The sequence below is a fragment of the Nyctereutes procyonoides genome, unplaced genomic scaffold (assembly GCF_905146905.1).
Source record: "Nyctereutes procyonoides isolate TBG_1078 unplaced genomic scaffold, NYPRO_anot_genome, whole genome shotgun sequence".
NCBI classification, from domain to species: domain Eukaryota; kingdom Metazoa; phylum Chordata; class Mammalia; order Carnivora; family Canidae; genus Nyctereutes; species Nyctereutes procyonoides.
Window position 1 is genome coordinate 24610624 of NW_026575139.1, and position 117920 is coordinate 24728543.

The 117920-nt window shown below is 38.0% G+C and overlaps 2 protein-coding genes and 1 pseudogene across 5 annotated transcripts in view; 2 read left to right on the forward strand and 1 right to left on the reverse strand.

Annotated features, from left to right (window-relative positions):
* PROX2 (prospero homeobox 2) overlaps positions 1-5118 on the forward strand; it is a 10166-nt gene extending 5048 nt beyond the window's left edge. Inside the window, 3 exon segments of the mRNA XM_055303609.1 lie at positions 114-242; positions 1502-1696; positions 3137-5118. Coding sequence (XP_055159584.1) covers positions 114-242; positions 1502-1696; positions 3137-3322 — 510 coding nt within the window. The 3' untranslated portion in view covers positions 3323-5118.
* Positions 5119-25009: 19891 nt separating this feature from the next.
* YLPM1 (YLP motif containing 1) lies at positions 25010-101930 on the reverse strand. 4 transcript variants are annotated; one of them, XM_055304078.1, is made up of 21 exons: positions 100898-101929; positions 90635-90871; positions 89401-89580; positions 87428-88422; positions 68660-70780; positions 65942-66062; positions 58540-58957; positions 58335-58427; positions 57914-58028; positions 57094-57212; positions 55884-56038; positions 51983-52045; positions 51569-51688; positions 50969-51145; positions 50806-50889; positions 50437-50520; positions 46594-46674; positions 43432-43483; positions 38263-38393; positions 25750-25933; positions 25010-25425 (listed from the first exon to the last, which is right to left on the reverse strand). In XM_055304078.1, the coding sequence occupies exons 1-20, from the start codon at positions 101771-101773 to the stop codon at positions 25787-25789; spliced, it is 6369 nt and encodes a 2122-aa protein (XP_055160053.1). In that variant the 5' UTR covers positions 101774-101929; the 3' UTR covers positions 25010-25425; positions 25750-25786. The 4 variants fall into 4 exon arrangements, 3 of the variants coding, with proteins under 3 accessions (XP_055160053.1, XP_055160052.1, XP_055160054.1); XM_055304077.1 differs by having other exon boundaries at positions 57914-58109; XM_055304079.1 differs by lacking the exon at positions 68660-70780 and having other exon boundaries at positions 57914-58109; positions 100898-101928.
* Positions 60654-61528, forward strand: LOC129496299 (homeobox protein NANOG-like; annotated as a pseudogene).
* Positions 101931-117920: the final 15990 nt, after the last annotated feature.

Consider the following 117920-nt stretch of genomic DNA (forward strand, 5'->3'; position numbering starts at 1 on the left):
TAATACACCATTCAACCAGAAAAAAATAAAATGAAATAAAATAGAAACCATAAGGAGTAGGACTATTCATTATTTGGATAAATTGATAAAATTATCTGACAAGCTGGTGTTAGTTTTCCTTGACGCTGAGATAAATCCAGGAGGGCCTAAATCCCGGTCACTTGAAGAAGGCCAAACTGATGTTTTTCTTCACACGCTACCCCAGCTCCAACCTCCTGAAGGCTTACTTCCCTGATGTCCAGGTAGAGTCATTTATCACCTCTGAAAGCCTCTACAAAACTCCCAAGAGGCACTGGGTTCTGGCCAGTGGGAGGCAAGCACTTCAGGTCCCCTTCATGTTGCTGATGGCATCAGTAGGATTTCCAGTTCTGGGTTGAGACTCTGCATGAATAACTTTGGGCCACAAAGATTAGGTATCTGAATTTTAAACTTTTGAGCTGTAGATATTCCCAGAAACAAATGGGTAGAGGGGGGTGAGGGAAAGTGGCAGGGAGAGGGAAACATTAGTAAATGGCATCTCAGCCTAGTATTTTGTCTCTACTGTGGAGACCATGAAAAAGAAGGAATATATAAAGGGTTGTACACTGTCTTGTTTCTTTTTTTTTTCCTCACTGTCTTGTTTCTATTCAAAGTGCTACCTTTCAAACCTGATTGAAGGCGCAGAGAGATCGAGTGTGACAGGAGAATCAACCTCTGGTGGTTGGAACCAGACCTTGCCTGTGCCTGAAAAGCTTCTGAGGGACTCTTCTACCCTGGGTGTTGGGATTGGGCTGCTAATATTTTGTATCTACATCTTTGCATTTTTTTCAGACCTTTCCCTCATATTCAGTTGCTCAAGTGGCTCCTGCACCAAGCTCTAATTTCAATTCATTCTGCAACTGTATGGTTGCTACGAACTGCTCTCCAGTCTACACCTTTATCCCTTCTTTTTGCACTTGACCCGACAGAAGGCTCTGGGGCTGCCATGCACAGCAGAAACATCTGGCCTTGACCCCAGGTCCTCCCAATGTTATACTAGACACCATGGAAAGCTTTTCATGGGTAAAAAATTTTTTTAAAAAATTTTTAAGTCATAATTCCAGTATATCAAAAACATTTTCCTTCTTTTTTAAAATTAAAATTTAATTTGCCAACATATAGTATAATGAAAACAATATTTTCTAATAGACATTGTAGCTAATTGAGATTTTTCTGTGTATAAGTGAATAGGCTAGGAAAACAGCTGTGACTTCTTTTTAAAATAAAGCCCTTTTTGGAGTGCCTGGGTGGCTCAGTTAGTTAACCATCCAACTCTTGATTTCAGCTCAGGTCATGATCTCAGGATTGTGAGATCAACCCCTGGGTTGGGGACTGCTCAAGATTCTCTCTGCCCCCCCCCTCTAAAAAAATGAAAGCCCTTTTTAATGGTGGTTGAAGCCCTCCTTATTAAGCCCTATGCTGAACTGGAAGCTGAGCACCTCATGGTAAACATCTGACCTGATGGAGCCTATTGTTTGTACAGTTCAACCGCTGCATAACCTCCCAGATGATCAAATGGTTCAGCAACTTCCGTGAGTTTTATTACATCCAAATGGAGAAATTTGCCCGGCAAGCGATTTCAGATGGTGTCACAAATCCCAAAATGCTGGTGGTACTCCGCAACTCAGAACTTTATCGAACTCTCAATATGCACTATAACAAGGGAAATGACTTTGAGGTAAGACCATATACTTGGGTCCCATGAGGTCTGATGATTGCCTTCCCTTTGTGATTGAGTTTTAGAAAAGATCCCTTTCTGTGTCTGTCCTTAAGTCAGTGAGAGCCAAGGCAGCTTGGGGCCAATGTCTGTATTGCCCACAAAGATAAGACTCAACATCTTCTCTTAGGCAACAGTTGGATGTCACAAGATGAATATACAGCCAGTCTTCATTCTGAAACTAAAGCAGAAGTTGACCAGGTGTTGTGCCATTTTAGATTTAATGCTCTGTACTGAAAAGTTCCATAGCTTGTTGACCTTTTCCCCCTTCTATCCAGGAGGCACACCACTAAATGATGGTAGCACCTAGACTTGGCCTCCATTTTCCTTACAATTTCTGTTCATTTCATCATTTGGTTCCTTTTTTCTCATTTGAACAGTTTTATTTGTGGGCCTTTCATGGCAAGTCACCTCAAATCCTTTCTTTCTGTAAATACTGAATAAACAGGACTCAAGCTTCTTGGTCCTTTGGGAATCTCTATGAAGGCACACTGGTGGCACCTTAGAGGTAAAGCATCAGTAAAGGGGGAGCACATGGCCTAAATGTCATCTGTGACAACTCCTAATCTAGGCACGCATTTCCTTGTGTGCAGCCAACAGCTCTGCTGGACTGTCATCCTGCTCTGTAGGTCACTGACTACACTCCCCTCTCCTTGCCCTTCTCACTTGATTCTGATACCTCCAAAAAGGGAAGAACTATTGGCATCTACCAGATGTTCAGTCATGATATGTTTGGAAACTTAAGCCTCCTTTCTGAGGCTTCTGGGGTCAGGGGGTGTGGAGGGGGAGCAGTGCTGCCTATGTTTCCACATGGGGTGGTCATTTGGCATGCAGTCCTGGCCAGCCCTGGGCCAGGCTGGATTTAGATGACCTGTGGGACTCCCCCATCATTTATGGTGCCAGTCTGTGTGAGGTCCTGGAACATATTCTTGAGTCCCCTCAACCTCATACTTGGCTTTGGAAGCAGGAATGATTCCAAGTCTTTTGGATCCAACTCCAAAAGATACAACAGTTGTAAATTTGAGGGCATGCCTTTCAACATCAGCCACTAAGGAAAAGAATACTAAAAACCTCCTTTGAACCACAAATTTAATTTCAATCAGAGTCAGAGCTTCCCACTTACTAAAAACATCACCATTAGTAGAAGCAGCTTTTCCTACAAAGTAGAGTGCCCCTGATATGCTTTTTCCCAGGGCTGTCTCACAGGGACCATCATTTTAAGGTTTGTACTTGATGAGAGAGCAGGGGAAATTCTTAGGGCTGCAGAAATCTAGGGCCAGGAGAGTAGAGATGCTCTTCTCAGCCCGTCACCCAAGGAACAGGCAGCATTGAGGTCTGCACAGCATTAGGGCTCCATAGCCTCATGTCTTTTCTTTCTTGTGGGTCTCTCTGGGAATGCAGGTACCAGATTGCTTCTTGGAAATTGCCAGCTTGACGTTACAGGAGTTCTTCAGGGCTGTCTCCACGGGGAAAGACTCAGATCCTTCCTGGAAGAAACCCATTTATAAAATTATTTCGAAACTGGACAGTGACATCCCAGAGATATTCAAATCTTCCAACTATCCTCAGGAGCTGTTTCGGAACTAAGACCCCATAAAGTGAGGAGCAACTGGCCAGGGCTTCCTGGGTTTGTCTTAAATGGCAGTCAGTATAGCTGTAGGCATATAAAAAGGGCATAAGGAGAAACCCCCCACATAGGTACCATTACCATTTCTGGTCCTTTATTTCCTTTTTCAGAGTCATTACAGGCATAATCTTAACTATAAAATATATCAACCAAATGCAATGGTATGTTTGTAGCATATTGTGAAAAGGGCACAACAGTTTGTAATCAGATCTTAAATCTTGACTCCACTGTTTTCCAGGTGTTGTGACCCTGAGAACTTTGCCAGGATCTCTGCATCTGTAAAACCAGGTTGGGAGGATTAAAAGATGTTCTGTCTTAAAGCCCTCTATGAAATGTTACTCACTACACAAATGTTAGTTTTCTGCCCCCCCTTGGCTTTCAGATAAAATTATCTTTTGTGTTTTATTTTTATACATTTCTGGGTTTAGTTACCTATTTATGGAGGTCCACCTCTTTGCTAGACACTTTCAAACACATTATCTTTATGCTTTTCACTCAGAAAAATAGATATTATCTTCATTTGAAAAATAACCAAACCTAAGTTGTAGAGCTGTGAAGTAACTTGCCAAGGTAATAAGGCTAGGGTATTTGGGTCAGTGGGGATGGCCAGGGGTGTGGAGGTACCCAAGCCCTTCTGATGCCAGACTCTATGCAAGACTACCTCATGCTGCTTTTTTGTGATCTCAAACAGGCCACCATGCCCAGGAAGCATCCAGCACTGATGGGGCACTGTCATCTGACAAGCCCTGCCCGACACTCAGGAATGCTTCATCACCCAGGATTTTCACTGATCATTCCAGCATGCCCAATGCAAATTCTCTGCTGAACTTGAGTGTTGCTGTTCATTCACTCATCTGCTGGGAGTTTATCAATGAGAAAACCCAAGTAGGCTCTAGATGGCTAATGCAACTGATGCCCCGACCTCTTATGTACAGAAGAAACTGAACTTCAGACTTGGAAGCTGGAAGGGGCCTTAGGAGATCACCTGGCACACCTTGCTTAAGAGAGGAAGGAGGGAACTGAGGTTCAGACAGGAGACATGCACAGCCTGTGCACAGTCTCACAGACGATGAATGGCATAAATGGGAGAAATATAGCAGCACATGCAGAAACAGAAATTCTCCCACTCCATAAGGAAATTACAGAAATTCATGAAATCAACATTTTTTTCACCTATTGGCCCAACACAAATTGTGACTCACTCTGAGCATATAGGCAAGACATGCGCAAAGCTGAGTAACTAACTGCATTTGTCTTCTACACTAGTCAGAGCCAAGTCTCTATAAGCACTGCAAAGGTGTGCAGGCTGGATTGGGGGGGCCACACAGAGCTCAGGGCCAGTCATTCTTTTTTTTTTAAAATTTTATTTTATTTTATTTTATTTAGGGCCAGTCATTCTGATGAAAGGATGTCTGTGACTTCATTAGCCTACTTCTCCATCTACACAAAACACGTTTCTATATTCAACTACCCCACTTCCTTGACTTTTTGGGTGAGCTGGATCAGAGGAGATAAAATCCCTGTAGATGTATCAATATAAAAAGATATGCAAAATGTCTTCCTTTTGAATATTCTCTTACTTCAAACAGCTGAGAGGAAAACCAAAGCAGATGTATTCAACCCAAACCAATCTTTTCAGGTTGCTTTAAGATTATTTCTAAATGTCCTTTAATACACCGGGCTCCACTTAGATGATCTTTGCCATATTTTCTCCCACAATGTTCCCTTCAAAAATGAAGCAATATGCCAAATCTAAGTTTTATTTTTTTTTTTAAATTTTTTTTTGATTTTTTATTTATTTATGATAGTCACAGAGAGGGAGAGAGGCAGAGACACAGGCAGAGGGAGAAGCAGGCTCCATGCACCGGAAGCCCGATGTGGGATTCGATCCCGGGTCTCCAGGATCGTGCCCTGGGCCAGAGGCAGGCGCCAAACCGCTGCGCCACCCAGGGATCCCCTAAATCTAAGTTTTAAAAGTAGGCAAGCACGGAGTATCCTGAGCAAGGGAAGTTATCTGTGGTTGGAGATGGCAGAAAAACCCACTATCCAGAGTGGTATTACATAGTCCTTGAAGACATTCATGGGAAACAATTCCAAGTTCACATGATTGTCTGATACGGAGCAGCCATTTTCTGTCCCAGACCTGAAATTCATTAGTGTGTGTTTGAAAGATGAAGCCAAGTCACCTCCAGGGCAGTGAACCTTGTCCCAGGGACCAATTAGATGAAATGTACAAGCTCAAATTGAAAACATTTGTGTACCCCGGTCCTTCCAGGAAGTGTTCTCCAACCACTGACCTAAACACAGAAGAATGTATAAATATACATGCTCTGCCAATAGAAGAATTCTCATCTTTTATATTTTTGTTTCTACCAAGTATATCTCTTTCTCTGTTGGGAACACACTTTGAGCTGGTTATTAAGTTCTTTTAGCTGTCATAACATTGCCAGAGGGCTGGCCAGTCTTTCCATTAAGGTATTTGTGGGCACTCTTCTGTTCCAAATCAGGCATTTTCAAAGTCTGGTCAAACACTGCATAATTGTCTAATCCTTCAATGGTAGAGAGTAGGACCTGGACCCTGGTTAATGATGATGGCGCTATCTATTAGGGAGTTAATGCCCAATTAAAAGCAGGCAGTTAGTTGGCATTGCATGCAGGAAAAGGTTCACTAGAAACCCTATTTCAAACATGGATTCACATAGTACACATAGCTCCAAACCAGGTTTGCACACCTCCTGGGGAGATGGATGATGCCTGAACTGTTTCCTTCCCATCCAAGGAAGGGCTAAGCCTACAGGGCAGAGGGAACAAAGCTCTCTAATAAGGTTCTGCACCTCAACCCCATCACTTTCGGGAGGTTCACGGGTCCACTTTAAAAAATAGCCTGTCTTCGTTTTTAGTAACAGAATACAGAAAAAAATAATTTAAGACAAGACTTCTACAGCATAACTTTACATGTACCTTTAGAAAATATTTCTTTTAAAAATCCTTTTAAAATATTTCTTTTAAAAATCCTTTTAAAATTACCTTAAATTATGGTAACCAGTTTCCTGGATGAAACCCTATATATTCTAGATTTTCAAAATCTTTGACTCTAGCTCTTTTTCTTTATAGTTTTGACTCTGTAAAGTAGATCAAAAGTTTCATTATATGTGCATTCAAAACAAAATAGAAAATTTAAAAATCTTTTGATGTTTGGAGTTTTTATACAAACTCCATTAGGCATTTGCATAGATTCACATAATGCAAGATAATTTTCTCAGGACTGACAAAAAAAACCAATAATGAAAGAGTGATGGGTATGACATCACTAAAGAACATGTTGGCTAAAATAAGTTACAGTTCTGTCAGGCTGATGATTAAAATATGCACATTTGAATTTGAGAAGTGCTCTACAATTCTTAACAATTGCTTCAGGGCTTGATACTTTGGAAGAGAACTTGTGAAAATATAGCAAATATAATACTTCTTATGAAAGTATAAAAATATTCTTGGTCAGATTTAAGTATATATAACACACACTGTAAAGAATGAGCTCTGATGACCTATTTGAGTATTGATAATACATGCTGTATCTCTGAGGTAGATCATGGTACCTACAATTTAAATATATGTATTAAGTGCTCACCTGTGGAAAAAGATAATTCATGAAGAGTATTTTTCAGGGGGACACAATTCCTATTGACAAGAAAAAATTCTTTCAGACTACACAAATCTAAAGTATGCAGGAGTTGAATGCTAAAACAAACCCCAGATGTTAGCCTCCAGAGGAAGAAGGGAATGTCTGAGGAAACGTTGAGAGGTAAACACAACGAAAACAGTAAGAACATCCATCCTGAGCCTCACCAGTTCACACATCTACCCACTCTGAGGAATTGGCTTCCTCCTTCACCAACAGTCTTCTGGGTTTGGTTTCTCACAATCTCACCCCTTCATGCACATAGACTTGTTTTGCTATTTCCAAATTCTCCAATCACCCCTCAAATATATATCAGGTCATACATAGTCTTCTCTTTGAACCACCCTCCTCTTCATTTCCTGACTTCTGTGGCTCAAGCTCCTATTCCTTGATAACCACTTCTGGCCTGGACATTTAGCTTTGAGCAAGAATGCTGGCTCTACCTTAACATTTTCCCCACTTTATCCTCAGCATCTGATCTGCCGCCCTTCCTCTCAACCAATACCTTTCTTAGGAAGAGTACTGCAGTTAAGTGCAAGAGCCCCAGAAGCTTGTTTCATCCGGGCTCAAGCACCTACTGGCTATGGATCTCTGCAAGTTACTCTCTTGGCCTCAGCTTTCCCATCTGCAAAATGGAGATAACAAAATAGTATCTACCTCACAGTAATGTTTGAATGTTTAGGTAAAATAATACATGTGAAATTCTCAGCCCATTCTGACTGCCCAGTATGATCTTCGCTATATTATTACTTAGCAGTCCTGAACTGTTAGCAAAGTCAGGAATTTGGATTGCTTTACAGTGGAAAAAGATTTCTTAGCTTAAGAATGGCTCTGGGGATCCCTGGGTGGCTCAGTGGTTTAGTGCCTGCCTTGGGCCCAAGGCATGATACTGGAGTCCCAGGATCGAGTCCCGCATCAAGCTCCCTGTGTGGAGCCTGCTTCTCCCTCTGCCTATGTCTCTGTCTCTCTATGTGTCTCTTATGAATAAATAAATAAAATCTTTTGTTTTTTTTTAAATAAAGTCTTTAAAAAAATAATGCAAACCTTAAAAAAACAGCTCTGATGTGTGACGTTATAGTCCCAAGACATATTCTTAATATTTTTACTATAACCGTGCAATAAAGTGCACTAAGAGCTGTGGTGACATCATAAAACTTAACTTTAAACCGAGATGTTAATATTTTCTGAGAGGGAAAGAAAATCCAGCTAAAAAAAAGCCTTGTGCTATAAAGTCTATATGCATTCCCTCATTTACTCTTCATAACAATCCTATGTTGACCTGTCTATTTGGCACATGACATAACTACTATTGCTATTTGCCATTTGGTTACTAAAGACTTGTCGTTTACAGGCCAATACATAGTCTGACACTCTTAACTTTAAACTTAGTGACTAAATGTAGTATTTCTAAAATTATTCAACATGCCACATATTTTTTTTAAGATTTATTTATCATGACAGAGAGAGAGAGAGGCAGAGACATAGGCAGAGGGAGAAGCAGGCTCCCTGCAGGAAGCCTGATGCAAGACTCCATCCCTAGAATGAGGATCAGGCCCTGAGCTGAAGGCAGACACTCAAATCACTGAGCCACCCAGGCGTCCCTTAACTTCCCAACAACTGTTTTTTGGGGCTGTATCAGTGTCCACTGAAGAGACTGGCTTGGATCTTTTCTTAACTCCTGTACAGTTGTTCAAAACATCTTTGCAGCTGTTTTACTCCCTAAAAGATTGGGTGCATGTATAGGGGGAAATACACTGACACAACTATGCTCTTCTCTCTAACATTTAAAATATATGTTCAAGGGCAGCCCCGGTGGCGCAGCAGTTTAGCGCCGCCTGCAGCCCGGGGTGTGATCCTGGAGACCTGGGATTGAGTCCCATGTCAGGCTTCCTGCATGGAGCCTGCTTCTCCCTCTGCCTGTGTCTCTGCCTCTCTCTCGCTCTCTGAATGAATGAATAAATAAATAAATCTAAAATAAAATAAAATGTATGTTCAAGATCACATTTCCACATAGATAAGCTTGCTTTTTTATTTTTATTTTTTTAAGCTTGCTTTTTTATTGCAGATAAACTGGCCCCTTTTCTGGTTCTCTTCATTTTATAGTCATTAATGTTGATAATCTTCCTCCTCTGCTTTTTTTCATGAATGTGGGTTGATTATCTTTTTCAGAATATTTAAGACTTTAAGGTTTTTTGGCTACTCTGTTCCAAAATAAATGGACTTTTTCAAACCCAGTGTTATGAGACAGTGGGATTATCAACTTGATGCTTTGCTGAGTTCTTACTATATTAAATCCCTAAAAAAATAAAACCTCCATAATTACACCTGGTGGCATGTATTCTTTATAAATACCCCAAAGATGCTTTTGCTCAAGATTACTATCTTGATGTTTTGACACTCATTTCTCATCACATATCCCATTACTTCATCAGAGCTGAGTTTACTGGGCCAACCAGAATTTTCCAACCAACCAACCAACCAGCCCCAGAACTCTTCTCTCCTATAGGATTCTTGCTAAAAATAGAATCAGAAATAAGAGTTTCCAAGAAAGACTAGGGTGCCGGTATTAGAACAACACACATATAAGCAGTTTTGTTAGATTGTAGATTTATCAGCAAATACTAGGAACAAAAGGTTTAATGGCACTGAGTTTATATTCCTAAACACCTTAGTTTTGATATATTAGGTGCAAAGGCAATTAAGATCCTCATGCCCTGTAAATGGTAGATAGGATTATGTATCCTTAAGCTCTGGAGACAGCAATTACCTAAAAAACATATGTGAGGCAGAGTTTAATTATGTTGACAATGCTTAGAAGATTCTACTAAGTGACTGCTTCTGTTTCTTTATTACAAAATTATATCTAGTCACTTCAAACACATCAGGGCATTTCCCTGGGTGAGGGGCAGTCTTCTGTTTCAGGAACCACAAAGATGCATCATTTATTGAGCAAGTCTCCAATGTTCTAAAACTTGGCAGAGAAGGAACTTTCTAGTAGTCTATTGCTGTTGTGCCAGAATTGGTGGATCTGCCCCCAAAAGAAAGACCAATAACAGATTTTTACATTTTGGGGTATAAATTTATCATTTCACTTCCTTCATATAAAGTGACCATGATTTACCTCCTCAAAACATAGTCCTTGATAAAAACACCTTTAATGATGATCAAATAAAAGAAGAAAAGTCACTTTCTGTTGCAAAAGCTAAGCTACCTATCCCCACAAAGCAGCAGTCCCCCAAAATACAAAGTCCTGAACTCAAGCTGGTGATGGGACCACAAGCAAAACAACTCATTCCATACCCCTTAACAGTTCTTCAAGTCCCATGTGGAGCACAGTATCTGGAATACAGAGGTGTTACATGAAGTTATGCATGATAACATTGCACAGAACCAGACACACACACACACACACACACACACACACACACACACACTGCTTTTAAAATTAAAAATCTGAATAAGCTCTGTGGAGTATTCCAATGTCAATTTTTTGGTTTTGAGACATCTCTGATTCATATAAAATCTTACCATATGGGCGGACTTGGTGAAGGATGCATGAGGATTTCTCTGCACATTTTTTGCACTTTCTATGGATCTATAATTATTTCAAAATACAAAGTTAACCACCCCCTCCCCCCCCGCCACACACACACCATGTAGAATCAGAATCTTTGGTAGAGTTCTACTTAAGGACTAATGTCCCTTAAATAAGAAGCAAATAAAAGTCCACACCACCATAAATAAGAGTGCTTTTATAAGGACATTTAAAACCACAAATAACTAATTATTTTAAATACCAAGGCAGGCTAATTTAATAAGGTACATTCTAGCTTCTTAATTAAATATCAATTTTTCATTTTGTTACTGTTTACTTGGTTTTGTTCTGTGTACACAGATAATCAGAACTATCAGCTAATTCTGTCCTCAGAATCAAAAGTCATAAAAAAAAAATACTTGTCCTGCCTACCCAATGCACTTGTCTTCTCCCATCTATGACCCCCTCCACAAATCTAACTTCTCCTCCAAACTTTCCAGTTTAAATGACATTGTACCACAACTTACTTCTGTTGTTAGGAAGCTTCACTACAACTTGAAGGGCTATGGCTTGTTTTCAGGCCCAGGGGCACATATGTGTTTCATATTAAAAGACACTTTAAATCTTGGCTTTTATTCGCTCCCAATAAGCCAGATTCTCCATGTGCCTAGACTATTTCTTGTCTATCAAGCACCTTTGGACTTTCAAGTACTTAACTTTCAAGCTATATGGATTTTACTTTGCACTTAAGGAGTTTCATTGTTACTAACAAGTATCCTTCCAACACTTCCAACATCTACCACACCTGCAAAGTACTAACAGACCAAGGCCCTTAGAAATTATGATTAATGAACTTATCTTTAGATGGAGATAGAATAAAATTAAACATCTCTTTTAGCCCTCTGGTTTTCAAACTTGGCTGCACGCTTGAACTACCTGGTAAACTTTAAAAATTACCAATGAGGGGATGCTCGGCTGACTCAGTCAGTAGAACATATGACTCTTGATTTCAGAATCATGAGTTCAAGCCCCACATTTGGTGTAGACATTACTAAAACAAACAAACAAAAAACTTTAAGGGATGCGTGGGTGGCTCAATTGGTTAAATGTCTGACTTTGGCTTGGGTCATGATCTCAGGGTCCTGGTATGGAGCCCTGCATGGGCCTCCCACTTAGCAAGGAGTCTGCTTCTCCCTCTCCCTCTGCCCCTCCACCCACACATGCTCTCTCCCTCAAGTAAGTAAATAAAATCTTCAAAGACAAAGTTTTTTTTTTTAAATTACTTATGCCTGAGTCCTACCTCTAGACTCTAATTGTTTTAAGTATATCATTGGTTGAGCCTTGTTTTAACAGATCCCCAGGCAATTTTTAGATATAAAGTTTTATAATTACCTGCTCTAGCATAGGACTTTTCATATGGAACACTGTTTGTTTCATTGTTTTTCCAAACATGTATATGTAGAGAGTAATCTTATGTTCAAGTGCTTATGGAATCTAAGCAATTCAACCAGAACCATACCAGTTCTTGGTTTAAGGCCTTCACTGTCAATATACTTCCCTGACAATAAACTTAAGGAATGCTGTTCAGATCTTGGAGAGGCCCTACCGACACACTCAGATTCACATCTAGTGAAAGCAGAGGGATCTTATGAAAAACAGAACATCCTGAAAGTATATAATTAAAAAAATAGACTTAAGAGTCATGTTGGGTTCACAGCAAAATCAAGCCGAAGATACATAGATTTCCTATGTATTGCCTGCCTCCATATAAGCATTTAGGCTCCCTCATTATTAACATCCCACCAGAATGGTATATTTGTTACAACTGATGAAACTATGTGCATCAGCATCACTCAAAGTCCATGGTTTTCATTAGTGTTCACCCTTTGTGCTGTATATTCTGAGTATGAACAAGTATAAATGACATGTATCTACATTTATGGTTATCGTACAGAATAGTTTCATTGCCCTAAAAGTGCTTCCCTTCTCACTAACCCCTAGCAACCAATCACTAATCTTTACTGTCCACATAGTGTTGCCTTTTCCAGAATGTCATATAGTTGGGATTATATAATGTGTAGTGTATGATTTTTTCATTTATTAACACGCATTTAAGTTTCCTCCATGTCTTTTGATGGCTTGACAGCTCATTTCTTTTTAGTGTTGAGTAACACTCCATTGTTTGGATATGTTTACTTAACCATTCACCTCTGAAGGATATCTTGGTTATTTCCAAATTTTGGCAATTATGAATAGAGCTTCTATGAACATCCATGTTTAGGTTATTGTGTGGCCATAGTTTTCAACTCCCCTAAGAAACTGTCAACTATCTTCCAAAGTGGTGGTATCCATGTTGCATTCTCACCAGCAATGAATAAGAGTTCCTGTTGCTGCACATTCTCACCAGCATTTGCTGTCATCAGTGATCTAGATTTTGGCCATTCTAATGGTGTGTGTTGATACCTTGTGTTTTCATTTTAATTTCCCTGAAGACATATGGTATGAAGCATCTTTTCATATGCTCATTTGCTGACTTTATCTTTTTGATGACCTATCTGTTAACTCCTTTGGCCCAATTTTAAATTGGGTTGTTTTCCTATTCCTGAGTTTTAAGAGTTCTTTGTATATTTTGGATAATAGTCCTTATCAGATACGTATTTTACATATATTTTCTCCCAGTCTGTGGCATTTCTCTTGACAGTGTCTTTCATAGAGCAGAAATTTTAATTTGAATCAAGGCCAACCTATCAATTCTTTCTTTCATGGGTTGTGTCTTTGGTGATCTAAAAAGTCATCACCAAACTCATTTAGGTTTACTTCTATGTTATCTTCTAAGAGCTTTATAGTTTTATGTTTTACATTTAGTTCTATGATCCATTTTGAGTTACTTTCTGCAAGAGGTGTAAGGTCTGTGTCTAGATTCAACTTATTTGCATATTGATGTCCAGTGGTTCTAATACCCTTTGTTGAAAATACTACCTTTGTGGACACCTGGATGACTCATTTAAGTGTCTGCCTTTGGCTCAGGTTGTGATCCTGGGGTCCTGGGATTCAGCGGGAGTCAGGCTCCCTGCTCAGCGGGGAGTCTGCTTCTCCTCCTTCTGCTCCTCCCCTGGCTCATGCTCTCTCTCCTATCAATCTTTTTAAAAAGATAGTATTTTTTTTCCATTGTATTGCCTTTGCTCCTTTGACAAAAATTGGTTGATTAAATTTATGTGTATCTACATTGGGATCTCATTTCTGTTCCTTTTATTTATGCCTAATATCTATTTTGTCTGTTTTTGTCTCGATTACTATAGCTCTATAGTAAGTCATGAAGTCAGGTATTATCAGTCCTTCAATTTTGTTCTTCAATATTGTGTTGTCTAGGGATCCCTGGGTGGCTCAGCGGTTTGGCACGTGCCTTTGGCCCAGGGTGTGATCCTGGAGTCCCAGGATTGAATCCAACATTGGGCTCCCTGCATGGAGCTTACTTCCCTCTGCCTGTATCTCTGCCTTTCTCTGTCTCTCATGAATAAATAAATAAAATCTTAAAAAAAATATATTGTATTGTCTATCCTGGGTCCCTTGCTTCTCCATATAAACCTTAGAATCAGTTTGTCATTATTCACAAAAAAGTTGCTGGGAATTTGACTGGAATTGCATTGAATCTATAGATTAATTTGGGAAGAAGTGACATCTTGACAATTTTGAGTCTACCTATCCATAAACATGAATTCTCTCTGCATTTACTTAGTTCTTTGATTTCTTTCATCAGTTTTGTAATTTTCCTCATATACATCTTGTTAATTTAAGTATTTTGTTTTGGGGGATGCTAATATAAATGGTATTTAAAAATTTTTTTAAAGATTTTATTTGTTTATTCATGAGAGACACACAGAGAGAGAAAGGCAGAGACACAGCCAGAGAGAGAAGCAGGCCCCATGTAGGAAGCCCGACATGGGACTTGATCCTGAGACTTGCTGAGCCACCCGGGCTGCCCAATGGTATTGTTTTAAATTTCAAGTTCCACTTGTTTATTGCTGGTACATAGGAAAACAACTAACTTTTATATATTAACTTTGTATCCTGTAACCTTCCTGTATGTATTAGTTCCAGGAGTTTGTTGATTCTTTTGGATTTTCTACATAAACAAGTGTCTTCTGCAAACAAAGTTTTATTTCTTCTAATCTGTGTATCTTTTCTTTCCTTCACTTGTCTTCTTGCATTATCCAGGACTTCTAACAAAATTTTGAAAAGCAGTGGTGGGAAGGAACATCTTTGACTTGTTTCTGATCTTATTAGGAAAGCTTCATGTTTCTCACCATTAAATATGAAATATATTAGCTATAGGTTTTTTATAGTTACTCTTTATCAAGTTAAGAAAGTTCCCCTCTATTTCTACTCTACTGAGGGTTTTCAATCATGACTGGGTGTTGGATTTTGTCACAACTTCTTTCATTTGTTTATATGATGTGATTTTCCTCCTTTAGCCTGTTGTGATGGACAACGTGTACTAATTTTTGAATGTTGAACCATACCTTGCATACTATCCCACTCAGTCATGAGCATAATTTTTTAAATACATTATTGGATTCAATTTGCTAATAATTTGTTAGGGATTTTTGCATATATGTTCATGGAAATCCACAGTCTGCAGTTTTCTTTACTTGTAATGTCTTTGGTTTTGGTAGGATAATGCTGGCCTCATAGTATGGGTTAGGGAATATTCCTTCTGCTTCTATCTTCTGAAAGAGAGAATAGAAAACTGGTGTAAATTCTTCCTAAAAAGTTGGGTAGAATTCCCAGTAAGCCTATCTAGGCCTGGTGCTTTTTGTTTTTGAAGGTTGGTTAAAAGAAATAATAATAAGGTTTGTTAGTATTGATTCAATTTTCTTAATAGATACAGACCTATTTATATTGTCTATTTTCTCTTTTATGAGTTTTGGCAGATTATACCTTTCAAGTAACTGTTCTATTTCATCTAGGTTATCAAATCTGTGGGCAGAGTTGTTCATGGTATTCCTTTCCTTTTAATGTCATGAGATGTTTAGTGATGTCCATTCTTTCACTTCTGATATTAGTTATTTGTGTAAAGAACATTCTTTTATTTTTAAAATTTTATTATTTAAGTAATCTTTATACTCAATATGGGGCTCGAACTCATGACCTTGAGATCAAGAGTGGTATGCTCCACCAATTGAGCCAGCTAGGCACTCCAAGAATGTCCTTTTAGTAAAACCTTTAATACCTAAAAAAATGAACTAGATCCTCTCATGTAAAGTGGTTATTCCAGATTTCACCAAACTAATACTTTTTTTTAAGCAAAGGTACAGTATCAAAACTTATATTTTCAAACTAGTATCAAACAGGATGTGGGATGTGAGAAAATATTTTCATAGTACTTATGGATCCAGTTGTCATAATTCCAAAGGGAGAAGAGAAAGAGTTGGAAAAAAGAACTTCACAACTAAGGGAGATAATCTTCTCAATTGAAAATTTAATTTCCCCACCATTGAAACACAGCACCTATTCCCAAAAACTTAATAGCTTTGATCTATGTATGACTATTACTTTGAGTCTATTTTGCTTATCCTTATCAATTCCAAATTTACTCAAGACTGAATTTTAAAGTACCAAGAAAACAATTTTTTAAATTCCCAGCCATTAAGTTAGGACTCTTTCTAAATACACATACAGATTATTAGAAGGACATAAATGGAAGAATTTTTTCCTATGGCCCAATAATTAAATTTTTCTGTATTTTCACTGGAAAATTTGAAACTATGCCCCAGAAGGGCATTTACAAGAATGCTCAATGTAACACTGTCATGACAGTGAAAAACTGTCACAAATAAGAGAAATAATCTATGCTATATAGATATAATGGAATATATACTTACACATATGTAATTTATATGTATGTGTGTGCATATATATATATATATACACATACACAGACATAAGGGGTTTGCAGACAACATGTAAAGAGTATCACTCACGTAAAAAAAACTTAACTATACCCTTATAGGTACATATATATGTTTATAAATGCACAGAAAAAGATTTGGAAAGCCACATCCCAAAATGGTAACAGTAATTACCTCCAAGATTTTAAAATGTTTGATGCTTAACAGGGGTTTTAGTATTATCTGTAGTATTTTAATTTTTTTAAATAATGAGAACGAATGAATTATTTTATGACTGGAATAAACTTGAAAAAGATAATGCCCCTAAATATAGTTTAAGAAATCAAACATAGCAAAAGTACACCCACCTTGACACTGACAGGTGCCAACAAGGAAGCTTTAATGACATGTATCCTCTCTCCCCAGTAGAAATAGTAGCAAGCAATGGAGAGTTATGAGTAGGACATTCTGGTCAAATTCACCTCTGGGTATGGCTGCTCAGCTGCTCCACTTAACCAAAGGGAAATCTTGCAGTCTTCTTTCTCTGGGATAAGTGTGTGCACACTATTTAATTGTGCACACACAGGTGCTCATCTGCCATCTTGCTAAATGGAGGCATGGAAAGGATGTCACCCAAGGAGGAGGCAATATGCATGCATCCATGTGACAGCAACCAAATGAACAAAAAATAACCTACTGCAAATTCAGCATTAGTATATTATGTATGTACTGCTATCTGACTCAATGAAAACAGAATTATTTACTCCAAAATGTTAGTTACCAGGTATTGGCCAAAATCTTTACATGCAAACTATAAGCTGATGTTTCCTCTCCTATTGAGATCTTCTTTAATTGTCTTTCCAAAGTCTTCTATGACATATGTCAGAAGTCTCAAAATGATGGCCTGTAGATAATATGTAGCCTCCAGCTGACTTGTCCATTGCCACTACTCTATTGCCCCTATAGTATTTTGAAAAGACTTTATCACATAAAAATTGAGCTTTCCCTTTATCTTCATTTGGTAACACCTGGCTGGAGAAGAACGATCTCATGGAGATAGGGCAAGCACTCAGTCCTCACCATGCCCTACTGCCTCCCCAAGCTGAGAGCAGTTGACTTTATGATTCTGCTTCCACTGTTGATTTTCTCAGAGTAAAGAAGAAAATGAACACTTGTACTTATATCTCTACCAAATGTAGGGACACTAAAGATACATAGTGTAGAATATTCTGAGAAAAATTGGAAAGAGGACATTTTCCTACAAGACTGAAGAATATTCCTACACGTCTAGTTTGCAAAGTATGTTCCTGATGAAAGAAGAGAACATGCCATTATGAAACTACTGGCCAATTCTTTCACTTATATCCATAGCAGGCATTTGAACTTGTGATGCCTGGTTTATATAGTACTTATGGAAATGCCACCAAGTGGAAAATAGGCAGTGAAAAAGCAAACTCAAGAACTGGAGTTTTGGGGATCCCTGGGTGGTGCAGCGGTTTGGCGCCTGCCTTTGGCCCAGGGCGTGATCCTGGAGACCCGGGATCAAATCCCACATCAGGCTCCCGGTGTATGGAGCCTGCTTCTCCCTCTGCCTGTCTCTCTGCCTCTCTCTCTCTCTCTCTGTGTGTGTGACTATCATTAAAAAAAAAAAAAAAAGAACTGGAGTTTTGTGAATTACACATATATTGACCTATATGAGTTAACTTTATATTTAAATTCATTGCATCAATTCTAAATATGCTTAATGAGCATCAACTATACATAACAGGTATTGCATATTAGGTGTTATAAGGATGGAAGAGGAGCAAAATAAAGTTTTTACCCTCTAGGAGCTGTATTTGGGAATGGGAAGGGATGGGGCAGAAAGACAAGACAGGTGTGTGTGTGTGTTATTCTACTAGAAAGATAAATTAAGAGGAGATCATAGATCTACGGAAGGACATATGGGTTGCTTCCGTATCTTGGCTATTGTAAATAATGCTACAGTAAACACAGGGGTGCATATATCTTTCCATTTTCTTTTGGTAAATAACCAGTAGTAGAATTACTAGGTCATTTGATAATTATATTTTTAATTTTTTGAGGAACCTCCATACTGTTTTCCACAGTGGCTGCACCAATTTACACTCTCATTTACAATAAGATGTTAATAATGTTGTGTTTGGTGACAGATGGTTACCACACTTACTGTGGTGAGCACTGAGTAATGTATAGAACTGTTGAATCATTATATTACAACTGAAACTGTGTATATTAATCCTACTTAAAAAAATTAAATATATGAAAGCCACATCCAAAGGCAGAGAGAGAGAGAGAGAGAGAGAGAGAGAGAGAGAGAGAGAGAGAAGAGACCGATCATAGGACAAATCAAGCAAAACCCTGTGCTGGAAGGAGGAAGCAAAACAGGAAGATCAGAGAAAACACAGCTTTAGGGAGAATGTAGCATGTGATCCAGGCCCTAAGATACAATTTCTAAAGGAAATGGGAAATTTTAGGGAAAGCTGAGGATACAGTAAGTCACACAGTGTGCCTGTGGTATGTGTACACATGGTAAGAAGAGTGGAAGAGGAAGCTGGAAAAGTAGTTGGGATCGTGTTACTGACGGATTTCACTGCCAAGCTGATGAGTTTGTCCTTCATAAGATGGGTAACAGGGAACTTCCAAGTGAAGTAGGTTAAGATGCTTGTTGTTGGAGCTAGAGCAAATAGGCTAGGTTATATTACATAAGAAATGACAAATTACAGAAAACAAAATTATTTCTATGAGCTATCCAAACTGCAAAACATGATTTCCTCTCCTCCATTCTTACACAAGAATTCAATACTCAGCAAATTTTTAAGCTTCTGTGATTAAAAAGAAGTATCAAGCAATCTAACAAGTAATAAATAAGATCCCAAGCATATAGTTTTACTGTGGGAATGCAAGGAAGATGGTTTCAGAGGTAACCAACTGAATCATATTGTTCCTGATAGATATATTTACATCAGAACGTACTTCTAGGTCCACAGAATTTAGAAAACACGCCCATGTGCACATGCACACAACACACACAATACTGAAGCATTTACCATCCTAGAACTTATGAAGGCCCTCAGAAAGAAGGTATCATAGTTAAGGAAAAAGAAAAAAGTGCTAAGTCGGGGACCAGGAAACCCAAGTTTTAGTCTTGTTCTGCCATCAAATAACTATATGAGATTTTGAGCAAATAATTTGTCTTCTTTCAGACTCAGAAACTTCATCTCTAAAGTGAAGGGATTTGACAGGAATGAGTCCTAAGGTCTTTCCAACTTCTTCTCTAAATATCAAGAGTTTCAAACTGGCAGCCTTCAAGTCTGAAATGGCAGGCAAACTGTGCATGCCAAAGCATTTGCAAAAAGCCCCCCAACCAATCAAATCAAAACCAAAATAAGTTCCTAGTGCTCAATCATTTCACACATAAAAACCCAGATTTTTCACTTTTCTTGAAAAGCCAGAAAATCTGGCAACAAGAACCCACTTCCCCACATAGCCACAATCTGCTGTGGCTTTGCAGGTGTTGTTTCCCCTTTAACCGGACCTACCTTGTTCTCCAGTTTGCCAGTCTCCACCCTCTGACTCACTCCTTTTTTTACCTGTCCAACTCTGAATAAGTGTGTGACTTACTGCCACGCTCATGGGAGACATCCCCTCTATTCACTCAAGAGATAACATGAGCCATGCACCAAGCTAGCTAGATGCTGTAAAAGAAACAAACATTAGACATACCCAAGAATTAGAACTCACCATCAGAAATGATAGGTATGAGAGAAATTCCAAGTTATGGTGGAAGAGATTAATTCTTTAAATATAGGAGAAGGATCTGCAATCTAGATCAATATTGTCAAAAACAAGAATGTGAATATTTGGTAGAAAGTGCAAGCTTCTTAAATAGAAGACTCAAAGTCTTTCCCTTTATAATAAATTGTTAAATTTGTCTACAAGCTCCTCATAGGATCACAAATGCCAAGGTCCTGCTGGCAGGCAGACGGCTGTGCATTAACTGCAGAAGCTCCGTCTCACTCAAGAGGATGCTCATTGACCATGGTCTAACATGAAAGCAATGGAGCCTGAGAATGGAATCAGATCAATCGCTGTGCATAAATATCCAGGTACAGAGGACAGTGGTCTAAGGATTTAACATTCAGTCACGTGTGGACCAGGGACTCATCAGAGTCTCTGGCCCTCTAAGATGCATCATGATTCTTTGCTTTGTCAGAATCCTATTATGTAAGATTTACCAGGAAACAAGATCTGCCTTTGTCATTTCATTACGGAATCTCTCTTAATAGTTCACCCCTGTGATATGCTGGCTCTAAAGTGCCTATCATCCCCTTGAGAATATGTAAAGGATGCCATTGGTACTGTTCCTTCATTGTTAAAACTCAGGTAAGCATAGGGAGTGGCAGAGTGATGATGATATATAAAATTCAAAATTTGTAAGAACAGAAGACAGCATGGATATCCATCAACAGAAACCTGGTACATTAAATCACAGTAACGACATACAATATTCTGCAGCTGTAAAAGGAAAAAAGGATGGAATGCCACTGAGCAATACAAAGGAACAAAGCACTGATACACATAACAACTTGAATGAATGCCAAGAGAATTATGCCAAGTTAAAAAAAAAAAAGCCAAGAATCCAGTCCCAAAAGTTTACATCTTAAATGATTTCATTTATATCACATTCTTTAAATGATATAATTATAGAAACAGAGAACAGATTAATGATTGCCAGGGGTTAGACATGGGGGTATGAGGAAGATGGGGGTGGATACACCAACCTACACATGTAATAAAACTGTATAGAAATATACCTATACAATATATATTCCATGCCATGAAAGGAACAGAAATATAAATGAAGCGGTTGCTTAAAATTTTTCAGTAAAGCTCCTTAAAATACAAAGGTACCTTTGGGAAATTAAGGAGGGGGAAGGAAGAAGAGAGGGAAGGAGGGAAAGAGAGAGAGAGAGAGAGAGGAGGAGGAGGAAGAAAAGGAGTTAGAAAGGGGAGAAGAGAGAAAAAGAGGGGGAATGAGAATGTTCTGTATACAATCTGAACGACTTCCAAGACCATTAAAAAGAAAAAACAAAAATAAGGTGGTTTGTGTAGCACTCTACCATTTGAGTACACAAAAACAAAAATGATAATACTTAATACTTATCCATAGAATTTTTCTGAAAGGAAACAAAATTAACAGGCAACACTGGTCACTTCTATAGATGGGATGTGAGAGGCTGAGGTCGTTGAGACTTTAATACATATGCCCTTGAACCTTCTGAATTTTATACCACATGCAAGCATTACTTATGCATAAAATTACCATTTTCTTTTTGAATATATACAAGTCAAAGCAAATCCACAATTTAGTACCTTCACCTTTGTACACACCTGTGGTCTGGCAATTGTTGTTAATACTTATCCTCTCTGGGTATTTAGTAGTTAGCCTTTGCACCTAAGCCTCTTAAGGCTCCTTACAGGTTCTGAAGATTAGTTTCACCACTTACCTGAAAATGCTCTCAATGATTACTCTTCCAACACACACACACACAAACTGCACTGTTTCATATGGCATACCTCAGTCTATAGTAGCTGACTACAAACGATGATGATTATCTTTAAGCCAAGTGAAAATTTCAGATTTCAAAAGCAAAAAGAGGAACAAATAAAAAAGTAATAATGACAATGATGACGGCTACTACCAGTTTTTTACCTTTTACTCTGTGCTCAGTACTGGGCCAAGCAGCTTATAAGCATCCTCTCAATTCACTCCTCCCAGCAACCTGTGCTAGCTAGGTAAGTTTTGTTATGTTCACTTTATAGATGAGGAAATGGAAGCCCAGAGAAGTTAAACGATTTGCTTAAGGTCACATAACTTCTGAGAGAGGAACTTGAACTTGTACCAGTAAAATTCATCTCTGTTTTGGTAGCTCTAAACTGTATTTAAAATAGCCATACAGTCTCTTTGTAGCCGACGACTTGTTGCTTTTACAGTCCTAACAGTATGCCAGGCTCTAGATACCAACATTACCTTTAAAATACCTGCAACTTGCACAGTCAGCAGTATAAAATACTTAACATAAAAGCTGAGGCACCTCCAAAGTATGAAAACCTAGGTTGAAATTTTAGTCAATCCAATTCAGAATTTTATACGTGGTTTGCCCAAACAACAACCAGAATTCTTTCACAAAGGAAAGAAATCCAACCAGAAAATTTAAGATTTTTGTCTGTCAGTAAACTTCTGAATTAATCATTGATATCAAAATCAAGTATAACTTCTTGAAAATTATGTGAATCGTGTCAACAAACAGATTACTGTGTATAACTGATGGCTTTTGATCCCTGTAATCAATCACAATGTGTTCTGAATATGCCAACTTAACCCTAAATAAATAATTTCTAAATAGAAAAAATTTCTGCATCTCATCAAGCAGAGCTGAATCACCAAAGTGAGAGTTTTCATTTAGTTTAAGAGATCTGAAACATTAAAGATACCAAGAACTTTCCCCAACATCAGATTATTTTTGTATCAAGACACAACACAGGATTTTAAATCAACTTCATACGATTATAATAAAAAATGTAAAACACATACCAAGCAGTTTTTTGAGATGATAAAGAAAACAATGTTAATAAAACAGCAGTAAAATGCTAGCAAATAAATGGAACCCAAGTTTGGTTTTCTGTATTCCAAGGATATCTCAATAAATTTAAAGTATCTATGTTATCAAGGCATTTTTTACTCACACCAAATTTCTCCAAGATATTCTTGGGCTTTCTAATTCTATTCTGCATCTAGTGAGAATGCAAATTCAAGAATTTTTTACCAGTCTCATTAGATTAGTAAAGTCGAATATTAACTGACAGTCTCTATTATTTTATTTTTGGGGCCTAATCTTTTTTTTTTTTTTCATTATTCTCTTTCATTGAGGTTGTTAGGCCAACTTCCTAAAGTAGCCAACATTCTATGTCCATCTCTTAAGGTCATGTTATTCTGTATATTCTGAAAACCAGCCGAGGCCATTTCTGACTCTGTTCTCTTCCCTATCCCCTTTGGTATAAGATCAGAGACACAAAGGCATGGCTGCAAGGCAAAAATATGGTGGATTTAAAGTGATTACCACTTCTTATTTCACTGGCATTCTGAATACTGTTAGAACATAAAAAGGTTAAGAAAACTAAAGTAAAACATCCTTTATGAGAGCATATATGCTTCCATTGTCTTCTGAACTAGAGAACACACTCTGGAAATACTGTTTTTGATAAGAACAGACATTTGGTAGATTCACGTGCGTCTCTGTACAAACAAGAATTCTATTGGTTATCCTGTGATGTACCTTCACTCATAAAGGTGGCTGAGAAAGATGGGTACATAGAAGTGTACTGTCGGCCAAGAAGCAACCAAAGTAGCTTGTTAAATACTACAAACAGTGGAAGTCATCCAATGTGGCAAATTATACATTCAGTATTGCTTGTTAATGATCTTAAAGCCTCTTACATATAAACATTCAGAACTTCAGGGAAGACAGAAGAACAGAAAGTTGTCAGGATTCCCATTAAATTCATCTTCAGTACTATAATTTCACATTCTTGAACCCAAAACAATACTATTTGAGTGCTAATAAATATCATTTCTGGTTACACAATATTTAATGTAGGTCATAAAATTAAAAGGTTTTTGTCTGTAGCCCAAAAGTGTATATTTCAAAATAGTTAAGCCTTTTATGAACATATTTACAAATTGCTAAGTTGGATTACAAAGTGGAAATGGTGTTTGAGGAAGAAGGCTCCTTTCTGTCTTCTCTCATGCTACAAAATGTTTTTTTCTTTGCAGATTGGAAAAGGGAAAAGTGTTTTTTTTGCTTTTAAATTGGAGTATTTGGGTTTTAGCTCTGTGCATTTCTAGGTTCCACCTGGTACTATCCACAAGAGAAGAAAATCTGTGCAGAAGGCCATGCTTTCCAATAACGAGCAATCTGGCAAGAACCTGAAAACTTGACAGGCTTAGAGGGTGCCTGCCAGAAAGCTGCACATCTCCGTACTCATCCTTCCCTGTCATCTTGATGAAAACATCAATGATTCAAGTTTAGCAATAAGGCAACAAGCTCCTGAGTTCTATGGAGTACATCAGTTCTGCCTACCAGGAATCAAAGCCAGATGAGGGAAAAATCAAATTATAACCTAGCATGAAAGGAGAAAGTGAAAAGAGGGAGGAACAGCAAGAGGATCAAAAAAATAAGACAATAAAACACCATGCTACAGAACTGATGTGCTCCAGAGAACTGATGAATATTTGCAATTGTCTATACTAGTCTTCATGCTGCAAAGACAGAGAATGAAATCAGCTATCAAACAAAGATCAGTGCACCTTCCTTGTGTTTACAATATGTGCTATGGAATCACTGAGCTACATAATATTCAATGGGAAAAAGGCTTTGGGATGTTCGGCTAGCACGTAATTAGAACACATCATATTAAAAACAATAAAAAATAAAATTAAGAAAACAAGAGAAAGGGGCCCATGCTGTATAGCCCATGAATACTCATCGGCTTTATCGTGAAAGTTTATTGTTTTTAATCCTAGTACAATCAGCTACCAGTTACATACAGTAAAAAACAAAAACAGCCACAAAGCAATGATGATAGAGATAGTCTGTGACATTGTACAGTGGAGGAAATATTTTCTGTTGGAATCCTCCAGCAGACCCCCACATGGTTTCAGCAGTTAAGCTATCACTCCCTCCCTCCCCAAAATAGTTAAAAAGAAAAATTAATGTCTTGCTTGGGTACAGCAAGATTCTAATACCTCTTGGGGACACTGGAGAACTTTAAAAAACTAAAGTGGTAGAAACAAAACAAAAACTGAAACGTGGAAGGCAAGGTGACACACAACGAAGCTCCATGAGGCTGTGGCTTCAGAATCACCTCAAAGCGAACCACCTGAAAGGAAAAGAAAAGGCTGTCAAGCCACGAAACAGCAGGCAGAAAGTTCAATAGACTTTAGTATCTCATCATTCTACTTCTTCTCAAATCGAAAGAATCCAAGCTTTTCTCAAGTCTTGTATAAAGTGAGCCAGGTTGCAGAAAACTGCTCCCTTTTCCAACACCCTCATTGTATATACTGGCAACTAGCACATACTTACTCTTCTAAGAACCAGAAAATACAAGAAGAGAAGCCTTTTTAGTAAAGCATGCTGTCTCCTTTATCTCAAACCCTTCAAAACAACCACACAGTAGTATATTTACGTGACTGTGCAAACTTACCTTAGAGGAATTAATGACTCCGCTCAAAAACTAAGTCTCATATATATTTGGTTCGATTGAGGGCTTTTTCAGCCAGGTGACCACTTTCATCTGTGATCTTCTCCCAATCAGTCTGTCCGACCACAAAACCTATGGCCCTTTTCCTATCTGCATCCTTCTTTTCTTCCAGGTCTGCCCATCTCACCTAAAAAGAACACAGCATTAGGCTGGGCTTTAGGAAAAATAAATACATAAAGAGCTCTTCATTCTCTTGGTAGTCTAAGGGATATTTAAAACAAAGAGATAAAAACATTAGGAACTAACTGCAGAGAAGTGGAGAAAGCCATGTATCTTAAGTTCCAGAAAGAAAATTCTCTAGCCAGTCACCAAGTCCTAAACCCTTCCAACTCCTGAACAGTTCAGCTCTCATCTCTCGGCTCAGTCCTCCATCTCTTCTGTCCCTCCTTTCTGGTTTACTGATCTTATTTTTCCTTTTGCCTAGTCTTCCTACCTTTTACATGCTCACTTCCTCCGATCCATTCTGCCAGTGATCTCCAAATACAGACAGTTGTGACTATCACCTGCTTTAAATCCTTCCCTCGCCTAAAGAATAAAATCCAAGCACACAGCTCCCTTTGGATCTGGCCTGTCTGCTCTCCAGTGGCATTTCTGGGCAGTGACTACAGCCTTTTATATAAGCAGTACAAAATTATTTCTAGCTCTCAGAGCACATTGGACCATTTCCCATCTCTGTAACCTGGCATATACTAGTCTCCTTCCTGAAATGTCTTTGCCCTAACCCTGTCCACCTGCCATGAGTCTAGTCATCAACCCTTGCTTTATCTTTCTTGTCTTTGCCAAATAATTAATCATTGCTTCTTTAGAGCTACTTCTAGATCTTGAGGTTTACTTTTGAACTTTTACACTATATTGCTATGATCTATTACAGACTTATCTTTCCTAACGGACTATAAATACCCTAGATTAACAGACTTTCTTAGAAAATAGGAAGCAGGTATTACTATTTTCATTCATAAGATAGAGAGATGGACTCAACTGCTATCATTTACAGAAAGATTTTAACTACAAATACATAAACTGGATATTTCCCATTGGCAGGTATTCTGATAGTTTAAAAATGTAAGCAGATACATTTTGAATTTTAATAATATATCAAGTATAGATTCTTACATTAACAATTAAAAAACAAGCAGATATATCAAATTCTGCAAAAGCTGAAATACTTAAGGAGAAACTATGAAACTGGGGACACAGCACCAAAGTCTGTAGAAACTGTATTTTTTAATAAGACTGTTTAGTTGAGAGAGACAAAGAGAGTGAGAGTGTACAAGTGGGAGGGGCAGGAAAGGGAGAGAGAATTTCAAGCTGACTCCACACTGAGCATGGAGCCTGACATGGGGGGCTTGATCTCACGACCCTGACATCACAACCTGAGCTGAAACCAAGAGTTGGACGCTTAACTGACTGTGTCACCCAGAAGCCCCCAAGACTGTATATAAATTTAGCTTGTGATTTATTATCTGTTGCAAGGAAAGAAAACGAGAGCATGCATACTCCATGCTGTTCACACCGGACATAGAAATGCATGACTGCTCTTAGAGGTACACTGACCTTTCCTATTACCATTTACAGGACTGGTAATGAAATGACTAGGCTTCTCTAAATAGCAACCACTTGGCCAAAGAGAAGATACATAGTAATGGTAGTGGGGAAAAATTGATAACACCCAATTCTTTTTTTTTTTTAAGATATTATTTATTTATTCATGATACAGAAAGAAAGGCAAAGACATAGGCAGAGGAAGAAGCAGGCTCCTTGTGGGAACCTCAGAATCATGACCTGAGTTAAAGGTGGATGCTCAACCACTGAGCCACCTAGGTATCCCATACCCAACTCTTTTTAAAGTAGATTTTTAGTGTGTAGAAAACCTAAATTTCCTTCATGGACTTTAGAAAAAAAAAAAAAGCCTAAATAATGTGGGCTTTTGTATACAGAGATCTCTGGTCTTTCTGCTATGTATTTATGTTGATTGTATTTATTTTGATAGATTCATCTACTTTCTCAATTTCCCTTGGGATCAAGGGGACACACTTTAGCAAAAGATGATTATGGTTAAGGAGGATGAAGGATAGAGAAATGGACAGACTGTGGCCACTGAAGAAAAAAACAGTACGTCCTTGGCACAGAGTTAAACACACCGGTCAATTTCACTTTGAATAAACTAAGAGCTAACTTTTAAGTCTGCAGCTTAAATTAAGTCTTTAAACTCAGATAAAATAAAGAACATAGGATTAGAAGAAAAAATATGTAATTATGTTTTATTATTTTTTTTTATGATAGAGAGAGAGAGAGAGAGAGGCAAAGACACAGGCAGAGGGAGAAGCAGGCTCCATGCACCGGGAGCCCGATGTGGGATTTGATCCTGGGTCTCCAGGATTGCGCCCTGGGCCAAAGGCAGGCGCCAAACCGCTGCGCCACCCAGGGATCCCTGTAATTATGTTTTAAATAAGCAATATGTTTCAGCATGAATACAGTTTTATGTTGAAATTATTTTATTTATTTATTTTTAAAAGATTTTATTTATTTATTCATGAGAGACAGAGAGAGAGAGGCAAAGACATAGGCAGAGGGAGAAGCAGACTCCCTGAGGGGAGCCCGATGCATGACTTGATCTCAGGACTCCGGGATTACACCCTGGGCTGAAGGCCAGCTCAGCCACTGAGCCCACCCAGGAGCATTAGAAAAGGCCATCTGTCTTTTTTTTAAAATTTAAATTCAATTTGCCAACATATAGTTCTCATCCCATCAAGTGCCTGCCACCCAGTTACCCCATCCCCCCACTTTCCTCCCCTTCTGCTCTTTGTTTCCCAGAGTTAGGGGTCTCTTATGGTTGGTCTTCCTCTCTAATTTTTCCCCATTCAGTTTCCCTCCTTTCCCTTATTGTCCCTTCAGCATGGAGTTTTAAAGGTCAGCAGGTTGGCTGGGAGAGACGTAAGAGAATTGCCCTGCTCTTGGAGAGAAGACAGGCAAATAGAGAGCATGGAAACAGCAATCTGAAGAATGCCTGTGGCATACAGTAGGGAAGTTATTTGCTCATCTTGGAGCACATCCCAGAGGGACAGCATTCACAGAAAGAGACCCCTCTAGGAACAAAGGACCTGGCCAATGCCACTTCCCTCACCTACCCCTCAGCATAACCACAGGACTACCTGTGGGAACCAGTGCAGCACCAACACTAATGACCTAACTTGCCTAAACCAAGACCTGCCCCCTGTGCTCTTGCGGAACTGCGTCTCCCACTCATACTTGCCTTAGCCTCAGTGAGGCAGGACTCCTCTCTCAGAAGACTGAAGCAAACACTTGCTCACACTGCATCTCCCGATGTGGGAGTTTTGTGGAGCCTCAGTTCTGGCAGTGGTGGCAAGAGGTCTCATTTCACAATCAGACCAGAGCACATCTATTTAAAACGCACCACATTCAGGCCAGGGACCAAACACTGCCCACAACTGGCAAAGAGCCTCTGCAGATAGCTGGCCTGAAGGATAAAATGGCCAGAACAAAAGAGCAAAGCCTACAGAGCATTCACTGGTCACACTTTCAGAAGCATGAGGCCCTGGGGAACAGGGGATACCATATGGCAGGGCACTACAGGACCTTTTCTTCATAAAGTCATTACCCTCAAGAATGAGAGATGTAGCTGACTTTCCTAACACAGAGAAAGAGGCAGAGACTCAGACAAAATGAGAAGTCAGAGAAATTTATTCCAAATGAAAGAACAAGAACATGGCCAGAAGAGATCTAAGCAAAACAGATATAAGTAACATGCCTGATAAAGAATTTAAAGCAATGATCATAAGGATACTAACTGGACTTGAGAAAAGAATAGAGGATATCAGTGAGACGTTAACAGAGAGAAGGAATAAAATAGCAGAGAGAAAGGGTACAATAAATGAAATGAGAAATATGCTTGAGGGAATGAACAGCAGGATGGAAGAAGCAGAATAAATTAGTGACCTAAGGAGACAGAGTAATGGAAAGTAATCAGGCTGAACAAAAGAGAAAAAAGAATTAAGCAAAATAAGCATAGCCCTAGGGAACTCAGTGACTCTATCTAATATAATGACATTCTTATTATAGGAGTCCCAGAAGAAGAGAGAGTTTATTTGAAGAGTAATAGCTGAAAACTTCCCTAACCTAGGGAAGGAAACAGATATCCAGATCCAGGAAGCACAAAGAACTCCCATCAAAATCAACAAAAGCAGATCCACACCAAGACATGTTGTAATTAAATTGGCAAAATATAGTAATAAAGAAAAAGTCTTAAAAGGAGCAAGACAAAAGAAGGCAGTAACTTATAAGGGAAAACTCAGAAGGCCAGCAGAAGATTTTTCAGCAGAAACTTTCCAAGCCTGAAGGCAGCACTACATGGGAAAACTCTGCAGTCAAGAATACATTATCCAGCAAGGCTATCATTCAGGGAAAAAAAGGACAAAGAGTTTTCCAAACAAACAAAAACAAGGGAATTCATTATCATTATACTAGCCCTGCAAGAAATATTAAAGGGGATTCTGAGTGTAAAGGAGAGACCAAAAGTGACAGTATAAAGGTGGAAGCATGAAAGCAGTAAAAATGAGTACTTCTATAAAAAAAAAAAAAAATCAGTCAAGGAACTCACAAAAGGATGTAAAATAAGACAACATATATTTAAAATGTGGGGAGAAGAGGAAAAAAATGGGTTCAAACTTAAATGACCATCAATTTAATATAAAATACATGCAGAAGAGGTTATAAATAAACCTAATGGTAACTACATATCAAAACTATCAATAAATATGCAAAGAATGAAGAGAAAGAAGTCAACTGTATCACTAAAGAATTTTAGCAGACCATGGAAGAGAGAAAGACAAGAAAGGATCAGAGAAAAAATCTCCAGAAACAACCACAAAACAAAGAGTAAAATAACAATAAATAAATATTTATCAATAATTACTCTGAATGTAAATGTACTCAATGCTCCAATCAAAAGACATATGGTGATGGAATGGATAGAAAAAATGATGGGGCAGCCCAGGTAGCTCAGCGGTTTAGTGCTGCCTTTGGCCCAGGCTGTGGTCCTGGAGACCTGGGATCAAATCCCACGTTGGGCTTCCTGAATGGAGCCTGCTTCTCCCTCTGCCTGTGTCTTTGCCTCTCTCTCTCTCTCTCTGTGTGTGTGTCTCTCATGAATAAATATATAAAATATTTTAAAAAAGAAAAGAAAAAATGAGACCCATCTATATGCTGCCTACAAGACACTCAATTTAGACCTAAAGACACCTGCAGATTGAAAGTGGGGGATGGAGAAATATCTATCACACAAATGGATGTCAAAAGAAAGCCAGAGTAGCAAGACTTAAAATGGACAAAACAGACTTTGAAACAAAGACAGTAACAAGAGACAAAGAAGGACATAATATAATAATAAGGGGACAATCCAACAAGAAGATGTAACAACTGTAAATATTTATGCACCCAAAAGGGGAGCATCTAAATACAAAAAAACAGTTAAAAACAAACCTAAAGATCAGAAGAGATCACATATTTAGTCCACAAAACAAGCCTCAACAAATTCAAGATCAAAGTTATACCATGCATTTTTTAAAAAAGATTTTTATTTATTTATTCATGAGAGACACAGAGAGAGGCAGAGACAAAGGCAGAGGGAGGAGAAGCAGGCTCCATGCAGGAGCCCAATGTGGGACTCGATCTCAGAACTCCTGGGATGAAAAAAAAAAACAAAAACAAACTCCTGGGATGTCCTGAGCTGGAGGCAGATGCTCAACCACTGAACAACCCAGGCGTCCCTACCATGCACCTTTTTTGACTACAATGCTATGAAACTAAAAGTCAACCACAAGAAAAAAATCTGGAAAGAGCACAAATATATGGAGGTTAAATAACATGCTACTAAACAATGAATGGGTCAACCAGAAAATAAAAGAAAAAAATTAAAATGTACAGGGAAACAAATGAAAATGAAAATATAACAGTCCAAAACCTCTGGGATACAGCAAAAAATGGTTCTAAGAAGGAAGTATATAGCAATACAGGCCTACTTGAAGAAACAAGAAAAATCTCAAAAAAAAAAAAAAAAAAAAAAAAAAACAACCTAACCTGACACCTAAAGGAGCTAGGAAAAAAACGAAAACAACAACAACAAAAATCTAAAGCTAGAAGAAGAAAGGAAATAATAAAGATTAGAGTAGAAATAAATGATATAGAAACTAAAAAAACAATAGAACAAGACCAATGAAACCAGGAGCTGGTTCAATATCAGTATCAATAAAATTGATAAAACTCTAACCAGACTTACCAAGAAAAAACAAGAATGGATTCAAATAAATAAAATCACAAACGAGAGAGGAGAAATAACAACCAACACCACAGAAATACAATTTCAAGTGAATATTATGAAAAACTTTATGCCAACAAATTAGACAACCTAGAAGAAGTGGATAAATTCCTAGATAATATAAACTACCAAAACTGAAACAGGAAGAAATAGAAAATTTGAACAGACGGATAATTCCAAAGAAATGGAATCAGTAATCAAAAAGCTTCCAATGAACAAAAGTCCATGACCAGATAGCTTAACAGATGAATTCCACCAAACTATTTAAACAATAGTTAGTAGCTAATTTCTAAACTATAGAAAAAGAAAACTTCCAAATTCATTCTATGAGGCAGCATTATCCTGATAACAAAACTAGAGAAAGACACCACTAAAAAGGAGAACTAAAAAAATAAATAAATAAAAAAGAGAACTGCAGGCCAAGATTCCTGATGAACACAGATGCAAAAATTCTCAATAAAATACTTGCAAACTGAATCTAACAACACATTAAAAAAATCATTCACCATGATCAAGTGGGATTTATCCCTGGTTTGCCAGGGTTGGTTCAGTATTTGAAAATCAATCAATGTCACATCAATAAGAGAAAGGATAAGATACATATGATCATTTCAATAGGTGCTGAAAAAGCATTTGACAAAGTACAACACCCATTTATGAAAACAACCTTCAACAAAGTAGCTTTAGAGGTAACATACCTCAACATAATAAAGGCTATATATGAAAAACCCACAGCCAGTATCATCCTTAATGGGAAAAAATGGAGAGCTTTTTTTTCCTAAGGTCAGAAACAAGACAAGGGTATTCACTCTCACCACTTTTATTCAACATAATATTGAAGTCCTAGCCACAGCAATCAGACAACAAAAAGAAATAAAGAGCATCTAAATCAGTAAGCAAGCAGTAAAACTTTCCCTTTTTGCAGACAACATGATACTACATAAAGAAAACCTGAAAGACTCCACCAAAAAAACTTGCTAAACGATTTTAGTAAAGTCACAGGATACAAAATCAATGTGCAGAAATCTGCTACATTTCTATACACCAAAAATGAAGCTGCGGAAAAAGAAATTAAGAAAATAATTCCATTTACAACTGCACCAAAAATGATGATACCTAGGAATAAACCTAACCAAAGAAGTAAAAGACTTGTACTCTGAAAACTATAACTGGTAAAAGAAACTGAAGATGACAAAAAGAAATGGAAAAACATTCCATTCTCATGGGTTGAAAGAATAGATCTTGTTAAAATGTCTATACTACCCAGAGCAATCTATACATTTAATGCAATCTCTATCAAAATGTCAACAGAATTTTTCACAGAATTAGAACAACATTCTAAAATTTGTATGGAACCACAAAAGATCCCAAATAGCCAAAGCAATCCTGAAAAGCCAAGCAAAGCTGGAGGCATCATAATTCCAGACTTCAAGTTACATTAAAGCTGCAGTAATCAAAACACTACAGTACTAACAAAAAAATAAACACACAGATCAATGGGACAGAATAGAAAACCCAGAAATGAACCCACAATTATATGGTCAATTAATCTTCGACAAAGTAGGAAAGAATATCTAAGGGGAAAAAGACAGTCTCTTCAACAAATGGTGTTGGGAAAAATGGACAGCAGTAAAAGAAACTAAATCATGTTTCATAAACAAAAATAAATTCAAAATGGGTTAAAGATCTAAATGTGAGGGACACTTGGGTGGCTCAGTGGTTGAGTATCTGCCTTCATCTCAGGGCAAGATCCCAGGGTCCTGGGATAGAGTCCCATACATCAGGCTCCCTGCAGGGAGCCTGCTTCTCCCTCTCCCTATGTCTCCACCTCTCCTTGTGTCTCTCATGGATAAATAAATAAATAAAATCTAAAAAAAAAAAAAAGATCTAAATGTGAGACCTGAAACCATAAAATCCTAGAGGAGAACACAGGTACTAACTTCTTTTTTTTTTTTTTTAATTTTTATTTATTTATGATAGTCACACAGAGAGAGAGAGAGAGAGAGGCAGAGACACAGGCAGAGGGAGAAGCAGGCTCCATGCACTGGGAGCCCGACGTGGGATTCGATCCCGGGTCTCCAGGATCGCGCCCTGGGCCAAAGGCAGGCGCTAAACCACTGTGCCACCCAGGGATCCCACAGGTACTAACTTCTATGACATAGGCTGTAGCAACCTCTTGCTATGTTTACTGAGGCAAGGGAAACAGAAGCAAAAATAAACTATTGGAATTACAGTAAAATAAAAAGTTTCTGCACAGCAAAGGAAACAATCAACAAAACTAAAAGACAACCTATGAAATGGGAGAAGATATTTGCAAGTGACATATCCAGTAAAGGGTTAATATCCAAAATATATAAAGAACTTATAAAACTCAACGCCCAAAAAACAAATAATCCAATTAAAACATGGGCAGAACTTATGAACAGACATTTCTCCAAAGATGTAGAGATGGCTAAAAGACACATGAAAAGATGCTCATCATCACTTATCATCAGGGAAATACAAATCAAAACTATAATTAGATATCACCTCATACCTGTCAGAATGGCTAAAATCAACAGCACAAGAAATAGCAGGTGTTGGCAAGGAGCTGGAGAAAAAGAAACACTCGTACAGTGTTGGTGGGAATGCAAACTGGTGCAACCACTGTGAAAAACAGTATGGTGGTTCCTCAAAAAAATTAAAAATAGAACTACCCTATAATCCAGCAGTCACACTACTGGGTAATTACCCAGAGAACACAAAAATACTAATTCAAAGGGATATAAGCACTCCTATGTTTATAACAGCATTATTTATAGTAATCAGATTATGGAAGCAGCCTAAGTGTCCAACGATTAATGAGTGGATAAAGATGTGGGGGTGTATGTACATGTATGTACATATATGTGTATATGTGTGTATTCTATAAAATATGAAGTCAATTGGAGAAAAACAAATATCATATACTTTTATACATATGTGGAATTGAAGAAACAAATGATCAAAGGGGAAAAAAAGAGACAAATCAAGAAATAGACTCTTAGAGTGCCTGGGTGGCTCAGTCAGTTGGATACATGACTCTTGGTTTTGGCTCAGATCATGATCTCATGGGTCTTAAGATCGAGCTCTGTGTCGGGCTCTGCACTTAGCAGAGTCTGCTTGAGATTTTCTCCCTCCTCTTCTGCCCCTCCCCCTGCTCATGCTCTCTCTTTCTCAAATAAATAAATAAATAAAATCTTAAAAAAAACCAGATTTTTTAAAAAAAGATTTTATTTATTTATTCATGAGAGAGAGAGAGAGAGAGAGAGAGAGAGAGAGAGGCAGAGACACAGGCAGAGGGAGAAGCAGGCTCCATGCAGTGACTTGATCCCGGGTCTCCAGGATCATGCCCTGGGCTGAAGGCAGTGCTAAACCGCTGAGCCACCCAGGCTGCCAAGAAACAGATTCTTAAGTATTAAGGACAAAGTGATGGTCACCAGAGGGGAGGTGGGGGAACAGGATGGGAGAAATAGGCAACAGGGATTAAGGAGTGCACTTCTCATGATGAGCACCTGGTGTATGGAAGTACTGAATCACTATACTGGACACCTAAAACTAATATAACACTGTATGTTAACTAACTGTAATTAAAATAAAAACTTAAAAAAGAACTAGGATGTGCACAGCTTAATTTTTGTCTACTCAGCTTACAAAGTAAATTCAAGGGATCACATACTCTGTAGATTAATAGGTATTCAACTAAAAATAAACCAGAGAAAATGTTTTTCATTTCAGATTATTTGTTGTTACTGAACTACACCAAATTATTATTCCCTAGGAAGAGCTATTTCTATTTTTCATTGCCCCAACCTTAAAACTGGAATAGGAAGAATCGACACAAGTAGTATCTGAGTGGAGCTAGGCACTAATCTAGAAGGCCCCTAATCTCCCTTTGCCTTCCTCTCAAGCTACGTGGACAAGGGTGGGTCTAGAGACTATGTGAAGTATTTAAAAGAGCTTTGAAAACTGGGATTCTTCGTAATGTTATCCAGTGTAATGAAGTGTTACTGGCAATTTTACCCTCTTACAATAAATACTCTTAATATTAAAAGTACTGAAGAAACTCATAAGAAGGAAATGATATGTAAAGATAAATGATACAGAGCCTCATCTTAATTAAGGAAATGCAAACTGAGATACCATTTTTGTTTTACCAGATTGTCAAAAGGTTAAAAGTTTGGTAATAGCACCTTTAGTGCAAGTGTGGAAAAACAGGCATTTAGTTACATGTGGGTGTATAAACAGCTGTAACCTTTTTGGGTAAAAAGCTCACAGTATTTGTCAAAATGATAAATCATATTCTATAAGATTGCAGCTTTTATGTTAACTATTTAACCTAGGGATATGCTTTCAAAATGATGCCAAGAACATATGCACCATGACTTTTGCCCTAGTATTTATATTAATAACGCAGTGAAGACAGCCTAAGTATTCACCAGTAAGGGACTGGATAAATAACTGTACAACCAATGGCATATTAGGCAGCTATTTAAAAAGAATGGTACGTCTGTATATACTTATATAGAAAGACCAAGACAAATTAGCTAGAAAAGGCTTATCCAGATAATAATATGACCCTTTTTTTTTTTTTTTTTTGCTTCATTATCTTGTTTTAAAGGATACACAAAGATCACTTTTCCTGATTTTGATGTCTATGTGGAAGGGCTATACAACGTGCTGGTTACATTTCTCTGTTCCTTTTCACAGCAAAACTTCATCAAAAAGTTGTCTCCATCTGCTGTTCTATATTTCATTTCTTATTACTTTGCTCCAAACTGGCTTGTGCCCTTCAGCTCTAAAACTCAACTGATTATTGATCAATCACCAATGATCTCCAAGTTGCCAAATCTAATCTAATAGCCATTTCTCTGCTCCCAATTTACTTGCATTCTCTATATCATTTAACAATTGACTACTCTTTACTTCTTGAAACATTTACCTCTACCTGAATTTCTAAATTTTGGAGTCTTGCGTCTTAGTATCATTTCTAATGTAAATGGTCCCTCACTGACTTTCTCATTGTTTAGTCTCAAACTAGACTCCTCCAATTTTTTCTGAGTCAGTAAATGGCACCATACATGTGGAGTGCTTATGGCCAAAACCCTGAAGATTCACTTTTGATTCATTCCATCCACTCCTGGACCCTCTAAATCTAATCCACTAAAAAGTCCCACAGATTCCTGGGGCATCTGGGTGGCTCAGTCAGTTAAGTGTTTTCGGCTCATGTTATGATCTCAGGGTAGTGAGATTGAGCCCTGAGTCGGGCTCTGTGCTCAGCAGGGAGTCTGCTTGAGATCTCTCTTTGCCCCTCCTCCTGCCCTGTGCTTACTCTCTCACATAAAAAAATACATCTTAAAAAAAAAAAAAGGCATTCCATAGATTCTCTTCAATACTCTACTTTGCACCTGGCTATTCTGCCCCATGACGAAACAGTACAAGTGGCAACTTAAAACTCCGTTAAGGTTGACAGCATGCTAGCCATGATATTCTTTTTTTTTTTTTTTAAGATTTTATTTATTTATTCATGAGAGACAGAGAGAGAGAGAGGCAGAGACACAGGCAGAGGGAGAAGCAGGCTCCATGCAGGGAGCCTGATGTGGGACTTGATCCTGGGTCTCCAGGATCATGCCCTGCGCAGAAGGCAGGCGCTAAACCACTGAGCCACCCAGGGATTCCCTAGCCATGAGATTCTGTTCTCCATTTTTTAAATTATCTATACATTTTATTTTATTTTATTTTATTTTTAAATTTTATTTATTTATGATAGTCACACACAGAGAGAGAGAGGCAGAGACACAGGCAGAGGGAGAAGGAGGCTCCATGCACCAGGAGCCCGACGTGGGATTCAATCCCGGGTCTCCAGGATCGCGCCCTGGGCCAAAGGCAGGCGCCAAACCACTGTGCCACCCAGGGATCCCTATCTATACATTTTAATCTGATAATTTATATGGTCTGACTCCTTTTTTGATTTGTAATATGATACAGTATAAACTAAATCACTCTAAAAATACCATTCATGTTCTTATCTGCCTATAACTTTCTAAAACCAGATGGCTAAAGAAGCCCTTTATCTACTGGCAATTACTGACAAAGTCTCTTACCCTCTTCTTCCCAGGTTCAGAGGCACGAGTGTCATAATCATCAGGGAGCTGTAGGTAATCTTCCATTCTGCTGGCAATTGCCTCCCAGTCACGTTTCCTTTTAGTACCAGTTCTCAAGCCATCCAACTTGTCTGAGGGACAAACACAGAGCCGCAGCATTAAGGAAGAGTGTGAGTTTGCACACAACACACAAACAAAGGAAAAGAAGTCTGGAACACTGTCAGAGGGCACATCCACATTTTTGAGAGCAGCATCACTTGCAGATCGAAACTATCTTCTTGGTTGAGATAGTATCAAGTTCTGTGCAATTTCCATTATTTATTTGGTGTTCATACTGGCAGGCATTACATTACGATGTTGGTTTAAGGAACAAATACAGGCAGAGCAAGAAAAGTCACTTGTCTCCTGGCCTCCCGCCCCCACCCTCCCACCCCCAAATCACACTTCAGCTCTCATGTTCTGAAGGAAAATGCGAAGACGGGTTTTTCTAAAAACTACTTCTTCCACTCTTTTTCTTTAACACAATATTAACATCACCCATTTGATTTGCAATCATGTGTGATACTGTGTCATATGAAAGGTAGGCAGTACCAACAACTTAATGAACCAAGCTAATATTTAAAACGGTTTTACATTAACAGTTCCTTGGGATTTTGACCACTGTGTGAGGATTCGCCATAAGTTAAGGTTTCTGAGTAAACCGTACAAATCACCACATTCTTTGGTTACACTACGAAGTGCTACTGACCATTCTGAGGCTAAAAGCTAGCCAGCAAAAGTGACCAGACCTAAATTTTCTTTCTGAATCCTCAATCTGAGAGGGCTAGGCTTTCCAAGGGCCCCAAATCATAACCAATTAAATGAACAGAGATTGCAGATTCAGAAATTATAAGACATGAGTTTAGGTGTCTTCAAGAACACATGATGAAAATGTGCAGTCATTTTTATTGGTCGTTAATACTGATTTTTAATTCTCTATTTTTATTCTCATGTGAAATATGAGTTACACTGAAGCATTAAATTATTGAATCATCTGTGATTATATACACACACTATTATTAAGCAAGTCAATAAAAGAAAAGCCAAAAATGTCAGAAATACACAATAACCACACTTCATTAAACTCCATAAAGGGTGCAGAGTGCATATAATAAAAATCTGTTAGGCACCAAGTTGGAGAGAAATTGATATGAAAAGAAAAGTACAATGGAAGCAGTGGCAGGAGAGAGGGTGAGTTTATGCTTCAAATGTAAAAGATTCACACACAGCTAACTGTACCATACCAAATAGGCTTAAAAAAAACCAGTAAGATTTCACATACTTGGCAAAATTTTTATTTCCTAAAACCCTCCCCCATAAAAGCAATAGTATTGAAAAATCTGCAAGGCACACTACAACACTTTACAAAACTCAATAAATTTTTATCATATCACTTTGGAAAAATTTTTAACATGGATGAGTTCAATAGAAACAGTTGCCTAATCTCTGTAAACCACATGCTGTACCAAATGGCTTTATCTTTGTGTGTATGACAGGCCGTATTATACAGATTCTTAAATAAGTGATCCCTTGATTGCATAGGGACACAGATGATGGTATTAGAAAACCAATGAAGTCCCACAAACAATAAAACTGTTCTAGTTCAACAGTATACAGTATTACTAGAAGAGTAGGAAGCTCTAACACACTTATTAAATAAACCTCAAGGGATTTCCAAACTTAAGATCAACTTTGACATTAACATACTTCAAAGGAAAAAAATTCATATCTGAACTCCAAGAAGAGAGCATAGCCAAGGCAGCAATGCAGAAGGGCAAGTATGAAAACTGCAAGAACTTTTCCTCAAACACTGGGTATGTGACAGGAGTCCCATATTTGCAACATGGAAGATCAGAAGAACATGTACTTCTAGTCTGAACACCCTTGTTTGTAATGTTTAATTTGAAATTTCATTGTACACAGCATGTTTAAAGCTTCCTTCTTGGGGCTGAAGAAAGGTTCATACCTCTTCCACATGGCATCCTGGAAACCCAAACACACAGATGTATGGCATAAGGTGAGGGAAGAGGAATCTGGGGTGTTAATTACAGAAGGCGGCTGGTGTCCCATACACCCACACTAATGATTTTCAGAGGTTTGAATTTCAAAAGATGAGGTTTTAAGATGAAGATGAAGGTTTAAATATCCAACTTGGCAGGTCACAGAATTTCCCACATCTTCAGAACAGTAAATATTATTATAGCACAACAGAAAATTTTTGTAGATACATCTATGCATTTTCTAAACATAAATGGTGTTTCTGAAAATTTGTTCATGGTAAACATATAAGGGTTACGTGCCTATATGAATAATAACTTCATTCCAACTGTGAAGAGATGAAATTGCCTGACATGTAGAAGGCCAATATACAATAACCAATAATCAGAGACAATGACAGATGAGAAAAGCAAAGTACTTGGTATGGAGAAATCTAAATTAGGATAGCAGTCTCAAACCTTCTTTTGGTTTCTCAAATTGTGAGAATTTCTCACAATTTGAGAAACCAAAATCGTATCATCAGAATTTAAGTAGCTTCAATACTGAAACCCAGCGTCTGATGTGGCATGTAACACCTACCCTAGTATTAGGGTGCCTGTGTCCCAGCTGAAAAGGAGCCAGTCAGGGGCAACTGAAATGGGCCACAGGCAGTCTTTAACAACTCCACAGCACCCATGTCAGATGTATTTCAGGCAAGTTTTGAATCTCTCTAAAATTACACCACTTCCAATTTAACACTCAAACATTGGCTGAAGTGCATACTGTACTTAATGAACACAGATCAAGAATCTGCAATGGGATTTAACCAGCTGCATGAAAGGTAAATGAGTAATTTCTCACAGGCAGACTCATTTGTGAATCAAAATTCCCCAGGTACACATTTAGCTCTTCTGGCTCAATGTGTGACTTAGATAAAGCTTAGTATGTTTTCATCTAGCATAATCGTGTTACCAAAAGTAATTTAAGAATGTTGGTAAAGTACTAGAAAAATTAATTGTATTTGGTAATGAAATCTATCGAATTTGTTATCATAAGGAAAGCACCATAGACTAATTCTCAGATGAAGGGCCTTATGTTTTAGGGAAGAATCTTCTTCTCATTTGGCTCCACGGACCAATCTGAAAGAAGCAAGCACTTTCAAGAATGCTCACACTCAATTTGCCTTCCTCCACAAATAGATTAGCTCTCAAGATAACACAGTGGTGCAAGATGTCCGTCATTAAATGAAACATCACTGTCACTTATTAAAACAACAGCAGCAGTGGCAAACATGGTGGGGTTTATTTTCTAGGTTCATTACTAGACCTTCAGTGTCTTTAACTGAAATGGTTTATTTACCAAATCCATTTCTGGAATTAATTGCCTAATGCTTTAAGATGGATTGAATTTGTATAAAATGTGTTTTCTGAGAAGCAAATGGTAGACAGGACAAATTTTTTTTCAGAAATCAGTACCAAGTTTAATAACATATTTTCTTGAATATTCATCACAGCTAAATTTCCTTTCTCTTTTGAAATTAGAAAGAAAAATAGAAATTGGACTGGCTCAAGTTTAAAAATTATTATTGTAGATCACATATTACACGATACCTATGAACATTACATGCTTAGCTAAAATACCGATCATTTTTATAATCCTCTTGATCTGTATTTATGATCTCTTTTTGCCCCAAAAGATAATTGCTATTTAGAGAACCAGAAGAGGGAAATGATCTTACAGTCTTACAGGTTATTCTCAAGGTACAGTACAGAGCTTCAAACAGACTTAATCTAATATCAAAATAAGCAGATCTAAAGCCTTATTATTTAAAAAGTAATTTGTGATTATTATTTTCCTACATATTTAATGGCATTGAAACGTTTATAAATGCTTTAAAAGTTTAGAGGAAGAGATCATTGACTAAGATTTCCCAAAGAAAGAAGACCAGTTTAAGAATATGTCAGTAACCACATACAATTTTCACATGTCATACACTAGGAAAAAACCCTAGACTTTATATCAAAGCACCTATCCCTATTAATAATACAGTAATACTAAAGTTTATGGAACTACTTTACATAGGACCTAGTGGACATCAATTGCTAACATGATCAGTTGGGCAAAATAAAAGGCAGAACTTATGCAACTTATGTAAAATGTACTCCTCTTACATCAGAAACACAAAGGATCCCAAACAGTGAAGCAGCTAAATGACTCAGATGTGTTCTATAAACTTAAGATATTTAGATGGTTACTTCAGTCTTGGAGTAACAGTACGATACCAGGAAAAGAAATGCAGAGACTGACAGTTAAATTTCATACATTAGTAAGGTCAATTTTCCAGGAAGTCCTTATCTCATTTTCTTAGATTATTTATTAATACATCTTAATGTGATAAATGATTTTTTTTAAGTGAGGTGAAAAAAAAGTTTTGCAATTATTACCATGAAATATTGGAAGAAAATCACTGGATATATATGATTTTCTGCTTGACAGACAACCTCACATTAGGCAACTCCAACTTTTGGGTTAGATAGTAATTTTAACCAGTTTATCTTGTAATCAACCTGCCACTAAAAATAAACCTAAGGAAAGAATCTTACAAAGCAGGCTCCTTAAAAACCTGAATTACATATCTACCTCCCCCAATCCAGAAACTCTTATTATATAAGAAAAATAACTGCCTTTTAATGAATATTTGAATGTTTAAACTTCAATATTTATTATTATTACTACTCTTGTTACCCAAAATATTCATAATCAGGTTCAACTTTGGACTGCCATTAAATATTCTTTTTTTTTTGCCATTAAATATTCTTTTAAAAAAGCAGAAATCTCATCATCTCTAACATTTCTGATTAATATAACAATGGATTTTAGAAGTGACAGTATTTTATTGCTAAATTCATCATACTTCTGCTTACTCTAAAACTTTGAAGTGGTAGTAAAGGCAATTCTTCTAAATACTCTTCTTTCACCCTGTCACAAGATGTAACTAGTTAAACTGAAAGCTTGCTAAGGATGTATTAAGGTAGGCCAAAAATCTTGATTTAAAGCAGAAATTTGGGGAAATTTGTTCTTCTTAAAGCAGAAAGATCTATGACCATTACCATCAGGTATCACATATAAAAACAGGAAAAAGGAGATACCCACCTAGCTTGGCCTCAGATGTGTCCATCTCCCATTTGCTTTTCGGAATGTAACCCTAAATCGCACACAGAGAGAAGCTCGAAGGGTTAGAAAGAGACACATACATGCATATCACTGTTGAACTGGAAAAGCATTAAAACTGGGAACGGATTCAGTTTCCACTCACTAGTTATATATATATCCTTAGGGAAAACACAGTCTCTTTACCTCTGAAGAAACTGAATTACCCAATTCACCAACTTCACTGCCCAGATTTCAGAGTAGTCACTTCAAAACACTATTGTGAAGGCGCTTTGAGGCAGCTACAGTTCAGGACACACAGTTGTAGTCCGAACAACAGCTGGATAGGAAATATGGTGAGGATGTACGGTGGTTACTGTGCTAGTATTAATATCATTCAGAGTAGCAGAGTAGTTATTTGTAATAACTAGCTAGCTTGTTTTCTAAGTACAACTTCGATTCTCAAGTGATAGTAGACAAAGAGTGTTCTTCAAGACAGTTACTTTATATTGCAGCGTAATTTTAAGTACTCAAAAGAAAGAAGAAAACATGGTATTGCTGAACACAACTATGAAGTTCCAACTTATTTAAAAATGACTCAACCCATTTACCAGTTAGATCTTACAAAGGCTGGTTTTTACTGAATCAGTATGAGAGCATTTCTTTTTCATCGGTTGGAACCTAGATTATTATTTCCAATGTCTTTTAAAATGACATTTTCCTATTATTCGAAAACCAGAAATCTCCACAGGCAATTTACATTTTATTTAATAAAATAACTGGGTGGTTTATTTCAAACAAAGTCCCGTAAGATTTTCAAATTTCCCAATGTACCTATTTAACTATGTAGTAATACTTTTCCACTTATTCACCTAGCAAGTGTACGGTTATGATTCCTCTTTTCCTTCATTTGGACTCTGTTGTTAGACCCTAACATACAGAACTTTAACATTAGGGCTTATTATATAAACAGATTCATCAAAGGTGTCAGCATCTTCTTTTCAGAATTAATATCTCTACATAGAGAATATTCAAGTCCAAGGAACAGACTGACACAAAGGTAAGTTGGCAAGTATGCTGAATGTATGATAACAATAGCTGCTGTGTAAGAGTACTGGAGCATCATAGTTCTTCCAGGAAACCTACAGATTTTGTACATTTCTAGTTTTTAGGCCAGACTAATTATTCACTTTCAACTTATTAGTACTTGAAGTTATAAATCATACCATCTTTCCCAAATACATTTCTACAACAAACCAAGACAAAGCTATGCTGAAGTGATGGTGCTAAAAGTACTCATGAAATTTGCACAAGTGATATCTCGAAAATCATCTGAAAACCTTAAGCATCACTAGAATAACATATTTATAAATTCTGAATCATATCTATTTGGTTCACTGAAGCACTAAAGAAAGAAAAATATCATACCAATGATCCCCCAGAAGGATTCTCTTAACCAAGAAAAGTTTGGATTTCGCCCAGTTGCAGTGATCAGTACAAAGTAGAAAATGCAAAGTTTATTAAGAATTCCATTAAAATGGTCTGAATGACATGAGACTTGCTCTTAACCCTTTGGTTAAAATTCTCCAAGAATCTTTTACTCTTGGAATAGAACCCAATAGTAGAAGATCTGGATTCTGCATTTTTGAATGGGTTAAGAGAAGTTTTATAACATAAAGATAAGCAGAATGAGTATATTAATTTCCTCCTGCTGGAACCACCCTGTTCTTCCTTAAAACTGTGTATCTTCTCCCTGGTTAAAATGTTAGGCCACTTGGAAATAAAAGAGAGAGTCCAGCAGGGTAGAGTTCTATGGCTTCCTTGACATGTTTCTGATGTAATAATAGAGTATTACAGTGTGTTTCACTTTTCAAAGTAAGTAGTACATTCAATTAAAAGTTCCGAGCTTTGACCTACACCTAAACGAGTCAGATGTTATGAATCATAGCCTGAAATCTCCACAAAAGGAAGACGGAGCTTCAGAAAGCTAACATTACAGACTTCTCACGTGATCATTTTCTAGTACACACGCTGCAAGTAGCTAAAGAGGTCATTAGCCATATTCCAGAACAGCGTGGACCTTTAAATGAACTTCCTACCTACGTTTTAAATCATATATGTCAAAAGACAACCTAATTAAGAAAAATAATTTGTTTAAAGAAAAAAACATACTGAGACTCAAATGCAATTAACTTTAAAGCTTATTTTTTAATCCACATATGAAATCTAAGAATGTAGAGGTTGACACCATCTCTATGTACACACAGTTTCTTTCTTTTCAGAGTCCTCTATATCACACATGGGTTTGATGGGACCACTCCTTAGAGAGTCTGTATTCTCTAGGGATAGGAATCAGGGTTCTCGCTTTGTACATTTCCAGAAGAATATGAGAAGCAGCTTTATAAAGGGCCGAAGTATTAAATAAACCAAATAATACTTTAAATTAAAAAAGCAACACTGTTTCAAGGCATTGCTAATCTCTGTGCCTCATTAGCAAACACTGAAAAGTAACATAACTCTACAGGTCGCATATTTTTCAATGACAGGGTAAGGCAAACATCTCTACAGAGGTGTGATCAAAAGCATTTACAGTAGGTACACGGGAACTTTGAACTCACACTACGGAAGCCTCTCATCAGCTTAAACAAAATGCATTGCCTACACACTCAATTCATTTTCCCCATCACTTAACAGGATAAAATGCAGAACAAATCCAGCAGTCAGTGGCAACCCTCTGCCTCCTCATTCTAGAAGTTCTTCTGCCTCAGTGACAGAACTCAATTTTGAAATCTTGTAGCAAAGAAGAGACAATTATGCATATGTTGGGTAGGTTGTACCACATATCTGCTGGAATGTAAGAATGCCCTCTCATAGATCATTGATTTTCTTAAAAAGTATACTCCCCTAAAGCCACCCACAAGTAGATGAGTGAGTACAAGGGTATGTTTCTTAGTATTCTTAAAATTTTCTTGTAACAACACAGTAGAGGGTCCTTTTGGTCAGAGGGAAAAGAAAAAGTATCCAAAAGTCTCCTTGAAGATGATTATGGAAACTTTTACCATTAAGGTGCAAATCAACAGTAGTAATCTGACCATAGATCTGAGATTAAACCCTTAAAAATTTCAATAGAGACACTTTGTTCAAAGTGGTTGGTCTGTCTCCTACCAGTTCGCTTTCCTCTTCCTCTGCATCTTTCTTTTCTTCCTTCTGTTCTTCGATATTTGCATCAAAATCTTCCATCTCTACCTACACCATCCCAATTAAAGAAAAAGAAAAAAGATGAGTTAACATTTAGGAAAATGTTGAGTCCCTCACTGAAATCTGAAATGAGCACAGTTGCCCAGAGCAAGACAGCACAAACTCACTGTTACATTCTAAGTAATTTTTAAACCCTAAACTTTGAAACAGAACTTGTAAAAGAATGATATTCCTGTCTTTCATTTGCCTGGGATATCCATCTTTATAATTCCCTATGAAGTTGAGTATAATTATCCATGCTAAGTTGACAATTACCTGTTTTGAATGCCTATGATTACTAGAATTTCATTTTAAAACCTTTAGCAAGTATTTTTTCCAATCAAGTAAAACACGTGTTTGTTTTTTTTTTTTTTTTTTTTTTTTGGTAAAACATGTATATGATTCACATTTCAAGATGTAAGAAAGGGTATAGTGAAAAAATAAGATGATAGTAGCTTGGCCCAGAATGGTAGCAATGCAAATAGAGAGTAGATAGATTAAAGAAGTATTTATAAGGTAAAATTGACAAAACTTGTAGACTGACTACATGGTGAAGAGATAAAGTTGAAGGTTGGTATAACACAGAATCAAAAGCAAAGGATAACAGAGAGTTGAGTCAAGGTTTCAGCAATCAAGTGATTTGTGGGTTCAGTTACTAAGAGAATACCAGAAGAGGAGCAGGTTTGTATGAATTATATAGTGGATAGGTTGAATTTGAGATGTACTCAAGTAACAAGTTTTTGGTAGAGAATTTGGAAAGTAAGGGTAGAGTTTTAAAAATCACCCATAATCCCTCCACTAAGATATAATTAGTGTTGTACTGATAAAAATTATTTGATTCTTCACAATTTATTATTAAAGGCACATATGTGGTGATCCAAGCTACCAGAAAGATCTATATCAAATGTGCAGAATGACAAGATCCTAAGATAGATGGAGCCCCAAAGAACTCCAAAATTTTAGGACTGAGTAGCAAGAAAAGCCAGCAAAGGAGACTGAAAGTGATGGCCAGAGAAGCAAGAGGAAAATCAGAAGGTGGACTTGCAGTAGCCAAAAGGAAAACGCTGTCAAAAGGTGGACATGAGGGCAGCCTGGGTGACTCAGTGGTTTAGCACTACCTTCAGCCCAGGGCATGATCCTGGAGACCCTGGATCGAGTCTCATGTCGGGCTCCCTGCATGGAGCCTGCTTTTCCCTCTGCCTGTGTCTCTGCCTCTCTCTCTCTTTCATGAATAAATAAATAAATAAAATAAAATAAAAAAAGGTGGACATGGTCAATTAAGTTCTATGTGGCTGCAAAATTAAGCAACAGAAATGAAGATTATCTACTGTCATGAATCTTTGCTGAGAGTGTCTGGAGAATGGCTGGAGCAGAAACCAGAGGAAATGAGTTGAGGAATGGCATTGGGAGGTAAAAATACATAAAAACACAATGACAACATTAATAGGAGCTCAAACCAAATGGAAGTACACAACTGATTAAAAGAGAAAAATCTCTACTTTTCCATGATAAAGATTTACTTCCACCAAATTAATAACTGATTTAGGCAAAATTATCAATGAGTGAAAACTTAAGAAACAAGATATTAACAAAGTTTCTCCCTACAGATTATTACAAAGGATAAAGGTAGAAAAATTTGATGGATACCACCTGAACTAAGTGATCAACATTTGAACCACCAGGAATGAAATAAATTGACATCATATGGTTCTGATATGATGCACTAAAGACCCAACATCACTATGTAGCATTCCTGGTAATGTTTAACCTGAAACTAATCATGTGGAAACAACCAGACAAACCCAAATTGAATTGTATTCTACAAAACAACTGGCCTACGCTCTTCAAAACTTCTTTGTCTTTCCTGACAATGACATGGCTGAGAAAGTTCTTTTTTATATTAAACGGCTATATCCTGGATTTTTAAAAATTGCTGTAAGGCACATTAAGAGAACATTTGGTGAAATGTGAATATGGACTATATGAGATAATTCAGGAAATTTGTACTACTTAATATAATACTTTATCAATGTTAAATTTCCTGAATTTGATAATTGGGACTTCTAGTTTTGTAAGAGAATACCCTTGTTCTTGGGGAGATACATACTGTAATACTGTATTAGAGGTGAAGGGTTAAGGGTTATGAAGTTTACAACTTAACTTTCACATGGTTCCACAGTAGTAGTAATAAGAAGACATATATATCTATCTCACATCCATCAAAATCCTAGAGGAGAACACAGGCAACAACCTCTGTGACCTCAGCCACAGAAACTTCTTACTGGACATGTCTCCAAAGGCAAGAGAAACAAAGCCAAAGATGAACTATTGAGACTTCATCAAGATAAAAATCTTCTGCACAGCAAAGGAAATGGTCAACAAAAACAAAGACAACTGACAGAATGGAAGAAGATACATGCAAATATCTTTTTTTAAGATTTTATTTATTTATTCAGGAGAAATACAGAGAGAAAGGCAGAGACATAGGCAGAGGGAGAAGCAGGCTCCCTGTGGGAAGCCTGATGTGGGACTTGATCCTAGGACCTGAACCAGGGATCACGACCTGAACCAAAGGCAACGCTCAACCACTGAGCCACCCAGGTGCCCTGATATCTGCAAATGTCTTATCAGGAAAAGGCCTAGTATCCAAAATCTGTAAAGAACTTACCAAACTCAACACCCAAAGAACAAATAATCCAATTAAGAAATGGGGAGAAGACATGAATACACATTTCTCCAAAGAAGACATACAAATGGCCAACAGACACACGAAAAAAACGTCACTTGGCATCAGTGAAATACAAATCAAAACCACAATGAGATACCACCTCACGCTGGTCAGAATGTCTAAAACAAACAAGTCAGGAAATGACAGATGTTGGTAAGGATACAGAGAAAGGGGAATCCTCTTACACTGTAGGTGGGAATGCAAGCTGGTACAGCCACTTTGGAAAACAGTATGGAGGTTCCTCAAGAAGTTGAAAATAGAGCTACCCTATAACCTGGCACTTGCACTACTAGCTATTTACTCTAAAGATACAAAAGTAGTGACCTGAAAGGGCACTTTAACCCCAATGTTTATAGCAGCAATGTCCACAATAGCCATACTGTGAAAAGAGCCCAGATGTCCATTGACAGATAAATGAATAAAGATGTCATACGTGTATATACACTGGGCTATTACTCCGCCATCAAAAAACTCTGAAATCTTGCCATTTGCAACAACATGGAACTAGAGGGTATTATGCTAAGTGAAATAAGTCAATCAGAGAAAGACAATTATTATATGATTCCAGTCATATGTGGAATTTAAGAAACAAAACAGAGGAGCACAGAGGAAGGGAGGGAAAAATAAAACAAGATGAAATCAGAGATGCAGACAAACCATAAGAGACTCTTGATCATAGGAGACAGACTGGGGGTTGCTGGAGGGGAGGAGGATAATGGGGGACATAGTAATTGACTGATGGACATTAAGGAGGGCACGTGATGTAATGAGCACTGAGTGTTACATTAGACTGATGAATCACTGAACTCTACCTCTGAAACTCACAATACAATGTTAATTAATTGAATTTAAATTTTAAAAAGATATATATCTATATAGAGAAAAATGTGGCAGAATATTAACAATCAAAATCTCAGTGAAAGTTCTAGAGGTGTTCTTATATGATTCATGCAACTTTTCTGTAGTTAAAAATTTTTTCCAAATAAAAAAGGTTAAAAAAAAAAAGGTCCCTTTTGCACTGGTTCAAGGCAAAGGACACTTACCTCTTCAATAGCAGCATCTTGCAGCAGGGAACGAATGTCTAGACGCATCATATGACGAGGTGCAGTTTCCCAGTGGTCAGCCATCTATTGAGAGATTTAGGAGGTCAAGTTATCACAGGAAACTATTCAAAGAAAGACCACATGAGCACCTAAGAAAAATTTAACCAATACTGTGAAGTCTAACAGGCCAGTTCCTGGAAGAATTAGGCCACATCTCCTTCACTTAGATACAAAGGATAATACACATTTACTAAAGAAGGTAGAAAAGACTTTCTGAAAGTAAAGGGGATAAACAACTTCCATACAACAGTGATCATACAGACAAAATGAAGTTTAGAATACAACACCTCCTATGTTTCCAAAAATCACCTTATTTATTTCCTTCAGTTTTCTTCCATGAATATTTCTCTTGCCACAGGTCTGGTTATCTGCACTCATTTCAGCTAAATATACCTAAAAAAGAATGAATAGTGATTAAGCAAACAAATGCAACACTTACATGATAACATAAAGTACTCTAAGGTTCTTTTACCTCAAATCCCTTGGTTTTTGCTGCACTCCAAAACTGGTCAAAATGTCTAACTCTGTCATTGATGGCATCCAGGATGATAAAGGGGAAAAAGCCATCATCCAGAGTCTTTTTGAAAGTTTTGAACATGCTGGTGCGGTAGGTCTCTTCCATCTCGGCTTCGTATTCATATTCCATGACCTAAGATACCCCAAAAGAGATATGGAGTAAGCAAAAACAAAGAACCATCCTAAACCTCTTCTCTTGTTAGCTTCTGGACAGACACAACTTTGTAGCGTTTCCTCCGCATCTAATTACTAAAGTTTGTATTCAAAAAAGAGAAGTCTTTGTCTTCAAAAAAAGCCACATTTCTGGGATCCCTGGGTGGCGCAGCAGTTTGGCGCCTGCCTTTGGCCCAGGGCACGATCCTGGAGACCCAGGATCGAATCCCACATCGGGCTCCCGGTGCATGGAGCCTGCTTCTCCCTCTGCCTGAGTCTCTGCCTCTCTCTCTCTCTCTGTATCATAAAAAAAAAAAAAAAAAAGCCACATTTCTCTCTGAACATGTTTTCCTTTCAGTACTATTAATGAATCAGGATGTAACCTGAGAGGAATATGCCATACCTTCTTTTTCACTTTCTTTCCAGAATCTGGGTCTTTTTCTTCTTTCTCCACTTCAGTGATGAAGTAATCATCTAAGCTTAGAACTCTGGGTGCAGGTCCTCCAAACTCTACCTCTTTATCCTATAAATCATGCAGCCAAAGTGTTAAAAAGAATTCACAGAATAAATTAATGAATGCTCATACCAAAGCTCCTTCTCATGACTAAATAATATGCAATCTTCTGGTGGTTTCAACTCAAGCAGAGGCAAAAATATTTGTCTACGCAGAACAAAATGTTTATGGAAAAGAATCTACCACATGGGTCAACAAGGATAGATCAAATGGGAAATACCTGTATCAATATCACACTGCTTGCTAAGAAGACAAGTGGCTAACAAAAGCAACTGATTTTTTTTTTGGCTTTCCCATACTCACTCGAATAAGTTTTGCAACATGTGTCTTTCCACTGCCAGGCAATCCTCTCATTATAACAACAATCTGAAACACAGTGAAAAACCAAAAAAAATCAATTAGAGATTTTTTTACAATGAGATCTTACAATTAAGTGACCTATCGTTCTCTAGGATACACCATATGATGGGTCATGAAATAAACCTTAATAAATCTGAAAGGACAGAAATAATACAAAGTATGTCTCTGGCCACAGTGGAATGAAATTAGAAATTAAAGTAAGAAAAAAACTGAGAAATTCACAAGTCTATGGAAATTAAACACCATATTCTTAAATAACCAATGGGTCAAAGAAGAAATTTAAATATCAGAAAATACTTTGATATAAATAAAAATACCAAAACTTACGGGATGCAGTGAAAAGCAGTACTTATAAGGAAGTTTATAGCTGTAAGTGCCTATATTAATAAGAAGATCTCAAATCAATAACCTAACTTTCCAATTTCAGACACTGGAAAAAGAAGAACAAACTAAACCTGAAGTAAGCAGAAAAAAGGAAATGATATTAGAGAAGTCAATAAAATAGACAATTGAAAAACATTAAAAAAAAAAAATCAATGGAGCCAAAAGCTGGTTCTTTGAAAAGATCAAAAAAACTGAACATACCTTCAGCTAGACTGACTAAGAAAAAAGAGAAAAGATTCAAATGATCAGAATCAGAAATGAAGGATGGGACACAATTGCCTGCTTTATAGAAATAAAAAATGGTTATAAAATGGACACCTTAGATGAAATGGGCAAATTCCTAGAAAGAGACAAAGACATTTTCAGTTGAAAGTGACTGGAGAAAAAATAAACAATCTGAAATAGACCCATGACAAGTGAAGAGACTGAATTAGTAATTAAAAACTACCTGCAAAGAAAAGCTCAGAGGCCCAGATAGTTTCATCACTAAATTCCAACAAACATTTAAAGAACCCTTTAAAAACTCTTCCAAAAAACAGAATAGGAAGGAACTCCTTACTCATTTTGTGAGGCTAGCATCTCAAATCACACAAATACTCTAAAACCAAAATAAAAAAAAAATAATAATACTCTAAAACCAAAACCAGACAAAAACATCGCAAAAAAACAAACAAAAAAACTATAGATTATTCCTTATGAATACAGATGCAAAACTCTCCAATAAAATACTGGCAAAGGGAATCCAGCAACATATAAAAAGAATTATATACCATGACTAAATGGGATTTAACCCAGGGATGCAAATTAACATCCAAAAATCAATTACTTGGGGGATCCCTGAGTGGCTCAGCAGTTTAGTGTCTGCTTTCGGCCCAGGGCGTGATCCTGGAGTCCTGGGATTGAGTCCCGCATCAGGCTCCTGCATGGAGCCTGCTTCTCCCTCTGCCTGTGTCTCTGCCTCTCTCTCTCTCTCTCTCATGAATAAATAAAATCTTTTTTTTAATAAATAAAATCTTAAAAAAAATCAATTACTCTAATCAATACATCATTATCAATACGATGATAAAAAATCACATGCAAAATAATAAAATCACACACAGTAAAAACAAAAATCACAAAAATCTCAAATGCAGGAAAAGCATTCAACAAAATCCAACAATCCAATCCAAGCAATCCAAAATCCAAAATCCAATCCAATCATTCCATGATAAAAAAAATTCAACAAACTAGGAATGGAAGGGAACCTGATAAAGGGTATCTACTGAAAACCCACAGCTAACATTATACTTAATGGTGAAATAACTAAAATATTCTCTCTAAGATCAAGAATAAACAAGGATGTTCACTCTCACCACATTTATTCAACACTGTACTGGAGGTTCTAGCCAGGGCAACTAAGCAAAAGAGAGAGAGAGAGAGAGAGAGAAATAAAAAGCATTCAGGTTAGAAAGGAAGAAGTAAAACCTCTATCTGCAAATCACATGATCTTGTATACAGAAAATCCTAGGGAATCCACTACAAAATTAATTATAATAAATGAATTTAACAATGTTGCAGGATATAAGGTCAATATTTAAGAATCAGTTGTATTTCTTTTTTTTTTTTCTTAAAGATTTTATTAACCTATTCATGAGAGACAGAGAGAAAGAGAGAGAGGCAGAGACACAGGCAGAGGGAGAAGCAGGCTCCATGTAGGGAGCCTGATGTGGGACTCGATTCTCGGTCTCCAGGATCACACCCTGGGCTGAAGGCAGCGCTAAATCACTGAGCCACCCAGGCTGCCTGAGTCAGTTGTATTTCTATACAATTAAACAACCCCAAAATGGAATTAAGCTAACCATATCAATAATAATACTATAATATGAATGGATTAAACGATCCAATGAAAAGGTATAAGTTGTCAGACTACATTAAAAAACATGATCCAAAAAATAAAAATAAAAAAATAAAAAAACAAAACAAAACAAAACAAAAAAACATGATCCTACTATATGCTGTGCTGTCTAAAGGAGACATACTTTACAAATTCAAAGACGAATAAGACTGAAAGTAAAAGGATGAAAAAGATAAATCATGCTAACAAGTAACCACAGAAAAGCTGGAGTAGCTATACTAAAAAGAGGTGAAACAGACTTTCCAACAAAGACTTATGTAGTCCTATGTAGTCAAAATAGCTGATGGAAATCTCTAGTACCAGTTTACTGAAATATAATCTAACTATTTTGCAATATAAACAAGAATGCATACATTTGACACCTGTTAGAATGGCAAAAATCAACAGCACAAGAAACAACAGGTGTTGGCAAAGAGATGGAGGAAAAGGAACCTTGTGCACTGTTGGTGGGAATGTAAACTGGTGCAGCCACTCTGGAAAACAGTATGCAGGTTCCTCAAAAGTTAAAAATAAAACTACTCTATGATCTAGCAATTTCAATACTAGGTATTTACCCAAAGAATACAAAAACACTAATTCAAAGGGATACATGCACCTCTGTGTTTATAGCAGCATTATTTACAATAGTCAAGGTACAGAAGCAGCTCAAGTGTCCATCAACAGATGAATGGATAAAGAAGATGTGGTGTGTGCATATATAAATATTGCATATATACACATACATATGTATAATACATATGTATTACATATGTAATACACATACATATGTATGTGCATACACACATATATATAAATAGAATGTTAGACATAAAAAAATGAAATCTTTTAGCCATAAAAAGAATAAAATCTTGCCATTTGCAATGACATGGATGGAGTACAATGCTAAGTGAAATTAGTCACAGAAAGACAAATACCATGTAATTTCACTCATATGTGGAACTGAGGAAACAAATGAACAAAGGAAAAAAAAAAAAGAGAAAGATAGACAAATCAAGATATAGACTCGGGAATATAGAGAACAAACCAATGGTTACCAGAGGGGAGGGGGGTGTGAGGATGGGTTAAATAGGTGATGGGGATGAAAGGGTACACTTGTCCTGATGTACACCAGGTGATGTATGTGTACACCCAAAACTAATATAACACTGTGTTAACTAACTGGAATGAAAATAAAAACTTAAAAAAAAACCAAACGTACATATTTGGAGGTCATTAGGAAAATAAGCCCAAGTAAATCAAGTCCTTTTTGTTTTATATACCATAAAACCAAATCCACTTTCCCTCTCGTCAAAATAATGGAGCAATTAATGGATCTTTTGTCAATTTTTTTCTCAAGGTTTTCAACGTTTTTTTTTTTTTTTTTTTTTGCCAAGCAATTAATCTCTAATTTCTTAAATTCTATAGCATAACCAGTTTGAGATTATATGGTGATTTGGAAATAGTAAGATGCCTTGAATCTGATTATTACGATGTCATAGAAAAGTAGAGAAATTCTGCTCAGGATATTAAAAAATCTCCTTTCAGCCTCTGATTTGCAAGAAAGCTAGTCAACTACATAGGACTCACTCTCTCAGGTCTGCTTTCTCGGCCAGGTGGTTTCAAAATATCATCCACATTCTTAGATTCGGGTTTCTTCTCAACCCGTGGAGCTGGAGGTGGCTGGTGGCTTAGTGAAGGAGCTGGCAGGGGCATTCGCTCCTCAGGGTAAGTTCTTCGTTCTCCTAGAATTCCAGCAGTTGAACAAAATTACTATTTATATGGTAATTATTTTAAATTTTAACTTTCTTCAATCATGCTAAGGTAAAATAATTTATGATGACTTGGGGGGCACCCTTAACCTTAATAAGAGAAAGTTTAAAGTAATGTAAATCTACTGAAATCAAGAAAATAAAAAGATTTAGGTAAACAGAATGTTCTAAAAAATACTCAAATCATTTTTGTTTGTATTAAATTTAGGGGAAAAGTTAAGCAACAGGACATAGAAGAATAACAATTACACTTTGCTGGACAGTGCCAAGTATGATTTATAGTCTGTCTGTAATGCCAGCTTTATAGCTTTATGAATAAGGGTCACCAGCTTAGGAAAGCTTGCTCTTACAAACAGGGATGCGTTTTTAGATTAAGTGTATAGTGGTGAAAAACTAAAAGCAACCTAAATGTCCAACAAAAAGGGTTTTATATTTTATTCACTCAATGGAATATTACAGAGCCATTATTATAATAGGTTTACATATAGAAAAATGTATATGGTACAATATTACTGGGAATAAGCATGATTAAGAAACTGTATTTACACTTTGATTACAACTCCATTAATACATACATGAAAAGAGAATGAGAAGAAATATACAAAATTATAATAGTTGTGGTATGGTAGATGGTGGCATTATAACTGATTTTGTTTCTATTTTCCAAATTTCTTTAATAATACAAAAGAACAATTTGTTTTCTTTCATTAATTACATTGTTATTTTAAAATTTTTTTAAAAATTTTTAAAAATTTTTAAGTAGGTTCCACATCCAAACATGAAGCCAAACACGGGGCTTGAACTCATGACCCTCAGCTCAACACCTGAGCTGAGATAAAGAATTGGATGCTTAACCGAATGAGCCACCCACGCACCCCTACACTGCTATTTTTGATAATAATGTTGCCATCTCTGAAAAATCTGTGACTACCTTTTACTATGAAAGTTTAAATCCATAGTTACAGTGGGAATCATCTCCAGTGGTTTGCATTCTCAACATCCTCATAATTAATAAGGCACTGCTTTACCTCCAAACATGGATGGTCCTTCGTAGGCTGGTCGGTCAGACTTCCTGTCATAGGATGGCCTATCAAATCCCCCTCTTCTCGATGAGGAATGGTCTTTTTTGTCTCGATATGACTGAGTCCTAGAAGATGTTAACAGGGAGCGCTTTAGAAAATAAATGTGGAGGTCTCTGTCTTACAATGCAATACCACTATCTGCCCAAATTTTTCCATGGGTAGTTACTATACATAGTCAATATTTTTATTTTGCTTTTCTTTTTTTTTTAAAGATTTTATTTATTTTTATTTATTTATTTGACAGAGAATGTGAGAGGGAGAGAGAGAAAGCACAAGCAGGGAGAGTTGCAAGCAGATGGAGAAGCAAGCTCCCTGTGGAGCAGGGAACCTGATGCAAGGCTCAATCCCAGGACCTCGGGATCATGACCTGAGCCAAAGGCACACGATTAACAGACTAAACCACCCAGGTGCCCCTTTATTTTGCTTTTCCATTTCAGTCTGACTTGCAAACACATATCTAAAGAGCTCACGAATTGCAAAAATACACTGTTTGCCTACTATTTAAATAATGGCTGCATTTTTATTGACAATACTATTTTGTTTCCTCACTGGCTATCCTCATCTCCCATTTAATTCTCTGGAATTCAAGCTCACAAAACTCAAGCATCTAGTTTCCTAAAGATTAGTCTGGAACTGTTCTTCCCTCTCCAAACTATACACACACGTATAAAAATTTATGAATTTCCTTTAGATACAATGACTTTTGTCAAATTTAAGTCTATGGTAATTTGTATACCTGGCAAAAAAGATATTTTTCATAACATACCTATCATCTCGAGGTCTGCGTTCTCTATCAAATCGATCCCGGTCGTAGTCAATAACACCCCGATCCCGGTCTCGGTCTCTGTGTGTCTCCCGATCCCTTTTGAAATCTCGATGATCTGCGATGACATTACTTTGACGATCAAAATAAGGCTCACGATCTCTGTCTCTATCATAACGATCACGTTGGCCTGCATGCTCTAAGAAATAATTAGTATAAAATAAGAGCTACAGCCCTTCTTCTGAAATAAAAGCTGAAGAGTGCAAATCTAACTTTAGAACTAATATAAACTATTGTTCTAAATTCAGCTTATGAATCTTTTAGCTATTTTAAAGGGAGGCCCATATAATCTTATCAAAAGGAAAAGCAAATGATAACTAGGTCCTAAAAGGTTTAAAAATACTGCTCTCTCTGGGACTCCTACCTGTCTCAAAAGTTGATCTTTCAGGTAGTGGATCTGGACGCAAAGTTATTCTTTCTCCATAGGGTATCTGTTCAACTTTATTAGTGGACATATCTGGTGAAACAAATCAGGGATAAAACATGGTAAGAATGAAGCTAAAAGAAGACAAAGCTGAAGCTAACAATTTCTTGACAATCCCAAATACAAACCTGTCACCATCACTCACCTCGGCCATGGCCATAATCAACAGTCTGCTGCACCGGTGGTGGTTTGGACATTGGTGGCATACCCATAGGCAGTGGGCCAGGAGGGGGAATGGAAGGGTGCAGTGGGGGTGGTAACACTGGAGCAGATGGAATTGTTCCAGTTTCTGGTTTAAATTCTGAATTCAGTCCTTGTTCATCATTTGTATCCCAGAGACCATAGAAAGAATCTTCATCCCAGCGTTCCTGTTCCACAGCTGAAGTTTGTGGCTTTATCACTGGAGGAGGAGGTGGAGGAGGAGGAGGAGGAGGCGGTGGTGGTGGTATTGGGATAGGCGGCCTGGTCACAGGAACAGATGATCTTGCTGGGGGAGCAGAAGGTCTTACAATTGAACCTGGTGGTTTACCTATAGGAGGGGGTGGTCTATAGGACCCTGGAGGCTGGAGAACAGAGTAAATGGTTTAGTAGATAAACACACCATTATGTTTTCACACATTAGCAGCAATTAAAATCTGATTCTCTGTCCATAAAAGAAAAGGCTGACAAACTGGTCATTCAAAATTAAAAACTTTTTTGTGTTTAAAAATACACCAATGGAGAGAAATATCTAAATCATGTATCTGACAAAAGACTTGTACTTAGAATATGAAAAATTTTTACAACTTAATAAGACAAATAATAGGAAAAAAATGGGCAAAAAATTTGGACATTTCTCCAAAGTAGATACATAAATAAGCACTTGAAAAAATGCTCAATATCATTAGTCATTAGGGAAGTACAAATTAAAATCGTAATGAGATACTATCTCATACCCAGTAAATGGCTGCAGTTAATAAAACAGACAATAACAAATGATGGCAAGAATGCAGAGAAATAAGAACCCACTTAGATTGCTAATGGGAATGTAAAATGGTACAACCACTTTGGTAAATGGTTTAACAGTTGCTCAAAAAGTTAAACATAAACTTACACACTCAGCAATTCCATTCCTAGGTGTCTATCCAACACACACACACACACACACACACACACACACACATCCACCAAAGGACTTGCAGAAGTATTCACAGCAGCATTATTCAAAATCTAAATTTCTGTCAACTGGTGAATGGATAAACAAAATATGATAATCCATATAATAGAATATTTCTTGGCTGTAAAAAGAAATGAAGTACTGGTTCATGCTGCAACATGGATGAACTTTGAAAACATCAGGCGAATTAAGAAATGACAGACATGAAAGACCACATATTGTATGAATTCCATTTAAATGAAATGCCCAGGGGATCCCTGGGTGGCTCAGCGGTTTGGGCCCGCCTTCGGCCCAGGGTCCGATCCTGGAGCCCCGGGATCAAGTCCCACGTCAGGCTGCCAGCATGGACCCTGCTTCTCCCTCTGCCTGTGTCTCTGCCTCTCTCTCTCTCACACTCTCATAAATAAATAAAAATAAAATCTTTAAATGAAATGCCCAGAAAGGCAAATCTACAAAGTCAGAAAGTAGATTAATTGTTGCCTGGAATCTGGTGTAGGAATGAGGATTAACTGCAATTGTCAAAAGGGATCTTACTGGGATAACGAACATGTTCTAAAACTGGATTATGGTGACAGTTGCACAACTTAGTAAATTTATTTAAAAATCACTGAACCACACAATTAAATGGGCAAATTACATGCTATATTATACCTCAATTAGGTTATTTAGAAAAAGCAAAAAAAATTGTCTTTGCCCTTTTGCTGGATTGGGCTGGTTGGCTCTTGCTATTGAGGTAGTGACCCATTTCATCCCATTTTCTGACCCTCTTACATCTGGAGATCTTCATATTTCTCTAAGCTTTTCCACCTAGATACATAAGCCTGGGTCTTTTCTTACAATCTTGCTCTTTGGGTGTCTAGGTAGCTCAGTCAGTTGGGGATTCCCTCTTGATTCCCTCAGGTCAGATCAAGATCTTGGGGTTGTGACATCAAGCCCCATGTCCGGCTCCAAGCTAAGCAGAGATTGAGACTCTGTCCCTCTCCTTTTGCTCCTCCTGCTGTCTCTAATAATAAAATAAATACATAAAATCTTAAGAAAATCAAAACAAAATCAATCCTGTTTCTCATTCTTTTTTTCCCTCTACCCTTAACTCAGCAACAGGAATGTGGATTCAGTTCAGCCCGTATCTGCCTTGCCCCAAAGCACCCAATTCTAGGGATTCTTCTCAAATGCCTGAGATTTATGGGTCTAAAAAAAATTATGCGTCCTTGCAAATGTCATCTGTTGAGACACCCCACGTGGAAACTGTCTCTCTTCTTCCTTCCTCCATAGATCTGCTTATTCAGGACAGCCCCGATTCTTCCACCAGTCCCAGAGTAAAACTACTGGCCGCTTCTATAGAGGAGAGCACAGTGAAGAAGGAAGGTATGGCCCTGGGCAAGAAACAGAAGATCAGAACCCTGTCCTCTCAGAGCTATATGTACTCAACGACAGATTTCAGAGACAGAAATACCTCACTCTAAAGCAGATCCAAGAACTTCCCAACATTCTGAACCTTAGCTATAAGCAGGTTAAGACCTGGTTCCAGAACCAGAGAATGAAATGTAAGAAGTGGCAGAAAAATAACTGGCCAAATAGCAAGTGTGACTCAGAACAAGCTCAGCAACTACTGAATACTCAGGCTTCTCTTCTTACTACCAGGAATAATTGATAAACACTTCTGGAACCTTTCAATATAGAGCAACCAGACTTGGAACAGTCAGTCTTGGAGCAACTATTACTGGAAGAGTCAGAGCTGGTGCCCCCAAACCTGGAACAACCAGACCTGGAACAATCAGCTCCACAATTGTGGAGAGGAGTCCTTGTAGCCCCAGATCCAGTTCCAGCAAAATTCTGTCAGTGATTTGGAGTCTATCTTAGAAACTGTTGGGGAAAGCCAATAATGTAATTACAACAAACTGCTAAGGATTTTAGCACCCAGCAAATAATGGATTTATTCCCAAATTACTCTGTGAACACAGACCCTGAAGACGTATGATGATGAGTATATTATTCAATCTCAATTTGGGCAGCGGCTGTATTACTTTTCCTAGTATTTATATTTTAGGGTCCTGTATCTCTGCCTTGATATTCTGTTTCTCACTGTGCTTATTTTGTCAAATTGAGGGGGTACGCCTGGAGTCTAATCAAGGAAGTTTCAGTAGCATTGGCTGCTATGGACAACACGGCATGTGTCTGGCTATAAATAACTAGATGCCATACTAATTTGGGTATCTTTAAGCTCTAGGATCTAACCTCAAGAATAGGAAGTAAAAATACAAAGATGTGTGACAAAGGATTATTTGTATTTTCAGAGACTGTGAAGCTTTACTTGTTAATAACTTCAATTGTTACGGTGAAGGGTTAAACCACATGTGCTTCATTGATTTCCTCTGCCCCTTGTGTTGTTTTACACTAACTCCTATTGTGTTCATTATTTTAGTATTTGCAGAAAGATGTTTTGTATTTTAATGTATCATGATAATAGTACCAGTTGGCTGGCTGGTTTACAGGTTTAAGTACAAATAAATAAAATACCCACTTAAAAAAAATTTGTCCTCAACACTACCATCCCCTCCCCTCCAATGTACTATCCTCTCTCTTTTCTCCTTCCTGAAATATTAGGGAGCTAGCCACTTAGATATAAATGCCCCAGGCCCACCCCACACCTACTGAATTTCTGTAGGGGAGATCCTAGCATTAATTAAAACCAAAACCTCCATGAATAATTCTGATGTTGACCACTTGGCTAAGAATCTCTGCTATAAAGTATCTTCTCACTCTGGTGGCCTATCTCTACAAAAATAGTGAATTTCCAGTGAAATAAACTCTAGCTAGCCTCCTCACTTATATTCAGTTGTCTGGTTGACAACAGTAGTTTGTGGCAGGACTGGTACCAACATACAACACCAAAACCAGGAAACAAAACAAAGAAACTGAATAGAACATTTAGTAACCTACTCAAGAGGGAGTGCTACTGTAGCGTGCAATGGTTGCATTTGTTTTCCCAAAGCAATTACCAAATGTCAACAGAAATGTGTATTAAAGAGACAGTAGAACCTCTTAGATAGGTCCTACCTATCTACTCAATACTGAAACCCAATTATTAAATTTTATTTTAATCTTTACAAGTTTGATTCAAATACTCACTACACTTTTCTTTTAGTTCATTGTTTCTAGTTTGTTTGTTCTTCATTGACAGCTATTTTAAACCTTACACAGACCAGCCAACAATATATGCATTCCTTACACATTTACTCACATATGGGCTGTGCTTTAAAAAAAAACTTTTTGAGTAATGAAATGGATTTGGCCAATATATAAGGATGCTGTTTAACTAGAGATCACTACAGGCTACAGTTAAAGACAAAGGGTTACTACCTAAGGATAAACATTTGATTATGGCATTTTAAACTCCAAGAGAATGCCATATAAGACAAAAACTTTTGTGTGGAGCACAGCTATCCAGACCTATTTCAAATATCTTAAGAATACTTAGGACTTTGGGATCCCTGGGTGGCGCAGCGGTTTAGCGCCTGCCTTTGGCCCAGGGCGCGATCCTGGAGACCCGGGATCGAATCCCACGTCGGGCTCCCGGTGCATAGAGCCTGCTTCTCCCTCTGCCTGTGTCTCTGCCTCTCTCTCTCTCTCTGTGTGACTATCATAAATAAATAAATAAATAAATAAATAAATAAATAAATAAATAAATAAATAGAATTAAAAAGAATACTTGGGACTTTGTCTATAAATAAAACAAAAAGTATTTTCTTCACACTACATAGTGAAAGCAATACACACACTTGTAAAAAAAAAACAAAACAAAACATCCCTACAGTATTTATATGATAAAGGATTAATATCTATACTATATTTAGAATAATATAAATTGAAAAAAAAAACCCTTAAGAGTCAACAGATAAATGGATAAAGAACAAAATAGAATTTTTATAGGAAGAAATTAGTTAACTAATATGGAAAAATACTCATGTTCACTATCAAAAATGCATATTAAAACATTTTAAAACTATTAAATCTACCAAAAATATTAAGTAGCTGACACCTGCAAGGCTCTAGTATACATGTTACACAACTATTTTTGACAGCCACTGGCTGTATTCCAGGAATCATTAAAAAAGGTCCTTATTCTGTTACTGAAGTATCCCACTTTGGGAATTTAAGATTATTTTAAAAAGTTATCTAGAATAAGAACTTGATACAAAAACATTCATTAATGTTCTATTAATAATAAGGCTGAAGGATTAGAAACCAGTTGTCCAACAGAAGTGGAATAGTTTTAATAAATTATGCATCAAAAATAATAATGTATGCAGGAATACAGAAAAATGTTTATGATTTGTGAAGTGAATAAAGCACACACATGGAACTATAATTTGAAACTTCTACACTTTGCTAAGAAATACAAAGATAAAAGACATAGTTCCTATCATCATGAGCTCTAAATATTTTATTTTTATTTATTCATTTGAGAGAGAGAAAGAGACAGAGTGAGTGAGTGCACGTGTGCACAGCACACAAGCAGGGAGAGCAGCAGAGGAACAGGAAGAAGTAGACTCTCCACTGAGCAGGGAGCCCAATGCAGGGCTTGATCTCAGGGTCCTAGGAGATCATGACTTAAGCTGAAGGCAGACGCTTTACTAACTGAGCTACCCAGGTGCACCAAGAGCTCTGTTTAGAAGGAAAGACAGACCTGATAACAGACAAAATACAACAGGATAATGGCCATGACAGAGGCTTGTATAAGACATTACAGAGGTACATGTGAAGGCAACCATCTTACACAAGTGTAAGAGAAGATACAGAGCTGAGTTCTAAAAAAATGAACAAGGATGAACTAGTTGGAGAAGGGGATAAGAAGAGAAAGAAAAGAAACTCTGTTTTAGAGAACATGCATGTGCAAACGATAGAGAGGAAGAGACTGGCACACTTTGAATTGTAAGAAGCTACATGTGGAACGAAAGCAGAATGTAGCAGAGTGATGGTAATGGTAAGTAATGTTAAGTTCAGGAAGAAAACATAAAAGGTCATGCAAAAGATTCTAGATTTTATCCTGAAAGCCATGGAGGAATACAAAAACATTCTAAAGTGAGGGCACATGCAACATAGTGAGATTTATGTTTTTGCATGTCCATTTTGGCCAGAAGCCCCATCAGTGCTGTCTTAAGTGAGGTGTAGGGGTACACAGTGGCACTAGAGAACTTTTTCAGGTGATGGAAATTTTGTTCTTCCTTCTATTTGTCAAAACACAAACCTATGTAGGCTTAAAATGAGTTATGAGATGTAAACTAAACCTCAAAATTTGATTAAAAAATACAGCAAAACAATCACTCTAGCAGCAGAATGGAAAATGGGATCAGAGGGGAGTGAGATGGGGAGATGAAATAATCTGAAATAATATAGGCAAGAGCTGATGAAGGCTAGAACTGAGATTGTGGGGAAGTGGAGGACAGTATATTTGAACACTATTAAAAAGGTAGTAAAATCAATCAACAGAATGACTGGATATGGAAGGGCAGGACAAAGAAAAGAATTAAGGCTGACTTTCAGGTTCCCAGCTTGGGTGACTATGTGATGGTGAGGAGAAAGAACAAGTTAAATAGAGAATGATAATGAGTTCTGCTTTGAATCTGCGGAGTGACAGGAGACACATCAAGATGCAGATGGATGCACACACAGGTCAGGAGACAGGACATGGAGAGGTGACATCATGGTGGTTGTTGGTGTTAACAACTATATCTGAGTGTTACGTGTTAGACCAGAGTGAAAGGGAACATTGAAAAATGAAGAGTTAATTTCATGAAATGATTTGGGTTTTTTTCTCTCATTGTGTTGTTACAAAGTTATTTGCATGACAATATTTTTAAAGCCCAACAGTGGCTTAAAGGTAAAACAACAAATAACCACCACAAAGATGAATGCAAAACAAATAGAGAATTTGATCAAACAAGTCTTCTTTAACAGAACTTTACTGCCTGAACTGAGGCATGACGTTTGATCCCTTCCTTAGCTGTGGAACTAGTAGCTTGAGGAAGTGGGGAGACTATGAGGCTCATAGGAGCAAAGTTCATGGGGAGCCCTTGCACTGCCCAGATGAAAAACAGCACTATTTGAACAAAAGAGACTATTAGGAAAATTCTACAGTTTTGTGAACATGAAGCCATGTAGCTCAGGTGTGCTTGGTGTACTTATCAAAACCTAGGGGAAAAATGCTCACAGGCGACCACATTTAAAAGATTTTCAAAGGTCAATTACCACTAGATTTATACTTTCCCCAAATTTACATTTTTTTGTAGAGGAAATTTATACTTATTACAATAGGAAAAAAAATCAAACAAGACATACAAACATATAAAGTAGGAATCATTTCATTTCCTGAGCACACATTTTGCCATACCGGGTACATTCCAGGCCTTGAAGATGCATTCTGCAACCTCGCGTCCTGGGGTGGCAGATGGTCAGGCATCTGTGGCTCCGACCCAAAGTCTTTCATCTTCTGAAGCTGTTCTTTTTGTTCCCTGTGAACAAATAAAATTGCCATGGTACATTAGGCATGTTTACTCCATTCCTAAGTGACTACAATTGATAACAAAGAACAAAAAAGAGACCTAAAATCCTTGTTCTAAAATCCTCTCCGTGCCCACGGAGCACAGGCAGAATAACATTCTTTTGCCTATATGTAGCTAACTGACCAGTCATCTACAACCTATAAACGACTACAAATTATCAAAGATCTTCAAGGGCAGATTCTATAATCTGCCTCATTAGTCTATTCTAAAATATCATCTACTTGTCATGTTTTTCTTTCATTGAACAAAAAGTTGTCTCACTATGTCTTCTGTTCAATACTCTCTAACCAAAGGTTGCAACATGGTGGCCAAATATGACCTAGAAAGCAATTTTTTTTTTTTTTGAAATTTGGCTTTCACATCAGTTTTAAAAATCTGAATTAGCTGCCATTATTTACAAAGCAAAATATTTCACAGATAAATTCAAATTTTAAAGGGATTTGGTAACAATGGGTTTAAGTTCCCACATGCCAATGATGAGCTGACAGGAATAGTGGCTGTCCACTTTAGATGAAGCAGTTTGCCACAATCCTCACCACATTCAGTAAGTAGTTATTCTGGCCCATTTTTACTCATTTTAGTTACCTGTCTAGTTTTTGTGGATATTTTAGTTTATGGCCCTGCTGTATACAGTGAGAACAAATGTCAGCCTATACCCTTAAAAACGGTACTTCATATTCCTAAAGAGTAATTACACAACTCTTCATGATTTTCTTCAAATCTCTGATCAAATTCCTTTTTTTATTTTTAACTTTTCCTTACAATGCCCACCTTAAACAGGTATAACATCCTACTATAAGCTCTTCGGACCTTTTATAATTTTTTCCCTACATTGGGTATAGTGACCCAAATAGACATAAAGGGTCAAATATAGAAAAAGTTTATTTTCTGCCTCACATAAATCATATTATAACTTTACACCATCACAACATAGCTTACTTGTATTCAGCAATGACAATTCTTATCCATCACTTCATATTTTAATTAGGTTTATATTGCCTAGAAAGAGCTTTAAAAAAAAGGATGGTGAAGAAGAAGCACCTTTTATACAGCATTTCCATATAAAGCAGTAATAGATGAAAAGGAAATTTTAAAATGAAAGGAAAGAAATCTTGGCAGCTTGATAACACCAATCAGCTTGGTGTTCTCCATAAACAAAACAGATTTTAGAGTTGGACAGACTGCACTGAAATTCTGGTTTGCCACTGAATAGCCAAGTGGACTTAACCTCTATAAGTCTTAGTGTCATCTGTGAAGTGAGGATACTATCTACTTCTCTTTGTAGGCCTTTGAGATAAAAGGATATGAGACAGGAGAACTGAGATAACATACACTAAGTTATTAGCACAGTGCTCAGTACACAGTGGGCTTTAAATTAAAGGTGTCTATAACTTAAAAACGAACAATGTAATAACTAAATATTCTCTAGCATGCTTTCACATCTTCAGGAGTAATCTAGAAGAGTCTAATCTTTCAGAGCGTATCTTCTATAGACAGAAATCTGTTATGCTGCCTGAAACATCAGATCTTCCATCTTTACCTACAGGTATTTTTCCTCACTACACTTTTCTAGTCATAAAGCTTCAGTTATAATTTCAATTGGTATAATCCACAAATGCAGACTAGAATTAAAAAATGAAGGAAATATAATACACTGGAATATATCAAATCCTAACCATTAATTTATTTTCTCAAAACATTGTTAATTCCTAAGAAATTACTCAAAAAGCTTGCAATCTAACAATGACTCCTAAATTCTTATTTCAGGATATAGTTGGTTTAAGGATTAAATGCGTATATACTAAGTATTCAGTATAGTTCCTAGTACATAGTAAGCATGAAATGTTAGCTTTTTTAAAAAATTTTGTTATTGCTACTACCCAGGAAGCATTATGTAGATACCTATACAGAGTTGGGTGACTGCATATCAAGAAATCCAAATTCTATTCTCCATTTCGCAAAGAAAATATTTGATTATGCAGAAACAAGTAACATCCTCAAGTAGAGATATCTGCTTCTAATTATACGGAAAGATAAAGCACCCCAGAAAGAAAGTAACAATGATTAGACAAATCTGAGGACACTTTAGGTAAACCATTCTTAGCTTCAACAGAGAAAAACCTATAGCACTTCCCAAAGTTTTATCAAAGATTAGTGAATATGAAGTCTATCAGATCTAATACCAAAGAACAAATGCCTCCTGGGGAAAAAAAAGATGTTACATATGAGCTCCATGAAATCCAGAGCACTGGAGAGTTGAAGTTTGACACTTGAAACATGCATAAGCATGGTATGTCAGCAACACATCCATAATAAAGCCAAGAATGGCTATCAAATTTTCACATTTCAGGACATAAGCTTACAATTAATACAGTTCCTAAATATATATCCTAACCCTAAACAGTACTGAATGGCCAGGTAATAATTAAAATTACAAGATAAGAACTTGAAGCAAAATGATTCCATTCAAATATATCACATCACTTTAAAAGAGCAGTTTGAATGTGGTTTTGACTAAAAGAAATGATCTTAAGTAGTCAACTTACCGAAGCATTTTCAGTTCTTGTGCAGCTTTCAAAATGATTTCGTGCTGCCTCTGACTGAGAACCATTACCCCTCCAAGGCCTTGGTCAGAGTCTAAGTTTGTATCCGACCCCATCATTTCAGAAGAATGATGTGAGGAGGGCATATGTTCCGCCATGGGGGAATGTCTATCCACATCAGATGGGTACCATCTGTCTGACAACCGTTCTCTTTCCCAGTCCATTCTGTCAGGGATATAATCTCGCTTTTCCCGCCATGTATCTCCTCTTTCTGGATACTCTCGGATCCTCAACTCACCCCTATCACGAAAATCTCGATCATACCCATGGTCTCGATTTCTTTCTTCTCTCCATCTATCATCCCGATATCTATCCAAAGGTGGAAGAGGTGGGAGGGGTGGTAAAGGTGGAAGAGATGGAATATCCCGTTCACGAAACTGTGATTCTTGTTCATCCAGTGGTCTCCCATAATCTCTGTCCCACTCATTATCCAAATTTCTATCATACATATCCATGGGTCTTCCAATCCGATCCACATCCCTGTCCAAGTCCCTGTCCATTTCCCTGTTGTAGTCCTCATCCATATCCTGATCTCTCTCCCAATCATCCCACCAAGGGCCTCGTCTATCTCCATCATGAGATCGAGATGGTGGTGCTGAGAACCTGTCCTCTCTGTTATATGGATCTAGTGTATCATCTTGATAGTCACGTTCACATTCTCTCCAGTATCTTTCTCTATCCCAATCATCAAGTCTTTCTCGTTCCATTGGAGCATTTCTACCATCTAAAGGGAACTCTTCATGCCCTCTCTCTTCTCCATGGTTCCATGGGGCCCTAGGAGGCTCGTCTCGGTGATATGGATACATTTTTTCCCCACCATCTCCTGTTTCTGGTCTAAATGGACCTCTGTCACGACCGAAGTCTGGTCTTCCCAGTCCCCTTTCCCTACTGCCAGGCCCTCGGGGTGGTCCCCTCTCCCTACTCCCGGCTCTTCGTGGTGGTACTCTCTCCCTACTCCCAGCCCTCCGAGGAGGTCCTCTCTCCTGACTGCCAGCCCTCCGAGGTAGTCCCCTTTCTCGGCTGCCAGCTCTACCTCTGTCCTGGCTGCCTTGTAGACCACCTGGCACTTTCTCCCGATTGCCTCCTGGCCTCATTAACCCTCTGTCCCGGCTGCCTTCTCCTCTATTCATCTTCTCTCGACTGTCTTCTCTTCTACCCATCATCTTATCACGAAAGTCTTCTTGCTTGACCAACCCTGGGCCACGGCTGAGTGCCTGGCCTCGACCTCTATTTACTAGTCCTTTATCCCGTATGTCTTCCATTCTGTTTTGCCCCGGACCTCTGTAAGATGAGCTGCTGCCTCGATTGCCTTCTAACCTATTATCTCTGTTATCTGGCCGAGGTAGCCCTTTCTCTTGGCTGTTTTCTGAGTGGGGCAGACCAATACCCAAAGGTTTAAAATCATTATCTGCAGTTAATGATGATGATGTTGTCACTGCTGCTCCTCCCTCCATCCCCCCTGGTTTTGAGGGAAAAGCAGATTGAGAAGGTACAGGTTTATTTGCAAGGGATACAGGCTGAGTAACAGCTTGGGCTTTGTCCATTTGAGTCTCCATACTTTGAGAATTCGGGTCCCAATTAGAAGGCTCTATGGGCCCTTCCGAGACTTCGCTTTTAGGTGGCTCTTGTTGAGAGTCGCTTAGATTCTCATTTGACTGAGCCGCCTTGGCATCCTTTATATCTGCAGCAATGGAAAATGTAGCTGACTGCATTTTAAAATTCTTCTGCTGGTTACTATTGGTGTCTGCTAATTGTTCTTTGTTTCCTGAAAGAGGTTCTGCTTGTGACTTAGGTTGCGGCTGATGTTGCTGTCCAAAAGCTGGCTTGGGGCCTTTCCACTGTGGTCCACTCTGTCGAGGACTGAGGGATGTATTGGGGGTAATATAAAACTGAGATGCTGGCCCCCGGGGAATCATTCCCCATTTGCTTTTAGTGCCCTCTGTTGGGTGACCTTCATATCTGGGTCTTGGCCCATCGGGGCGATTTCCTTCAAAACGAGGCCCTTTGGGTCTCGGTCCTTCACACCTTGACCCTAAATCCTCAAATCTTCGAGGACCATCAAATCTACAAGTAAAACAAAAGATATTACTCAAGACAGTAAAGCAGAAAAAAAATATTCTCCATGTAAGAATATTTAAGGCAATCTGGCCTTAGAATTTGTTTACAGAAATGACTCTGTCAGTCATTAAATAAATCCTGAGGCATCTATCTTAGAATCAGTAAGCTAAAGTGGCAGTGCTCAGGTCTCAGGACAGGCTTTGGAAATCATGTCAGTAGTATTATGATAATTCACTTCAAAACATTTCTTGCGGCAAGTCACTGATATTTTAACTAAATTGTTAAAAAGCAATTATAAACATTGTGACTTAGTAGACAGAAAAGTCCACTCATTTTTAAGGGGGAAAAATGCCACAGCTAATTCTGAGAGTATTTTCAGAATTAAAATATAAAAACTAAATAGGAAACAATTAACAAGGTAATTTAGGATGATTATAAATACTGTTGGAACTAACATTATTATCTGGACTGACAAAATTAAAAAAAGACAGTAGCCAGCTACATCTTAGGAGTATGCCCTGACATTTTAAAGTCTGGACATCTTAAAGTCCTGAAATTTTGTTATGGACCTCCTTGCTTATTCAGTAAATTTTTAGTGCACATTCAAGCACTACAGTACATCCAAGGGATATACAAATAAAATGTCATCTGTGCCCTCAAAGGGTTTGCAATCAAGGAGAAAGAGAACCTAAGTGTAAATAAGTGCCCAAAGGTGCAATGACAGAAGTCTATCTGCATATAACAAGGGCAAACAGAGGAGGTGATGGTTAACTCTACCAGGATAAGGGGAAGGTTGCTGTCCAATAAAGGCTTTAAACAATATATGATGCTTAAATTAAGTCTTGAAGGACAAATTCTCTGAGGCCAGGCTAACAGAGTGCACTGGAGATAAGGTAAATGGACAGCAAGGACATCTAAGGTTAAGGAAGCATTGTGAGGAAAGGCAGGGAAGCACACTAGCACAACATGTCTCGAAGTGCAAACAGTTCAACATGGCTGAAACAAGAGGAGACAGAGTAGGGAGAGCAGGGAAAGGAGTGGAAAGGTAGAGAACTAAGAGACAAAGTGAAGAGTAGGCAAGAATCAATCTCCAGAAGACCCTGTATGCCTGTGTGGCAGAGACTACTATGCTCCTCCAATAGCCAGCTATTCCCCCTTTTCCTAGAGTAACTGAGCCTCTTCATTCTTAGCTGGACATAAAGCTAGCCAGCCTAAATACTCTCTTTTCCAAATTCTCCTGCACTAGAACTTGCAGCCATGTTCTGGCCAATGCGCTGAGAGTGAAAATGACCAGCACATCCTTCTGGGTCATACCCTTAAAGGGAAGGGCACATATTCCTCTTTATCATTTATCATTTCCTTTTCATGCTAGCTTTGACATGGTAATGACACATCTTGGACCATGTAGATAAGGGCAATATACTAGGGGATAAAAATTAACAAATCAGAAGGAACCTGGAATCTTGAAATTGTAGAGCCACCACATAAGTGCTGAGAAAGAATAAAACTCTAATTTATTAGAGTATGTGACTTTGGATCTCTGTTATCATAAATGAATTAATTCAGCTGGGTAAGAAGTTGGGAGTTACTTAATGAGACTTAGAGCCACTACAGATGGTTTGAATTTTAAAAGATTGTTCTAGCAGAAAAGTAGCAGATGGATAGGTGGGAAAAGTTTATTTAGAATTGTTTCCATAATTTGGGTAAGTGAAAGGAAAGCCTGTCCTAAGGCAGTGACTGACATGAAGATGCAGAGGAGATAAAAGTGAGAGATGTGAAGGAAGGTAAAACGGATAGGACTTTCTAACAGGTGAGATTAAAATGATAACGGAAGGGAAGGATTTACGATGATTCTAAAGTTTCTTAGGGCTAAATGGATGGTGATACTTTTCAGGATTTTAATGATAAATAGAAGAGTTTTTCTCTCATTGGTTTGGGAAATCAATGAGGATTAATAAATTCAGTTTCAGATAAAACATTTATTTTCCATTCCTGTTGACGTCAGGTTTTGCTGGACTAGAAGTCTTAGTTTCAAAGGGAGGAGGGAATGCTCCCATCAGGGGAAACAACAATAACTCCATTAAACTCAAGATTGCCACCTGGCTACTTTGGGTTCTGAATCAACAGGCGAAGAAGGGAGTGACTGGCCCTGGGCTGCAAGGGGGAAACTGCACAATGAAGATAAGGAGGATTATGTCTGGAATGGCGATCCTCTAGAACACCTCTTAGCACTTCCATGTCCTGTGATTAAAGTAAAAAAAAAAAAAAATTACAACAGCTGAATTCAGACAGGACTGCCAACAGCCCAGAGCCTTCAAGAATGAAGGTTTGGGTCACTCCACCAGGCAAAAAACCAGGACCACCTGAGGTGCATGTGAGAACAAAGGGACTATGAAATGGGTTGTGGATAAAGGTTATTATAAATACCAACTATGGTTAGGTTACATGACCAATTGCAGAAAGAAGGACTGTAACAGTTATGAGTAGTTCCTTCCTTATTTGATATGTTTAAATATGTCTTAGTCAAATTTCTTTGGTTGATTTTTCTTATCTAACATAAGATGTATTAATAATAGTTAATTTTGTATCTCAGAGTTTAAATTACAAAGTAACAAAGAAGAGTGTGAACCCAGCTGGAAGAATGAAGATTTCACCAAACACAAAAAAGGGACTTTGTATCCTTTTCTGGGGAAAAGGTAAGAATCTTTTTTCAGTTGTCCAGAGATAAGTATTTTATGTCAGATGCAAAAATCTCCCTTGTGACCCATCCTAATCAGAAACATATAAGGGAACTCTGGGAAAGAACATATTAGTGAACTCCACTACAGCCTAGCCAAACTGACACCACACAGACTCCTCACAAGAAATTTCAATATACATAAACCCATTATAAACAGAAAAGGGATCACCAGCAGATGAGAATTTTGTTTTTAAATTCTAAAAGACAAAGAGCACATGTGAATGGTAACATATGGAGCAAGAAGCTGCAGTTTAGAATGCTGGTAGTAGAAAGGGATACAATAAAAATGGAGTTGGGGGCAGCCCGGGTGGCTCAGCGGTTTAGCGCCACCTTCGGCCCAGGGCGTGATCCTGGAGACCCGGGATTGGGCCCCCAGGCTCCCTGCATGGAGCCTGCTTCTCCCTCTGCCTGTGTCTCTGCCGCGCTCTCTCTCTCTCTGATGAATAAATAAATAAAATCTTAAAAAAGGGGGGGGGGTTGGTTTGCTCACAGAAACCTGGAGAGTCAAAATTCTCAGATACCATGAAGGACAAGAGTAAGAGTTGGGGTTAAAAATATATAAGTTAAAATCTATAGTCGGAAACATCAACCAGACTTTCTCTAGGCTGAATGTCCCTAATTTCTTGAATCTGAGAGTCCTATAACATTAGCAGACAGTTCTTTGCCCTACCACCTCAAACAAAGCCTGAATTTGCTGACTGGGAGCAATAATAGCTAATAACCCCCTCATATGCATACAGTTTTCAATTAGCTTGTTGGTGTCCCCAACTCTTAAATATAAATGATAACCAAGGATCACTAGATATTTGAAGAATGTCTCCAATATGAAAGGAAGAGACCAAAGGTAAACAGGTCATAAATCTGGAGAAAACAGAGATAACGCAAAAAACAGAAGATAACTTTTTTTAAAATCCTCAAATAACATCCCCAGAGAGATTCTTAAAGATACTGTGCTATAAATCAATTTGCTATACATAAAAAAGGATGAGAACCAAAAGAACTGTGGAACATTTTTAAAATTCTCCAAATAAAATGCAATGAAAGAATTAGCAGTATTTCAAAGTACAACCAAATGAAAGAGAAAAAAACAAATATAATCAATCTAGCAGGTCCAAAAACCTACAAATGAGGCATTCCAGAAAAACAGAAAACAAGAAAAACATTTATAAAGAAATAGCACAAAGATTTAAGAGTTAAGAGACTCTAATCTCCAGACAGAAAGGGCCTAGCTCACTAAGTACCAAATGTAACTAGTAAAACAAAAACCCACCATGAACTTTTAGAAAACCAGGGTGAAAAAGTGTTTCTGGCAAAGGGAGAAAGAAGTGACATAATTAGGAAAAGAATCAGAACAGTATAGCACCTACACTAAGTAACAGAAGAAAATAGAATGATGACCCTAAAACCTTGAGGAGTAATTATGTTCAACATCAGTATGTGGTATGTAAATGGTATTAAACAGTTTGGTATTAGCATTAAAACAGATATACAGATCAATGGAACAGAACTGAGAGCCCCAAAATAAACCCACACATATATTGTCAATTACTTTATGACAAAGGAGCTAAGAATATATAATGGAGAAAGGACAGTTTCTTCAATAAATGATCCTGGGAAAACCGAACAGCCATATACAAAAGAATGCAACTACAGTGCTATCTCACACTATACACAAAAATTAACTCAAAATGGATTAAAGACTGAAAGTAAGACCCCAAACCATAAAACTCCTAGAAAAAAACACAGGTGGTAAGCTCCTTGACATAGGTCTTGGTAATGATTTTTTTGAATCTGATATCAAAAACAAAAAGGTAGGACCACACTAAACTACCAAGCTTCAGTACAGCAAAGAAAACCATCAACAAAATGAAAAGGTGACCAACTGATTGGGAAAAAAACACTTGCAAATATTATATCTCATAAGGGGCTAACATCCAAAATAAACAACTCATATATACTCTAGCAAAAAAACACTCTGATTAAAAGATGGGAAGATCTGAACTGATATTTTTCCAAAGATGACATACAGATGGCCAATAGGTACATGAAAAGATTTTCTACATTATTTATCATCAGGGAGACGCAAATCAAAACCACAATGAGATATTACCCCACACCTGTTAGCATGGCTATTTTCAAAGACTAGAACTAATACGTGTTGGCCAGGATATGGAAAAAAGAGCACTTTTGTATATGGCTGGTGGGAATGTAAATTGGTTCGGCCACAAGGAAAACAGTATGAAGGTTCTTCAAAAAATTAAAAGTTCATGTGACCCATCAATTTTACTCCTGGGTATTTATATCTGAAGAAAACAAACAAACAAAAAACTAACTTAAAAAGATACATGCATCCCTGTATTCACTGCAGCATTATTCACAATAGCCAAAATATGGAAACAACCTCAGTGCCCATCATTGGAAGAATGGGTAAAGAAACTGGATACTGAACTGAATATTATTCAGCCATAAAAAAGAATGAAATCTTGCCACTTGTGACAACATGGATAAACCTTGAAGGCATTATGCTAAGTGAAATTAAGTCTGACAAATGCTGTATGATATGTCTTATACGTGGAATGCAAAAATAAATAAATAGAAAAAACCCAAGCTTATCGATACAGAGAATAGGCTAGTAGTTGCCAGAGGCAGGGGTGGGGCATGGGAGAAATGGGTGAATTAATTTTGTTTTTAGTTTAAATAAATTAAATTTTAAATGCTCAACTTCAAATTCTATATCCAAATTATTAATCAAGTGTGAGGTTAGAATAAAAATATTCTCAGACACACTAGACTCAGAAAATGTACCTCTAACCCATGATTTCTCAGTAAGTTACTTGAGCATGCACTCTGGGAAAAAGAGTCACTAAATCACAAACAGGAAGCCATGGGATTCAGTAAACCGTGAATCCAATCCAGGAGGACAGTCAAGGAAAATGCTGGAGTAACAGCCATATATATGGCATATCTTTTGAGCAACCAACCACCCAACCTGCCTAGGTGTAAAGCAAGAAGATGCATGCATTTTGGAGAGAGAGCTCCTCAGGAAAAAAAAGGTGGTGCTTTTGGGACTGGGGTTGGAGAATTATTTTAAACATTTTTCAAGAAGACAATTAGAAATCCTACAAAAGTCATTACAGTAAAGAAAATATAACACATTGCTTATCTCTACAACAAACATTTTTGCTTATCTAATAACAGTGATATAAATATATTAGGCAGATGAGGTTAGAGTAGTGTAAGAGCTAAATCTATATCAGACCCGGAAGTAAATATATAATATCTAAAATGTGTAAATCAAGAAAGTAGGAGCATTATCATTTAGTGATAGGACGGTAACTACCAAAAGAAACAGCTAAAGAATTAAAAGATGTCATTAGAAAACACATCTAAGCTGGCTATTTTTCTTGATTTTTAAACACTATGGTATGTATATACCACTTTGATAAGAATAGAAAATGAATTTCTTTAAGTGGCACAGAGAGATTAGCCCTAACCAAGAGAAAGAAGGGCTTCTTTTGAGGCTAGAAGACGAGGATAGTAGAGTAAAGTAAACATAAGGGCAGAAAGTGAGTTTCACTTGGCCTGAAAGCCTTGATTTTCTCTGGGAGTCAGGAAGCTAAATTAAAGCTACAAAGTAAAATTAAAATGTTTGTGGAGACCAAAAAAGCAGCACTAGTGCAGATGGTCTCTGCAAAGCGGTGAAGGCTTGGCACAGTTATTGTTGGGCAATGGGAAAGGAGCTGACCAAAGACTTGTCAAAGGATACATAGCAATGCTTAGGATGGAGACCACTTATCTACCTATTTATGATACTGTTTCAGAGCTTATGATGGTTTAGTTCCTTTTCTTGAAGTTACATTTATTAATTCAAAGTGCCTGGAAAAACACCTTAGACCATTAAAGTCATGTAAAGCAATCTGTTTGTATTTGATTCAGCAATGATTACTTCATATAAATGAAAAGAGATTATCCTCCACAAAGAAGAGCCAGAAGAACCCTTGTCCACTCATTACCCAGTATTATAAACAAATTTAAATACGAATGAACTGCCTTCCTCACCAAATTGTGAATGTCTTCAGAATTTTATCTATAACTAAGACATTCTGGCATAAGCACAAGTGATTTAATCTGACACGTCAGGTATTATGTTTGTGATGGAAATAAATGGTACTTAAGGAGTTCACAGTCCCTGGGAAAATGGAGGCAAGTAAATCAACAATCAGAACACAATTTGATAAAATGGGATATGTTGGCTTTATTCACTGAAGTATGTCCACTGTCTGACTCACTGAAGGATCTCAACATATAATTACTGAATTGCTCCCTGCCCCCTAGGGTAAGAAAAATAGGAATTAGCAAAGTAAAAACTGACAGGAAAGGAATTCCAGACAAAGAGAAGAGCACGTGTCAAGGCCAGAGGAAAGGATGAAGGAAGCAAGAGGCACTAAAAGATGTGCAGATAAGGAAGAAGAAAATCCAGGGGCAAAGTTGTAAAAGGTTATGAACTCAATACTGCAAGCATCATGCCTGCAAATACAACATGCAGTTTCCATGAAAGGGTAGGGTGCTTTGCTTTTAGATTACATTGCTGATCAACAGCCAAGGGTCATCATTTTATTTTGGGTGTTAAGAAAATGTTAAAGCAATTGAAATATACTTTCAACACTACATGTAAATGGCAATTATTTATCAATATTGCACTTTCAAATTTTCAAAACTCAAGGCTGTAACAAAATGTTAGACTATCAAAACCTTTTGTATTTATAAAAGAATTTTTAAGCTTTTGGAAGAAATATATTTAGAGATACTCAATTTAAAAGTATGCACAAAAATAAGTCATGTTTACAACAATACAATGAAATGCTATGACCTTTTAACATATAAAAACATTTAAAATAAAGTACAAACATATATATATTCACTAATACAATCACATAAAAACACATGCATTGCCCATTGGTTAGATGAGAAGAAAAACAAATACTTGTTGTTTTAAATCTTCAGAAAATTTTTGTACAGTTAGGTATTTCATAAACTTCTAAAAAAATAAAAACCCTAAAACTAGATATGAAACCATTAGAGGTATGTATAAAAATTTTAGGATTTGACATAAAAAATAGACTTCAAATTGGGTATAAAAAATTAAGAGGTATGAAAAAATACGAAATACCCTTAAACAAGATAACATCTTATTGTCACAATAATTACATAAACATAAATCAGCTGACCATGGGAATTACAAAATATTAAATTCTAGAATCAAATTCTTGCCCTTTTAGTTTTCATGAGAAAATTTTTCCAATTATTTTCTAATATATATATATATATAAGATCCTGAAGTCAAAATCCGCCCCCTGCCAAGTGTTATCTCTATAGTAGGAACAACCATGACAAATGGAAACATAGATAAAAAATTTAGTATTTATAGTCCCTTGCTAATCCTAATAAAGTAGGTACAGAATGGAAGAGGTGCGTAATTCCAATGTATAAACCAATCAAAAAGTATGTGTGACATATCAGAAGTCAATATATTACAAAGATTTCAATTCTTCTGCAAAACAGTCAATAGATTCTATGCAATGTTTATCAAAATTATAGGTTTCTGAAAACTGACAAGGTGATTCTAAGCATTACATGGGAAACACAGAGGACCACAAATAGTCAAGTCAATCTAGATTGCCATACGGCCCATGGGCCAAATCCAGTTAAGAGTGTTTTTTTTTTGTTTTTGTTTTTTTTACAATTTTAAAGGTGAAAAATAAAAGAATGAAAAATATTAATATAAACCAAACATGGCCTGCAAAGCCTAAAAATATTTCTCATCTGGCCCTTCACAGAAAAAGTCTGCCAACCTCTGATCTAGAAACACAGAATTGGAGGACTTACAATCAGACACATCAAGATTTATTACAAGCTACAGTAATTAAAACAGGACACTTATGCAAGGATAGACAAATAGAATCCAGAAACAAACCCACACATAGAGTCATCTGACCCATGATGAAGGAGATAGTACCAAAGTAGTAAGAAAAAGTTAACTTTTTCAATAAATGGTGCTGGGGTCAACTAGATAGCCATATGAAAAATAATAAACCATGAACCCTGCCTCATATTATATATCAATAATCAACTCTATAAATTGTTGATTTAAAAATAAAAGATAAAACAACAAAAGATAAAATAGGATAATGTGTTCATGGCCTTGGGGCAAATAAACAAAGATTTCTTTCTTTTTTTTTTTTTTTAAACAAAGATTTCTTAAACAAAACACAAAAAAGCACTAATAACTATAAAGGAAAAGGTCAATAAATTCGACTACTAAATTAAAATCAATAATTTCTATTAATCAAAAGACACCACTAACCTTTGAGGCTCCTCTGGGTTCACTGCATCCTAGTTTTAGAACTGTTTTGTTTTTATTTTTGTTTTGACAGTCTATTATAGTCATACCTGTCAGAATGGCCAAAATCAGAAGAAACAACAGCTATTGGTGAGAATTTGGAGAGAGGGAACTGTTGGTATTGGAATGCAAACTGGTATAGCCACTAGGGAAGACAGTATGGAGGTTCCTCAAAAAGTTAAAAGGAGAACTACCCTTTGATCTAGCAATCGCACTACTAGATATTTACCCAAAGAATACAAAAGTACTAATTCAAAAGTTATGCACCCCAATGTTTACAGCAGCATTGTCTACAGTAGCCAAATTAGGGAAACAGCCCAAGTGTCTATCAACTGATGAATGGATAAAGAAGATATGAGGTGTGTGTGTGTAATGGAATATTAGTCATAAAAAGAATGAAATCTTGCTATTTGCAAGGATGTGGATAGAGCTAGAGAGTATTATGCTAAATGAAATGTCAGAGAAAGACAAATACCATATGATTCCACTCATTAAGAAACAAATGAGTAAATGGAAAAAAAAATAGACAAACCAATAAAGACTCTTCCTTTTTTTTTTTTTTTTTTTTTAAAGTATGCTCTACACCCAACATGGGGCTTGAACTCTCAACCCTGAGATTTAGAGTCCCATGTTCTACCTGCTAAGCCAGCCAGGAGTCCTTCAAGAAACAGACTTTAACTATAGAGAACAAATTGATGGCTTCCAGTTTATTTAACCCAGTGATGGGTTAAATAGGTGATAGGGATTAGGAAGTGCACTTGTACTTCCTTATCACATATCCAGTGATAAGCACTAGATGTTGTTTATTAGTGTTGAATCACCATATTATAATACCTGAAACTAATATTACACTTATGTTAACTAACTAGAATGTAAAGAAACACTTAAAAAAATAAACAAAAATAAACAGTTCTATTATAAGGATTGACATTTCATGACTTTTTTCTTTTTTTACAGGCTTTTCCCAAGAACAAAGAGAAAACTTACCTCTAAAAAAATAGAATAAAACTTATATTATCATGCAATTACTATTTGGGTCCATTCTTTTCACAAATCTAAGATACATTATGGGATCCTATGGGATTTTTTTTCTGTATCTTAAAAACATTCTGCAATTTCTTTATCCTAGAATTCTTACTCATCTTACTAATTATCCCCAACTATGCCAAAGAAGATTAAAATATGAAGACAATGAAGGAATGATGGATTTGCCTAAAGGATGAAGCAAAGGTAGAAATAGCTGTCATCTCACTCCACTTTGTATTCCCCAAAATATTACAGCCTACTTTTAGGCTTCTCTGAACACAATTGAGAAATGAGAAATTTTCAGAATGGCAAAAAGTGAGAGAGAAAGCTGTGTCAAAATAAAAAAACAAACACAGAGACAGAAGCACTCTAGGCTCTAATAAATGTGAAACTGATCGCATCAGTAAAATCTCCAACTCTGAGTCCTCATATGACAGCACTCTAGATGAATATTCTCAAACTCAATATTTGATGAGTGAACAATGTATTTCTAAGGACAGAAAGGAAATGTAGTACTGCCATCCACTTGGTTATTAAACTGGAAGGATGTTATCACATAATATTTTCTGCCAAGAACCTGGATCATTCTGCTTTGCCAGAAGAATGTGTGACGGGATTATTTGATCTTTTATATTTATGTGCCAAAATTTACTTGATGCAGAGTTTTGCTCTTATAAAACTTTTATAAAAATTTCTAAGAAGTTGTTTTTCACTATTCCTTTGTTGTTACTTCTGTAAGTTATTTGTAAAATGACTTTAAAATTTAAAAAAGTAAAAAGGATCCTCTGGATCTATATGATACTTTTTTGGTATACTGAGGATAAGAAAAAGGGTTATAGAATGACAAATAGTTGAGACAGTCTAGACACAGAATAATATCTAGTATACACAAGGAACTCATACAATTCAATACATAACCCGATAGAAAACCTGGGAAAAGACCTCAATCAACATTTCATAAAAGAAGAAATTCAACTTAACAATAATCAAATGGACAGAGAAGTTAGCTTCATTTGTCATCAGGGAAGTACAAACTAAAGTCATACTTATAATCTCACTAGACATCCATCAAAACGGCTAAAATTAAAAATTTAACAATACTAAGTGTTGATGAGGATGCAAAAAGACTGCTGGTGAGAATGTTTTTTTTTAATTTTTTTTAATTTGTATTTATTTATGATAGTCACAGAGAGAGAGAGAGAGAGAGAGAGAGGCGCAGAGACATAGGCAGAGGGAGAAGCAGGCTCCATGCACCGGGAGCCCGATGTGGGATTCGATCCTGGGTCTCCAGGATCGCGCCCTGGGCCAAAGGCAGGCGCCAAACCGCTGCACCACCCAGGGATCCCTGCTGGTGAGAATGTAAATAGACATAATCACACCAGAAAACTGGGGGCACCTGGGTGGCTCAGATGCTTAAACATCTACCTTTGGCTCAGGTCATGATCTCCAGCTCCTGGAACTGAGCCCCACATCGGGCTCCCAGCTCAGCGGGGAGTCTGCTTCCCCGTTTCCCTCTACCATTCCCCCTACTTGTGTGCTTGCTCGCTCTCAAATGAATAAAAAAAATCTTAAAAAAAAAAAAAACTGTTTGACAACATCTACCAAAGTAAAACCATACCTACCACCTGATCAAGCAATTCGAATCCTTGGTATATTTCTAAACAAAATTAAATACATGGCGCACACACCTAAAGAGACACCTACAGCGCCAAAAGACACAAAGCAGTGATCTTCATAATAACCAAAAATCTTAAATGACTAAATATTAGAATAGATAAACAGATTGTGGTATATTCAAACAATAAAATATGGTAGAGAAATGGGAATGCAGCTACATACAACATGGATGTACCTCAGAATAATGTAATGTCAAGTGAAAGATGCTAGACTCAAAAGAATACATACATTAGAATTCCAATAATATAAACTTCAAAAATAGGCAAAACTATTATATGAAAAGTCAGCATAATCGTTATCTTTGGGGTGAGAGAAAAATGGGAAAGGGCATGAGGAGGACTTCTCAGACACTAGTAATCTTTAGATCTTGATCTCAGTTGTGGTAAGGTGAGTGTGTTTACTTTGTGCAAATTCACTAAGCCATATACTCAGGATTGTGCATTATCTCTGTATGTTACCCTTTAATAAATAAGTTTTATGATTGAAAAATAAAAGGTTCTGGAAAACCAATATCCACTGACCTAAGCAGTGGTAGTCTTCTAGAAGTCCTGATGAATCAAATGACACACACCTACACACAATTTCAAAAGAGCTGACCCAGATGCTCCACAATGTGGTATGATATTTACACATGATAGTTTTTAGAAAGCAGCCTCAATCTGGATTTCGCAAAAACTCAAAGTAATCTACATTATTTTAATAGTGTGTTATTGATCAATCAGTTATCTGTGTTCTCTATTCTTGTTTTTCTACACAGCTTTGTTTAAAAAACAAAACGGAGTGGCTTACCATTATCAGTTATGTGATTATAGCAAACTTGAATTCAACTAGTAAGAAAAATTCACAAGTTTCCTTAACAGTGTGGATTATTTCTACCTCAGTCTCTTTCACTCATTTACCAGCTTCTCACTGATTTTTTTCTTCACCTAGTTACACAGGAGGAAAAACAACCATGCCCTGGCAACCATCAGAAACGATACTCAATATAAGCTAAGTGAGCAAAAGAAGTAGAAAGGTAATAGAAACAGAAATGACATAAGCTAGATTGGGGAAGGGTTTTAAAACAGGGTAGATGGGGATCCCTGGGTGGCGCAGCGGTTTGGCGCCTGCCTTTGGCCCAGGGCCCGATCCTGGAGACCCGGGATCGAATCCCACATCAGGCTCCTGGTGCATGGAGCCTGCTTCTCCCTCTGCCTGTGTCTCTGCCTCTCTCTCTCTCTGTGTGTGACTATCATAAATAAATAAAAAATTAAAAAAAAAACAGGGTAGATAATGTGAGCAGGATCCAATTCAAAAACAAACAAACAAAAAAAAACAATCCTTATCAAAGTTGCAGGTGGAAAAGATGGAGAGGAACATCTTACATCTAAAAACAACATAATCAACATTTATTAAGATTTCAGCAGACTAGAATGTTGGCCCAAACCTAACTAAATGAAATGTAAAATAAAATCTTAGAGAAAGACAAAACAACAAAAAACATCCTGCACAAGTTCAGGATGAGAGAGACTTGGCCTAATAACAGCTGATGTGAAAAAGACTCGGGAAGCCAAACTGATGTTAAGCTCAACATGAGTCAACACTGTGACAGTGCTGACCAAAAAAGCAATTTGTTCAGCTACACAATACGTTATTTATAAAAAAGTTGGTAATAGGTTCTATGGTTCCCTGCATCTAAAGTAAGGGTTCATTCATTCTGAAGGAGACTGACAAATCCAAGGCCCTTCGCAAGACAGTGAGGAATGTAGCAGGAGGAGGCTAGAACCAATATAAGTGTGAAAAGAAAAGAAGAATATGAGTTTCTGTGATGGCAGAGAAGAGTACGTAGGACAGGATGCAGGAGTCAAGAAGGTGGTGTTTAAAGAAATGTTGGAACTCACTATAGAAGGAGGATAGGATAATCCATCACGTGTTACACCACACAGGAAGATCTAGAATCAACAGGTAGAAGTGACAGCAACACATTTAGGTTCAAGACAAATAGGCTTTCCGGCAAACTGTCAACACCTTGTATGGTAATATTCCTTATCACAGTGCCAATGTTCAAGCAGAAGCTATTAACCAATTGTCACAGGAAGTAAAATGAACTCAAAAGTGGATCAGGAAAAAAAAGCGGGGGGGGGGGGGGATCCCTGGGTGGCTCAGCGGTTTAGCACCTGCCTTCAGCCCACGAAGGGCTGGAATGAAGATCCTGGAATGCCAGGATCGAGTCCCACAACGGGCTCTCTGCATGGAGCCTACTTCTCCCTCTGCCTGTGTCTCTGCCTCTCTCTCTCCCTCTCCCTCTCTCTCTCTCTGTGTGCCTCTCATGAATAAATAAATAAAACCTTAAAAAAAAGTGGATCAGGGGTGCCTGGGTGGCTCAGTCAGTTGAGTGTTCAACTTTTGATTTTGGCTCAGGTCATGCTCTCAGGGCCGTTAGGTCAAGGCCCCACGTGGGCTCCACACTCAGGGCAGAGTCTGCTTAGGATTCTTTCTCCCTCTCCCTTTACTCCTCTGCCCCCTAACCACACATACATGCTTGTTCTCACTCTCAAAATAAATAAAAAATCTTTAGAAAAAAAAAAAAAAAGGATCAGAAGTCCTTGGATTCTAATTCCATCTCAATCATTTACTAGCAATATTATCTGGGGCAATTTATTTATAATCTCTCCAAATCTCAGCTTCCCTTATATGTTTACTTCATGAGATCACAGAAAAATAATAAGGTAATACATGTAAGACCCAGGATGACAAACTAAAATGCAATACAAATATGAATTGCTATAGAGGGGATATTGCACTAGATAATTGCTAAGATCCTCCCAGCAGTGAAATTATTAACTATAATTTAAGGTAAGAAAAAACTTAAAATGGGTCCTAAATTTACAACAAGATTTGGTAGGCAAAAGACAGAAAACATTAATATGATAGAAAAAAGGGGGGGACACCTGGGTGGCTCAGTGGTTGCGTGTCTGCCTTCAGCCCAGGGCATGATCCCAGGTCCGGGGATCGAGTTCTGCATCAGGCTCTCTGCGAGGAGCCTGCTTTTCCCTCTGCCAATGTCTCTGCCTCCCTCTCTGTGTCTCTCATGAATAAATAAAATCTTTTGAAAGGGGGGGGGTCAGAGCAGAAAAATCTATGTTTCACAAGGTCTTAAGAATGTACTTTTCTGATAGCAAATTAGTCACCAGATCTAAAAGGCAATGCTTAATCCAAGAGATAAGCAGGAATTCTAATAAAAGTTACACATGCCAAATCAAGATTACAAAATGCACTTGTAATCACTCACAGTATGAATATCACTTAATCATGGCATTAAACACAGTGCTTAACTAGAGCTTTTGCTCTGGGACCACCTGGACTCTGCTCCCATTGGGTGTGGACTCAGGCTCTATTCTCCCAGTTACATGATGCTGAGCAAGTTTCTCAAACCTCTCAGCCTCAGTCTGTCAAGGGTAAATGTAGGGAATGAACCTGCCTAGTTAACAGGTTGCTGAGAAGACTCTAGGAGATAACATATATGGCTTCTGGCAAGGCTTCTGGCACCCAGAGAGTTCATGTTAATTATATGTTGCACCACAGAACCAGATCTAGAATTAACAGGTAGAAGTTGTAGCAATACATTTAGGTTCAAAGCTAGAAAAAAACTTTCCAGAGAACTGTCAAGAATATAACTGTCATTATAAGATGGTAGAGTTCTGTGCCATGTTGTTTTCAGAGTTATAAATTTGGTGAACAAATCAAAGATATATTTTGTTTCCAAAAGCCAAAATTAAGGTTAAATTAAAATAGTTAATATAGATACACTGACACTGAGATAGAAAACTAATCAATGTACTGACAAGTGCAAAAAAGCAAGCTTACAAGACAATATGGTCAGTATGATCTCATTTTTATGACATATTTTTAAAATAATTATCTCAATGGTGGAATTAGGACTTTCACTTTTTAAAATATTTTTCTGTACTATCTAAATTTAGTATAAGGAGTATATATTTCTATTACAATTTACAATTGGCAAAAAAATGTGATTGATAATGTTTTTCTATAGAAAAATTAACATGTAGGCCAACTGGGGAAAAATATACTTTTACAAACTTGGAAAAATGAATTTAATACTTTTTAAAAAGCTAAAAAAAAAAAAAAAAAAGCAAAGCAATAAAAAGTTAGAGATTACCAGTAAATTTTCCTGTGTGCTTTTCTAAATAAAAATGTGGTGCAGACATAAGGAAAACATCTCCCAAATTGAGGGAAATATATAGGAAATGAGTTCCATGGGGGGGTGGGGATTTTGTCTACTCTGTTATATTCACTGCTATAAGCACAGAGCAGGAACAAATATTTGCTGAATAAATGGATAAAAGCCGTATCTACCCTTACATGAAATTTTGTTGCCTTATTTCACTAGAATTTGACTTATTCATCTTTATCTCCAATAGCTGGCATATTCTCTAACAAAGAGAAGTTACCAATACAGTTATTTGTCAAATCAAGGAAAAAACCAAAAAAGATAAGTAAACTTAATAAATATTACTGTTGAAGTTAAAAGGTCTATAAGACATTGATAAGCATTACTCTAAAACAGGACATTCATCCTGGAGTGTAATCAAAGAAACGGGGCACGTTACTATTTCTAGATTTTTATTATGTCGTGTCTAATAAGTGAACAATACTAATGTTATTAACTGTAAACCAGGAATGTATATAAAAGTACAAAGAAATATAAAAATCATATAAAAAAAGCTTTTTATATAGCACCAAGGCCTACTTAGCCTAAATCAACAAAAAAGCCAAACCAAACCAACCAATCAAACAAAAGCAGACCTACCTTGGGCCTCTTGGGCCTTCCAAGTAACTGCTTCTAGGAGGATCTGGAAGCAGTCCACCTGACCTCACTGGCATGTCCTTGACTCCAGTGATTGGCTGAGATGGAGCAGCTGAAGACTCCCCAAGTCCTTGCTCAGATGAGAATGAACTATATGGCAGAGTCGACTTGCTCAGAGGGGCTTTAGAATTCACTTGGTCTGATGGACTAACAGCTGATTGCAATGGAGGATGGTAGGTTGAGGGTGGGGCTGAACCAAAAGACACAGGAGTGGGAAGCAGTGCTGGTCTAGGTTTCTCTGGAACCTGTGAACTCTGAGAACTGGAGGCTGGTGGAACTGGGGCTGTGGCTAACTGAGGAGGTATCCCTTGTGGAACCCCAGGGGGAGGTAATCCCGGAGGAGGTGTGGCTAAAGACAATGGTGGGAGGGGCAAGACAGGTGGAGGTGCTGCAGAGGAGAGAGAAGGGGGGGGAAGAACCGGTGGTGGCCCTGCAGAAGAGAGGGAAGGTGGGGGAAGAACCGGTGGTGGCCCTGCAGAAGAGAGAGATGGAGGCATCACAGGTGGGGGCACAGAGGTGGGTAGAGAAGGTGGCATCACAGGGGGGGGCATGCCGGGCGGTGGGACTGAAGCAGGCAGGGCAGGGGGCATCACTGGTGGTGGCAATGATGGGGGCAATACTGGAGGGGGCATTGTTGGTAGAGGTGGAGGCATCTGAGAATATGGAACAAAAGGAGGTGGCATTGACATGTTCCCCATATACTGGTTCTTCATGTTCTGAAATGAATTGACTTTCTCCTGGAGATAGGTCTGAGTCGCTTTCATGTGTCCCTGCCATGTTTTCCACTGCTTCTCATACTCCTGAAGCTGATCTTTATGAGGATAAGAATGGAGCTGCTCCTCCCACAGCTGAAACTCCCGCTCCCATTCTTGGTAGAGATGTTGAAACTGTTGCTGCTGCATCTCATAATGCCGCAGCTGCACGTCTACAGACATGGTCTACGAATAAAGGGGTGACAATTATTTTAAGACATTCATATAAGAGAATTAATCACAAGTTAAAATATTAAGGAATCAAGGGCATTTGTATCTTAGGAAACTAAAACACTAAAGACTTTGTAGGCTAGTAAGGATAAACTTGTCACATCTATTCAATGATAATCATTCTTTCTTCCTTTGACTCATTTCTATGTTGCCCCAAAGTTGGAGAACTAACTAAACACTAAAGCAAATACCTATCTTAACAAGAATTATTTTTCAACCTTTTAATATTACAATGGATAATTTTAAGAACTTGAAAAATGATCTATTATTATGGACATACAGACACAAGTTTGTGTCTTCAAGGTACAAGAAGGACAAGTATTTTTTATGGTGTATTTCCTTAGGTTTCTGTGGTGGTTGCTGTGATCTTTTTGGTGGATTTTTGCTCGTCTGTCACTGTAGTGATTTGTAGGCAACTTGAAACTACATGATAAGAATCTTTGGTTCTGGGGCACCTGAGTGGCTCAGTCAATTAAGTGTCTGCCTTTGACTCAGGTCATGATCCCAGGGTCCTGGGATGGAGCACCACATCAGGCTCCCTACTCAGCAGGGAGCCTGCTTCTCCCTCTCCCTGCCTCTCCCCCTGCCTGTGCTCTGTCAAATAAATAAATAAAATCGTAAAAAAAGAAATAATCTGTGGTTCTTAAAACTCCTAGCAATGGGCCTCTAACACCTGCTTGGGTGGACAGGAGACTTGACAGAGACTCCACGACAGAAGACTCCACTAGCCCTGCCCCGCCCTCCCAACAGCATTTTCATAAAGCTGTACTTCCCAAACTCATGGTGATGTGACAGAGAACTACTCAGAACCCCCTTGGAAACATCTAATTTAATTTCTCTCCTTCTTCACATTTAAATCTTTTTCAGGAATAACAACTCCTTTAAATGACTTGGGGCAACTTCCCACCATGTGTCAGCTGAGGAGGCACTTGCCTGCATATGTGGCGGCTGCTGTATGATCTGTTGGTACTGTTGGAGGATCTGCTGTAACTGAGTATGCTTCTGCATTATTCCCTGATACTGGAAGCCAACTCGATGTTGCTGGTGCTGCTGCCAGTGTGCTGCTGCAGCCTGCAACTGTTTTAACCTCGCATCTTCTTCTGGGTCTTCAGACTAAAGATAAGAGAGAGAATACACTTTTATGTAAGCAATAAAACAGCAACCAAATTAACAAACAACCTGAATATTTTTTAAAGTATTGTATTATAAAATCCAGAATCCCTACACTCTGGCTGACTGAGAAAAGTTATTTTATGTTTAGATAAAATATCTGGCTCTGCTTACACTGTGGATCATGAATACTAATACAAAGGAGCTTATAAATTCTAGTCTTTACTGGAATAATAAGAGTCAGTTTATAGCTATGTGCTCTGCATCCTATGAGAAATATTTTTTTTTCACATTAGCCATTTTTTTAAAGATTTTATTTATTTATTCATGAGAGACAGAGAGGCAGAGACATAGGCAGAGGGAGAAGCAGGCTCCCTGTGGGGAGCCTGGATGCGGGACTTGATCCCAGGACCCTGGGATCACGACCTGAGGCAAAAGTAGACACTCAACCACTGAGTCAACCAGGTGCCCCCACACTAACCGAGAGACTACAATGTCATCATTATGATTCAAAGATTCCACAGAGGCTCTTGGGAGAACAACTATCTTTGGACCAAAGTGAGAACTTTTCATGTGTCAGTTAGTATGTTAAGTGACAAGGATTATCACATTTAATGCTTCAATAGCTCTATAAGATAGCTACTATTTGAATATACCCATTTTGCAGATGAGGAAATTGTAGCACAGGCTAACTAACTTGTGCAGAGTCACCCCCAGCAAATGGCACTGCCTCGACTACAGCCCCAGTAGTTTGACAACAGAAGGTTAGGCTCATAACTACTGCCCTGTGCTGCCAATATGAAAACACCCTGGCTTCCCTTTAGTGCTGAGAGAGCCTTAATTCAGAAGTGTCTAATTCTTCACTCACTTGAACCATGAGAAAAATGCCTTTTCTAAACTTGATCAGGCATTTATCTGATTATTCCATAACAGAATTTTGCATGTACTTAAAAAAAAATCAAAACATATATCCATTTTGACAAAGGTATATATAAACGAATCAGAAAAAAAAAGCTAAACAACTTATTAAACACCAAGTAATTAGTTTTATGGTTACCTGGGGTTCCTCAGGTGGGAGAGGAGGTGGTACCTCTTCATTAGGAGGTGGTAATGGGGGCTCCTCCGATGCAGGGGGTTCTGGTACTTGACTAGTTGCAGGTACAGTCACTTCTTCCTTTACCGGCTCCGGTGCATCCTTTGCTGTGACAGGACCTTTTTTGTGACCTGGCAGATGCACTTTTGTCCGCTGTTGCAAACTAAGAAGGTGCTGCCGATACCAATACTGCTGCTGTTCCTACAACAGAAAGCATTTTTAAGAATTTTAACTAAAAATCCTATATATCTGCAACTTGGTGTTGATAGAGACCTGCGTTTGTACCTGTGTTCATCTGTCTATATGTAGGAAAAGGCAAAGCCGGACTGAGAAAGACAAGTAAACAGATCTTTCAATTCCTCCCCCAAATATATACATTTAAGTTAAACCATACATATTAATTCAACATACTTCTCTACTCTTTTACCACACACTTTTGGAAGTGAGAGCAGTCTTTTTGACAAATGCTCAGAGGAGGAACGCCTGGGTGGCTCAGCGGTTTAGCGCCTGCCTTCGGCCCGGGGCATGATCCTGGAGTCCCAGGATCGAGTTCTGCATCGGGCTCCCTGCATGGAGCCTGCTTCTGCCTCTGCCTGTGTCTGCCTCTCTCTGTGTGTCTCTCATGAATAAATAAATAATCTTAAAAAAAAAAAAAAGAAACTTAAAAAAAATGTTAAAATGCTCAGAGGAAATCCTATTAGTATTCACAGCTGCTTGTTTTGAGCCTGCCATTAGCTGGGGTAGATTTATCCAAGGGGTCTTGTAAGTAATAAATAAAGCCAAATAGTTCTGTCCCTTCTCTGACTTCTCTCTCCTTTGGTGCTCTTTCCTCTTTTAAACACCTGTTGTATCCCAGCTCTATACAGATAAATGAGAATATACTTTTTTTAGAATTCTACTCATTTTAAAAGTCTCAGCTTTGTCCTCCAAATTATATTGTACTTTAATTTTCTGAAAGCTTGTTTTGTGTTTCTACTTGAAAAAAACTACAACAAAAAAAAGAAAAAAACTACAACAATAAGAACTTTAATGAAGAAATAATTAGAAAATACAGCTGATCCTCATTAGTCATGGATTCTATATTTGCAAATATGCCTACTTGCTAAAGTTTATTTCTAACTCCAAAATCAATACTCAGGAAACTTTGGCTGTCATTTGTGGACATGCATAGTGGAGTGGTAAAAAATCCGAGTTGCCTGACTTGCACATTTCCTGCTGTTACAGAACAAGGATATGGTCTGCCTTTTTGTTTAGCTCTTATACTGTAAATAAGTGTGCTTTTCACAGTCTATTTAGGACCACATTTTTCAGATTTCTGTGCTTTTCGTTGGTGACTTTGCTATTTAAAATGGCCACAAGTATAGACTGGTATGCTGTCTAGTGTTCCTAAGTGCAAGAAACCTGTGATGTGTTTCACATAGAAAATCTACATGTTAGATAAACTTCATTCAGACATGCGTTATGCTGCTGGCTTTGAGTTCAATATTAATGAATCAACAAAATATATTAAAGGTGTCATTAAACAGGGGCACATATAAAACAGGTTATGTATTAGCCGGTTGATGAAAATGAGACCAAAGACTCACAGAAACCTAACCCTGTAATTCCCCTAGGAGCAATGGGTTAGTATTCACTAATTCAACGTTCTTGGCAACTTTATGGAACACAAATACCTCAAATAAAGAGAATCAACTATACAAATAAGTGATAACTAATGAATTAAAATCAATTAAGGGGATCCCTGGGTGGCTCAGCGGTTTGGAGCCTGCCTTTGGCCCAGGGCGTGATCCTGGGGTCCCGGGATCAAGTCCCACGTCAGGCTCCTGGCATGGAGCCTGCTTCTCCCTCTGCCTGTGTCTCTGCCTCTCTCTCTCTATGTCTATCGTGAATAAATAAATAAAATCTTTTAAAAAAATCTCACCACTCAGACATAACTACAGGATCTTCATTTTCCCACCGTTCATTATATAACTCCCTATGGTTACAAGGTTGCATAAGGAAAAAGTTGTCATAACATGAAAATATTCACTCACGTACCATCTTTTATACTTCCATAATTAACAACAGCATGTATTTCTACTACAATTATAAGAATGCAGGATTTTATGAAACTGATGTTGGAGAGCTTTGGAACTCATTGCTGATAGCTGCGGATCTAACAGAAATCCTGCCAGTTAACAATCACATTTTTTATAATAGGAACTGCAAAAGAGAATGACACGAATATCAAAGGTTGAAAATAGCCCCTAGAGGGATGCCTTGGTGGCTCAGCTCAGCGGTTGAGCGTCTGCCTTTGGCTCAGGTTGTGATCCCAGGATTGAGTCCTACATCAGGCTCACTACAGGGAGCCTGCTGTTCCCTCAGCCTATGTCTCCTCCTCTCTGTGTCTCTCATGAATAAATAGGTAAAATCTTTAAAAAAAACAAAAATAGCCCATAGAAAAACTGATAAATTCCTACATTTTTCAACATATCCAAAACCAAAATAAAAGATGATATATAATACTGCCATATAATTTTGTCATAAAAAATATAGTACATAAACCAAATCAACACTATTCTTTGTTCATTCTAAGACAGCTATTCCTTATGACTTTGAGCTCTGTTTTTTAAAGGTTGTGTCCCAAGTTAAATTTTTAAAATAGGGATCCCTGGGTGGCGCAGCGGTTTAGCGCCACCTTCAGCCCAGGGCGCGATCCTGGAGACCCGGGATCGGATCCCACGTCGGGCTCCCGGTGCATGGAGCCTGCTTCTCCCTCTGCCTGTGTCTCTGCCTCTCTCTCTCTCTGTGTGACTATCATAAATAAATAAAAATTTAAAAAAAAAATTTTTTTTAAATAAATTTTACTTATTTTTTACACGAAACTTTTGGTCCCTATGTTAAATAGATTCGTTTTGCTTAGATTCACTGGGATTTATTATCCTTGAATAGCCAGGATTTTCTATACTGTTAATATTTTAGTGTACATCCTCTCCAATTTCCCAGAGGCAAACAAAATACATAAGACATATACAATATACTCTTTTCTCACTATGATGTTTTATTATTTGTTTTTTTACTCACAGAATATAATTTCCTTGGGAGAGAGCTGTCTCATGCTTTTCTTATATCCTATCTGGTGCTTAAGCACAGAGTTGGAGCACAGGAGGAATGTCAATAAATAGTTATTGATCAACCGAAGACTTCCCTTCTAGGCCACTTATTTCTATGACCTGAAACTTGCTCCAAACCATTGGGAGGAAAAAATTCCATCTCACTACCTGCATCTTGAAAATTCCATCTCACTACCTGCATCTTGAAGTCTGGGTCATGATTGAGTTATTCTGTTTTTTTTTTTTTATTTATTTATTTATTTATTTATTTATTTATTTTAGTTATTCTGTTTTTAATTTCCATGCACATAATCATCAGCTCCAGAGATGTAATTACTTTTTCTATTGAACATTAAAAAAAAAAAACAGCACACAGGCCATGATAATTGACAATAATGTACCATTAAAACATTTTCAACTTTCTTTTACTATTTTATGAAAATAGCAACAGGCTTATCTTTCAGCTTAAAAAAATTAATAAACCCTGTCTCTTTCAAGTAGAAGTTAGAAGTTTCCCTTAGTTTTTTTAGTTGCTTTGAAAGCATCACTAAAAGATACAAAGATGCAAACCATCTTTCATAAACTAGAAGCCAATGGCTACACACATGAAGACTATACAGATCTAGATTCTTGATCAATTTGTATGTATCCACCTTGTCAATGCTTCCCATCTTTGTCTTAGACCTAGCCTAGGGCTAAGAACCTTGTTAGGAGCTCGAATACTGGTTGATTTGCTGAGAGTATGCACTGCAGGTCAATTTCTATTTCATACGAATCCAATAAGCAGAAACCAGATCTATTTCAGTTCTAAGACTAGGCTCTGGTACATTTTTAAAGCTCTACAAATGAGCATCAATCATATATGTCTTCAGTGTCCCCAAGAGAAAAGTGATTTCTGTTTTAGAAAGGAATAAAACCTGCCTGGACTTCCTGATGAAGCCAAAGCAAACCTAGAGCCAGTTTTTCCGTTTGTCCCATCATATCAGACAACTCCATCTCACATGGGATGTTAATTCATAGATAGAGGAAAATCATTGCATATGTCACACTCAAAGAGACTGAATGAAGAGAGTTAAAAAAGGATGTAAGAACTACTTGTCACTTATTAAACTCAACACCAAAGAAACAAACAATCCAATCATGAAATGGGCAAAAGACATGAAGAGAAATCTCACAGAGGAAGACATAGACATGGCCAACATGCACATGAGAAAATGCTCTGCATCACTTGCCATCAGGGAAATACAAATCAAAACCACAATGAGATACCACCTCACACCAGTGAGAATGGGGAAAATTAACAAGGCAGGAAACAACAAATGTTGGAGAGGATGCGGAGAAAAGGGAACCCTCTTACACTGTTGGTGGGAATGTGAACTGGTGCAGCCACTCTGGAAAACTGTGTGGAGGTTCCTCAAAGAATTAAAAATAGACCTGCCCTACGACCCAGCAATTGCACTGTTAGGGATTTACCCCGAAGATTCAGATGCAATGAAACGCCGGGGCACCTGCACCCCGATGTTTCTAGCAGCCATGTCCACAATAGCCAAACTGTGGAAGGAGCCTCGGTGCCCATCGAAAGATGAATGGATAAAGAAGATGTGGTAACTACTTGTCACAAATATCATTATTAAAAAGATGCTAATTTATTCAGCAAGCATCAACTGACCACTTGCTATAGTACAGTAATGAACTAGGTACTAAATGATTTTCTAGACAGGGTAATGTAAAGCAAAGAGTGTGCGAGGTGGGGAGGAAGAGAGATGGAGAGAGAAAGAGAGAGAGAGATGTTTTAGAGATTAATTTTGGAAGGTTGCCTTTCCTATCCAAGTTATTGGAAATGCCTATAACACTAAATGTCCTATGTCTTACATCCTAAAGCAATGGGTGGGGAGAATCTGGCAAAATAGTGAATTGGTTTTCCATTTTTTAGACTTATTTAAAACATACTTATTTTCAGTATTTTTGAGGTTTACATTCTACTGCAGGAATTAAAGTCACCAGATAATCTTAGTCCCATCTAAAAAAAAAAAATGAAAAATGAAAAAATAAAGCTCCTCTATTTCACCTCTTCCTCCAGCTCCTGCCCTCATTCTCTCTCTCTCTCTCCTTCAGTCAAACTTCTTTAAAGAGTTGTCTATACTCACCATCCCCATTTCCTCACCTTCCATCACTCCTCAAATCAATGCAATATGGCTTCAGTCACTATGAACTGCTCCTGCCAAGGTCAACAATAATCTACATGTCAGTAAATGCAAAAGATAACTCAAAGTCTTTATCCTGCTTGACCTGTCAGTGGTGGTGCTACAGCTACAGCTGAGCACTCCCTCCTCCTAGAAACAGTCCTCTTTGCACTTCCACGGGACTGCACTATCCTGACTTTCATCTACCCATTTGGTCTTTCTTCTGTTGGTTCCCCTAGATACTGAGATTCTGTGGGGCTCGGATTAACATCCTTTAAACTCTATCCCTACTCTACACACATACCTCAGGAGACCTCATCCATTTCTGTGCCCCAAATACCATATTTATACTGATGACTCACAAGTCTGTCATGTCTCCAAGATCTCGCTCCTAGACTCCAGACCTATCTATAGCTAACTTCCTATTGAACATCTCCATTTGGAATCATGTGGCTCAAGGACCTCAAACTCAGTAGGTCTAAAACTGAACTCATCCTTTCACATCATCCCCAGACCTGTTATTCCTCTTCTTCCAGGTTTTCCTATTTTATTAGTAAATGGGACAACCATCTACCTAGCAGTCTACTCCAAAAACTCAGGAATCATCCTTGACACCTCCCTCTCTGCTACTACTCAATCTCCAATTAGGTTCTAGCACACAAATATTTATCCAGTCTTTCCACTTCTATCTCTGTCACCATCCAAGTCCAAGCCACTGTTATCTCTTGTCTGGATTATTCTATTAAGTATTCTCTATAAATCATCCTTGCTTTTCTCAATTCCACTCTCCACACACCAAACACAATGAGCTTTCACAAATGCCAATCTGTCACATTCGACTATATAAAATCCTTCATTGGCTTCCAACTGCCCCAAAATCCTCATAGGCCCTCCCTGATCTGGTTTGTGTCTACCATTCTCACCTGGAGCTTTCAGGAAGCCTTACTTTGAATGCTATCTGGTTAATTCCTACTCATTCTTCAGGTTTCACTTAAATATCACTTATAAAGGAAGGCCTCTTCAATTAGGTTACAGCTCTCAACTATAACTAATCACTTAAAAATATTTGTTCTTAAAAAAAAAATTTGTTCTTCACCTACTATGTGCTAGACCCTGAGTAAGACACTGTAAATACAATGGTGAGCTTAAAACTAGAAGACAAACAAACAAAAACCCATTCTTCATGAAATAGTCTAGTGATACTGTGTATTTTATAATCCCACAGCACCTTGCACTCCTCATAATGACTTGTTAAATGTCTTGTTCTTGTTCTTCCCATTGGGACAAGTCAATGAGAGCAAGAACCATGTCTATTTTCTTCAACTCTGGTACTAAGCTAAGCACGGCACTTGGCACATAGTTGCTACTCAATAAGTACTTGGATATCAAATAAATGACTAAAAATTCTAATCAAAGTCAAGAGCTTTGTGTAAGTTTTGAGAATTAAAGGATAAATGAAGTCACAATTTATGAAAAAAAAAAAAAACGGCTAGTATGCATTTTACCTAGCCAGCCCTTTAAATACATAGAAAATTAATTCTTCAAAATGACACATTCCATTAAATCACCAATGCTTTACTCTGAAAACTAGAAATTAAATGGAAGAATATTAAGCATTTATCCTATCTTTCCCATACCAACTATATCTCCAATTAAGTAGTCCTAACCAGTTAATGAAAGTTTTTCGTTACAGAATTCCATATAGTAAATGTAGAAGCAATGGTAGGAAAAAAAAATCACCATGTTATAACCTTCAACAAAGAAATAATTTACTCAGGCAAAGACTATCAGTGGATAAGTCACTAGATAAAACATTAGAGGCAGGGCAGCCTGGGTGGCTCAGCGGTTTAGCGCCGCCTTCAGCCCAGGGCCTGATCCTGGAGCCTGCATGGAGCCTGCTTCTCCCTCTGCCTGTGTCTCTGCCTCTTTCTCTCTGTGTCTCTCATGAATAAATAAATAAAATCTTAAAAAAAAAAACAAAAAAACATTAGAGGCAAAATTGATGGGAAGCTTTACAATGGAGGGACCAGACTATAGTTACCTACTGATCAATCTTGGCTCCGCTAATAGTGGAATAACCAGGCATTGTGTGTCTCCTGATGGAATACAAACGAAGTACACAGCACCACCCTGGTAATGAAGTATACTTGCCAAAAGAAAGGTGAACTTAAGTCTAAGCTTTCCAAGTTTACCAGAAGCGTGAAAGAGAGTGTAACAAGTCGAATGATAAGAAACCATGAGTAAGCAGACAAATCCAGAATGTGGGATATTATACAAAACTGAGATAGACTTCTCATCAAGTTCAATGGCATGGGGTTGGAAAAGAGAATAGGAGAGATTAATCTAGATCAGTTCTCAATGGAGGGTGATTTTAAACCCCAAGGGATATTTGGCAACGCCTGGAAACATTTTTGTTTCCCATTGGAGGCTGCTACCAACATCTAGTAGTGACAGGCCAGAGATGCTGCTAAACATCCTATAAGGCCAAGGACTGCCCTCCACAACAAAGAATGATCCTGCTCACAATGTCTACATTGGATCCTGATAAAATCTGAATAAACCAATAATACATGATTGAGTCCATTGGGGAATGTTAACATGGATGATATCAAGTAATTATTTTTAACTCCAACTAGTATGATAAGACAATAGGGGAAATCTGAATGGGCAGGTAATTAGATGGATGATACAAAGAAACTGTTACTTTTTGTAGGTGTTATAATGTATTTACCTAAGAAAAGGTCCATTAAAAAAAAAAAACCCATGACTAAGAATGTAGAAATGAAATGACATGAGATCAAAGATTTCCTTTAAAATACTTCAGCAACAATTAAAAAAAAGGCATAGGTGAAGTAAACATGGTAAAATCTTGATAGTTGTTGAATCTGATTGATGGATTTATAGGAGAAATCATACCATTTTCTTTACTTTTGTGTTTATCATCTTTTGCCATAAAAATTTCTAACATATTCCAAAATTAAAATATGAACCAAAAAATAATAAATTGGCAGAAAGGTTCATTGTCAGAGACCGGCACTGGTATGAAGAAAACCTGTGTAATCTAATAAGCCAAAGTATCCTAAGTCTAGAACGTGACAACTCTTACAGCTTATTCAACAAATCTTTGTAGAGAGCCTACAGTTTGCAAGGCACTGTCCTAGGTGCTACAGAGGATAAAAAGATGAGTGAGATGGTCCCTGTTTACAAGGGACTTAAAATCTGAAAAACATCCAACCAGATAGGTGAGCTCAGGGATGGCTTTACTGAGACCCTGATATTTGAGATGTACCTTGAAAACAATACAACTATAAGGTAGGAAGAGGAGGTTGAGGAAATTGGGAGGAATTCTAGACAGAGATAAGAAAGCCTAAACAAGCTTACAAGGCCCTTCTTGGTCTGGCCCACATACTTCTCAAGCTTCATCTTCCATTTTTTTTTCTGGTGTCACCAAAGAATTGAGGCAATGAATACTCAAAGTACTGGAGGAAGTTCAATATAGAAGAGTACAAAGGCAGAAAAAAAGCAAAACCAGCAAACCAGTGTTCATGTAAGTATTTGTATTAATGACTGGTCAGATACCTCTTCCCCTCCTTCCAAAAACAATTTATTTGTCTCTCTAAAAGGCCAGAAAAAGTCTAGTAGAGAGGAGTATATGGATGTTGCACTTTGACTTGGACTAACTCTGAGGCTGACAACAAAGCATTGAGAATGCGTTGGGAATGGGGACAGAAATTTTGTCTCTCTAACAGAGGCATCTGGGGGAAATAACCTGGTAGGATGGTACTAATTTGGTGTAAACCAGCAGAATCCCTTATTCTCCTATTTCACTTCAGCATTACAAGTGTTTTCTCCTGATGATGTGCCAAGTACAACATCTTGCTTACCTAAAACAACTTGCGTATGTTCTTAATTTCTAATGCAAAACCACTATAAAATTAGAGTACCACAACCTATCTTTTGGAAATCTTTTATATATAAATCTGAGTCTGTAGATTAAAAGACTCTTTTTTTCATTTAGGGAATCTAAGGTAGATTAGTAATCGCTCAAAGTGTCTATGTTAAGAAATCATAACAAGTTATTTATTCTACTTGAGAGTTCTATCTTCTTTCTTAAGGGAGGAATTCATTAGTTACTGCTATCCAATCCATCTTTGCTCTGTAGGAAGCATCACTTAAAACAGAAGTTTAGAGGAATGGCTCTCTCATGAAGGAAGAGATATCACTAACTTATTTTCACCTTGGTCAAATTCCAAGGCAGTTGAATGGTAACAAGTCACTCCGTAAGCAAATTGCTTATGTCTTAAAACTTGATGTGAGAAAGGGCTGTATGGGTTCATTCCTTAAAATAACCAAGAGACTCCCAAAAAGGTCAAAGATGAAGAGACTTCCTATGTATTGCATATGTGTCTATAAGTATAATTAGGATGCTCCTGATAAGAACAAGATTTCCATTCTTCATTTACTAACACTTTGTAATTCACGAAGCTGACAAGCTATCAGTGGCCCCTAAACACCTGTTTAAAGAAGCTAACTAGTCAAAAAGTTTGTATACATTTCAAGTATCAACCCTTTGGGAAGCCTCTTTTCTATGCTGCCTCACAAATGGAAATTTGAGTTTAAAATACAATTTTAAAACAAAGCTCTTTGCAAAAGCAACAAAATCTAGGAGGTCGGTCAAAGGGAACCAAAGAATAAACCTAAGAAGTAACTCTTGAGCCACCCCACTATTCCGTGGACGTTAGAAACATCTTCAAACAACTGTTCTTTTAATAATCCACATTTAGCTACTTGAAAAGCTGGGGTGTCAGACTTCTGACTCTTAAGGAACCCTTTGGAGTGTAAATTAGCTATTCATTGTGTTGGAATTAGCCTAAACACGGGTTAAAGCCCTGAGGCCTGCTCACTTAGGGCCCTTTAGGTGAAAGATGAGGCTCAGGCATATGCCTTCTTACCTGTGGAGTCATTGTTGAGGGATCTGGCTCAGGGGCAGCTTGCTGCTGTTCAGCACTCTTGTTCTTGGCCCCACTCTCCGAAGGCTCTTGCTGGACAGTTGTCTTATTCCCAGAAGGGGCGGACGGTGGCGGTGGAGCTAGTAGTTGGGATTTAGAATGGCCCTGGGAGGGGCGGGAAGGAGATGCCTGAGAAGGGGGCAAGTAGGACTGGGAATGGCTCAAATAGGATTGCGAGGAAGAGGAAGAGGAAGAATAAGAAGGGGTGGGTGCCAGGTAGGATTGGGAAGGTGGGGACTGAGAAGGGGACGGCTGAGCGGGAGGCAGGTAGGGCTGGGACGAGGCCGGGGGGTAGTACGAGGGGGGCGGCTGAGGTGGGGGCATGTAAGATTGGGACGGGGGCATATAGGACCCCGGCGGTACAGGGGGAGATTCAGGGGGGGAATCCAGCTCCATGGGAACCAAACCAGGAGACCCATCTCGTTGGTGGTGGAGCATCTGGTGTTTGTACTGCTGCTGCTTCTGATAGCTGAGGGCCGGCCCAGGTGGCGGGGGCATCGGTGGTGGCGGTGGCTGCCAGTCCCCGTAGCCGCCCCCCGGCATCACCGGCGGGGGCGGCAGGGGGGGCGGAGGAAGGTGATGGGGCTGGAGCACGCACTGCATTTGCTTCTGGTGCATCTGCTGCAGCTGCTGGAGCTGCGCCAGGTGCTGCTCGCGGAAGCTCATGAAGCCCGAGGAGGAGGGGGCCGCGGGAGTCGTCGAGCTCGAGTACCCGGGCCCCGGCGAGGCCTCAGGAAGCGCCACCGGCGGTGGCGGCGGCGGGACCGGCGGCGGCGGATAGTGGCTGCTCCCGCCATACCGGCCCCAATTCGGGTACATATCGGAGAAGGCGGCGCAGGGCTCGTCCCGGCGCCGTTACTCGTCGCAACCGACCTCCAGGAGCTGCGGCGGCGACGGCGACAGCCGGAACTCGCGGCGCCTACAGGCCCCGGAGCGTGTAAACGGAGCGCGCCAGTGCGCCGGCGCTACCGAGCTGGGCCCGCGACCGGGAAGGCGGGGACGACACTGGGGCGACTACGCCTGCGCAGTAGCCACCGAGAGGAGAACAAAGGCAAGATAGAGCGACCCTTTCCTTGGCGACTCTCGGTTGCCATCTTCCTTCCGGTCGGGATAATGTACGTGCGAGTAGAATGTTCTCATAGAACCGAGGAACCATAGAGTCTCAGAGCTGAAAGGGGTGGTAGAGATCCTATCGCTCCACGGGCTCATTTTTGAATGAAAAAAAAAAAAAAAAGGTTCCATTCACAATAGCAACAATCTCAACAACAACAGCAAAGCCATGAAACAAGTAGGAATAACTCTAATAAATATGTGGAATGTATATGAAGAAAACTACAGAACCGTACGGAATCATATCCGAGGGGGAGTAAATTAGACTTGCAATGATGGAGAGGCTTACCATGATCCTGAATGAAAAGAGGGAAAAATGTAGACATGTCAGTTCTCCTCAAATTAAATGAATAGAATTAATTCAATTCTAACCAACAAAAAAAGGAAATAATAATAATCCGGAACAAATGTGTGAAGAATAGAAATATTTTGGAGATAGAATGTAATACTACGCCCATTCCTGCAGATGTTATATGAAAGATAACATCTGCAGTTATTGTAAAAGGTGAGAAATGGAATTCTTTAGAATAACTCAACACATAAAAATTCGTGTTGGAGAATCTCAGCTAAAGCAAAGATAGCAAAAACCAGATTCAACGATTGTCCCGAGGGGGTGACCTAGAAAATAACCCAATCTGTCAACATAAAACTCAACTTTGGCTTGAGTGGATCACTGAAAAACAAAGCTGATACACTCTGAATTCTGGAAAGGAAAACAACAACAACACTACCTAACTCTGAGAATATTAAGTGTGTCAGTGTGTCAGTGAAAGATTTGACCTTCCGTCTTAGCAACCCAGATCTTCACCTCTCTTAGGAGGCAGATGTGAGTGGAAAGTGGGGCATCTAAGTATCTTTCAGAAGGCGTTTTCATTCGCAAGTAGGAATTTAGTTGCATTTCTCTTAACTTTTTGTTGAGGTATAACATATATACATATAACTAAACATCCTAAGTTTTCAGGTTAGTGAATTTTCACAAACCAATCACATTATGTAACTAGCACCTTGATCAAGAAACAGAACATTAGGGCCAGGTCAGATGCCTGCCCTTGTACCCCTTCTTTTCCCAAAAAGAGAACAGAAAAAGAAACAGAATATTGTCCAACTCATAAATCCCACTCACTTATAATTTTAATATTTTCTGTTGAAATTCTCTTGAAAAAATATTAAAAATGCATGTAAATTACTATACTAATAGCCTAGAGGAGAATATGAGATGGTTATCTCATTAGATGAAGAAAAAGAATATGATAAATTTCAACATCCATTCACAATTTTTAAAAAATCTTAGCAAACCAGAAATAAAAGGGAACATCCTAATCTTATAAAGAGTATTTATTTTTAAAAACCACAGCAGACATCACACTTAATTGTGAAAAGTTAAGTTCAAAGTTTTCCCACTAAGATCAACAACAGATGTTCATTACCAACCACATCTGATATGGATTGAATTGTATTCCACCCACCCCCCAAAATGTTCAAGTCCTATTCCCCAGTACTTCAGAATGTGACTTTCTCTGGAAATAAGTCTGTTGCAGATGTAATTAGTTAACATCATATTTGTAGTAGGGTCAATCCAATATGACTAGTGTCCATTTTTTAAAAAAAGATTTATTTATTTGACAGAGAGAGCACAAACAGGGAGAACTGCAGGCAGAGGGAGAGGGAGAAGCAGGCTCCCCACTGAGCAGGGAGCCCACAGGGCTCAATCCCAGGACCCTGGAATCATGACCCGAGCCAAAGGCAGACACGTAACCGAGCCACCTAGGCACCCCACCATTAGTGTCCTTATAAAAAGATGGCCATTTGAAGACCCAGACACACAGAGAGAATGCTCATATGATGCTGAAAGCAGAGATTGGAGTTATGCAGCTGCAAGCCAAAGAGTGGAACAAATGGAATTCTCATACAGTGAGGGTGGAAGTGTAAATTCGTTTTATTTATTTTTTTTAAGATTTTTATTTATGAGAGAGAGAGAGAGGAGAGAGAGAGAGATTGGCAGAGACGCAGGCAGAGGGAGAAGCAGGCTCCATGCAGGGAGCCCGACATGGGACTCAATCCTGGGTCTCCAGGATCACACCCTGGGCTGCAGGCGGCACTAAACTGCTGCGCCACCCCGGGTGCCCTGAAGTGTAAATTAGGATGATCATTCTGAAATACTATATGGCAGTAGCTACTAAAGCTGAACAGACCCATAGCTTATGACCCAGGAATCCCACTACTAGGCATATAATGAAGACAAACGCATGTGTCTGTTATACAGAAGACATGTACAAGAATGTTCATAGTACCACTACTTGTAATGGCTGAACACTGGAAAGTAACCCAAGTGTCCACCTATGCTAGAATATATAATGACATTGTGGCACATTTATACAATGGAATACAGAACAATAAGAATGAACAAACTATAACCACATGTGACAATTCAGGTGAATCTCACAAACATATTGTTGAACAAAAGAAGTTATGCAAAAAAGTATGTACTGCATGTTTTCACATGCATAAGTTCAAAAATAGACATAACTGATACGTAGTGTTAGAATTTAGGATAGTAGTTACCCTTGGGGTGAAGAGATAGTTATTGAAAGGGGGCATAAAGGCATCCGCTGGTATGTTATGTTTCTTGATCTGGGTACTGGTTACATAGGTATGTTTTGCTTGTGAAAGATTCATCCGACTCTACCACTTGTGATTTATGCACTTTTCTGTTTGTGTAATTCAATAAATGTACCTCCAAGAAACTTTTGAAAGATGGAACTCCAAAAGAATAGTGTACAATTGGCTTTCCATGTAGTTCAAAAATTGGCAAAAGGAAATTATAATGTTAAAAGTAAGACTAGTGGTTGCCTTTGGGGAGAGGGAAAGGGTAGTGGCTGGAAGGGGTACAAGCAGGGCTTCTGAAATGCTAACAATGTCCATTTATTGAACCAAATAGTAATTACACAAATATTTGCTTTGTTAAAACTTATTGAACTGTGTGTTTATCCTTTGTGCTTTCCCATTTGTATGGTGTACGTCACAGTTTTTTTTTTTAAGTTAAAAAAAGGTGGAAGGAGAACAGTGATAGTTGTGGAAAACAGAGAAAGATGAGATTAGGTGGGGGGAAGTGGAAAGGTTTCTCTTCACCTCTTCCTTTCCCACCTGATATTGATAGGTTCTAGCTGTCCTGTCCTCTATTCCATCCCTCAATAACGATGGATCTTTCAGCACCTATGTGGGAGATAACACCTTTCCCCTCATTGTTTCAAGATAAAGACCCAATTGGGAATTGTTTTAGATGCTATAGAAAATCCTAGCCTCTAGATTCTTACTCCCCGTGAACTAACAGAGTTGGCCACTCAAACCTTCTAGTCTACACAACTAAAAACAAACAAACAAACAACAAAAAAAAACTTTGATACGGAACCCCTATCTAGATACCAGAAAATTATTGAAAAGAGGTCTCATGTATAATGCTCTTCTCAAGACATTTTAGTGAAACTGATTTCACATTGTATGACCAGCCCCAGACCAAGTATTTAGAGATGGATTTTACTAATCTAGGATGAAAGAAGTCGCAACAAAAATATAAAGTGCTCCTATTCAAAATGAACTAAGGGATGAATTAAAGCATAAATCACACAAAAGGTTTTGTGTGGGAGACTTCAGAGAGGGTTAGCTCTTAATTGTCAGTGCTGTCAAAGTCAACTTGCATGAGTCTTCTCTGGTCTAGGTTTATAACCCAGCTGTACTTCTTTCTTGTTATGTTTCATTCTTGCTGTTGCTAGGGGTACTTGGTTGGGGGCTGGGAGGAGGGGGTGGCATTTGATTGGTTAGTGGTTTGAGGCCATATTCCGATTGGCTGATGGCTTACATGCCATTTTGAGGAATAAAAATCTGCTAGCTCTTGCAGCTTGTACTGCTCTAAACAACAGGATTTGGAGTCAGATTGTCTCCTATTGGACCTATGCCTCCTTAGGTAGGCATTTAACCAGGATTTTGAGTAGACAATGTCTAAACTTAAGAGTATCTAAGATTGGTCATGCCTAATCTTGGCAATGTTAGTGCTTCTTTCCCTCCCTATTACAGAGTCATGTTCTCGTTTTATCCTAAAGAAACCCATGAGTGTTCATATGTAATCCCAGTTAACATGTAGCCAGTCCTTGTAACCATGCCCAGTTTAGGAGTGAAAATCCTGATTCCCAGGATCACAGTTTAGGAGAACCTGGCACTTGAGGGTGGCTGTATCTATTACTTCAAAAATGCATTGAAAATACACTGTGGGAGTCACAAAATAGACAAGAAGGTCATTTAACTAGAACTAGGAGTAGAAAAAAACTAAGGCAAGAACTATTCTATCATCAAAGCTCTGGATGGTATAAGAAACAAAGTTCACCTCTATTTTTTTTTTTAACTCGGTGGCTTTTTAGATATATGGGCTGGTGAGAGGAAGAATCTAGAAGAAAAAGCCTCAATTCCCCTCATCTTCTATAGTGAAAGGGCCGAGTACTCTGATCTAAATCCTGCATACAATTGGGGGAAAATGTAACACTGGGGAAATTGCATATAAGTGGGGAAAATGTAACACTCCCAAACCAAACCAAAACAAAGAAGTCTAGGTGCTGTTAGGAAGGAGGAGTGGATATGGATAAGCAACAACAAGCATCCACTATCCTGGGCCACTGTGGTCAGGCAAATATGCTTAAAGACAGGAGCATAAAAAGGAGTTTAGAAGTATAGATCAAATGCAAAAAGAACATCATCAGGAAGATCTTGAGAGAGAACAAACATAAGGGTAAAATTGAGAAGGACTTCAAAACTGAATAATTAATGCATTTAAAATATTTTATTTATTTATTCATGAGAGACACAGAGAGAGAGGCAGAGACACAGGCAGAAGTAGAAGCAGACTCTTTGCCAGGAGCCTGATGTGGGACTCAATCCCAGGATCCTGGAATCATGACCTGAACCAAAGGCATATGCTCAACCACTGAGCCACACAGGCATCCCAACTAATGTATTAATTAGGATGCAGTCTAAGCTGCTGTAACAATGAAACAGCAAAGTATAGTGACTTAAACAAAAGTTCATTTTTCACTTATGAAAAGTGAACTTATGAAAAGCCAGTTCAGAGGTAAGCAGTCCAAAGTTGTCATCTTCAACATATAGCTTCCATTTCTGGGTTTATAGTGGCTGCTCTGGCTCTTGCCATTAAATCTGCATCTAGCCAGTAGGCTAGTAAATGGGTTAGAGTAGAGAAACATACCTTTTAAAGAGCATGCTTTTTAAGGTAAGGAACCAAAAGAGATACACATCACTTTCAGTTACATCCTGTTGGCTACAACTTAGTTGGTTGGCCTTGCCTAGCCTCAGGAAGGCTTGGAAATAAAGATTCCACCTGGGAAACCCAGATAAACTCATGAGATACATTATTAAGGGAGGATGAAAGAGGGAATACTGGGGACAACTGGCAGTATCTGTATTGAAGCATTGAACCTGACAATACCAAGTTCTTTTTTTTTTTTTAATTAAGAGAGAGAGAACAAGCAGCAGCGGGTAGGGTTAAGAGGGAGGGAAAACCACATGGGGCTCAATCCCGGGACGCTGGGATCATGACCTGAGCCAAAGGTGGCCACTTAACCATCTGAGCCACTTAGGAGCCCCAACAATACCAAGTTCTTTTTTTTTTAAGATTTCATTTATTTATTCATGAAAGACAAAGAGAGAGAGGCAGAAACACAGGCAGAGGGAGAAGCAGGCTCCCTGCAGGGAGCCAGATGTGGGCCTCCATCCCAGAACCCCAGGATCAGGACCTGAGCCAAAGGCAGACGCTCAACCACTGAGCCACCCAGGTGCCCCCAATAACAAGTTCTAATGAGGTTGTGGAACAACAGAAACTCTCATACACTGTTGATTGGAGTAAAATGTGTACATAAAGAGTAATTTGACAATGTCTCTTATCACTGAAGATACATAGTGCCTTAGGACACAATTCCAGGGGCACCTGGGTGGCTCAGGGCATGATTCTGAAGTCCTGGGATCAAGTTCTGCATTGAGCTCCCCACAAGGAGCCTGCTTCTCCCTCTGCCTATGTCTCTGCCCCCTCCATGAATAAATAAATAAACTCTTTTTAAAAATTTAAAAAATGAAATCTTGCCACTGGTGATGACATGGATAGAACTAGAGGATATTATGCTAAGTGAAATAAATCAAGCAGAGAAAGACAATTATCATATGATCTCAGTCATATGTGGAATTTAAGAGACAAAAGGAGGATCATAGGGGAAGAGAGGAAAAAAATAAAGCAAGATGAAATCAGAGAGGGAGACAAACCACAAGGGACTCTTAATCATAGGAAACAAACTGAGGGTCACTAGAGGGGAGAGGGAGGGGGTGGGCGGATAGGGTAGCTGGGTGATGTGCATTAAGGAGGGGACATGATGTACTGAGCACTGGGTGTGATATAAGACCAAGGAATCTGTGAACTGTACCTCTGAAACCAATAATACATCATACATTAATTAACTGAATTTAAATAAAAATTTTAAAATGCAAATTATTAAGCCTCAAAAAAAAACCCATAGACCTTACATATAGTCAAGGTATTCAAATAATGGGTAAAATTATAATGAAAATCAAGAGGACACAAAAATCCAGAACGGTGTTTACCTCAGAGTTGGGGTGGAGTTGAGGGAAAGGAATATAATCAGGGAGGATTACATAAAAGTTTCAAAGTTGTGGTTAATATTCTTTTTCTTAAATTGGGATGGGGTGCAAGGGTGTTCATTTTAATAATATCCTTTTTTTTAAAAAAAGAAAAAGATTTCATTTATTTGACAGAGAGAGCATGGGTGTGTGCACAGGAGCGGAGATTGGGGTGGGCAGAGGGAACCTGACCTGGAGCTCAATCCCAGTACCCTGGGATCATGACCTAAGCCAAAGGCAGACACTTAACTGACTGAGCTACCTAGGCGCCCCTAGTAATATTCTTTATGCCTTATATATATATATATATATATATATATGCAATATTTATTTATTTATTTGTATTTATTTTTTAAAGATTTCATTTATTTATTCATGAGATACACAGAGAGAGGGAGAGAGAGGCAGAGACACAGGCAGAGGGAGAAGCAGGCTCCACGCAGGGAGCCCGGCGTGGGACTTGATCCCGGGACTCCAGGATCACACCCTGGGCCGAAGGCGGGTGCCAAACGACTGAGCCACCAGGGATCCCTATATATGTAATATTTAAATCATACATACAGAATTTCATAATTCAACGGCATATGTATTTAAATATATAACATAAATCAATACCTTTAAATGCCTAAAGTATTGCCTACTTTAAGGTGGGAAAATTAAGGAGAATGGAGAAATATCAAAGTGGATTGAAGAAAAATGAGAAAAACTGTTGACACTTGTCCTATACTCTAAAACAGTTTTAACCTGTGTAATTCCACCTCAAACACTCAAGTATGGGCAGCCCGGGTGGCTCAGCAGTTTAGCGCCTCCTTCAGCCCAGGGCCTGATCCTGGAGACCAGAGATCGAGTCCCACGTCGGGCTCCCTGCATGGAGCCTGCATCTCCCTCTGCCTGTGTCTCTGCCTCCCTCTCTCTCTCTCTGTGTCTCTCATGAATAAATAAATAAAATAAAATAAAATAAAATAAACCACTCAAGTGTTTGAGAATGAGGTGTAGTGAATACTATTCTTTGCCTATAGAACGTCCATTCTTCCTTAATAAAATCCCAGTTTTGCGGAGATATTCACATCTCCCGGTATATATCTCATGTCACTCAGAAAAAACTGACCATCTCTGGCTCCAAGAGTAGGTCCCAATTAGTTTAAGTCAATCATAATTACATCATCCCTCTTGCCATTTATTGGGAGACTCTGTAGTAACCTAATCAGCACATGACCTTTCTTTGGCCACCCAAGGGTTGGCATCTTCCCAAACTTGGTACAATCATACTGAAGAGAAGGATTTTTATTATATGATTGGGAAAGAAACCCTCTTTCTTTCTCCAATGGATGTAAACAAGGAGCTTGTTGCTCCAGTTGCTGTTTACAGCCAAATGGGGGCTTTGATGACAAAGCCAACAGAGGGCAAAGTTCAGAATTGAGGGACATAGAGCTTCAGCTGATTATACTGGGCATAGAGCTACACTACCTTTGAAATTCCTGTTATTCAAGATGCATTTCCTTATTGTTTGCACTGAAAGCACCACAGCTGAAATCTGGATATATATTCTAAGGATACATGTAGAAACAGGAATCTCAGACACACAGTTGGGGGGCATGGAAACTCAGAAACTCCACTAGGCACTATAAGAAGGGCTGCCTATGTCGGCCCTAGAGAGACTGGAGTGTGTTTCAGGATCTCAATGGTGCTTAAGGACCCAAAGTAGATAATAGCTGTTACTCCCTCAGCATTAGGAGGTTCTTGATTAATTCCTACCCCAGGACTCTGACATCATCGTACTCTGGTGTTAGATGCACCCTTGCTATTACATGTGGCTTCTACTCTGGCTATAACTATTCAACTCTTCATGTCTTTGGACCTAAAGTTCCCCAAGAGAGGATCTATTTCCTTAGGACAGAACTTTCCAGCAGCCCACCTCATGATCTCTTGGCCAATTTGCACATTGGATATTTGTGGGTAATTTGCCTGTAGCTTTGACTCAATTAACAGAATTAAGTTTGTGATCACGAAGGACCAGTTTGGCAGTTTATATCAAAAGAACCTCTTAGCATTAGCCTATGTGTGTGCTATTCATGCTAGGCTCCTGTTCAGCACACATTTGGGTTGATCATGGAACAATTTAGGCTCAAATTGATCATGGAACAATTTAGGCACAAAGTTCTTTCAACATGTCAATCTCAAAATCTTTAACCACAATTGGTACCCATAATGCAACACCAACTCTTATCTTTGCTGGAACCTCTGATACTTTAATTACAGATTTTAATCTTTTATTTCGATAGCCCTCTCAATTCCTAATTTTTAATATATGTTAATCAATCTTCTTGAGACCCAGCCCCTTGACTGATGCTTAATCCCAGGTCACTGCTCCTTTCATGGTTTTACTTCTTTTCCTATCAATTCTTGAATCTATGTTACATCGATTCAATCTTTCTCACATGTATCTTCAACTCCTTGTTCTACTGTGGCATTTGTCCCGTAAGTTCCCCTTATAGCTTACTGAACTTTGTTTTGCTGAATGGTTATGGAGAAACCATACAGCCAGCAATTAGTCCTATTCAGGTTCTGCAGTCCTGTCTGGGTTCTCATCATTTACTTTGCCATTATTTTATGTCATCGACCTCTCCCACTTAGTACAGTAGCTATTTCAGTCCTTCACCACTACTTCAAGCCTTGTGTCTCAATAAATGGCCATGCTTTCAACTTTACAGAGAGACTAACAGGCGCCAACTCCTTCAACTTCTACTCACCCTCCTAAGTACTAATCTTCACTGGCAGCCACCCCTGCCCCCTATCCTCCAGTTTTGAGTATCTCTTCTCCTGTCCCAAGTTGATGCTGGTCTTCACATTCTAGATTCCATCCCTTGACATTGCTACTCTGTCAGTTATCTTTTCTCTCTACTGTGTTTCACTTAGCTTATTTTTTTTTACCACCTTTTATTTTGAAAAATGCCAAACCTAGAGAGAAGTTGTAAAAATAGTAAAGAAATACCCCTCTATCCTTTAAAAATTTTTTTTAAGATTTTTATTTATTTATTCATGAGACACACACACACACACACACACACACAGAGGCAGAGACACAGGCAGAGGGAGAAGCAGGCTCCACGCCGGGAGCCCGACATGGGACTCCATCCCGGGACTCCAGAATCACGCTCTGGTCCGAAGGCAGGTGCTAAACCACTGAGCCACCCAGGGATTCCACCCCTCCCCTGCTCTATCCTTCAATGAGGCACACCATCTGTTATATTTTCTTACATTCTCCTTCTTCCTCTTTTCTCTCACATCTATTATCTATCCATCTTTCCCTAAACCATCAGTTACTTGAAGACACTGTGACCCTTCTCACAAACATTCAGCATATATTTCCTAAAACAAGGGTATCCTTACATGTATCTACAATATAATGTTCATGCTAAGGATATTTAACATAAATACAATTATATTATCTAGCAATCAGTCCATATTTAAATTTCCCTAAGTGTCTCAACAGTATCTCTTATGGCTTCTTGTTTTTTTGTTTTTTGTTTTTTTAAAGATTTTATTTATTTATTTACGAGAGAGAGAGACAGAGAGAGAGAGAGAGGCAGAGGGAGAAGCAGGCTCCATGCAGGGAGCCCGATGTGGGACTCAATCCTGGGTCTCCAGAATCAGGCCCTGGGCTGAAGGCAGCGCTAAACCGCTGAGCCACCAGGGCTGCCCTTGTTTGTTTTTGCTTAAAGACGTTATCTATTTATTTATTTGAGAGAGAGACACACAGAAAGGGAGTGAGTAGGGGGAGGAGCAGAGGGAAAGGGAGAAGCAGACTCCCCACTGAGCACAGAGCCCAATGTGGGGCTTGATCCCACAACCCTGAGATCATGACATAAGCCAAAATCAAGAGTCAGACACTCAACCACCTGAGCCACCCGTTTTTTTTGTTTTTGTTTTTGTTTTTTTTAAGTAGGCTCCATGCCCACCATGGAGCCCAACACAGGGCTTGAACTCACGACCCAAGATCGAGACCTGAGCTGAAATCAAGAGTTGGATGCTTAATTGACTGAGCCACCCAGGTGCCCTGCTTCTTGTTTTTTTTTTTTTTTTTTTTGTTTGTTTTTTTGGTTTTTGTTTTCGTCTTCTTAAATTTAGAGTCTAGTCAAGGATAAGACATTGCTTTTAATTGTCATGCCTTGTTAGTCTCCTTCAATGTAAAATAGTTTGCCAGCATTTTTTTTTATGTCTCTCATGACATTTATTTTTAAGAATCCAAGCCAATTCAGATCATGATCTCAGTGTCCTGAGATCAAGCCCTGCATCGGGCTCTGTGCTCAGGGGGAATCTGCTTCAGGATTCTCTCGCTCTCTGCTCCTCCTCCTGCTTGTGTTCTAAAATAAATAACTGAATCTTAAAAAAAAGAATTCAAGCCAATTATTTTGCTGAATGTCCCTCAGTTTGGGATTTGACAGTTTCCTCATAATTAGATTCATGTGAAAAAATTCTAATTTGGGGGACAAAAATATTACATGGGTATTGTATCCTTCTATACACTGCATCATGATGTACATTATGCCAACTTATCCTCTTAGTAGTAATATCAAGTTTAATCATTTGGTCAAGGCAGTGTCTGCCAAATTTCTCTATTGCAAAGGTGTATATAACTAATCTGTGTGGTGATACTTTGAAGCTCTGGAAATATCTTGTTCCTCACGGTTGTCCACCAATGGTTCTAGCATCCACTGATGATTCTTGCCTGAAACAGTACAATGGTGATTGTAAAACAGTGATTTTATATTTTTATCATTCCTTCTACACTGAATAGTTGTCATATTTCTATATATGAAAGTTCTCCTATCCCATTTTATTTATTCTTAGTATCTTATGGACTCATGGATTCTTCATTAAAAATTAGTGTGCATCAACATGTTGTATACCTTAAATTTACACATTATATGTCAAATATAGTTTAAAAATCAAGGTGATAATCCATTACTGTCATCATTAATTCTGGTGACTAAACTGTCTCAAATGTGGCCAGAATGAGCCTTTTCAAGCTGGCTCCTCAAAAACTGAGCACTTCTTTGCATTTTTCTGTAATTAAAGAATGCCTTTATTATGGAGAGGGACCAGGATGCTGACATTGGAGGCTCCTGAACTTCCCTCCACTCCTGGACACACAGAATGTACACACAAAGCAATTCCCTATGAGAGAAATCCAGAAACTAGCTGAGTGACTACTATACATCAGGCAAATGAGAAATACTCACCTCAAAAGGATAGGAAGGGCTGAGACATACTGTTACTTACCATGAAGCTTATCCTTGGCATAGCACCAAATCATTGGGAGGGAACCCCCAACACCCAGAATTCTTCCTGAGGAGTAAGGGGTTTGAACCACACATCTAGTGCCCCAACTGGTAAGGTTCCCACACTGGATGTCCCCAAAACACCTACCTCTGAAAGCCAATAGGGCTTATGTCTACAGGCCTATAGCAAACAAAGAAGCAGTTCTGAGTGGGAATGGGACTTCTCTGGAATGGGACTTCAAACTTTCATTTCTCACTGTGTATTGCTTTGATCTTGTATCTATTTTTTATTGCACTAAAATCCACATCACATTAAATTTACCATCTTTTAAAAATCATTTTTAGGTGCACAGCTCTTAAGTGTTAAATATATTTACATTGTTGTGCAAAAAAATCTCTACAACTTTTGCATCTTGCACAAGAAACTCTATATCCACTAAACACTAATGTCTCCTGCCCACACTCCTCTGCACCTGGCAACCATGTTTCTATTCTCTGTTTCTGATTTTAGCTACTTTAGACACTTTATGAGTGGAATTATATGGTATTTGTCCTTTTTGTGGCTGGCTTATTTTGCTTAGAACAATGTTTATCATATTGTAGAATGTAACAGGATTTCCTTCTTTTTAAAATCTGCATAATAGTCCATTGTGTGTATATACTACATTTTCTTTATCCATTCATCCATCAGTGGATATTTGGGTTGCTTCCACTCTTGGTTATTGTGAATAATGCTGTAATGAACATGGGTATGCAAGTATTTCTTTGAGATCCTGCCTTGAATTCTACTGGATATATAAACAGAAGTGGGATTGCCAGATCATATGGTAATTCTATTTTTGATTTCTTGAGAAACCACTATACTATTTCCATTGTGGTTGTACCATTTTACATTCCCACCAACAGTGACAAGTGTTCCAATTAATCAGATACTGATTGTATCCTTGACATTTATTTTCTGTTCTTTTGATAGTGGCTGTCCTAATGGATGTGAGGTGGTATCCCATCATGGTTTTGATTTGCACTTAGCTTATGATTAAGGATATTGAGCATTTTTTCATGTGCTTATTGGTTTTCTGTATATCTTCAGCTAATTGTCTATTCAGGTCTTTTGCCCATTTTTAAATTGGGTTATTAGTTTTTTTTTTGTTGTTGTTGTAAAGTTATAGAGGTTCCTAATGCATTCTAGATTTTAATCCCTTGTCAGATGTATGCTTTCTAAATATTCTCGGGATCCCTGGGTGGCGCAGCGGTTTGGCGCCTGCCTTTGGCCCAGGGCACGATCCTGGAGACCCGGGATCGAATCCCACGTCGGGCTCCCGGTGCATGGGGCCTGCTTCTCCCTCTGCCTATGTCTCTGCCTCTCTCTCTGTGTGTGACTATCATAAAAAATAAATAAATAAATAAAAATATTCTCTCCCATTCCATAGTGTGCCTTTTCACTCTCTTGATGGGTTCCTTTGAAAGAAGGAATCGTTTAAATTTCATGTGGTTCCGTTTGTCTATTTTTGCATTTGTTGCCTGTGTTTTTGGTGTCATATATAAGAAATCATTACCAAATTCAATATCCTCAAGCTTTCCCCATTTTCTTAGCTTTAGGTCTTATGTTTTGGCCTTTATCTACTTTGAGTTAATCTTTGTTAATTTCATGGTGCAGGAGTCATTTTTCCTTCTTTTGCATGTGGATATCCAGTTTTCCCCAGGACCATCTGTTGAAGAGACTGTCCTTTTCCCATTTTTTTAGTCTTAGCACCCTTGTCACAAATCATTTAATATATTCAAGTGTTTATTTCTGGGCCTTCTATTCTGTTCCACTGGTCTATATCTCTGTCTTTATGTCAGTACAACACTGTCCTCATCACTATTTCTTTGTAGTGTGTTTTGAAATCAGGAATTGTGAGGTATCCAGCTTTGTTCTTCTTTTTCAGATTGTTTTGGCTATTTAGGATCTCTTGGGATTCCATATGAATTTCGGCATTTTTTTCCTACTTCTGCAAACAAATGTCATTGGGATTTTGATAAAAATTGCACTGAATCTGTAGATGATTTTGAGTAATATGAACATTTTAATGATATTGAGTCTTCCAATCCAAGAACACAGGATGTCTTTCCATTTCTTTGTATCTTCTCTGATTCTTTTAGCAACATTTTGTAATTTTCAGTATAGAAGTTTTTCACTCCTTAGGTAGGTTTACTCCTAAAGTATTTTATCCTTTTTGATGCCATAGTAAACAGGATTGTTTTCTTTTTTTTTTTTTTGAATTAATCGTTGTTAGTATACTAAGATACAACTAATTTTTCCATGTTGATTTTGTGTCCTGAAACTTTGCTGAATGCATTAATTAGTTCTAACAGTTTTAAAAACGGTTTCTTTAGTACACCTGAAACTAATATTATGCTGTATGTTAACTGGAATTAAAATAAAAACTTAAAAATAAAAATGGCTTCTTTAGGGTTTTCTACATGTAAGATCATATAATCTGTGAACAGACATAATTTTACTTCTTCATTTCCTATTTGGTTGCCTTTAATTCTTTTTCTCTTCTAATTGTTCTAACCCAGACTTTTTAACATGCTCTTTATTAGCTGATACAGATAAGTTATGCTACGGTAATAAAAACAAACAAAAAGCCAATCCAAATTTCATAGTTTAAAATAACAAATGCTTATTTATCATTCACTCTGATGTTCCCATCATTAAGCTGGGATCCAGACAAAGCAAGTTTCCATCTTTTTCTTCATGACTGTAAAGAAAAAAACAGGGCAGCTCCGGTGGCGCAGCGGTTTGGCGCCGCCTACAGCCTGGGGTGTGATCCTGCAGACCCGGGATCGAGTCCCGCCATCGGGCTCCCTGCATGGAGCCTGCTTCTCCCTCTCCCTCTCCCTCTGCCTGTGTCTCTGTCTCTCTCTCTGTGTCTTTGAATAAATAAATAAAATCTTAAAAAAAAAGAAAAAACAAAGGGGGCAAAAAAAGCTAATCACACAATGACTTTTAAAGCTTCTGCCTAGAAATGAATGTCATCTTCACTCACGTTGCCACCCCTAACTTCAGAGATGGTGGGGAAGAGCAATCCTACCCTGGGTTCATAAAATAGAGTTGGAAATGTTTGCTGAGCAGCACAACTGCTACACTCCACCCTTTTAGTTACCAAATGCTGGCCTCACTGCCTCACTTTCCTTCTCAGAGGCCAACTACATACAACCCCCTGCTCCCCAGAGACATTCTCAAAATTGTGTCCAGTCATGACATCAGGCTCAAAATTCAGGATACCTAGGAAAAGTACAGGAGTCTCTACAGCAAGGCATATATGTAGTAGTATCCTTATCAGGTGTGGCTTTTTTTTTAATCTAAAGACCTATGCAACAAGAGGGCAAATGATCTGCCCTCATATACCAAGCACACAGTTGTTGTAATAGGAGTAGGACAACCACAGTGAATACTCTCATTCAGAAAAAAGAAAGAAAAAAGAGCACAAAGAAATGATTGGTTTCTAGCAATTCTGTCTATAAGATAAAACACACCAGGTCACCTCAGTTTCAGGATAAGAAATTCACAAAAAATAAAAAATAAAAAAAATAAAAAATAGCTAAACATATACAAGGCAAATAAATTACAAAAGAAAAAAAACAAAACAAAGAGAAAGCAGAGATCCTGTTCTTAACATCAAAGAAAAGAGAATTTGGGCCCAAATGCATTCAATGAGACAAAATAGATACAGTATAAAGCTAAAGGCTACAATTCACAACAAAAGAACAACAAAACAAAAACAAACAAAAAACCAAAAAAAAAAAAAAAAAGGCTACAATTCACAAGAAACCTATCAGTTATGAGTACCCATGCCCAGAACCACACAGTAGCAACTTTTATCAAATGGAAACTAAGAAGC

Coding starts and splice junctions, on each gene's coding strand:
- YLPM1 (XM_055304077.1), bottom strand. CDS start 101,773: ATGTACCCGAATTGGGGCCGGTATGGCGGGAGCAGCCACTATCCGCCG. Junction 70,781..87,427: donor GAAGGCCCAAGAGGCCCAAG/GTAGGTCTGCTT, acceptor TTTTACTTGTAG/ATTTGATGGTCCTCGAAGAT. Junction 50,521..50,805: donor AACTGAAGGAAATAAATAAG/GTGATTTTTGGA, acceptor ATCTCTCAATAG/ATGGCTGACCACTGGGAAAC.